The 141,608-nt window shown below is 37.1% G+C and overlaps 6 protein-coding genes across 19 annotated transcripts in view; 3 read left to right on the forward strand and 3 right to left on the reverse strand.

Annotated features, from left to right (window-relative positions):
- LOC121878130 overlaps positions 1 to 3,293 on the reverse strand; it is a 6,963-nt gene extending 3,670 nt beyond the window's left edge. The window contains exons 1-2 of the mRNA XM_042384135.1: positions 3,187 to 3,293; positions 1 to 83 (exon numbers count right to left, since the gene is read on the reverse strand). The exon at positions 1 to 83 is cut by the window's left edge and continues 160 nt beyond it. The gene's annotated coding sequence lies outside the window, so the exon portion shown is untranslated. The remainder of the gene's footprint in view (positions 84 to 3,186) is intronic.
- Positions 3,294 to 4,050: 757 nt separating this feature from the next.
- Positions 4,051 to 34,551, forward strand: LOC121878132. 4 transcript variants are annotated; one of them, XM_042384141.1, is made up of 5 exons: positions 26,726 to 26,811; positions 31,340 to 31,496; positions 31,927 to 32,154; positions 33,120 to 33,265; positions 33,587 to 34,551. In XM_042384141.1, exons 2-5 carry the CDS (start codon positions 31,382 to 31,384, stop codon positions 34,085 to 34,087), a joined length of 990 nt encoding a protein of 329 aa, XP_042240075.1. In that variant the 5' UTR covers positions 26,726 to 26,811; positions 31,340 to 31,381; the 3' UTR covers positions 34,088 to 34,551. The 4 variants fall into 4 exon arrangements, with proteins under 4 accessions (XP_042240074.1, XP_042240073.1, XP_042240075.1 ...); XM_042384140.1 differs by lacking the exon at positions 26,726 to 26,811 and adding an exon at positions 4,051 to 4,189 and having other exon boundaries at positions 33,120 to 34,551; XM_042384139.1 differs by having other exon boundaries at positions 26,701 to 26,768; positions 33,120 to 34,551.
- On the reverse strand, positions 6,208 to 14,869 carry LOC121878131. 2 transcript variants are annotated; one of them, XM_042384136.1, is made up of 4 exons: positions 14,753 to 14,869; positions 9,463 to 9,712; positions 8,501 to 8,728; positions 6,208 to 7,868 (listed from the first exon to the last, which is right to left on the reverse strand). In XM_042384136.1, the coding sequence occupies exons 2-4, from the start codon at positions 9,593 to 9,595 to the stop codon at positions 6,889 to 6,891; spliced, it is 1,341 nt and encodes a 446-aa protein (XP_042240070.1). In that variant the 5' UTR covers positions 9,596 to 9,712; positions 14,753 to 14,869; the 3' UTR covers positions 6,208 to 6,888. The 2 variants fall into 2 exon arrangements, with proteins under 2 accessions (XP_042240070.1, XP_042240071.1); XM_042384137.1 differs by lacking the exon at positions 14,753 to 14,869 and adding an exon at positions 14,587 to 14,674.
- Positions 34,552 to 37,268: 2,717 nt separating the features above from the next.
- Positions 37,269 to 53,265, forward strand: LOC121878125 (protein O-glucosyltransferase 2-like). 4 transcript variants are annotated; one of them, XM_042384125.1, is made up of 11 exons: positions 37,336 to 37,502; positions 38,866 to 38,893; positions 40,246 to 40,365; positions 41,966 to 42,057; positions 45,292 to 45,503; positions 46,401 to 46,541; positions 46,989 to 47,095; positions 48,864 to 49,101; positions 49,718 to 49,897; positions 50,157 to 50,276; positions 51,697 to 53,265. In XM_042384125.1, the coding sequence occupies exons 1-11, from the start codon at positions 37,487 to 37,489 to the stop codon at positions 51,823 to 51,825; spliced, it is 1,383 nt and encodes a 460-aa protein (XP_042240059.1). In that variant the 5' UTR covers positions 37,336 to 37,486; the 3' UTR covers positions 51,826 to 53,265. The 4 variants fall into 4 exon arrangements, with proteins under 4 accessions (XP_042240057.1, XP_042240059.1, XP_042240060.1 ...); XM_042384126.1 differs by having other exon boundaries at positions 37,381 to 37,502; positions 38,866 to 38,904; XM_042384124.1 differs by lacking the exon at positions 37,336 to 37,502 and adding an exon at positions 38,080 to 38,425.
- Positions 53,266 to 63,731: 10,466 nt separating this feature from the next.
- LOC121878039 (acetyl-CoA acetyltransferase, cytosolic-like) lies at positions 63,732 to 82,987 on the reverse strand. The gene is made up of 8 exons (XM_042383997.1): positions 82,314 to 82,987; positions 75,883 to 76,004; positions 74,826 to 74,938; positions 73,802 to 74,001; positions 71,138 to 71,367; positions 70,554 to 70,745; positions 68,933 to 69,095; positions 63,732 to 67,455 (listed from the first exon to the last, which is right to left on the reverse strand). Exons 1-8 carry the CDS (start codon positions 82,360 to 82,362, stop codon positions 67,334 to 67,336), a joined length of 1,191 nt encoding a protein of 396 aa, XP_042239931.1. The 5' UTR covers positions 82,363 to 82,987; the 3' UTR covers positions 63,732 to 67,333.
- Positions 82,988 to 86,895: 3,908 nt separating this feature from the next.
- Positions 86,896 to 120,743, forward strand: LOC121878057 (activin receptor type-2A-like). Of its 7 annotated transcripts, none has more exons than XM_042384030.1 (13): positions 86,896 to 86,990; positions 93,421 to 93,499; positions 97,052 to 97,515; positions 104,467 to 104,660; positions 104,896 to 105,079; positions 106,540 to 106,655; positions 108,247 to 108,420; positions 110,719 to 110,886; positions 112,245 to 112,484; positions 114,076 to 114,205; positions 115,722 to 115,861; positions 116,413 to 116,569; positions 117,420 to 120,743. In XM_042384030.1, the coding sequence occupies exons 3-12, from the start codon at positions 97,422 to 97,424 to the stop codon at positions 116,566 to 116,568; spliced, it is 1,596 nt and encodes a 531-aa protein (XP_042239964.1). In that variant the 5' UTR covers positions 86,896 to 86,990; positions 93,421 to 93,499; positions 97,052 to 97,421; the 3' UTR covers position 116,569; positions 117,420 to 120,743. The 7 variants fall into 7 exon arrangements, with proteins under 7 accessions (XP_042239964.1, XP_042239967.1, XP_042239965.1 ...); XM_042384031.1 differs by having other exon boundaries at positions 86,899 to 86,990; positions 93,418 to 93,499; XM_042384028.1 differs by having other exon boundaries at positions 86,901 to 87,010; positions 93,418 to 93,499.
- Positions 120,744 to 141,608: the final 20,865 nt, after the last annotated feature.

The following is a 141,608-nucleotide window of genomic DNA, read 5'->3' on the forward strand; positions in this document are numbered from 1 at the left end:
TTTATTTAACCTTCTTTGTAGTTTCTTCGGGTAGGCTGATTTAATTTGTTTTATAGCTGTGTAAATATGCTGTCATTCAACATCTGAAACGAAAAAAAAAATAATAGTTGAGAAAATGAATTATTTCTTATTAAGACATCTTATCTCCACAATAAGAAAATGCAATTAAAACAATAATCTAAAGGTTGACGGAAGTTTTCCTTTGTGTAATGTGATGTTTCTTGGTGACTAAGCTTTTCCAGCAAATGGTAGCATGAGTGAGATTATCCTTTGCCAGGATTTCTTGACAAATCATCTTACGTGTTTCATCCCTCGATACATGCCCATTAAGTACTTTTACTTTCCCAGAATATAAGGCACTTACTACGTTATTAAGATTCAAAAACTTGTTAGAAAGTTTGTTCGCGTAGGGGTAAAACAAATTTCTAGTGCAAATTCTAACTGAGAGAAATGGAATCTATTATTTTGATTTGCTACTTGTGACTGGACATTAGGGCTCTCTCCATTCTAGACAGTGCATTATTATAACCCTTTAAGGAAATATGTATACGCCTGACAATATATTCTACAAAAAATGAATTTGCAAATATGTAATAGGCTGCTGATCATTGAAACGACTCAACCAGTGTTTCAAAACGTTTATCATCATGTTTATTTTTTACCAAGTGTCTTACATGTTTAACAGTATTAACCTCAATATTAGGTTATCGAGATTGTGCAAATGCACAAAACAATCAATAAAATAACCGGACTTGTGCCTGATGAGCGACCCGTGCATGACTACCCCCTCCCCTTCCCCCACCTCAGTGTTCCGAACCTTGTGTCATTGCTCGTGGATTCATTGTATGGACCAAAGTCTATTAAGAGAGATAGGAAAGCTCTTACGAAAGCTATTGAATTAATCTTGCGCCGCAAAGCCGAAATCAGCGCCATCTATCGGCAAGGCCCCAAATAAAATTAGCTCCGAAGGGGGGGGGGTCAATCTCAAACTCCACCTCTGTTTCTTGTGTTATTATTCATATCCTCCTCACTGCGCCATGTTAGGGTGCCAACCCGGGGGTTAAGTAAAGGCCGCGTCCATAGTCCATATATTGGCGAAGATGACGGGGGGGAGGGGGGGTGGCAGACAAGTCCTCACAGAGAGGAGCCTTGAGCCCGAACTGAGCTCCGCGTCCGTTGGGACCGATACAGTGATGCCAGACCGGCACACACCCCAACATTATATTGTGTTAATTATGCATTATATATACACTCAACTGTTTCTGTTGTCGAGGGAATCGATGAAATATAAAAAGTAGGATGAATTTCTTTGGTTTTTCCGCACAGGAAACGGGTGAGGCATGCCGACTGTGTACAAACTTGACGCCACCCAAGTTGACGTATTCGGTAAACAAACAGACGATGTTCTCACAGATACCAACGCCATCTGCCACAGAGGCCCTTACTACACGCACACCCAAAAGCTCGAGCTTTCCTGTCTTTCGGTTAAAGTCTTTGGTATGGACCATAGTTTGGGCTCATAGAAAGGCGTTTCCGAGTTCCGTACCTGTGTTCATATCTCGAACGGAGTTGTAATGAAGCAGTATACGAGGTGACAGTTGGGCTGAGCATGCCTTCCTGGAGGGCAGTGCACGAGGATGAGGAGCTGGTGGATGCTGGTCGGTGGTCTGCTGTGGTTGATAGCTAATTGTGTTACGCTGGATTAGACTGTAATGTAAGTATACTATTTATGTAACTAGTGTATGCTGTATGAGTGTGGCGATTGTTAATGTTTGATGGTTGTTGGTGCCATTTTAATACATTGTACTGTACATTCCAACATCACCTTCACGACGCCTGAGTAAACATGATAATTGAATTTAAGATAATGACTTTAACAAGATGTGTTACTTGGTCAGACACAAACTTGGGTGAACAACGCGTTAGTGTGTGTGGGGGGTCTGTTACCGCCTGGTTCTGGGTAAGGTGTATGGCTTTGGAACAAGAGGCTTGAGAGTCGTTAGGTTAAGTTCTTGATGATGATCTTATATGGGGTGTTTTTACCCAACAATTTCACTCGACTTCAAAGTCCTGCTCACTTTGTGTGATCAAAATTGCATTTGTTTGTGTGAAATCATCAAAGTAAAAAAAAATAACTAAAAATATAAATTTCTGGTGAAAACGCTCGTGTAAAGCAATTTTTTTTTGCCGTTTCTTTATTTACAAATCAAGTTAAAATTGCAGTTTCGGCCAATGTGCCCTGGTAGTTTAGAAATTAGTTTATCCTGTGTATTTTGATGTGATTTCATCGAATTTGACCTTTATTTTCGGAGGAAAGTACCAGTTTTAGGTCCCTCCCCAAAAAGGATGGAAAGCCTTAAAGTAAATTTCTGACGTTATTATTCTTTGCCCTCGGGTTGAAATGGGTTTAGAAATACTCCGAATACGGATATCTAAAGGTTGAGGAATGGTTAAAACAGTCGGCCGTGTTTTGGCCGAAACTGCAATAATACCTAAATTAATATAATGGTCACTTATCACTACCGAATAATTGCCGGTACTATACTCATATCTTCACATACTCGGTAGCAGCTTCACATGAGGGGCTAGGCTTTGTATCGTCCAAAATGTGCGCACGGTGCTCAGTGGCTGAAGCAGTTGACGTGCTTAATTCTGAAGAAAAAACCCCACGAGACCTTCTCATACAGGAGGTGATATGACCCAACAAAAACTAACTGAACGATCATTAGTTAGACTGGATTGGTTGGTTTTCGTCTGTCAGTAGAATAGTTTAACGCCGTTGGCGCCTCTTGCTTAATGATTTTCTCGAGTCACTTTGTCTGGAGTAATAACACTTCAACTCCTTAGTGTTTACGTTTGTGCGAGAAAACCGAACCGGAGGTAATTACGGAGATCCAATAAAGTGTCGATAAGAATCGATGGAACCCTAAACCCAAGGATTGTGTTGTAAGGGCCCGTATTAGGTTATGTAAACAGAGGAATATATCTGGGTACAAAACCACTTCGACGGATTTGACGAGTGCCCATACACTCGTACATCCCTGCTCTTGTAACAGGTATTGATCAGTAACTAAGGTTTCATCCATAAAAAGCGGAACGTTTTTGATCACCAATAACAAAAGGTTCACAGGAGTCCAGAATGTGAAAAATACCTTGGTACTAAATAAAAGTATTATTAACACTAACCTTAGACTTATTAGGCGAGAACCATTCTGGAGGGCAGATCTAATATACAGTACATCTGCTCGGACGTTCTCCCAAATCACTACTGGAGACAAATTTGAACTTGGAAGAGTGATTTGAGATTTCACCTTTCACCATGTTAGCATTATTAACATTGAAGAGATCGTAAACTATGAGAAGTGTTTAGTTGTTCAAGTAAAAGTGTTGTAAATAATGTTACCGAGCAAGTGCCATTTATTGACTAGGCCACAGCGAGTTGTGTATATACTATGACTGGCCTTAATTCGACAAAGATTTCCGGGTGTACATAACACTGACCCCGACAGACTGGATCTCGAATGACTTGACCTAAAAACAGAATTTGAGTATCCGCAATATCAGATGTCATCTTTTCCCTCAAGTAGAAGTTCGTTATTACACCAATGTGCGTAGAAAGTTTCGTGTTATTAATGAGATCTTGCATATGATTACAATAAAAAAATAAACTGTAAAGACATATGAAATTAGACTGTGTTTCGAGTTACAAGAGTGCCAGGTTGACACCTTAATTTTACCTTGATCTTTTTGCCAGAATTAGAGATTCACTTGGATTTTACTGTCCAGTATCAATGAAAGTCATTCATGTCTAAAATTATTATTATAATTATTATTATTGACTATTCTTAATGTAACGTCTTAAAAAGCAGTACCTTGAATATTTTCTAAACTGGAATGTTCATTTGGCTAAAAACTACCCAAGTCCGTAACAAGAATATTAACAGCAGTCCACTTGAAAAATGGGGATGTCTTTATTGCCGAGACTAAAACATTACTAAGTCTTTCATTCATGTGATTTTTAGCATTAATATACCCCATAACCTTTTCCAGGCCAAGGAAGAGACCAGAGGAAGCTGTGGGAAAATGCCATGGCTAGACTTGAGGCAACTAGGCATACCACATCATCAACCCAGAATGTGTATGCAGGCAACCCAGTCCATGCCACAAGATCATCAAACATGACTGAAACGTAAGTCTATTGTGTGGCTAAGGTCCCATTCCTCACACTCCAGTAGAGTATTGGTAAAATGATAGGCCAGTTATTCATACCTTCCATGTTGTTGTATTTTGGAAGGCCTGGTAGCTAATTAACCTGAACCTTCGCATAAATCGTTACGAAATTAACCATGTTGACAGTTATCGTGAGTGAAATTTATAGGTTCGCGAGGAAAGGCTCAAACTTGCGATGCTGTAATGCAGAATGTGTTGATGTGCGTAGATGGTGTACAAGTTTTTTTTTCACGTGACATCACAATTTATTGATCCCTCCATCAGGGATGTTAAGGGAGATAATGGTTGGGGGAGGGGTGTCATTGCCTCGTATTCCGATGGTTGGGAGAGACGTTGTTTAGTTTTTGTTCTGAAGTCCTAAACCAATGCCAACTCATTAATTACGGACCGAATCAACGAGCCAATCCAAAAACTTTGAATGTTGATGTGTTGCTGACACATCAAAGATAAAACATCCTCGACGAACATGTACTGTACTTTGATGTTGCATGAAATGTTTTGAGATTACAACTTACTAGTGCATTCAACTCGCTGGCTGACGTACAGATAACTGGTTACCCTGCTGCAAATAACCATAGCTATTCAATGACTTAAATTAAAATTATCATTTACGTATGAAATTTCTCTGATTACGTTTTCTTAATTTTATAATATATCGGTAATATAGTCGACCAAACCAAGGCCGAGACCTGCCGACTGAAAGCAAAAGATAAGTCATTTGTTTTATACAGGTATGTAATATTTAGGATCACTTAAAGATTAGACACCCCTGCTTATTTCACCTGATGATTGAACACCCTGACGAGTCTAGGATGGATCCTTGTGACACTATATATATATATATATATATATATATATATATATATATATATATATATATATATATATATATATATATATATATATATATATATATATATATATATATATATATATATATATCTATATCCAGTAGCAGTTTCCATCTTTTGGGACCACTTTGGTACCTGTCTTAAATAAAAAAAAATGATACACTCCCAATATTTTGCTTGGATCATTGAGAGTTGCTGCACATGTGAAACTTCTTGGAAAGCATTAGAGAAATCCTTGTGTAATACATTCACTTGTACAGCTTGTTTTGGTCTGTAGTATGTTATCGTTTCTAGGTATGAGAAAATTAGAAAAAAAATTTCTTTCGGTGAAACCATGGTATGATGCGTTGATTAGACTACAATACCAGAATACTGATGCAGGGTGATAGTATACAGTATCTCTCAAAATTCTCCGAATTTGCAAGTACGTGATGATTCTTCAGATATTCTATTCAAGCTAAAATGGGTTAATCTGACTTGGGGAAGCAATGGTGCGATGGTTTAACTTAGTGAACCAGGGTAATAATACTAGTTCTAAAAATAATCCACATATTTTAGAATAAGTTCCAAATGAGATGAATGTTACATTAGGGATGGTAGGTTCTAACGATACTTGTGAACTACCGACAACATATGCCAAGCCATTTTTCACGAGCTATTACCACTTTTAAGTATTCATTATCTAGGAATTTCTATTCTCACGTTTGTAGTGGAGTTGACAGCTCGGTTCTTTCACCTTCACCTTTGTTGCTCCAGTATTACCTCTTTTCACTTGCTTGACACTCCACATCTCCACCTTATTTGTTTTCCTCTCCTTCCCTCCACTAGCTCTCCACACTCCCTTACCTCCACACTCTAATTCCACACTTCACAGTACATGTTCCAACTACCTCAGACTTGCACTCCTTACCATCATCTTCCTTACACCCAGTACATCGTGTAAGATAGAGATAGCTTTTGTCTGTTAAGTTTGTTAGGATAGTCTTATTTCAAGGAGTTATATTATGCTTAAATATTACACTGCTTTAATTTTAACCTGTTGGCCTTTATGGGTATAAATGAAATTAATGTAGACGTGTGCAATATTATGATGCAGTTTAGGTAATAGAAAAAATAACGCAAGAAGGCGTGTACTTATCAAAACTTTAATTCACATTCCGAAACTTTGTTCAAACATGTATATATGTAGGTATGAAGAACAGGTACAGTAATTCCCAAATCATTACAATATTGTAACTTGAGGCATTAAAACTATATAACAAATTAATACAGAAGCTGGACTCGTAAAAGTATATAACCAGGTTGTTTACACCACTGAGAGAAACATTTTCGGTCTTGGTGAAAGCTTTAGAATAGTTTTATGGGTAGATTTCATACTTGGTACAATTACTGACAACTGCCATGGCAAGCAGTCTTTCTATAATGACCCATTTATTTAAAAAATGGCGATTTGGTAGTCAAATTAGACAGAAGTGCATGGTCACCAAATGGTCCTAAGAACATCATTGTCGTAACTATATTAGAAATTTCACCTAAACCATATTTGGCATGCGAAGTGTAGCCTAATCTCTAGGTCGCGTAACAGCACACTAATGTTAAAAGGTCACGGTGTCCTAAGGCATAATCACAGTATTTAGTATTTAAATAAGATTGACACAAAACCTGTACTGAGTGTTCAATGATATTTCATTTACACCGGCTTTTAGTACAGTGATTCCAAGAAATAATTAATATTGTAATATTTGTTTATCCAGTATTTACTTTAAGGACTCTGTATAGTATCCCAAAACAAGACTCAAAACCGGAGTTACATATTTGAGATATTCTCTGTACTAGAAAGATATGTTGGGTTGTCTATTGCGGAGACACCGCGCCATGTTTGAGCACCACTGTTTGCGTTGCCACTGACTGGAGGAGTTTTAACTTCTGCGATCTCTTTCTTTCTATTTGTCGCATTCTCATACTTTAAATTCATACGATCGCCAAGTTTAAATATGAGGCAAAAGAGAAGAAACGTGGCCACAATAATACCAATTGAGCCCCCAGTAAGAGAAGCTGTTTGAGGAACTATTACAAAGGCACCAACTAAAGACAGTGTGTTAAGAATGTATACACAAGCGGCCAACACTAGTCGGTGGAAATGTGTACCAATAATAGCACCAAATGGCGCTCCTATTGTAACAATGGGGACAAGAGCAAGTAGATATTCCCAACTTTCTTGAGGCATCGCCCCTGTCACGAGAGACCTCCACCACCAACACACCATTGACGTCATGGCCATCAGAACTACAGAAGTAGGGGTCGCTACTTTCTCTGAAACCTTAAAGAAAAGTGTGAGGAGACTAAACATGCAGATATCAGCCCCACTACCAGAAAAGGAGGTGAATATTCCACCAATAAACCCAAATATACAAATTAGTAATATTTTCCACCAATTTAATTCTGGAATACTATTGTATGTTGTTCTTTTGTGATCCCAGTTGATCAGAAACAATGCAAATGCAAAAGCAAAGAAAATGCTGACAAACCCCATCTTTTTCATGGGTGGTGTTAGCAAGGGATCTATCACCTCCAGACCAAATATGACACCAATAGAAGATCCAAGCAAACTAAACAATAAGGCGTGTCTTTCTATATGAACCTTCATAAAAATTATCGAGAATGATGCAGCTGTCATTCCATTAGCTTGTATAGCCATAGAGACGTCGCGTGCTATTGTTGGTGTCTCCTTCATCACTAAGGTCATCACTGGAAATGCTACTGCACCTCCACCCACACTCGTCATTCCTGAAAATATCAGTGTCACTTGTTATATCTTGGTTCTGAACATACACACAGACGTATTTTATTCCTTACAACATTATTTACATGAATAAGAAAGCCTAGTGTGCTGTTGAAACCATGCACTGTACAGTATTTTTTATTTAACGTAAGCCTAGATACAATAACAAATCTATTTTTCGTCCAAGTAAATAAATATATTGATAGCATGTTATCCTTAAGAGAAATGGTCAACCAATACATTTTATTATGAATACTTTTCTGTATCCAATTTGTTTTTATTAGTAGCATTATAGCTTTCCTTCATTAAAAAAAAAAAAAAAAAAAAAAAATATATATATATATATATATATATATATATATATATATATATATATATATATATATATATATATATATATATATATATATATATATATATATATATATATATATATATATATATATATATATATATATAATGATAATCTTGATTATATACAGCATATATACGCACTAGTAGGACACAAGTTTATCTGTTGATCATGGACTTATTAGTAATCTATTTCATTGTTATCCTTCTCTAATACATAAAACCTAATGGCTAGCTTTAGGTTTTATTGATCAAATATAATTCAACACAACACATGAGAACTAACCAGCAATGATGGAACCAAAGACCATAGTGATGGACATGGGATACTTGGTCTCATAAACATAGAAGAGGTTCCTGTAGGTCATGATGGACCAGTACCAGAAGTGGAAGAAGGCAGCAGGAATCAACAGTCCCACAAGTTTACGCTTCGATGGTGACAAACCGCTTAAGGGGCCCCTGGTATTGGTGACGTTTTCGTTGCCTTCATCTACTGCCCCTTGTTTCAGCTGACCTGTAGGTAAACCTATTATAAATACATGGTTTCCACGAAAGGTAAACCAAGCCCCTTTTTTCATCAAATAGCAAAGACTGAAAATACCAGTTATCGAACACGTTTAAATTGTGATGTAACAACCTATGGAATTTGGTTGTCTAACGCGGTGTCTTCACCACTCCCAGATATACTCGTACTGATATTATAGATTCTGTAATTTTACGAAGAATGTGTATACTGCACTGTTTATTGCATTTTTCTAGGAGCAAAACTTGCTGACTGACGGACCGAACTTATTTTATTGTAAATATGAATAATTTTTATTCAAAGAATTTGGCATTTGAATTATCATTTCTTATAATCTTGTTTATACTCATATTATCTTAAATTTACTTAATATTCATTGAAATGAGAATAAAGTGTTCTGCACAGTCTTTCTCGTGCTTTTCTGGTTAGCGAATAAATCAGGTCAGACGTCGTCGTTCTGCTGGACAAAAACAGTTGTGCCTCAGCTATCATCATTATTATACTTTATCTTGCAATAGATCAAGAACAAACTAATGGAAAACGAAGGTTTAATGTAACCTGACCCTAACAAACAACAAATACTGCCACTGACGTTGTACCTAAGACGTTGATCAATAGAATTAAAAGATATTCATGTATCACCAAGCATGAGCATAGAATAACAAAGCGTAAACAGATTCAACGTTACTCATATACTCGTAAAAAAAAACATGAAACTTGCTTACCTTCCCAAAAGTACTTTTTACACCAGAAAGCGGGGCCATCGTGACACCACTTGCTCCAGAACCGTCTGTTTCTAAGGTCCTCCGCTTCCTCCCCAGCCATCTCCGTTCTCCTGGCGCCTTCCACATCATACATATTTGCACACTTTTAAATTCAACCAAACTCCTGTAATCGTCTTTCTTTTTTGTCTTCAGGTACCGTATGTAGCTTCCGTTTGTCTGGTATCTCCTCTTAACTGCCGTCTTTTAATATCTGAAGTAAAGAAAATTAATGTTTTGAATACTGTACACACACACACACACACACACACACAAACAGTGCTACTTGTTAAAGTCTGAAACAAAGATGGTTTTGAATGCAGTTTAATCGTGACGTGACCATTTTCTCTGAAAGTCATCGCCACCGTAAGTTCAGTAGACGTGTCACCGAAGTTGCCGTACGAATTTTGACCCACATAGCGCAGAGGCTAATTTATTGGGCACCCCCACATGCGCCCACGTGCCTGTACTGTTAGGCGAAGCACAGTTGCCGAGGGACTACTGTAGTAGTTATTGGTAAAACAAGCGACATCCTCCTGTGTTATAGCAGGTGGCGCTGTTTGAGATCAACTGATCCTGTGACCTTGAAAAATATGTAGGTCATTTGTCGTCAAAACGGTTACCACGATCTAAATGGTGATTAAAGTTGTAAATTAAAAGAAGGTTTAAATCATTTTTTTTACTCGTGTCATAAATGCATGTTTTAATGAAATTCGTTTTTAAACTCCAACCTCCATCATCGCCGTTACGAGGACCGTCACAGTGGCAGAAAGGGGTACAGTACACACATCATTTCAGAGTTCATTACACCTAGACACATTTATTATCTTGTCTTGACTGAAAAATAAAATTAAATCGAATCGCAAATAAGACGTAGGAGACAATTCGTTAAACTTACCAATTTAAAGCATTCCTGAGTTTGCTTACGTCTCCACCTGCTATGAATACCTTTTGACAACAACTTGAATGCTCAACACGTGTCCCGAGGGATGGGTCCAATATTTATAGATTCTAGACCACTTCCACTCGTACAGTCTCTTGACTTATAATGACGTCTCACCTGCTTGTGGCGTCATCCTTGTCCTTCAACACAACAACATTCTGTGATAAACAACTGACCGATGTTCCTTTCACTTTGGCCAACCCTTAACGAGCTGTTGCTTCTGTACGCCCTGCTTACTGTGATGCCCTATATACAGTGCTGGTGAAACGCACAACCTAACATGTTCTTTATTCTCCTCGCACCACAACTCTGAACAAGCTTCCTCTCCAGCTTATAACCTTCACCTATGCGCATAAGCGTCTCGTAGTTGAATCGCCTCACTTTCTTTCACTGCAGGTGGTCATGTCGTGGCTATGAGCCATTCTCTGCTCTTCATCTCTTTTAAGAAAATTAACAACTTGTCTTACATACAAGGTTTAAGTGTTTCTTCATTGCAAACAATATGCAATTTTAGTTGCAAATTACAAAACGGACACCATTCACGATGTATGGTTCATAGTTTACTGCTGAAGATTTACAGCATTATTATTATTTTTATTATTATTAAAACTTAGAAGCAATGATTTAATAGCATAGTGCTGTTGTTACTGTGCTTCAACAAGGTTAGTAACACTCCAGATCAAAAACAAAAAATGATAAGAGATGAACTCTTGGAGCAGTGATCCATCCACAAAATACTAAAATTCATAAATTTCTCAGTTTACTTTTACTTTTCTTTTTTATATATTGACAAATTGTTTTCCAGTCAATATGTATTCAATTTAAGGAAGTTCATGTACATGAGATTTTTTTAGGGGTATAATTTAAATGTGCCGTTCTTCTAAACTCATTTCACCGATCTTTCTTTTATCCTCTTCGCCACTGATCGGCTCGCTAGCCGCCCGGGCGATCGGTCACGTCTCTGTCACGCACTGTTGGCAAATACTGGGCATGCACCGGCTCCTGAATGTACCTGAACCCGCTCCAGTGTTGGTCAAGTCTTGTCTTGAAAGAGCTCACACTCGGTGCCGTCACAACACTCTCTGGTAGCTTGTTCCAAGAGTTTACAACCCTCACTCCGAAAAAGTTTGCCCTCACAGTTTTCTGGACTTGCGGCTTCTTCAATCTTGAGCTGTGATCCCTTGTGGGGCGAGCGACAGCCAGCTCCAAGTAAGGACACTCGACTGAGTAGTGCCTCAACTAGGTCGCCCCTTGCCCGTCTGTAGTACAAGCTAGGCAAGTTCAGGCGCTCCAATCTCTCAGGGTAGCTGAGGTGCCGAAGTGCAGGAACCAGTCTGGTGGCCCTCCTTTGAACATTTTCAACCAACTGACAGTCCCTAGCCGTTATCTTAATTTGCTTAATTTAATTTTGTGAAAGAAAAACTTCCTTTGTCGGTACTCGCTACGTAGGCGTTTAACACAAGTTTCAAAATGCTCGATACAAATTTAATAGCACACACACACACACACACACACACACACACACAAGAGGGCATGCAAGATTATTCTCTCCCCTTCCTACTCCACATATCAAGAAGCGCTCAACACACTGACCCTATCGACTCTCGCTGACCATCACCACGACCTCATCTGCAAATTTGGTAAGAAGCTTCTACACCATCCCCGACACCGGCTCCTACTACCACCTGAGATCCCTTGTCCGAGAATTGCTGTTCGACACCACAACCGCATCCAGCCCATACGTGCACGAACTGATCGCTATAAGAACAGCCCAGTCCCAACCATTGTAAAAATTATCAATAACTTGTAATAAATCAGTGTATTCACTCCCAGTAAACACTGCTCCTTACACTGTCACTATGTTGAAATGAACTGTAGTTTGAGCTTTTCCCCATCTAGTTATTATATGTCTTATTTGTGTCACTTATGTTACTTGTATATTATTTGTAATTCGTAACCCATTCCCCAAATATGTAACTGTATATTTTCAGCCTTCTGGCTGCCAAGCTCTTTCAATAAACCGTTAATTATTATTATTATTATTACACACACACGGGTACGCCATAACAAAAGACGGAACACTCAGGTACGTCATTCTTATCAGGAGTATAAACATGGACTATTGTAATGCTTCTAACTTTCGCGTTTTGATTCTAAGGGCGGTTTAACTACTAATAACACGTTCCTAAAGTCTCGCAGAGGGTGTAGTGTAGGTTGAGGGGCCGGAGGAAAACTGGTACCGGTGGAAAAAAAAAGAAAAGCTGATATTGGCAACATTGTGTGTTTTGCTTGTAGTAGTGATAATCTCGAGGCGAGAGAGTTGTACAGCGCCTTATACAGACTGGTGGGGTTACGTCGTACGTTCTTAGCATTGGTTTGTAGTGGATTTCTCCCCTACAAACGCTGTTTGTCGCTGAGTAGCCGACCCCGCGAATTCCACAGTGTGTGCCTCGTGGTCTGGGTCAACCAGCGCCGCCATACATCACGGAGGTCAACTACTAAGCCACGCCTACCCCGCTATTTAAGACCGGCGAGCATGGCGACCCACAGGCTGGTCCTCCTCTGAGCATCCTCACCAACCAACTCTCTTCTTCTAGCTACAGCCGCAGCAAGCTACACCACCTCCTCTGCTGCTGCCTGGCGGCCCTCGCTCCTGCCGGCAAGCATGGCGACCCACAAGCTGTCCTCCTCTGAGCACCCTCACCAACCAGCTCTCTCTACATCACGCTTGTAACCATGCTGCCTTCCCAGCACCAAGCTGCATTGTACATCCAATACAACATGTATACAGAGAGCACATTGTGAGTTTCCTTTCTCCATCCCATCCTGAGTGAAACCCAAACAACTCATACCCTACAGGTTATTAGGAAGATTAAGGAGTAGATTATCGAGTCTCGGTACTTTTCCTATTTTTCTTCATCGGTCTATGTTAGTACGGTATTTCTTATATTTCAAGTTTGTAATATATAAATTTTCAAAGGGAAGTACGGTATATATGGTCTTTATCAAGGAAAAATATTAGAAAGTATTACAACATGAAAGTAAGACATGAGTATTATGCAGCCGTCCTAGAAAAGTCTACCCAGCACTACTCCGTTTTCTGTTATCACCTGAATGAGGTTTCGTTTTCTCTAACTCTTTTTTACAAGACCATTCACCTTTTAATTATAACTTTATTACCGGAAGGACATAATTCCTAATAAGTACAAACAACTTCATTATATTGATAGACAGAGAAAGGCAAGATAAAACTCACTCTATGATACAGCGAATACTGGTAGGTGCAGAGGTGAGAGGAAATTCGTGTAAAAAGATAAAAGATGAGAAAACAGAGACAATGGAGAATGGGACTGAAGAAAGGGTGAGAGGGTAGGGAAGAAGGTGGGGCAGAATAGAGGATGAGGGTGGGGGGAGAAAGGATAGAGGAAACCCTACTTCTAGAAAATTATCCAACATCCCTGGAAAAGGTGCAACACAGAGCGACAAAGATGATTCCGGAACTATGTCATATTGATTATCCAAGTAGACTGATGGCCTTAGGCCTAACAACCCTTCAGACGAGGCACAACAAGGGAGATTTCATTGAAACTTTCAAATTCCTGAAAGGGATGGTAAACGTAAACCCGGGACATTTCTTTGTGATGTCACGCACCACCAACACGAGGGAACACCCCTGTACAGTAACTACAAACTCGCCATGTTGCCATGCAGAAAATATAAGGAAATACTTTTCCACAGAGGCTGGTAGACCTATGGAACGGGCTGCCGGCCCAAGCTGTGGAATCAAGGACAGTACTGTGCTTCAAAATAGCCCTTGACAAAATTTAATTATCAAGAATAATGGTGGGATCCTACACAAGCAACGGGCTTCCTTCCTTCAACATGGCCATTAGGTAAATAAGATGAAACTTCTATATAACAAGATTCAGGATAGTTGAAAATGAAGTTAGTAAACAATGATGTCGTAGAAGCGACAATTATAATTAGCGCCAGACAGACAGAATAGACTCGGGATGTAAGGACAGAAGGAACTTGAACAAACACTAGATACTGGATTATGGTATAAAATAAGGTGAGGTAGATTAGACCCCCGAGACAATTTTAGAATCCCAGATAACAAGACAAATAAACTAATGTTGACTTACCACTGGAGCTGGACCCGCACTAAGACAGTATTTCGTAATATTTCAAGTAAATTCAGTTATGTGGCAACACGATCCACATGCCTCCACTTATACCAGTTATGATGGCAGCAAGAGAGAGAATACAACGTAACTTCTACCCTCACTTCTTCAGCCTTATAATACTCACAACAAAGATGCTGTATATAATTAATTACGTCAGCAGCTTCACAGGGAACACAATCCTGAGCCGATCACGGAGAAACGTGGACGTCTAAAACTCCCTGTGGGTCAGTGTGTGTGTGTATATATCCCGGTACCATGGCTGGGACAAGGAATTCTGGGAACTTCTTGGCGTGGCGATGCGATTGGCTAGAGTCGGTGTCATCTGACATTCTACCTTACGATTGGTGCAACAACACTGCAACTTACAAACCACAACCAAACAAAATTCCATAATAGATACAATTGTTTACAGTTGTCACATTATGGTATTATTATGTACAGTACTTTCAAAAATAAAAATCACTACAAAAGTTAACACAATAAGCCCCTAATAAACTGTTTACAAGTATATCGAGTTATTCTCTTGTCAGGATAACAAGACAAACAAATGATTCAATCGGAGTTTTTTTCTGAAACATCTACAGTACGTAGTTCTAGCCGCCTTCGATGACCGAGCAAAGCTTAAAGTCACTTTGTTTGTTTTTTGTAACCATAATAATAATAATAATTAATAATGATAGTAAATAATCATAATGATGATAACGATAATAATGATAATGTTGATAATGGTGCTTATCATCTATTAATTGAAAAAAGTACAGAGGGCAAAGGGGTGAAAATATTCAGTGGGCAGATATGATATTCCATACAGTGAGAGGGAAGGGGTCATTTAACAAAGCTTTAATTACAAAAGGAGAAGGGGCATAAAAATTGTTTACAGTGGATGGCAGGGGCTGGTATCTTGCATGCCTGTGTTAGGTCACGTACGACACGTGCACTGAGGCGTTGAACAGCAAGTGCGTGATGCAGTAACTCGTTCTGTGAGGTGGCCGCACGTGATGCAATAACTCGTTCTATGAGGTGGCCGCACGTGATGCAGTAACTCGTTCTATGAGGTGGCCGCACGTGATGCAGTAACTCGTTCACAGGTGTTATGAGGTGGCCGCACGTGATGCAGTAACTCGTTCACAGGTGTTATGAGGTGGCCTCACGTGTTGCAGTAACTCGTTCACGGGTGTTGTCGTGAGGGGCTTCACGTGATGCAGTAACGCGTTCATGGGTGTTGTTCGTGTTGATGTTTTTTCTAAATATTTAACAAAACAAGACTACAGTATTTAACCTATTGCGTTTCATTGGTGACCGCGAGTGTTTTCAGTTTCCACAGTCGACTAAAGGAACGTTCACAATCGCATGAAGTGACTAGCAACGTTGCACTGACTTAAAGCATGATATACTTTACACGTTGGGATAGGGTGTTGACATGTTTGCTGGATAGTACCTGTCTGGTAATGGGAATTAGGTAGGTCAGACTGCCAGGTATACAATTCCAGTTTTGTATCAAAAGATTTTGGTGAATTAAAGTTCATTGACGATTAACTCTTTTGTACTTCAGAACCTTTTTTCTACACCCTGAGTCATTCATCAACAAAGACAGAATAAGAGAGAGCCCCAAAATAGCCTTTTGTTGAACTGGGGAGAAACGAATTCAGAGTAACGGAGCAATTGGCAAAAAAAAAAATGCGATGGAGTTATTCTTGGTGTGTAACTTGCATATATTATTCCTTTATACGTGGTGATGGTGGTCTGGGGGGTTAATGTATTCAACTACATCACTGAGGCAACTCATGTGTACCGAGTATCCCCAACATATATTACGTCTTTCTTTATTGAGAGATGTTGGTCACTTGATCTGTAACAATGCTAAAGAAAACCGCCTTTTTCACTTAATAGATTAGTATTTCAAGAAGGTTTGCTACATCGAGGTTATTTTTAATCCTTTTAGATTTATATGCAGCGGTTTTTAAGACTGTGCTTGGGGGGAAGGTGAGGGACAGAGGGTAGGGGGTGAGGGGTGGTGGTGGGGGTGAGGGTGGTGAAGGACAGAGGGTAGGGTGAGGTGGTGGTGGGAGGGTGGGGGTGAGGGGTGGTGAAGGACAGGGGTGAGAGGGTAGAGGGGGGTGAGGGTGGTGGAGGGGTGGGTAGGGGTGGGTGAGGGTGTGGGGGGGTGAGGTGGTGGGGTGGTAGAGGGTGGGGGTGAGGTGGTGAGGGTGGGGTGGAGGGTAGGGGGTGAGGGTGGTGAAGGACAGAGGGTGGGGTGAGGGTGGTGGAGGGTGGGGGTGAGGTGGTGAGGACAGAGGGTTGGGGTGGGGTGAGGTAGGGGTGAGGGTGGTGGAGGGTGGGGTGAGGGTGGGGTGGGGGTGGGGTGAAGGACAGGGTGGGGGTGAGGGGGTGGGGAGAGGGTAGGGGTGGGTGGTGGAGGTGGGGTGAGGGTGGTGAAGGACAGAGGGTAGGGGTGAGGGGTGGTGGAGGGTAGGGGTGAGGGTGGTGGAGGGGTGGGTGAGGGGTGGTGAAGGACAGAGGGTAGGGGTGAGGGGTGGGGAGGGAGGGTAGGGGGTGAGGTGGTGGAGGGTAGGGGTGAGGGTGGTGAAGGTGGAGGGGTGAGGGTGGTGGTAGGTGGGGTGGGGGTGAGGTGGGGTAGGGTGAGGGTGGTGGAGGGTAGGGGGTGGGGGTGGGGGTGGTGGGGGGTAGGGGGTGAGGGTGGTGGGTGGGGGGGGTGGGGTGAGGGTGGGGTGGGGGAGGGTGGTGGAGGGTGGGGGGTGGTGGGGTAGGGGTGAGGTGGTGGAGGGTGGTGGAGGGTGAGGGGGGTGGTGGTGGTGAGGTGGTGGAGGGGGTGGTGGCGGTAGGGGGTGAGGGTGGTGGATGGTAGGGGGTGAGGGTGGTGAAGGACAGAGAGTAGGGGAATACTTAATAGGACTACTCCATCCCTAACAGGTTCTGACAGAAGTATAAAGATGCAAATATTTAGAGGCGACAGTACAAGTAAGAGTACGGAAACAATATCTTAGATTTTGAAATGATTAGACTTCTCCGGACCAGTCAAATACAGCATACTTGAAAAACCGTACTGTAGTAGTGATCAGTGTACAGCATGTTACTATGTCATAATAACTTTAACACCTTGTCGAGTCGTGTCCATCTAACACTAGAAAAACTCCGCCGGGATTCCCCACAAATGTGAACTTGTGTCGACTAACTTGATCTTGACTTTGTTTCTCGTTTCTTCTCCATGAGAACTGTTCTAGATTATTTCCCCAGATTCTCGGAGCGTCACTATCATCACCATCACCACCTGGACGAATATCATCACATAACGAGGACATTCACCTGATAAATCTTATCAGGAGATATTCATGAAGTGCACACCAAGTTATATTCAACATTTTGTATTACCCAGTGGTGACTTATTTAGGGCAAACTAGGATGCCCAAATTACTTTTATCCTACAGTTCGATACCGTGGTACCATATTGTCGCCCTCCAGTAAACCCTGTGGTTGTTTTAACTTTAAATTTTTACGTTTTTTTTCTATCCTCTTCGCCACAGACCATCTCAGCCGCTTGAGCAGTCGGTCACGTCTGTTACGCGCTGAGCATGTACTGATTCCAGGATATCTGTCCCTGCGCCAGTGTTGGTCAAGTCTAATCTTGAATGAGTTCCCACTCGCTGCCGCCACAACACTGGCAGATTGTTCCGAGAGTTCACGACACTTATTCCAAAAAAAATTTGTCCCAACAGTTTTCTGGACCAGTGGTTTCTTCAACTTTAAGCTGTGACCCCAAGGGGGATGAGCATCCGCCACCTCCAGGTGTGAACACTCGACTGAGTAATATCCTCTGAGGTGTTTATGAACTTCTATAGAGGCAACCCTTGTCCGCATATAGTATTACCTGGGCAATCTCAGGCGTTCTAATATATCTGGGTACCTGAGGTGCCGTAGTGCAGGCACCAGTCTGGTGGCTCTCCTTTGTCAGTTTTCAATCAACTGACAGTTTCTAGCATATCTCGGGGGGCCAAACGGGGTGGTGTCGCTAGTTGTAATATGGTTAGGCAATTACTCTATTCCTTAATAGCTGTGAAAAAGAACGTGTTTTTTTTTCTTTTTTACTTGATCGCGTACACCAGGTACTGAACAATTTTATTCACTTCCCTTAGTGCCCTGCCAATTCATATACCTCACCACATAAACTATTACTTACAGAACATCAACGTAATGAGAAAAGTAGACTCTTACTACACGAATAGCAATGGTCTCAAAACGTTAAATGCCACCCTCATCTTAAAACCATGTCAAGTAGAAGTTTTAAACATTTACAAAGGGACTATTACGTGCTTAAGTGTCTTCCGGTTCACGTTGCAAGATGAAGCGAATAAATAATTGAAGCGTTTAAGGCAGTAATTATGTAAATAAGGACGTAAACACGATAAGTGGTGGACGCAACTACATACATTCATCTGTTGCTTCACTTACCTGTCACCCCCCCCCCCCACCCCCCTCCCCACCCTCCAAGTGTGTAGTAAGATATTTTGGGCGCAGACCATTGGAAATCTTAAAACAAGATTCAGCCCACAACTTCACTCTCCCTGCCACACTTGACAAGTCCAATGTTTGCAGGACTTAAGTGACCAATATGGTATCTTTAAGAATAGTGAATACGCCTAAGATAATGAATAAACTTCTAAAATCTCATTGTGAAACTTTTGTGGTCATGTTTTAACTCGCCCATTGCTTCAAAACTACTATAATGAGAGCCAGGAAACTTAACCTATTTCCTATAGGTCCAAGGAAATTTTTTACGCAGATTCTCTTTGCGTAGTATTTTCGAGCAACTTAACTACCGAGTTAATCGAAAAAGTTCGCTGAAGTAAATTTGCTTTTATGCGACTCCATCAGGGAGATAATTTTTTTTTTTATAAATTGTGTGTTTTCTTATCGCCTGAAGTTAAACAAAAAGCCTTATATAGGCATACAACATATTTTGTTTGTGTGTATGTTCTGTATGCATATTAAGAAGTAGGTGGAATGAGAAAGCAGATGAAATTAAAAACAGGGTCTCCAGAGATACAAAACCTTAGAGGATTGGTAAAAACAGCCCAAGAATGTTTAGAGTGGAGTCTGGTGGTCAACCTTCGGTGGCATGGTCCTATTAAATATTTTATTCTTGGTAGAGAAGAACATATAACCTTCAAACGTTTACACACTCTCATTGGTGCGGTGAAACACATTGCAATTACACATTACTGATGCTCAACAAGTCAGAGGTATAAGTAACAAGTAGTAACAAAGGCGGTGTAGTTGTCCTATAAATTGGTACAGAACTGCTGCAATAAACACGACAATAGGGGGGTAAAGTGGGTGGCTCCGTGGCTTGGCTTCTAACCCGGGTTTCCAAAGGGTGGTATTTTGTGTGCCTCTAAAGAACTGCTTCACCATTTAGTCCAAAACACACGCAGCCAAGACACCTCCCGTGGATTATATAGTCCGCGGGTCTCGACACAATCCCTCCCTCTCTCCTTCGCTCACCTTTATTTATTTATTTAAGTGCTTCATCAAAACCAATTACTGCATTAAGCAATTCAAAGCTAGAACAAAGAAATACACAGCCCAGTCTCTTTAGCACCTTATTCTCCTCTAATTCCACCTTAGACGATTCCAACCATTCCTCCTACCCCTGCTCCTTCTACTGAACCTATCCACTTTCCTATAATCTCCACTCGCAGGGATGCTGGTGTGTTATCCAGGTTGGATGTGAGTAAGGCGCATGGACTGGACGGAATACCCCCTTATGTTCTGAGGGAGTGTGCTGAAGCTCTGACCCCTGTGCTTGCTCGCCTCTTTCGCCTCTGCCTCAAAACCCAAACTTTTCCTTCTTCTTGGAAGAATGCCTTGGTTCAGCTCATCCCGAAGAACGGTGACCATTCTAATCCCTCTAACTATCGCCCCATTGCCCTAACTTCATCCATCTCTAAGATTTTCGAAACTATCTTGAACTCCCATTTTCTCCACCTTGAACGCCATTCTCTTTTGTAGGATCACCAGTATGGCTTTTGCCAGGCGAGACCTACTGGTGATCTGCTCTCCTACTGCACCCATCTTATTGGTCATCCTCTCTTAGGGATTATGGGGAAACTTTCGTCGTGGCCCTCGACATCTCTAAAGCATTTGGCAGGGTATGGCACAAGTCTTTGCTTTCTAAACTTCCCTCTTATGGTTTCTTTCCCCCACTTTGTTTTCTAATCTCTAGCTTCCTTGAGAACCGATCCATGGCAGTTGTTGTCGAGGGATCGATCTCTCGCTCTTTCTCTACCAATAGTGATGTCCCACAGGGTTCTGTTCTTTCACCCACTCTCTACCTTCTTTTTATCAATGATTTACTTCACACTACAACTAATTCTATCCATTCTTACGCTGATGATTCTACTCTCCACTCTTCACATTTTCCCCTTCCTCCTAACTTTCAAACTAGATCTGTTTCTAGAGCTGATATCATTACATCTATCAATGCGGATCTGTGCAGCATCTCCGAATTGGGAGATGAAAACTTGGTTAAATTCAATAGTAATAAAACTCAGTATTTACCAATTACACTTTCTAAATTAGATGATCTCCCACCAATTACATTTCAGGACGCTATCATTCTGCCAAATTCTAAAAGATATACTAGGTCTCACCATTTCCTCTAATAAGTCATGGAAGCCACACATCCTCAACATTGCTAAAGCTGCCTCCCAAAAGTTGGGAATGCTGTACAGATGCCGTTGCTACATCACTCCTGAGCAGTTGCTTCAAGTATATACAGTAAGGGATGCATTCGTCCTAACTTGGAGTACTGCTCTCATATCTGGGGTGGAATCAAAGGTATTTCGTCTTATTAACTCTCCTCCTTTAGTTGATAATCTTTCTTCCCTTTCTCTTCGGTGTGTTAAAAAAAAATTGGCTGATAGACAGATCACATCACCAAATTCTCTCACAGACGAATCTCGCTATCACTTGAATATTTCTGATCCGCGCATATCTGTAAACAGATTGGGTTTATATCTCCAAGGTCTTCTCTGCCACGTACAAGGTGAGGCTCCATGACGCGACTATTGAAGGTGACCGTAAGTTACTTAGTAAGTGTGCACATCACGACCAGCTAAGATTCTCATTCCTCACTGGCTCGCTAGTGTCTCCATTTTTTTTTATTAGGCACCTACCCTACATCCTTGTGTAAGATGACGCGCAGAAGCGTTTACAGCGCCCAACAGGTAAGCATGCTAAGTTCATGCTTGCCTTATGTCTCATGAGTTAAGGGCGTAGAAGCCTGAAGAGTCAATGGTTTATGTCATCAAGTTATTGGAAGCTCCAACAACTCCCTGAATACGAATTCGCAACTTTCGACTTACACCAGGTACCTACTTTACTGCTGGGTGAACAGGGACTAATGGGGGCGAGGAAGTATGGCTAAACAACTTCCACCGGCCCGGGAATCGAACCCGTGACATCTTGCTTGCAATGATGTTATTGATGTAGTGTCCTTGACTCCTTGTTGATGCTTTATCGATGTTAATGTATCGAAGTTGGTGTTGGTGTTTTATTGGTGGTGTTGCTGTATTGATGTTGGTGGTATTGCTGTTTTATTGATGTTGGTGGCGTTGTGCCTCCCGAAAGCTGGGATTGCAGTTGCTTCAAGTATATAAGGGATTCATTCGTCCTAACTTGGAGTACTGCTCTCATATCTGGGGTGGCTCTTCTTCTGTCCAACTGTTAGATAGGGTGGAATCAAAGGCATTTCGTCATATTGACTCCCCTCCTTTAGTTGACAATCTTTCTTCCCTTTCTCTTCGCCGCAATGTTGTCTCTCTCTCTCTCTCTCTCTCTCTCTCTCTCTCTCTCTCTCTCTCTTCTACAGGTACTTTAACGGGCAATGTTCGGTGGATTTGGCATCCTGTGTACCGCCGCCAAGGCCGTGGGCTCGTAACTCTCGTCTTGCCTGCGGTGCCCACAGTTTCTCTGTGGCTGTCGATCACACCAGAATAACCCATGATAGTACATCCTTCCTTCCTCACACATCCAAACTGTGGAATGCTCTGCCTTCTTCTGTGTTTCCATAATCATACAATCTGTCTCACTTTAAAAATTTGGTTTTCTGGCATCTTCGTGGTGTAGATTAATATGGTCTTCTTTTCTAATTTCTTTTTACTCTTATTTGTTCGCCCCCCCCCCCCTATAGGCCCCGTTGTGGTTCGATGACCTGTGCCCGGGTGGGGTATTCCCCGTAAAAAAAAATATAGGGTTGTTTGTCAAAGTTTTTGGTGATGATAGAAATTATTTACTTTTAATTATCAGTTTTTATATCTTCTATTATTCATCAACAGGTTTTGTAATTCTTTAAGATTATCACAATTTTTTTGTAATTAAGGATTTACTGTAATAATTTATAAATGACGTTTATTCTAAGCCAGGAGACTCAAGGGATTAATTGTATGAGTAGTTAGTGAAACATTTCGACACCTGGAAGTACTATTTTTGTTTTATATTTTAATTTTTCATGGTGAGGGTTATACAGTGTGGCAGAGGAGCTTGACTTGATGTTGGAGCCCCGTGATACTGACGCTGTAAACACGGGATATTTGGTACTCATTATTTGTTCTTTCATTGAATCTTAATGTTGTGTGTGTGGAGTATTTAATGTTTACACTCCTGAAAGAAACCTACCTGGTAATTTCTGTTTTTGCTCTTATTTTCATTATTGTTTATGTACTCGGGTTGTACACACACACACACACACACACACACACACACACACACACACACACACACACACACACACACACACACACACACTTTAAGCTCTTATGAAGAAAAAAAATCACAAATGCAGTTTTCGTCAATAACCTATTTCCTTGGAGGAACATGATGTCCAAGACCTACACAACAGTTTTACGTATTCGTGTTCGTCTCCCCTTTGCAGAGAAAAAAAAATCTTACTCGCGACTAAATTGACAAAGCAGATTTGAAGAAGATGTAAAATCGGTTTCTCGTCTTAGATGAAAATACGTTGATATTTTATTGTCGGAAAGACTATTTCAGCGCCGTTTAATTTTTGGAAATCGGCCCAGTAGTTATGGAGTTCTTGCCGTGTTGCTGTTGGTATAATGTTGTCGCAAGGAGGTATGCCTGATGGGGTTATTAATAGACTAGGTGTAGTGTAGGAGTACTGACTAGTGGCAGTCACTATACTGATCCTTGCAGTGCTTCCACACGGCGAACACTTCACCACACACTCCTTCAGAACATCAAATGCGTCCCTTGTCAATGGGGAAAGAGTTTCCAAGATTAATAATGGCTTCCAGCAGTTTGGTTCCTTTGAGTGAGAAGAGAAAGTTATCGGTCCTCTTATCACTTGTGTTGAATAGCTAAAATATGTGAAACTGACGGAATTTAATGAAAGTCGGTTGTTTGCATGGCAGTCACAACACCTTACCACACACATGCGGATGCACAATCTAGTATACAGTACACTGACCTGCCCTAAGCGTTTTCCTGCTTTCAACAGCATTTTATGATGTACAAACAGCTGAGGATAAGAAACATTCCAATTTTAAGGAATACAATGAATTCAAGGAAAAGGATTGAACCAATCGCCAAAGGCAACGCTACAAAAAGGAGCAGCAGTGACAAGAGCATACCGAACATTAAGAATTATAAGAATTGCCTTCAAATACAAAGATAAGAAAATGTTCCTTTATCTTTATAGGTACCTCTTACGGCCCCATCTAGACTACTGTACTCGTATACACTACAGTACTGGGCTTCAAAATATTCTTATATCTTAAGACTATCAAGAACATGGGGAGGGTGGGGTCTTATACAGGACACTGGCCTCCATTCTCCAGCATGGCCACCTCTAAGTGGGGTGGCCATTAGGTAATTAAGGTAAAATGAAAATATAGAGAATGTTATATTTAATCACCAGTAGAGGGACTGACTGATTAAAAGTGGAAGTACACATCCTGGTTGTGTATGGGACAAGGGAGCAGAGTTAGCGCGTGGATAACTTTTACTCTTAAGAAAATATCGGATTTCCAGCTGCTTTAAGTATAATCTCTCTGCATCTAGCAAAACATTCACTATTGTTGTAAAAGGTAACTATGCCACTGTCAAGATCGAAGACAAGCATCTGTGAGAATTGGAAAAATAATTGAAAATGTGAAGGACTGCACACATCCTTGTGAGACTGTGCTGTGCCAAAGTCATCAGGAAGGTTATCTGTGAGGCCACTCTGTTCAGCTTGATTCTGTGTCGTCGATCGAGGGCAGGCAACCAGGAAAGACATCATTCTTCAGCGCACGCACTGTAGTGAAACCTGTTTACAGCCAAACTGATATAGGATTTGTGAAGAGGTGCTCAGTCGACCTTGACAGGGAGTTGTACCGGGGAACATACTTTTATTTATTTATTTGTCAATATTAGTGTGTAGACCTATAAGTCTTTGGGAGCCAACATATTCCAGTGTTAGTATCATTCAGTCGTCAGGAGTCGTGTACGCCGTGAGAAGTGTCACGTACTGTTCATTATTTATGTTCGTCATCTCACTGTGAGTTATCAGTCAGTTTTTCTTAAGTGAAATTTCTAATCATAAATGATTCTGAAGTATCACCACCAGCTGCCACCTTCAACAGGTTAACTTTTTCAATGATAAACGCTATACAACAACCCTCCCTTCACACCTCAAGTGCCCGAACACACGAGCATTTGTGCAAATACTCCTGATGAAAGTATGGCATCAACATTGTACAATTACCTGACATTTGTTGGTCGCTAGTGTGAACGTTGATATATATATATATATATATATACATACAATCAACATCTCAACCCGCCAGGATTCGAACCCACGGCCCACGAGCCCATGACTGTGACCAGGGAACGCTAACCGCTGGACCACCAGGATACTAAAAGTGTTCATGGCGCCATAAGCTCGTTGAACAGGCTGTGTGAAATATAACAGTCTAGAATAGCTCTTAGTATACTGGTGGTCCAGCGGTTAGCGTTCCCCGGTCACAGTCATGGGCTCGTGGGCCGTGGGTTCGAATCCTGGCGGGTTGAGGTGTTGATTGTATGTAGAAGTCCGCGATAAGGGATCATAAAACTAATCTTGAACTGATAACTACTCAGAAATTGCGTCGTTAAAGTTGTGAACTAGCAAGTTTAAATTTAAAACCATTACTTATACTTTTTCTGCAAAACATTAAATAAGTATAGCAATATTTTTTAATCTACGATATCCATACATGGCGAGTGTAGGTGGTTCCGTAGATCACATGTACCGTTGAATATAAAAGCGAATAACAGAGCTTCGCGAAACTTTACTCTCCAACGCAGTGTTTGTTTGTTTGTTGTGGGGGTGTGAATGGAGGATGATGGCCTACACCACAGCCACAATAACTGAGGAGGTCCAAGTTAGAAGAAATAAAAGCTTGTGTTTGTTTTAGATGAAGTTTGTGGTTTAGTGGGAGTTCAGGTGTGCAGACAACAAAGCACTCTAAACGTTTCTGATGGTTCACACATGCAGGATTGCTATAAATGCACGAATGAACTGATCCACCATAGAAGTTTTTTTTTTCATTTTAAATATCAATGTATGACAAATAGCGTATTAAATTATTAGATGATTGTTTATTGCCATATTAAGGGATTCAAAACGAAAGAGCTTTCTTAGGCTAAAAAAAATAAAGCTCAATATATTTCTAGCAAAAAGTACCGACACTGCCTCCCGTGCATCAAATTGCACCAATTTCTGATGCTTCAAGATTTTAAGTGGGGCGGCTCACAGAAATCCCACACCAGCAGGTACATATACTTGAATTAAACCGCGAGCACATCTCCCTAAGACATAACAGATGCAGTTATGCTTGTTTTTTTTTATCTTATGACCCTTATGGCTTGCATTTGGAAAAAAAATATTTTGAAGTTCCAATGTTTGTTGCTAAGTATCCACCTAACTTATTTTAATATGCAACATTGAGTACAGTACATGCAGCCATGGGACGTCATCTACGATACACACACTGAATGCTCCATGACTAGGTGAGTTTACCTCTCCTCCCCGTGCAGCCTATCATTCACAGCTGTGCAGGTCGTCCGTGTAGACGTACCAGGTATTTGATCTGCTCTCTAATACCTTTACACATACTTTTAAAGGTTAGTTGTAATCGTCTAACTTATTAGTGTCAGTAGATTGTCTACATACAACTCCAGGACCCCTAGATAGTGTTGAACTTGAGTTTTCATTTTATCTATAAATTATTTCGGAGGTATTGCACCACTCATAGGCCGTATAATGCAGCACCACCCGAGGCCCCGCACGGGTACACTTGGACCTTATGTAGTGTTAGGGCCGCCTCCCCACTGGTGACCTAGCATCTCCCTCTTCAACATTGTAAGGATAAGCTCGGCTGGATCACTGGGTTAGCCACAGGTGCATTATCTGGGCAAACTGTGCGGTATAGCCCGAGTCAGGCAGCAACATGCAGGAAGTGTATAATGGAAGACTGTTTTTTGTATCTTAGATTATGCATCCAAGCTTAAAACAGTACCTTACAAATTACTTTCTTCCTTAACTCAATAGACAAGATATGATATGACCTTATCAATTTTACATAGTGACAACAATATCACGGTAAACTTGGACTTGAGATGTAATCGATCGAAACTGTTTTATAATTTAGATGATATTTAGCAATGAATTCACTTAAGGAAACGAGTTTATTTGACTTTTTATCTGCAGAGAGACGTGTGCCTGGCATGTGGGAGTGGTTGTGTGTGAATGGTGAGTAATGGAGGACCTGTGGGATAGAAAGTAATGGGCATCAAGGGTATCGAGCGAGGGACCAATGTTATGAGTACTTATATGGATGTCGGCAAGAGGAAGAACTAGGCTAGAAACTCAGAAACGACGGGATGACTTTGACCAAAATACAAAACGCGGAAATAAATAGATGAGATGAGAGGAATATCGAGCAGAGGGCCAAGCAGGGTTTGGTATAGTGGTATTGGGAGAAGGTAGCAACGAAAGATGGAAGGAATGACGGGAGAGGCCAAGGAGGAAGTGGAAGATTAGGGTGAGGGAGGTGCTTGATAGTAAAGTGCTAGTCATGCAGGAAGCAGTGAAGTGTATATGTTAGAAGAGCATGGCGTAGAGGGGTGTATGGGGAGTATTAAGCACACTACCTCCTGAAAACAGTGGCACTACCATTACCTGTTTTTATAAACATTCAATATACCGGGAGGGATCAAAGAGGTGAGGTTAGGTTAGTTCATGTTAGGTCATTTGCGAGGGACACGTCATAGGAAAAAAGTGTTTTAGAATTGTTTAAACTATTGATTACAAAGATAAAACTCCTAAGATTCCATGGTTGTGTGAAAGTAAATTTTTAACCCAATTTCAGACAAATGGCACAATTTTTTTCACTTGGCTGCCTCGTGAAAACATTTTCCTTTAAGTTGAACATAGAAATTTTATTTGTGGAATAACATTTCACTGCAGGGCGACAAAGTTCACATTGAATTTAAAGTTATTGCCAGTGGTTGAACTTGAAGTCACTGGTGCACGGCCATGGATTTGCAGTGTTTTGTTATCCTTCAACATTCTATTCACAATGTTTGTCTTCATCAGCTGTTGCACTGCCAGTCAAGTGAATTGCTTCCACCTTACCTGTTGTCCACTTGTGTTAGGCTCAGGATCACTGTTCCATGATGGTTAAAAAGTTAATGTAGTGAAAACAATCGGAAGACACGAACCACACATTAGCACATCACAAGGATCACTTGAAAGCCGACAAGGATTCTAGTACCCTGTATTAGAATCCTTGTTGCCCACCAGCAGCTGACGGCCCTACAGTCAGAACTTGGTATTCCGTTCCATTCGCGTCTCAACACCAACATAACCAATATCACCAGTCTGCATTCGATACTTTTCCTCTAAAATACTGTAGTGGCAATACGGCTACCGCGGCACAGGCTACGTCTCACCCACTACATCCTTGACCACCGAATGGTCAAGACGCCTGGCGCTCCTCTTGGAGCAGCCAGGTCAACTGTTATGTTGGCCCATACCAACTCCCTCCCCTGAACCCTCCTCCCCACCGGAATATCAACAAGTTCTCGCCAAAAGTTACAATTTCATTTAGGAAAGGAATGGAACCAGTGTTAAACAGAGGTGAACAGTGCTTAAGTCAGTGAGAACAACTCAACAGTAACAGTCGTACCCAAGTTAACCCTCACACAGTTGAGGGCTGCTACTGCCACCATTTATGAGGGCTGCTACTGCCACCATTTATGAGGGCTTGAACTCCCACCATTTATGAGGGCCTCTGTGTGCCAGTAACAATTCCTTTTACTCTTATATTTATCACCATTGGTAGCGTGACGATAGGAGGCTCGTGGGTAGGTGTAATGATAGTATCAAGCAATAGGGAAGAAATAACGGTAAATACTGTAGGTAAATAATAGACACAATTATACAAATACAAAGTTTATTTAAACATGAATATGAAATTAGAAGAAAGAATTATTTGTACTAACAGACGAAATCTAGTACTAGGCCCTCAGGCTCAACATACTCACACCATTACTGGGTGGACATATTCAATAACACTTCCAACCCTACTGGGTGGACATACTCAAGAACACAACTATGATAGTCATTTAGCACCATAAATACTAGGGCAACTGCCACTACAACACTCAGTCGTCAGGAGTGATACTCAAGCAACAGCCATGGGGTCCAGCCACCATGGAGTACTATCCGACGAACTCTGGAGATCCCAGTGGATTAATTCCACCACACAAATAGCCCTACTGAGTTAGACACTCATCCACCCATGATGGGGGCTGGTAGTGGTGTGGGGCTTGGTGATCCGGCGTCACCTCGTGGACCGAGCGTTAGGGCCAGACGAGCCAGCAATGGGGGCTATAGGTAGTCTGAAGTGTCTGACGGCCGGGTCTCACGAAGGTAACTGATCCTACTGGACCTCGGACATCTCCCCAGACATAGTGGATACAACATCCACGCTACAGACACGGCCAAGGCTGCGTTAGGGACCTGTATGGATGAAGGGACGGGCACTTACTAACGGGTGACAACAACATCACGTTTCAGGGGACGTTAAAGACGTAAATATGACTTCACTCAGAGCATATCAACTACGTTACTGTAACGCTTGCACAAGCAACTATTAATTGGGTCAAATCACTTAAAGAAGGGCAAATTACAACACAGAGTGGAATGGCATACCTGTATGGATGAAGGGACGGGCACTTACTAACGGTTGAAATGCCCGCGGCGCCCTCACTCAAACTAGGCCAGGGAGTCCAGCTACTCCTATTCCGATGAATTAATTTACGGTACACTCTGACGTTGAAATTGAGACTATGAACTCATTTTCATTCTCTACTATTATCTCAACTACCAAGGCTCTGACTCGGCTATCGAAAGCAAAATTAAATTGATTACAAAGGATTGGATGGCAACAGGTCCCAGCATACAGCGTCTGTTCCCATAGACAAAGGCGGGGGAAACAGAGAAAACGGGGGACGTTTCCACTGGGAGACTCAGAAGGTTTTGTGGACGTTTGAGCGTAATATGAATTCTTAAGGTTTTCAGGTTAGCTCTTATCATGACCATTACACAGTGAGGTCCCAGGTACCCAGTGATAACGGCCCGTGAGACCCAACAACAACCAGCGATGTGTTAATCCGTCTACGATAGGAAGGTCTGGGACCACACCTCACTCATATAACACCATCTGTGAGGGAATTAATACATCGTCAGGTCCCTCATAACACCATATGTGAGGGAATTACTACACCACGTCAAGTCCCTCATAACACCATCTGTGAGGGAATTGCTACACCACGTGAGGCCCCTCATAACACCATCTGTGAGGGAATTACTACACCACGTGGTCCCTCATAGCACCATCTGTGAGGGAATTACTACACCACGTCAGGTCCCTCATAGCACCATCTGTGAGGGAATTACTACATCACGTCAGGTCCCTCATAACACCATCTGGGGGAGGGGGGGAGTTACTACACTACGTGTTTGCTGTTCAACACCTACATTAATCTGTATGTTCACTGTATGTTCCTTCACCTTTCTCTAATGAAGGCTTTTGTTAAACCACCAATTTATGTAATAAGTCATTTATGTCCAATGTATATTTTCAGCCTTCGGGCTGCAGAACTTTTCAATAAACCGTTAATTATTATTATTATTATTATTGTTATTATTATTATTAGTCGTGCCGCTGCTCCCAACACTTTATGAGGGATGGACTTGATGCTGATTGATGGTCCTGGGTGGTATGAGGAGATACTTGGAACCGTGTTAAGAAGGGGAACACCGAGTTGCTCTTGATTCCGGCCGGCCACCCTGTGTAATGAGGGAGTGAGATCTAAACTTTTTAATCTCGTAAGTAAAATTCGGTGAAGACACAGCTAACCCGTAGAAAGTCTCCGCAGTGACCAACTCTTTCTAGGTCATTTAACGCGTTCTTCGGCATGTCAATCAGTATTCTCCACGATGGGTTTACTGCTTGGGCCTTGACCGTCTCCCACTGGGGCTGTGACTGTTCGTGTGATGTCAGACGGGAAGACAAGTACTTTTTTTTTTCTTACCAGGTATTCAAAAAAAAGTCATGGATGTAACAAATTTGTATCTCCTCAGAGACAACTAAGGGGGTAAGAGTGGCAGAATAAAACCAGAACAATGTACGAGGTGGGGGCAGCCATGAGGAGGGGAGATGGGACAACATCAAGACGGTTCTGGAGCAAGTGGTGCCACAATGGCTTCTCTTTCTGGTGTAAGAAGTACTTTTGGGAAGGTAAGCAAGTTTCCTATTTTTTCCCTATTTATTTTTATCATTTTTTATTATGTTAAGTTTCCTTTTAGGTTTTTATTTCCATGGCTTTATTTCTCCAGGTAGCTGTGGTTGTTTTGATAGATGACGACGTAGCAACAGTGATTTCCGGGATATGTTTTGATATGACCACCAGGAAGTTGAATGAAACACGTTTAAAGTAACCCGAGACTAACTTACACTAGTCTGGAGACTCCCGTTAGATTACAGTATGTCTGTTTGGGTAGCCCAATAATCCTCGTGATGAGTCGTAATTCGAACAAATAATGCAGCCATAGCTTTCAATGACACTTGGTATGTAGACAACAATAAAATTTAAGACAGCGACAAATGACCCTTTGAGCTCTGTTATGGTGCGGCAGATTATTTACCCACTTTGTGTGTCAACCTACAGGTCAGCTGAAACAAGGGGCAGTAGATGAAGGCAACGAAAACGTCACCAATACCAGGGGCCCCTTAAGCGGTTTGTCACCATCGAAGCGTAAACTTGTGGGACTGTTGATTCCTGCTGCCTTCTTCCACTTCTGGTACTGGTCCATCATGACCTACAGGAACCTCTTCTATGTTTATGAGACCAAGTATCCCATGTCCATCACTATGGTCTTTGGTTCCATCATTGCTGGTTAGTTCTCATGTGTTGTGTTGAATTATATTTGATCTTGTTTGTTTCAGATTTATCCATTTGATTAAGACATTTATGCTGTCTTCACTGCTAGTAAGTAATAATCACATTTTAATAGTGAAATCGGTTAACAAAACATTTTTAAAATCAACAGCTAAATTGATTTGTAAGTGATGTTAACTCTCATAACCTAGGATTCTGTTAGCGTCATGGAAGTACACTACATTTATGAAAATAGGATAAGGTTGCAAGTACAGGGAGACAGGAAGACAAAAGGTGGTTTAATGCTATTTAATGTAAAGTTTTAGGCGCATAACTCTACACAATGTGATAAGAGGCAGAGGGAAGGAATTTAATGTAATAACACATCACAATGTTGTAGTTAGGTACAGTAGCTAAAACAACTATCTGTGCAGGTGGGGGTTCATATGCTCCAAAGTTTTACGTGTGACTAGTGACAGCCTTCATATTCCAAAATTTATCGCCCATGGTCATTGTTTCCCACAAAAATTGTTAGAGCTACAAATACTATGTGGATTCCGACATTTTGTCATATCGACATTTTGGCTTAGAATTGACCCTGGTATACACCCTGCAATTTACAGTATGCAATTGAGAATCCCTCTAAATGCATAATGTATATTATTCATGCAAGTCCGGTGTCGATGCAGTGTAAGGTGCAACGAATTAAGGACAGACTATCCTAGTACTTCATTAATTTTGTTGTTGTTCACCCTCTAGTGGCCTTAGCAGATGTGTTCACATCCCACAAGAAGGCCCAAGGGTATCCATCTAATAAATCTTTTCTATATCCTTTGTTCCCTTCATTTGTATCCATATTCCATACTCGTATAATATTTGTGATTCAGCTAAAACACTAAATACTCACCTTTGCTTCTGTTACACTCTCTCTCCATATATTATTATTATATATTCTAAGTTAATTTCATACGTAATGTTTTCAGGAATGACGAGCGTTGGCGGAGGTGCAATAGCATTTCCAGTGATGACATTAGTGATGAAGGAGCCTCCAGAGATCGCCCGCGACCTGGCCATGTCACTACAAGCTAATGGAATGACAGCTGCATCATTCTCGATATTTTTTATGAAGGTTCATATAGAAAGACACGCCTTATTGTTTAGTTTGCTTGGATCTTCTATTGGTGTCATATTTGGTCTGGAGGTGATAGATCCTTTGCTAACACCACCCATGAAAAAGATGGGGTTTGTCAGCATTTTCTTTGCTTTTTCATTTGCATTGTTTCTGATCAATTGGAATCACAAAAGAACAACATTCAATAATATTCCAGAATTAAATTGGTGGAAAAGATTACTACTTTTTATATTTGGGTTTATTGGTGGAATATTCACCTCCTTTTCTGGTAGTGGGGCTGATATCTGCATGTTTAGTCTCCTCACTCTTTTCTTTAAGGTTTCAGAGAAAGTATCGACCCCTACTTCTGTAGTTCTGATGGCCATGACGTCAATGGTGTGTTGGTGGTGGAGGACTCTCGTGACAGGGGCGATGCCTCAAGAAAGTTGGGAATATCTACTTGTTGTTGTCCCTATTGTTACAATAGGAGCTCCATTTGGTGCTCTTATAGGCACACATTTCCATCGATTAGTGTTGGCCGCTTGTGTTTACATCCTTAACACTATGTCTTTAGTTTCTGCCTTTGTTATAGTGCCTCAAACACCTGTACTTGTTGGGGGTTCAATCGGTCTTATGGTGGCCATGTTTATTATCTATTCTGTCATATACAAACTTGGTGATCGCATGAATATGAAATACGAGAAGGCGAGTATAAAAGCAAAAGAGGAAGCAAAGATGAAAGCTGATTCAGCCAATAGTCTTACACAAAATGATGTACCAGATCACACTAGAGATAACCCAGCATATATAGGCAGTACAGAATATATTTCAAGAATGTAAATTTGAGGGTTTAAATAGTTTTTGTTCTTGATCTAGGAAACTACACATGGCCAAAAAAAAGCTTCGATGTAAATAAAATGGGTTTCCATCTGAACAAAAGAAGTTTCCGCGGGGTCAAGAAGAGGCTTCCATATAAAATGAATGGGAAACCAAATGGCCAAGTGGGTTTCAACGTAGCCAGTATTAGGTAAACAAATGCTAGATGGCATATACTGTAGGTTATACACGTGATATTACGCTTTCACTAAATCTTACGGATAGTGGGTGTGAGTTGTATTCATTCTCATGCAATTAGAATACTGTAGTTAAACATCATTAATTCATTATAGTAGATTTGTACCCGTAGATTGTAATGAACATACCAAATTATGTCCTAGACTGTTATGAAACGTGTTGTAAGTCATCCTTGTAAGTTTATATTCAGATTTGTACAGTAGGTTGGATACAATAAAGATACTTTTAAATACATATTTTCTCTAAACCGTTGTGAATGTTAACCTTTCTTCCATTAAGAGCATAAAGAAAAAAAATCAAGGCTATTTTGTGTCCGTGGAATTTAAATTTTCTTTTGTTAGAACCTGTATTTCTTAATTACCTATGTTTGTTTTGGACGGAAGGTTTGAAATCAATTCTTCACTTGCTTCTGACATTACTCGATTCTATTGCGCGTGAACTCTCCTCCTTTAGTTGATAATCTCTCTTCCCTTTCTCTTCACCACAATGTTGCTTCACCCTTTTTTATACAGGTACTTTAACGGGCAATGCTTGGTAGATGTGGCATCCTGTGTACCTCCGGCAAGGCCTTGGGTTCGTAACATTCATCTTTCCCGCAGTGCCCACCGTTTCTCTGTGGATGTCGGCCACATTAGAGTAACCCGTGCGTTATTGTACAATGCTGTAATGCTGTCTCGATTTACGCTGCTCAAGGATTTTGTGCTCCAAAATGTATTGTCTTTCACTATACCTGTATTATTGTTAGTCGTGGTAATGATAGTATATAACAGTAGTTGCTATATGTACTGTATATGACTATTACTATTAATTGGATCATTAGTGGTAACCGAAGTGCCTGCAATATTGTATTTTCCAACAGTTCGTAACAGACGTGACTGACTGCCCAAGCGGCTTACAAGCAAATCAGAGGCGAAGATAATGTAAAGTAGAAGTGGAGTTTTTTATTTATCATTGTTCTCTTAATACACTCACAAAAGACACTTCATAATTTCATAGGCTTGAACACTTGTGAGGTTGCATGTGATAAGCGCCAATGAGGGTTATTGTACCTTTTTCTGTGATTTATGTGCATGTCTCTATGCTGTGATTTGTGCTTGTCTCAATGTATGGAGTAAAGGATCAGGCTCAAGGCGGATGTGAAGAATGTAAAGAGTTTGGCTTCACAAGCTTGTGCAAAAACGCCGTTTTATAGTAGAATTATACGATGCTGGTGGTGTGAGGGGAGTCAGTCATGGTCACGTTGTTACCCTCCTTATCTATTTCAATTTTTTCTTTTGTTCTCCCAATCACTCACTCTTGTTTCCTTCACCCCTCTCCAGTCTGAAAAGGATATCCTAAGTATTTATTATATTAGATAATTTAGGAAAATTTATTTTGAACATTACAGTATTTTTTTGGTGTGTTTTATCTAATTTTATGTAGTGACATATTTCAGTTGTAGTAGTTATTGTCCTTCTACAGAATGGAACATTAACAAGGTTGGATCCAAGAAATTTAAGGTTCACAATATTAACACTTCGTAATAGGTGGTGATAATAGTTCTAATATCTTTACAAAAGAAGAGATCAGATTTTTCTTTTTCATAGGACAGTGGTCATGCCATCCAGCCGACATCTTTGTTGACCAAACATGGCCATACAGAGGCCATTTTTTGTAACTTTCGGGTTACTTAATAATATCCCATAAGTGCCCTCTGAGCTGTAAGTAATTCTAACCAAATATACGGCCATCTTGGAAGTGGTCGGCCATCTTGGAAGTTGGTGGCCATCTCGGTAGTGGACGGCCATTTTGGAAGTGGTCGGCCATATTGGAAGTGGTCTGCCATCTCGGTAGTGGATGGCCATCTTGGTAGTGGACGGCCATCTTGGAAGTGGTCGGCCATATTGGAAGTGGTCGGCCATCTCGGTAGTGGATGGCCATCTTGGTAGTGGACGGCCATCTTGGAAGTGGACGGCCATCTTGGTAGTGGACGGCCATTTTAGAAGTGGTCGGCCATCTTGGAAGTTCAACTCGTTGGCTGTGGGATTAGGAGTAAGAATTCACCTCTAATTATGAATCTCCAAATCAAATTTAAAAGCAATTGGGGAAAAAGAGGAGTCCAGGATTTAATATTCAATGGACAACAGACAGACACACACAGACGCACTGAACAATGGTAAACACTAACTGCCACACCTCACATGACCAGAATCAGGGGCGGATCCAGGAATATCAAAAGTTGTGGGTGGAGGAACATGACGAGTGCAGCAACCCCACCCAGATGTGTTTTTTTTTATCTGACCAATATCGTGGGCATTTTTAGGCTAATTTGAAGCCATGTGCACTTGATATTAGGATATATTCTGAAGTAAATAGTAAATACTTTTTACTGTACAAACACCCCGAGTACAATACTGCATTAGAGAAAAAGTACTGGAATTTTTTGATGATGGGGGGGGGGGGGTCAGACTCCCCTGCATCCGCCCTAGCCAGTATTTGCAGGACTCCGTGACCAATAAGATCTCTTGTTTCCATTTTCAAAATAAAAATCCACCATCTTTAAAAAAATAAGTTGTGCTTTGGCTTTTAAATTTTATGCCCCTTCAAAATTCTTGAGTTTCCTTTCCATTTATTACATTTTCTTGATTTTTATTATAATTTATCATTTCACCACATCAGCTTACTAGCCGTTCGGCATGCAGTTGGCCAGTTTGTCACTATATAATCACATATGTGCTTTTGTTACATTATATTTGTGACAGAATATATATATATATATATATATATATATATATATATATATATATATATATATATATATATATATATATATATATATATATATTGTTTTGGGTTGCACGAAGTTTTCCTTTCCTTATAATTTCATTGATTGAGAGGAGCAATACAGTCGGGATATACAAGACAATGACATAGTTTGCCCTTACAAGCAAGAAGAAAACGAGGCTTTTAGTGCCTCCGAGGGAGGATGGGGCATGGAGGGACAGTACCCCTGGGCTTCCATCATGAAGGCTAGTGTCGTATTATTGTTTCTCCTTTGCACGTTTTATTACGTCAAAGGAGGGAAGAAGTTCAAGGTTGATGTGAAAAGAACTAAAGTGTACGGCCCTGGCCTTGAACCTGATAAAATCGTTTACCCAGTTCGATATTTTTTCATAGAGTTGTATAATGCGAAAGGCAACAGGTAGGAATCCAAATATTTTTTTCCCTAAGTTATTTTATCCTTGGAATAAGTTTGAGTTCGTTTTTCTTGAATTAAAGTAGAAGTGTGTTAGTCTCATATTTAACTTGGGCAACTTATTAGTGTCTTGTTTGAGATGTAGCAGAAAATTTTGTGTTGAGAGAAACTGCCAAGATCTTGGGTGGGCGGCGGTGCCATCAAACTCGGGGAGGGCCATTTAAATACCAAATCTTAATCATTTTTTTTTTCTTTTTTTTTTTACAATTTTCATCTATTATTTCTGCCAGATTTATTTTTAATCATGATTTTATATTTTTATTCAGGTACATTTGAAGGTTCTATAACAAGTACAGCAATTAATGTATGTATACTGTTCCTGTAGTTAATTTTGCTTGACTGTATCAATGTGTAATAGGCCAGTGCTACATCAGCCATAAATTCTCTTTACATTTGAAAGTTATAGAAAAGATTTATATAGGAAGATAGAGCAAAACACTAAGAATAATTTATAGCATTTGAAATTGAAAGTTTTGCATTATTTTCACTTTTTATTTCACCTTAAGTACAAGTTTGCAGCTATATTTTTTGTTTAGTATATATAACTCAGCCAAGCAGCAATAGTTTCAGATGTCGAACGACACTATTGTGCATTGTTTAATTATTACTTGGCCAATCAGCGCAAATTTCAATGGATGTGAATTTGAATTAGTGGGAAGGTGGCACTGTCTGTGAAGGGTGTTTGGGATGTACAGTAATTCAACAAGAATTTGAGAAAGAAGCTGTAGCTGTTTGCATCTTTAGGTCTCATGGCTTTAAGTAAAGCATCCAAGTTGTAATTCAGACTATCATCATGACCATCATGCTTGGTATTGCAGTAAAAGACGACAGTTCCCAAGAAAATCAGATATCATATTTTGCTCAGTATGGTACGTGTTCCGAGTTCATCATAAAGATCATATCACCATACTGTACCACTTCCTCCTTTAATTGGCATCATTTTATCCTCCTCCATCAATTAAGTGAGGTACAGTAAGGTTTGGTTTGGTAAAGTTAGGTTAAGTTAGGTCAGGTTTGTATACCAGGGCCTGGATTGGAGGTTAGGTTAGGTCAGGATCTTCTGGTTTCTCAAGTTAGATTTAGTTAAGCATGTCCTATATATATTGGTATCTGAGTAATTTTTGCTTGTGTTTACCCCACAATGTTGGTAATTGGGGGCATATCTCCGAAAGTACCAATTTCCGCTGGAAATGAAGGTCATATTTGTGTGAAACGGGGGTGAAAAATCGTATGAAAGCATATTTTTTTTAAGTAATTTTCGTGAATGGTCACTACAGAATGTTTACTGAATTCTTTATGCCTCTTTCAGTTCTCAATGACAGTGAGATATGGAGCAGGTAATTATATGGTAATTAACCCTGTTTATGGTAATACTTGACCCTTTCATGACATTAGCACGGACCAGAAGAAATTTTCTAAGAGTATCGTATAAAAGGGGTAATACAGTATATGTAAACACCGGCAAACGAGCCTAAATCATATGCCAATGTCAGGTTACAAGCCAAAATTGTATGTCAGTGTTTGCGGAATAATTACCCAGTAGGTGAGGACAGTACAATGACCAGGTTAGGTTAGGTTTTTAATTCCACATTTTCCCTCTTGTTTCAAAGCCCTACCCACCTGTGCTGGTGTCAAGATTAACAGGGTTGGGAGAGTCATAACTGAATAATTATGTACTGCATTCTCCAAAACTTTTCATGATCACCGAATGAAAATTTTTATTAATTTATTTTTCTTCCTAAATTGTTTGCCGGTGTTTTTGGAATAATTCCCATACCTATAAAAAATTTCATACCTTGTGAAAATAATGATAAATGAACTAAGAATACAATTTGTGTAATGTAACTACTGTACTGTATTATGATTACTGTAATTACTTTTGAGAACCAATGCTGACAAGTTACCCATGTCTGCCATGTTTGTTTCTGTTCAAAGGTATTTTCACAGAAAATTTTACTTTTCTTTTAAAAGAAAAAAACACAATAACTAGTCTTGGGGGTTGGGTTATGTTAGGTTTAAAAAAATTATGTAAAATAGCAGTACTGTAGTTTGACAGTGTTGCATTGACAGTAAGCTCTAGTACTGTAGTAGATACTACTACATTATGTAATTTTTCTTTCATAAAATGAACCAAGTTGAGAAAATATCCTGAGCAAATTTTTGGTGAGAGTTGTGAAGTCCTGGAACAATCTGCCAGAGAGTTGTGACGAAGCTAACATATAGTCTCCAGGCCAGCTGGCTAGTTTGGATTAACTGAAGTCTGGACAACTGAGGGTTCACAGTATTGTACTGTGCATTACTGTATTGGTTTATTTTAAAACTAAGAGTCTGCATGATTTAGTGCACAGTATAATTTTTTAAAATAATACATTCTGGAGCCATTACATGCCCAGTACTTGCCAACAGTGCATAACAGATGTGATCAAACACCCAAGTGGCTAACTTGCCGATCAGTGGTGAAAAGGATAAAGGTACAGTAAAAGTAAAAAGATGAAAGGTGGTTAAAATATTTACGTAAATTTTTCTTTCTAATAGGCTTCACAATAAACCAGATGCAGTATACTTTAATAGACGTGGTGTCATGTATTACAGCACCAAAACAAGAATGAGTTTTCTTTGATTTTGATCATTATTAATAGATAGGGAAGTTCAGAAGTGTCTTTGTTAATAAAATTTTATCACATAACAGGATTGAAAAGTCTGTCGGCAAATCTTTCACCGTCCAAGTAGAAGGAGAAACGACCCAGGGAACTAATTGTCGAGTGTGGACACAAATTCTTGATCGCTATGATGGATCTTATATTGTCAGGTATGGTATTAGACATCTTGTCAGGAGGTAAAGCAGGAGACATGCTTGTGGATTCTGACATGAATAATTTGTACCTGTATATCCTGTATATACAATAAATGGCAAAGGTTTACTTTACATTTATAAACCCCACTGATTTTGTTTTTGTTATAGTATAGTATATGATAGTTTGATGGATTTTGACAATTTGCCGAGTTCTAAAAGGTGAGTCGGAAGTGGTATATGGGGTAAAATGCTTGTATGTATCGGAGTTTGGGATTTATAAAGGACTGTACAAATAAAAACAGTTATCTCATCATTTGAAGAAACAAATTTAGTTGTAAATCAGTCTTTTAAAATGATGAATGACTTGATCCTGTCATATTTTTATTTAACCGGTATATTAACGTGAGTGTTGGAATGTTAAACGTTGTTAACAGGTTAGGATGTAATGGCCCCTGCTTCATAAACAGAAGAATTATATAAATGGGTTAATTACATTTGATTTGTATGCCAATTCATCCCCTGTAACTTTCCGGAGTAGCTATGAAGTGACATGTTCATTGCACGTGATAAAGTGTGCCCACGGGAAGCTGCATCATATTATGCTGAGTTAAGGCGTTTAGTAGCCGGCTCCCTGGCCACCTAAAGCGGGCAGTAGTTTGATATCCTTGACTAGAGGAAGACGTTATTTGAGAGCCACCGTGGATGGTTCCGTCTTCCCTCGAGGGAGGACGACGTGCCTATTCCGTTCTCCCTCGATGGGTCACTACTCATAGAATTACTACTCAACCCCTCACACAAGAAGGACGTGATTAAACGGTCTATTTACATAGTCCCCGTCCTTCTCTTAACACTCATAGCTACAGTGATTAAGTTACGGTTGATTTACACTCTGGAATTTTATCAACAGCAGTTACTCAATAAAAGGAGAAACAGACAATTGGGTTTCGCTACTCTAACCCAATATAATATATATGATCAGTCCTATATACATTACGACTAGTTCAAGGAGGATAGTTAATTTTGGAAAGCTGATTATTTTCAGAAATGTAGTAAACAAGCCAAGTTGATCTATGTTAATGATTAACCTTTCTTCTTTGGTCAAACAGTACCTGTATAGCCAGTTTTTGCTTGTTTTGAATTTTAATTTTTGATTTTTTTAATTACTGTATACGTACAGTATACTGTATGTATCAAACAAAAAAATTTTGTTGTGCCTTAAAAGACTGCATATACGTATATATTCTATGCACTGTACAGTGTGTGTGTGTTTCATCAATGAGTTCTGCTGGACTGAGTCTTGTAACTGGAAATCCAGAGTAGCCAACAATGGACAGGAAGGTATGTATGCACAAGCTGCTACAGCCCCAAGAGTCACTCATCTGCCAGACTTAAGTGGTAAATTTCACCTTTTATGACTCCTCTGTGAGGTTTAGGGTCAGGATCGAGCGTTGTACTGATTACGGAGCAGCACAGTATTTGATTAGTGTCATTGTTGTGGGTTAGTATAAATGCATGTCTCCTTGTCCTGACTGCTATAAATAGAGTTTCCAGAATCAGTCCATAATACTTTTGCTGTATTTTTTCTGAAATACTTTACTAAATATTACCTTTTCAGGTACCGTACATATCAGACATGTAGAAAGCTATTAACCATTCATGTCCTGTATAATAGTCAACATGTTGCAGAATCTCCATATAAAATATCAGGTGAGTTCATTCAGTATATTGATTTATAGGCTAGTGCAACCAATATGTGAGACAAAACAAAGAGAACATGTAATATTAAAGTGAGAATACTTTAGAAGTTTACATAAATTGATTAATAGATCTAATTATTGGTATCTGTCTGTTATTACATAAATACTGTGCTGTATGTCATATGCATGAATATAGTACAGTATGATAAGTGTCATTCTAGAGGCCAAAATTTACTTCAAGCACTTGAAACATTTTTCTGTATTAGTGGTTCCCAAACTTTTTGACATGACGCCCCATTTTGCTTTTTGCGAAGTCCTCCCCTTATACTTTTGTATGTAAAATCTTCAAAGATTTAATTTTTTATTATAATTATATTTTAGTATTGTTGAGTATCAGATAACTCCTTGTGAAAGATACGAGTAGTGTGAGAGTCGGTATGGTATCCATTTTTACTTGTGTACAAAGAAATGTATATTCCCTTTGTGTTTGCCCTTAGGACAATTATTTCTTTTACCTGTAGTATTGTATATATGTGTGCATGTGTGTGTGTGTGTGTGTGTGTGTGTGTGTGTGTGTGTGTGTGTGTGTTTAGACACACGCACACAAAAACACATGCAAATAAATAATAATTGGAAAATCCTCTCACAAATAATCAGAAACAAATTTATTAAAAATGTGACAGGCTACCCTCAAGTCTGTGTTCTATTACAGTAGAGCTGTACTTTATTAATAGAGCACAGACTTGAGGATAGACTGTCACATTTTTAATAAATTTGTGAGAGGATGTTCCAATTATTATTGTACGTGTTTTGTGTGTGTGTGTGTCTACTGTACACACACACACACACACACACACACACACATATTTACAATACAGGTAAAGGAAATTACTGTTTCTAGAGTGAATGGCTCCCTGTCCCAGCCCCCAAATGGCTAGTAAGCTGATAAGTGGCAAATATGATAAAAAAACTACCTACAGACATTCTTGGGTACATCCAGGGTGTCATTGCGAATAACCGAGAACCGCTAAGTAAATTGTGAACTTTGGGGGCCCCCTGTATTGTTGAATATATAGAGGGTAGACGAGATAAACCCACTAATCATCCTCTAGGCAGTATGTTTATGAGATGAGGACTGTAAAAGGAAATTCATTACATCATACTCGGCAATTGATGCTATACAGTGAACCCTCACTTTACGCAGTCAATTGAACCCACGGCGACCCGCGTAAAGTGAGAAACGCGTAAAGTGAACAACATAACATATGGGATTAATTGAAATAGAGACCGGGCCGACCCCCAAGCTCCACTTTTTCAGACACACTACCTACGTTGTAGTAAAATTAACTTCTTAATTTTATGATGGTATGCACACACAATTAATAATTAAGAGAAATGTCAATACAGGTTGTACCTCTCTAGTCCGGCAACCTCGGGACCTGACCGGTGCCGGACCATGGAAATTGCCGGATCATGGAAATTCACCCTTTTCCTGGATAGATATTGACTTGTGCTTATGCTTGGAAGCACTAGCACCACTTTCTCTGCATCATGGTCTCTTTGAAGACATATTGAAAGGTTAAATGTCGTATAGTAGCTTCTCAAATTTCGCGAGTTTTTAATTCTTATGTACAAAAGATTCATTATTGTTTATTACTGAATGTCTTTTTTATTGAATTAATGTTTATGTGTGCAAAATGAGCAATACAATTCATTAATAATACGTAGAATATTAAAATACACGAGGAAATGACACAGCATTGTTTTCGTTGATTACAAAGCCAGTGACTGACTGGTTCTACATATAAAACTGAAGAAAATAAAACCTTGGTTGTAGCTGTAGTAAAATTAATATGGTTGTTTTAAGTAATGTTATTTAATGTCAATAAATGGAACAATAGAAGTAGCTAACGATAATGGTAAAGAAAAAAGAGAGATCGCGTATGTAAGTGCGCATGCGCACACGTGAACACATATCGTCATTACTTTACATAAGAATATGAAAGCAACACTTATTTACTGTTCATATATATTTTAATTAATTTTTCTGAATTTGTTTTTATTGAAATAATGTGTGTGTGTGCAAAATTAACAATACAATTTATTAATAATGCGTGGAATATTAGAGGAGACGAGACGGCTGCCGGCATTGTTTATGTTAAAGCTTACGAAACCAGTGACTGATTGGTTCTACATATAAAACTGGAAATAAGACCCTGATTTTAGCTGTAGTAAAATTAATGTAAAAAAATTAATATGGTTGTTTGAAGTACCTGTAATGTTATTTAATGTTAATAAATGGAACAATATAAGTAGCTAACCATTAATGGTAAAAAAATGTGAGACTGCGTGTATGTAAGTGCGCACATGTGAAAACATATCGTCATTACTCTACATAACAATATGAAAGCAACACTTATTTACTGCTCATATATATATTGAAGGGTTAAATGTTGTACTCTGCATAGACAAGCAGAAAGAGAGAGAGAGAGAGAGAGAGCAGCCGAACTGCCGGATGTAAACAAACCTTAATTTCCCGCGGCTTTGTTTTTTTGTTTTTTTAAGGGGATTAGCCCACCCGGGCATAGGTCACTGACCCACATTGGGGCCTGAGGGGCAAAAATTTAATACTCCTGTAATAATAATTCAGATAAGTAAAAAAAAAAAAAAAAAAAGTTGCCTATCTACCTATTGGACAAACTAAAATCGTTCCGGACCATGGGGGTTTCCGGACCACAGAATGCCGGACTAGAGAGATACAACCTGTAATATTAGGTTTTTTAACACTTACATTAGTAAAGATGGCTGGGCACACGGGGATGGGGGGTTGGTTCCGAGGCAGAGGGCAGATTATTGGCCCACACCTGTATCACTTGTATCAATTGTATCACTATCCACCACAGAGGCTTGCAGGGCCTCTTTGTCAAACCCCTCAAAGTCCATATAAGTCCATATCCTCACTATCATTATCACTATCACTGACTTGGGCCGGCTGTGGTGGGTGGCGGGTGAAGAACTCGGTAGTGTTTTGATGACTGGGCGACCTTGTACGCATCCTGCTCGCACCGCTCTCCGCGTAAAAGGGTACACACACCGCGAAAAGTGAGCATTCCGTGTTCGGCAGGGTACCGCGTAAACGTGGAAACACGTAAAGTGGGACCGCGTAAAGCGAGGGTTGACTGTATACCAAGGCATGTGAATTACACCTGTTTTATACTGTACTGTATTGTATTGTTCTTTTCAGGTCCAGTATATTCTGAAGATTGTTACTGTCCAATAGGAGACATAAGCAGTTGGCAGGAATTGGTTAGTTGCCCAACATCTTATGAACAAATTAATTATGACCTCAAAAATTTTTCTGAGGTAGACTTTGAACCTGTTCTCAAAGAAGCTGCTAAAAGATTCAACCAGGCAGGATCACGAAGTTTCTGCAACTACGTAATTAAAGATAATAAAGTAAGTTTTTATTTGTTTTATATTAATTTGAATTATATTTTGAAATTAATAAACTTCAAATTAACATCCCAATGAATAAATACAATCTTCAATTAATTCCATTGAAATTTTGATGAAATTTAGAGGGGGACATTTTTTCCAATCTCATCCATTACTTATTTATACAATTAATAACATCATATGTGCTTCTCCATCACATTTGAGGTCATCTGTATGATAAGTTTTATATTAATATTTATTAATGCTGTGTAATGAAAGTTTTATATGAGTTATTTATCGAGGAAGTTGAAAGGGTGACTTGTAATTGTGTGATAACTTTTGGCCCTGTTCACCCACTTACTTTTACTTTGTCTGTCTTGTTAGGTAATACAGTAGGCCCTGATAGAGAATGAGGGGATTTGATAGCCATTGGTTTGATAAAGAACAAGAGGATCCGGTTGAGCATTTTCAGTTTGACCACAATGCTGATTGATAATGAAGGAACCCCAAGAGAATTACTAGATAAGTTGGGTACCATATGCAAAAAAATAAGGGACAAGGAATTATGCCAACCGATCTCTCCTTTTCTCTCTCTCTTTTCAAGTTACTGGAAAAGGCATGGCAAATCGGTGTGATGATTGCTGATGTGTGTTTTGGATGGAAAATTATTGCTTGTTTGTGCGAGTTCTAGAAGTACAGGATAATCTTTTATGACCTTTATAAGTCCATATATCTTTGTAGAAAAAAATATACAGGTATTTTGGGATGAGAATATGACTATGTAAGTGAACCTCATTATAAATTAAGGGCCTTCTGTATTGTAGCTTACAGGCTTTGTAGCTGATGAGAGGCACCTGCTAAGAACAATCAGCTTATGTTATGAAGTCACACATACCTTAGAACTGTTTTTCTTTACAGGTGTACCGTAAATGCTATGGCCAGCATGTGGGATTCAAAATGTTCATGGACAACATTCTCCACTCCATGCTTCGAAAGATGTATCTTCCTGATGTTGAGTTTATCATTAATCTTGGTGACTGGCCTCTTGTTGATCCAAAGGTGTGTTAATTAGAATATAAATAAAGTGTGAAATAAGTTATAAGGAGGTGTGGAGGTAAAAGAACTATAGACATAGAGCTGACCAGAATTTGTTTTATGTATTGGTAAAAAGAGGTTATTGTTCAGAGATGAGTGGTAGTGGAGAGAAGGAAAAATCAAGGAGATAGAATAATTGAGTGAGAGATGCATTAGAAGTGAGGGGGATGAACGTCCAGGAAGTAGGGTGCTTGAATGAAAGGAGAGTCGGTGATCTTGGAGTTTATGGAGATGGTAGTGCAGGTGATGTTAGGTTGTGAAGAACCAACTGGTTTAAACCATTTAAATATTTTTAAGAACTTGTTGATCAAGAATTTTTTTTAATTTAACTGAGAAAAGACATGGACTGAAAGACATAACAGTGCCAAATTATCATTAATTGCCCCTAACGAAATTATTTTTTAATTAAAGGTCAAGCCACTCATCCCAGTCTTCTCATGGTGTGGTTCTGAAGATACCGCAGACATTATCATGCCCACCTATGACATCACTGAGGCCACACTGGAGATGATGGGCAGGTACAGTAGTACTGTACTGTACTGTACTGTTAATAAATCTTGTTAAATTGCCAAGTTTATATAATTGGAATACCTTTCCTGGTGAATTTTTTTTTTATGAATTCACAATTCATTAAAGAATAAAGTCTTCTCAAAGTACGATATCATAAATTGCATAGATGTAAGTAATGGTTTGGAAATTTACTACATTTCCAAAAGGAAGGCAAGTAAAAATTCTGAATATTTTTTTCCTTCTCAGTAATGCACTATAGCATTATGGTGAGTTTTATTCAGTTATTCCTTTTCCTGAATACATATCACAACAGTCCTCTTGTTGTCATGTTCTAATGTGTAGTTCTGTTGGATTGTTTCTCCAATCTTTGGCAGTGAAAAGGTTTGACAGTGTACTTGTTTGGTCTCTTCCTTCGCTATTTATACATACTGTACATATTTTTTATAGCTCATTTGCTTAAAAGTCAAAGTAGACAAATGAGGTATCCATTGCATGTCATGTTAATTGCTCATAACAGTCTCCTTCAGAAATGTTTGTCTGAATCTAATCAAACTTCATTTGGATGTTTCCTATGACAGGGTTGTGTATGGAAGCACTTGTGTGGGAAAAGAGAAAGTTTCTCTTTCTCCTAATGGGTCAGTGTTCTGGTGAAGGCCCCCTCCCCACTTCAACACAGGTACAGTAGGGTCGGGATATATCGCGAGATATGGTCCAATGATGTTTGCTATACACTAAATCGCTATACAGTGGGGTATGCTATAACGAACGGATCCTACTACGAATATTCCTATAACGAACGGTTTTACCTATAAAATTGAGAATGCTATAACGAACGAAACTCCTACAACGAACATAATTTTTTTTTTTTTTTTCTAATTTATTGTTTTATTATTACAAATATTAATGATATTCTTTATTTCAGGGGTTTAGATGCATATTTATGCACTTTTTTACAATTTTTACAATTTTATATTATATTTTTCAGTGTTAAGTGGTTGTATTTGGGGGCCTGGAACGGATTAATCCTATAACAAACGAATGCTATAACGAACAAGGTTCTAGAACCAATTAGATTCGTTATAGCATACCCCACTGTATATAATTACATGTAATCAATGGGGAAAATAGGGTTAGGTTCTGAAGGCCAATAAAAGTGACTAAGCTTGACTTAATGAGTTTATTGTTTTACTAACTAAAGCACCAGTGAACTCTAGACTCGGGAACAACAGGCTGGGCAGCAGACGCCACACTCACTTGACAATATCACACCTACATAAACGAACAAACCAAAAATATTAGTTACAGTATTAAATCTTTTCCATTAAGCTTTCCATTCTCTTCACTTCACTTTTCATGTCACTAGCAACCCATTTACACTCGCCTTTGAAGTCGTAATCTGCAGCAGAGTCGGCTGCTTACTCGTCACTCCCTCAGAAAGACTGAGCGGGCGAGCGTGAATGCGTGGGTGAGCAGCCATGGTGGCGCCTCTGGTGAGCAAATAAGGCATTCGTTTGCCATGGCGGTGCATTTGAAATATATCTTGCCCGATTTCCCTCACAAAATAAATAAATTTATCGCTATATATTGGAAAATGTCGATAATCTTGGTAGTCGCGATATAAAGAAATCTTTATAAAAAGTCTCAATATATCCCGACCCTACAGTATTCTACTTGATTGTTCATTGGTTTTTCTCCACACACACAAAAAAAAATTACATTACAAGTGTCCACCTAACATAATATGTCCTTAAAACTAAACATATGTCATATTTTCAGAGTGACTCTAGACTTGTTATCTGTCCAGTCCAACAATGACATACCGTGGCATGAGAAGAAATCACAGGCATTTTGGCGAGGCCGTGACTCACGTCGGGAAAGGCTTGACCTCATTACTTTAGCAAGAGAACATAAACACCTAATAAATGCCTCACTCACCAACTTCTTTTTTTTCAAAGATGAAGAAGATACATATGGACCTAAGGAGAAACATGTCTCTTTTTTCAAATTCTTTGATGTAAGTAGTTAATGGTTGTAAATGAAACAAAACTCCTGATTTAATTTTTTTCACTCATCAAGGGGATTAATTTCAGGCTAATTCTTTTTACAGTATAATACACAGAATGTGTCTTTCTCTCTTGAAGTTTGGTGCATCAGGTTCATTCCATCTTTAATGAATGAAGTTTGATGTACGTATTGGGCATTATCCTTCATAAAGATTTCAAATTTTTCATTTAGAAAACTTGCATTGGAGTTAAAATTAACATTTGTGGCAGTCCCACTTTGATGAAATTTGTTGTATAGACACTTGATGATTGATTTGTTTTGAGTTTGGTGTCTCCTCCTGATTTCTGTTGAAATTCCTTGCTAGCTGCTTCTTAATTTCATGTCATATTGTAACTTTCCACAATAAATATTCTTTGTACACCTGTAAACACGATTCTTACTATCACGATTCTTACTACCTGTATTTGTTATACTTGAAACTAAATATACTGGGTTGCATGAATATTTTTATTTTAGTTATGTCAATAAATACTGTCTATGGTTATTTATTCTTTGGGCTGTATTACATATTGAACATTATTTTGAGTATTTTATGTTAGGTAATAACATTAACATTGTTTCTTTAGTTCAAATATCAGATCAACATTGATGGAACAGTAGCGGCATATCGTTTACCATACCTCCTAGGAGGAAGCGGTGTGGTACTGAAGCAAGACTCGCCATACTATGAATTCTTTTACCATGATCTGGAGCCCTATGTTCACTACATTCCTTTTAAGAGGGACCTTTCTGACCTCATTGAAAAGGTAAGACAAATTTTAGTTTTTCAATGACGTATAACACCATAAAGAATTTTGAAAGATTGATGAATTTTATGATTTCTACATTATACTTTAGGAGCAATCTCACCAAACAAGAATTTTTTCTGTTGGGAATATCATAACTCGGCAGCAAGTACCTGTATAACACTGTTGTATATTATCTGACCTTTTCAATTTTACAAAATTATATGACTAGAAACTGCTTTTGTGGACAACATGTATGAAATAAAGTCCTGTGTTCCAGATTGAGTGGGCAGCATCTAATGATGACAAGGTCCGAGTCATTGCTGAGAATGGTAGGCAGTACGTACAAGAAAACCTCATGCCAAAGAATATATATTGCTATCATGCTGCTTTATTCCAGGTGAGTGTTTATACCTGCATAGTTTATTCGAACGTGCCGTTACTTAGGTAGTCCGGTACTCAGGGTTTTTACTGTATAGGATTTAAGCCCACCCTGCAGAATTAAAAATATTGATTAAGGGTTGTAGAAACACCACAGGAAAAACACCCTGCATGAACATACAAGTGAAAATTTGTGCAAAGCATTTAGATTTAAAAAATCCTGTAGACAATGTAATAATCCATGTCTACAAGCAAGAGAATTATTTAAGGTTTGGTTAAATTAGCCACAAAATACCAGGGCTATGATTGTGGCTTTGAGTACTTCACAGTGCAACACCATTTGAGTATGTACATAGTAGGACTCTAATGTAGCCATCATCCAGTGCCTGTAACTCAGTACAGGATTGAGTTATTTTAAAATGTCTTTCAGATTCTGTAAGTATGAGTTCCAAAAACAAATCAAACTTACTGCAGCATCAAATTCTAGTTTTGAAAATTTGCCCAAACTGAACATTTAGATTTCCATCTGTCTCATTATGTAGGGACTTTATAATTTGTCTTACAACTTACATATATACAGTATACCGTATAGGGTATACAGTCAATCCTCACATTACGCGGTCCCGCATTCCGCGTTTCACCGTTAACGCGGTGCCTTGCCAGAACCTAACATGCTCACATTCCGCGGTCGTGAACCCCATTACGCGGAGAGCGGCTGGCAAGCCGCGCCATTTTTGGATCCAAACCTCCCGCCATCCGCCATGTTGTGTAAGAGGCGCGAAAATGGTGCGCACAAGGTCGCCCAGTCATCAAAACATTACCGAGTTCTTTACCCGCCACCCACCACAACCGGCCCAAGTCAGTGATAGTGATAATTATAGTGAGGATATGGACTTATATGGACTTTGAGGGGTTTAACAAAGAGGCCCTGCAAGCCTCTGTGGTGGATAGTGATACAATTGATACCAGTGATACAGGTGAGGGCCAATAATCTGCCCTCTGCCTCGGAACCAACCCCCCATCCCCGTGTGCCCAGCCATCTTTTCTACTAATGTAAGTGTTAAAAAACTTAATATTATTGATATTTCTCTTAATTATTAATTGTGTGTGCATGCCATCATAAAGTTAAGATAATATTTTTACTACAACATAGTTGTGTGTCGTCAAAAAGTGGAGTTTGGGGATCGGCCTGGACTCCATTTCAATTAATCCCATATGTTATGTTGTTCACTTTACGCGTTCCTCACTTTCCGCGGTACCCTCCGGGTTACATTAACCGCGTAATGTGAGACCCAACTGTATATTTTTTGTAGTGGAGTTAGATGTCCCATATAGTGTATTGCATAATTAATGGAAATTACTTATTGAACTAGATATCATAACTTATGTAATTTTTAAATTATATATATATAGTACTGTACTGTATATACTTCTGACAGGAATGGAGCCAACGACTCAAGTCTGATGTAGTAGTGCGGGAGGGCATGGAATTTGTACCCATCAAAGAAAATGAGAAGCGATTTGGAGACTGTCAGTGTCACCTCCTTAATCGCCATGATGAACTTTAAGGTTTGAAGTACAGTAAACCCTCCCAATACCTGACAGTGTGTGAAAGCCCTGTCTCCTACTGGTAGAATTCCCCAAGCACTTATTTTTTGCACTGTACTGCACTTGGTACCATCATTTTTGTTTGTTTGGAAACATTTTAAGGGAATTACAGTACACATGATTAGAATCTATATTGCTTTCTGAGTGATGAAAGAGTAATGCAGGCAGCACAGGCACACCATCAGCTGGGGTGCTCAGGTGCACAAGGTCAGGAAGTTCTAACAGGCACCATGTGATTGATAGCGGAGTGTTCCCATTATTGGCTCTTACTGGCCAAATCTGCCAATTATACCAGATAAAAATATATTCCTCATTGGAATATCCCCTTTATGAGAAATCTCTTACTGAGGGGTTTTACTGTAATAGTACACTGTATTATACTTTTCTTCTTTTTTGTTATTGAAATAAGTATAAAAGCACGTGTTGAGAATTTACTAACACATTTATTAAAAGTTATCATTCAGTAACAATGATATAGAGTACAGTATAATTTTTAGATGATCTCAGGTGTTCATATAGAAGTCATTCTAAGTTCAAATGCCGTCCACTTCTTAAAAGGAAGTTGAATCAATATGAGATACATACCCAGTTTCTCTTCTATTTTTTCACAATTATGCAGTACTTTCAAATCTGTCTGTTATTCTTCAGTCAGACAAAGAGGCATAATATTCATCCTCCTTACACCAAACAAGCCATTTTCCTCATAATGGTGTATAAAGACTCTTGTAGCCAACCACCATAGTTTAAACCTTTGCACTTCAAACCTAATGATGAACATCAAGCTTCCATAAACTAATGAATTTTGCTTCCGATTCACTTTGGCATAAAAGAGTAATATAGTACTTTATTAGAATTGCACAGTGGTGGTTTAAGTCTCTACTTGAAGTCATTAGGAGTTATCTCTTCTTGAATATTTCCCTCATGTTCTCCCCAGGAAGTGTCCTGTAATATAAGGTCAAATCATGGATGGAAGTTACAAGAAAATTTCTAGACACAAAAGTTAATTCCCAGAGTCTTTGAAACATAGAATAGCAAGCTACATTTTCCAAATACCCTGTATATTATTGTTACCCTATGAAACATTTTCGTGTTTCTACCACGTGATGACTTTTTAAGTTTGAAATTTTAAAGTCTCTGATATGTAAATTGAATGTTTACCTACAGATTATTTCTACTATATTATAATATACCAGTTCTTGACAAGGTAATCTGTCCGTGGACTTTTAATAACACATTTAGTATACAGTATAAAAAACACCTGAAATTAATCATGGAACTAGTACAGTATGTAATGCTTGTAGCTTTAATGAAAATGTTAATTATATTGTTAACTCTTGAGAACTCCTGCATTTATTTTTTATATTGGTATGTTTATGCTTTTGATTAAAAGAAACAGTAAATGGTTGTATTAAATACCATCATTATATTGATCTATTCCATAAAAAAAAAATCTTTTTTATAGAGGAGTCAAAGATAATAGAACTAGGACACTATAGTCTTGGGGTTATGACACTTCAATGTTACAAACAAGCCTCCCAGAGTTATGAACAAAACATTGATAGCGTTTGTGGAACTTGTTCTCTGCAAAGGAAAATTACCTTCCTCCACGTGGCTTGGGTTCGTAACATCAGTTTCCGTGTTTTCCAGCAAGACTGTTCATTCTTTTAGTTTAATTAGTGCCTATTCTGAGCCCCAACCATGGCCATAAGTATATGAGTGGACCTAGTGGTGTGCCTGTTATCCTCCTCCCACTCCAGCTCTTCCCTCCTTCCCTTGGTGGCTTGGACCCCACAAGCTCACTTGTACACTCCATCACAGCTGCAAATGTAAGTAAATTATTTATAATGTACAGGTATTTCAGGTTTTATTCTTCTGCTGGAACATCTTTATTTTTTTTAAAGAATAACATGTGTTGAAGACTTTATTTCTGTGTTTATTGTCCATACAGTAGTAAACCAGTTTTTCAATCAAAGTCTAAGGATTAAGGAGAGGGGTTACAGTGCTCACCGAGTGTGTGATGTGCATGAAGCAGGTCTTTTCTAAAGAAAATTCCAGAAAAGGTCTTTACTACCAAAAGGAAAAGTCCCTGCCTGAATGTAAATTAATGAAAGTCTAGCAACCATAATCTTGAAACTGAAGGTAAGGAGTTGTCTTTCCCTCATGCCACACAAAGTGTGAGTGGTATACTTGGCAGAGGTAATGAATGCCCCTTTAAATGGGCAAGAGGTGGAAATGGTTGATATTTTTGTTATCATCAGTTGCAACACCACAATTAAAATACTAGTGAGTAGCTGTACTGTACAGTGTAATTATTTAGTCAATTTTTGTAATGCAATTGCATAAATATTTAAATAAAATCATTTTTGCTATATCTATGTTAATGATTCACTAGCACACTACTGTACACTGTATACTTGCCAGAAACATTTATCTACTTCACCTAACAATTTTTCTCTAACTCACAGGTGTTCCTGCTACACTTCACAGTTAAGGATTTATATTATTCTAAAAACTTGCCATTATTTAAATTTTCCAGACAAAACTAATCTAGCTATTGAAAATATTTGTGATATTCAGACAGGGGGGTGTCAGCCACATTCATATTTGGGCAATTGAAGTCTTATTTTTATTCTGTTAGGGCAGTTTTATGGGAATTGTACAGTGAATACCTGTACTTTTGGCCAAAAATCCTGTAAGGGGTAAGCCTTACAATTTCGTCCAAAAAATAGATTTTGTTCAAAATCTCAGTATAGGTACTCCTGAACATGCTGCTTAAGGATCTGTTAACCAAAATTTGATATCTGGATTATTGCTTGTCCAAATGATTTTTTGAAATTTTAATTACTTTTTGCAATGCTAATTACTCGCCACTTATGGGTTGAGGTCATTTCTTGGTGCTTGTGTATTATTCTGTGTACTTAAATAGTTAGGCACATTATATTTAGTTCTGAGAGAAAGTATTTTGGCTAAAAAATCCTGTAAGGGTAAGCCTTACAATTTCAAGTTCAAAATAGATTTTGTTCAAAATCTCAGTATAGGTACTCCTGAACATGCTGTTTAAGGATCTGTTATTAACCAAAAATTTGATATCTTGATTATAACTAGTTCAAATGGCTTTAGAAAATGTTCAAAATGATTTTTAGAATATTTTAATTACTTTTTGCAATGCTAATTACTCGCCACTTGGCGGGTTTTCGAGGTCATTTCTTGGTGCTTGTGTATTATTCTGGATGTACTTTAACAGTTAGGCACATTAAATTTTAATTAGAGAGAAAGTATTTTGGCCAAAAACTTTTAAGGCAATAGACTTACAATTTTGTCATTTTCGGCCAAAAATGGATTTTGTCTAAAATTTCAGTATATAGGTACTTAATGTGCTGCTTATGATCTGTTAACCAAAAATTGATATCTTGATTATAACTTGTTCAATGGCTTTAGAAAATGTTCAAAATGATTTTTAGAATATTTTAATTACTTTGTAATGCTAATTACCAGCCACTTATGGGTTTTCGAGGTCATTTCTGGTGCTTGTGTATTATTCTGATACTTAAATAGTTAGGCACATTAAATTTTAGTTCAGAGAAAGTGATGGCCAAAATCCTTTAAGGCAATAGATTTACAATTTTGTCATTTTCAGGCAAAAATGACTTTTGTTCAAAATTTCAGTATAGGTACTCCTGAATGTGCTGCTTAAGGATTCATAACCAAAATTTGATATCTTGATTATAACTTGTTCAAATGGCTTTTAGAAAATGTTCAAATGATTTTTGTGAATATTTTTAATTACTATTGCAATGTTAATTACTCGCCACTTATGGGTTTCTTTAGGTCATTTCTTGGTGTTTGTGTGTATTATTCCTGATGTACTTAAATAGTTAGCACATTAAGTAGTTCAGAGAGAAAAGTATTTTTGGCCAAAAAAATCCTTTAAGGCAATAGACTTACAATTTTTGTCATTTTCGGCCAAAAAATGGATTTTGTTCAAAATTTCAGTATAGGTACTCCTTATTGTGCTGCTTAAGGATCTGTGAACCAAAATTTGATATCTTGATTATAACTTGTTCAAATGGCTTTTAGAAAATGTTCAAATGATTTTAGAATATTTTAATTACTTTGCAATGCTAATTACTCGCCATACTTATGGGGTTTTTGAGGTCATTTCTGGTGCTTGTGTATTATTCTGATGTACTTAAATAGTTAGGCACATTAAATTTTAGTTCAGAGAGAAAAGTATTTTTGGCCAAAAACTTTAAGGCAATAGACTTACAATTTTTTTTGTCATTTTCGCAAAAATGGATTTTGTTCAAAATTTCAGTATAGGTACTCCTGAATGTGCTGCTTAAGGATCTGTTAACCAAAATTTGATATCTTGATTATAACTTGTTCAAATGGCTTTTAGAAAATGTTCAAATGATTTTTAGAATATTTTAATTACTTTTGCAATGCTAATTACTCGCCACTTATGGGTTTTCGAGGTCATTTCTTGCGTGCTTGTGTATTATCTTTCCTTGATGTACTTAAATAGTTAGGCACATTAAATTTTAGTTCAGAGAGAAAAAAAGTATTTTGGCCAAAAATCCTTTTTTTTAAGGCAATAGACTTTACAATTTTTGTCATTTTCGGCCAAAAATGGATTTTGTTCAAAATTTCAGTATAGGTACTACTTAATGTGCTGCTTAAGGATCTGTTAACCAAAATTTGATATCTTGATTATAACATGTTCAAAATGGCTTTGTGAAAATGTTCAAATGATTTTTGAATATTTTAATTACTTTTTGCAATGCTAATTACTCGCCACTTATGGGTTTTCGAGGTCATTTCTGGTGCTTGTGTATTATTCTGGATGTACTTAAATAGTTAGCACATTAAATTTTAGTTCAGAGAGAAAAAGTATTTTTTGGCCAAAAACTTTAAGGCAATAGGACTAATTTTTGTCATTTCGGCCAAAAATGGATTTTGTCTAAAATTTCAGTATATGTACTTTATTGTGCTGCTTAAGGATCTGTGAACCAAAAATTTGATATCTTGATTATAACTTGTTCAAATGGCTTTTAGAAAATGTTCAAATGATTTTAGAATATTTTAATTACTTTTGCAATGCTAATTACTCGCCACTTATGGGGTTTTTGAGGTAATTTCTTTGGTGCTTGTGTATTATTCTGATGTACTTAAATAGTTAGGCACATTAAATTTTAGTTCAGAGGAGAAAAGTATTTTGGCCAAAACTTTTAAGGCAATAGACTTACAATTTTGTCATTTTCGCAAAAAAATGGATTTTGTTCAAAATTTCAGTATAGGTAATTCTGAATGCTGCTTAAGGATCTGTTAACCAAATTTGATATCTTTGATTATAACTTGTTCAAATGGCTTTTAGGAAATGTTCAAATGATTTTTAGAATATTTTAATTACTTTTTGCAATGCTAATTACTCGCCACTTATGGGTTGAGGTCATTTCTTGGTGCTTGTGTATTATTCTGGATGTACTTAAATAGTTAGGCACATTAAATTTTAGTTCAGAGAGAAAGTATTTTTGGCCAAAAATCCTTTAAGGCAATAGACTTGCATAATTTTGTCATTTTCAGGCAAAAAATGGATTTTGTTCAAAATTTCAGTATAGGTACTCCTGAATGTGCTGCTTAAGGATCTGTTAACCAAAATTTGATATCTTGATTATAACTTGTTCAATGGTTTCTTAGAAAATGTTCAAATGATTTTTGAATATTTTAATTACTATTGCAATGCTAATTACTCGCCACTCTATGGGTTTTCGAGGTCATTTCTTGGTGCTTGTGTATTATTCCTCTGATGTACTTAAATAGTTAGTACATTAAATTTTAGTTCAGAGAGAAAGTATTTCTTGGCCAAAATCCTTTAAGGCAATAGACTTTACAATTTTTGTCATTTTCTGGCAAAAATGGATTTTGTTCAAAAATTTCAGTATAGGCATTCTTAATGTGCTGCTTAAGGATCTGTTAACCAAAAATTGATATCTTGATTATAACTTGTTCAATGGCTTTAGAAAACAACTAAATGATTTTTAGAATATTTTAATTACTTTTGCAATGCGAATGATTTCGCCACTCTATGGGTTTCAAGGTCATTTCTTGGTGCTTGTATTATTCTGGATGTACTTAAATAGTTAGACACATAAAAATTTTAGTTCAGAGAGAAAGTATTTTGGCCAAAAACTTTAAGGCAATAGGACTTACAATTTTTGTCATTTTCGGCCAAAATGGATTTTGTTCAAAATTTCAGTATATGTACCTTTATTGTGCTGTTTATGATCTGTGAACCAAAATTTGATATCTTGATTATAACTTGTTCAAATGGCTTTAGAAATGTTCAAATGATTTTAGAATATTTTAATTACTTTTGCAATGCTAATTACTCGCCAATTTATGTAAGGTTTTGAGGTCATTTTTGGTGCTTGTGTATTATTCCTGATGTACTTAAATAGTTAGAAAGCATTAAATTTTAGTTCAGAGAGAAAAGTATTTTCTGGCCAAAAATCCTTTAAGGCAATAGACTTACAATTTTTGTCATTTTTAAAATGGATTTTGTTCAAAATTTCAGTATAGGTACCCTGAATGTGCTGCTTAAGGATCTGTTAACCAAAATTTGATATCTTGATTATAACTTGTTCAAATGGCTTTTAGAAAATGTTCAAATGAATTTTAGAATATTTTAATTACTTTTGCAATGCTAATTACTCGCCACTTATGGGTTTTCGAGGTCATTTCTTGGTGCTTATGTATTATTCTGGATGTACTTAAATAGTTAGGCACATTAAATTTTAGTTCAGAGAGAAAAAGTATTTTTGGCCAAAAATCCTTTAAGGCATAAGACTTACAATTTTTGTCATTTTCGGCCAAAAAATGGATTTTGTTCAAAATTTCAGTATAGTACTCCTGAATGTGCTGCTTAAGGATCTGTGAACCAAAATTTGATATCTTGATTATAACTTGTTCAAATGATTTTTAGAATATTTTAATTACTTTTGCAATGCTAATTACTCGCCACTTATGGGTTTTTGAGGTCATTTCTTGGTGCTTGTGTATTATTCTGGATGTACTTAAATAGTTAGGCACATTAAATTTTAGTTCAGAGAGAAAAAGTATTTTTGGCCAAAAATCCTTTAAGGCAATAGACTTACAATTTTTTTCATTTTCGGGCAAAAAATGGATTTTGTTCAAAATTTCAGTATAGGTACTCCTGAATGTGCTGCTTAAGGATCTGTTAACCAAAATTTGATATCTTGATTATAACTTGTTCAAATGGCTTTTAGAAAATATTCAAATGATTTTTAGAATATTTTAATTACTTTTGCAATGCTAATTACTCGCCACTTATGGGTTTTCGAGGTCATTTCTTGGTGCTTGTGTATTATTCTGGATGTACTTAAATAGTTAGGCACATTAAATTTTAGTTCAGAGAGAAAAAAGTATTTTTGGCCAAAAATCCTTTAAGGCTTAGACTTACAATTTTTGTCATTTCGGCCAAAAAATGGATTTTGTTCAAAATTTCAGTATAGGTACTACTTAATGTGCTGCTTAAGGATCTGTTAACCAAAATTTGATATCTTGATTATAACTTGTTCAAATGGCTTTTAGAAAATGTTCAAATGATTTTTAGAATATTTTAATTACTTTTGCAATGCTAATTACTCGCCACTTATGGGTTTTCGAGGTCATTTCTTGGTGCTTGTGTATTATTCTGGATGTACTTAAATAGTTAGGCACATTAAATTTTAGTTCAGAGAGAAAAAGTATTTTTGGCCAAAAATCCTTTAAGGCAATAGACTTACAATTTTTGTCATTTTCGGGCAAAAAATGGATTTTGTTCAAAATTTCAGTATAGGTACTCCTGAATGTGCTGCTTAAGGATCTGTTAACCAAAATTTGATATCTTGATTATAACTTGTTCAAATAATTTTTAGAATATTTTAATTACTCGCCACTTATGGGTTTTCGAGGTCATTTCTTGGTGCTTGTGTATTATTCTGGGTGTACTTAAATAGTTAGGCACATTATATTTTAGTTCTGAGAGAAAAAATATTTTTGGCCAAAAATCCTGTAAGGGGTAAGCCTTACAATTTCGTCCAAAAAATAGATTTTGTTCAAAATCTCAGTAGTAATATTAACTTTTTTGTATCAATTATATTTTGTTTTACTTATAAATAGGGAATATTTTTTATTTCAGTATTTGTTTATTTCTTCTTTTATAAAGTTGCGCATTGCTGCTCAACTATTTCAGCAGAGTTATAGTTGCAGCAAAAAAAAAAAAAAAGTTGGGCGTGTCCACCTTTGTAACTTAATAGGAAATTTTGGGTGGCCATCTAAAATTCTTATTGCAGTGGTACTTTATGTACTGTAAATCTGGTGGTTTCACTTTTAATAGTAATTATTGCCTACCTATTTACCTGATAATTAATAAGTTTCAATATTCATTCTGTTTACATTACACTTTTAGAACAAATTGCAGTAGCATCATACACATTTATATGTCTCGGTGGGAAATGAGCATGTCTATTGATGTTAGATGCAGTCACCTACACCAGTGGACATGATTTAAGGATAAAACTTTAAATTATAACTGGCAACTAGTCTATCAGTGACAATCACTAGAATGCATTAGTCACAGAGGATGAGGTGCATGATTGGTTGAGGACAATGCCTGTTTAAAAGACTAAATACCTGAATGGTAAATAACATCCTTAAACGTCTTGGAATGTCTCGAGCACTCACGAGCTCTTTGCCAGGAGAAAGAAAAGTTCATAATAATGAACCTTCTTTCAGGACATATGGATATCACACATGAAAGAGGTAAGTACATGTACTGTATTTTTGATACAAAATACTTTTAAGAAAATGCAAAATTAATTTAAAAAAATCTTTATAAACCATAAACCACTACATAACCATATATTAACTAATGAGGGCTCTTAAAGGATTAGTAATTAACCAAATAATCTCGGAACATAAAAGCAACTGTAGCAAACAGTTTCCATTAACCAAACAACTCCAGGGCCTGATCCAAGCTTATAAAACTGGTTGTATTGATTCATGAAGTGTAAAGGTGTCTAAACTAAGGTTGGATCAGGTCCTGCATTCCTAACGAAAGAGAATTCTGATGAACAGCAAATTGCAAAACTTTTTGTAAAGTAAAATGTTTTTCTATTATACTGCTTCACAAAATCATCAAATATGGAAAAATATCACATTACAATCAGGGCCTGAAAATGTCTAGTATCTTGAATGCCACACAGATAACCAACTTTTCATATCCAAACAGGAATATTTGGTTTTAGGAGGAAGAGGGTTTTTTTTATTCCTCCAGGAAGATTGACCTTCAATTTTTTTAGAAATCAGGAAGCCAAACCTTTTCTAGGCCCTGGCATTGAGATACACATAATTTTGTTATAATTGCATATTCTTACTACTAACAGTAAATGCAATATTCACTGGTTTTAATGCAAAATTACCCAAGGAGTAGGAATGTTACCTCATTTTACATTACCTAAGATTAGCATTAATAAAAAGTAAAAAATTCTTAGTTTAGTTATAACAATACTGTAGTTTGAGATTGCACATCAAAATGTTTATTTACATAAAACTACGGGAATGCATTATAGCAGTATAAACTCTCAACAATAACAACATGATTAAAGGCTTCAGTCACCTTTCATTTTCACAACAAACTAACACATGACTGTTCACCAAAAAATTGCAAATAGTTATTAATTATACTTATCACTGGAAAGCTCAATTTCAGAGGAATCAACTACAGGTGTACTGTAAAACGACCAATTAACCCTAATTTAACAGTTTACAATTAATTATAAACTGTGTTATGGAATTCATCAATTTATCATAGTAAAATAAATCTCTCCTACTTTATATTTGGAAGACAAGTTCAAATGAGATAACAAGCATGGACTAATCATATTAAAATATATTTATTTAATTTGTATAATAAATGTAAACATCTACAGAGTACAGGCAATCCCCGGGTTATGAACGGCCAACTTACGAACATCCGCATATATGAACAAGGGTAAAATTGAAATTTACAGTATTATATTTACCTAGGACTTATCTTTTTACTTTCATTTACTGTATGTTGTCTATTTCTTTTCTCTTAAATTAAGTGATTTTAGATGTATATAAGGACTTAAAGGATTTTAAACATTGTTCTGTATGTACGGTATGCACTTACGTGTTTTGACTTGAGAACATCCCCAGGAACAGAACTCGGTCGTAACCCGGGGACTGCCTGTACTGTATTGTCCACGTATATACAAATGCATACACAATGAAACAATTGATCTTGGAATATGCAAAGATAAAGCCACATTTAATATTCACAACTTGGTCAGTACTGCAATATATTTACTCATTAGCACCAACAAAATTACTTTCAACACAAATTTACCGAGTGTATTTCATTGTATTCAATATTTTATCTCTGTAACCTATTTCACAGCAGAGTGGCACGTGCTGAACCTCCTACAATAATCCAACTTCAGCACATTTCTTCAAATTCGCACTCATTATACATACAGTACAGGTAATCTTTGTTTATTGCATATCACATTATTTGCTTTTATAGCAATTTCATTTTTATAACCAAAACATTTTATTATGTTTTGTATTTTTGCAATGCTGTACTGTACTGTTCAAAGGTAGGTAAAAAAATTAAACCTGCGTGAGAACCTATTAGGCATGCAGACACATGTCAATTGATACATGGCTGTGAAAGGGAAACATAGATGCATCAATAAATCATTCATTATCACAATTTACTCCTGATGTTTATACATAGTTTTATTTTCAGTAGAAGAAAAAAAAAATGTGGGTGTATCTGGTGGTGGCCAGTTGACAAAGGGCCATGAAAGGATGAGCATGCACACACCTAATCTTCATACCATAAAACACGAAGCTCTTTAAACTGAATTCTACAGTATTTCATTTGTTCAGCGAGTACTTGCATGTAGTTTTTATTGCTTTATATTATATTTATATACTGTATTTCCTATTTTCTTAGTAATTTATTAGTTTCTGTAGGAAAAATCAGCCCAAATACACCCAAAATTCCAGCAAGGAATGTATCCCACCTCATTCCATAGTTTATTACAAGAAAATTTAATTCATATACAGTGTACTTTACCCGGTCAATTGAACCCACGGAGGCACACGTAAAGTGAACAACATAACATATGGGATTAATTGAAATAGAGACCGGGCCGACCATCAAACTCCACTTTTTCAGACACAATACCTATGTTGTAGTAAAAATAACTTCTTAATTTTATGATGGTATGCACACACACAATTAATAATTAAGAGAAATATCAATAAAATTAGGTTTTTTAACACTTACATTAGTAGAAAAGATGGCTGGGCACACGGGGATGGTTCCGAGGCAGAGGGCAGATTATTGGCCCTCACTTGTATCACTATCCACCACAGAGGCTTGCAGGGCTTCTTTGTCAAACCCCTCAAAGTCCATATCCTCACTATCACTGACTTGGGCCGGCTGTGGTGGGTGAAGAACTCGGTAATGTTTTGATGACTGGGTGACCTTGTGCGCACCCTGCTCTCCGCATAAAAGAGTACATGCACCGCGTAAAGTGAGCATTCCGGGTCTGGCAGGGTACCGCGTAAACGTGGAAACGCGTTAAAAAAAAACGCGTAAAGCGGGGTAATACTGTAGTGAAAGTGTTTTCAAATACAGAACTACTTGTATCACCTACAACAAACAAACAGTCACATACATTATCAATTCTCACTTACACTGTCACTTCCTAAAATACACTAATATATTTTTAAAAGCTCTTACAGACAAGAACATGGAATAACAAAAAAATTAATTAATATGGCTTTAATATAACACAACCCTTTACAATAAACAAAGGTTAAAAAGATAATTACCCCCCCCAATAAATGAATGGATGAAGATATTTTTATGCACCTAGTGAGTTGGGCTATGCCAGGTCCAATAAAACATGAGAGTAACTATCCAAAACTTAATTACAACAATTGTTTTATTGTCATACCTGTATGTGTCTTGCCATTAATTAATCTCTTACACTGACTTATAATTTTCACTCATTAAGTTGTTAATTCTTTAACATCTCAAAATAGACTAGTACTTTACCACATCAGCTTCACCTATTCTATTCTCTTAAAAGCTGAAATTCAATTTTCTTGGAATGTAATGGAAAGTCAATGTAATGATCAACTCCCGGTAGATAAAATTGGTGAGAAATAGCCGATTTTCTTTTTAACTTGTATCTTCACGAGTCCATTATTAATAAAAGAGGAAACTGGAGTACCTAGAGAAACCCTGCAATGTTGGTGGGGGCACACAGGACAACACCCTTCCATCCAAACAAAGTAGAATATGCTACTCCAGTGCCAATGACATAAAACTACTATTGATTTTCACTAGGAAGTAGATGTAACCCAAACATTTTATCCGATGTCTATGCTGACACACAGAGGGCATGGAACAAAATGTCTTGATTAAAAGATGAAACTAATTATTAATCTCGGTCAGGTAACATCAAAACACATGTTTTCTTATTACAGTCACAGCACTGCATATATCACAGCATCTCCAAATCCATTTTGGGCTTTCCACCGGAAACATTTTATGAAAACCAAGTATTAAATGTAAAATATAATTAATAAATAATTAAAGAGCATTTTAAAATCAAAGAATTTTTTAAAACATAGGAATGTTGTGACATACCTTTTTAAAGTATGTGGTCATTCATACAAAGATGCAAAGATCCATTGAACTGCTCAAAATACCTGTAAGTATACACTGACAAAATATGAGAATTCATGTTTTGTTACCCAAAATAAACAAATTAACTACATAAAACTGTACCTGTTCTGAAAGTACAAATCTAATGTATTTCTGACACCTATAGGGTTTAAAATCTAATGGATGCTCTTGTACTGCCACCTCATACCAAATTATTTTTAACATGACAAATTTTCCAATTTCAATCTGAGTACTCCTGCGTTCTAGATGCCTTTTGTCAATGGAGGAACAAATCTTACGTGGGCTAACAACCTGGCAAGAGTGGGACAACCCACAAGCTATTGAATATTAAGAATTAGCAGATCTATACCTTGTCCAACCACCCATCATCATAGTAGGAAAAGGCCTGTATGGAAAAAGTGGAAAAATATATGTTTTGATTGTCAGTTCAATTGCTCTCTAAATCTACAGTTCTTAACCTTTGTGGAGCTGCACATCCAAACACTAACCTTCAACCAGTGGCACCCTGTGAACCCCAAAGAACAAAAAAACAAAACTTGTACAGTATTGCTGAGAGAATGCAATATTTTCACAAATTAATTGTGAGGAAGGTTAGGCCTGCTTCTTCTCCACAAATATCTTGTATAAACTAACAAAAACATACATACTGTACCCTAAATGTGAATCAAATATTTTCAAAAGCTCGATTATGAATAAAAGCCCACAATCAGATTTCAATGGGAAAGTAGGAACTGTTACCTACCCTTAAGCATTTGAATCTTGGTGGGTTCAAATAAAGGATCACTCTGCATGCTGCTATCAACACTCAGCCTGTTACAAAACTTAAATCTTCACAACAAGAAGCAATAAAAACCTTGCCTCACAAAGATATGTGTTAGAAAAAAGAACGATCACTCATAATACTTGCTTGCATAGATTCGATATAAAATACAAGGTGACTATTGGGGGTGGGGGGGGATCTTTAGATAGTTTTGCCCCAAAATTATGAGATTACACCTCAAACACATAATGACCACAGGCAAGGAGTCGATGCATTTGATAAAAAAGCAACAGGGAAACAGAATAGAGAAAGCCCAATGAACTTTTCTCATTGTCAAATAACTCCGTTCTTCAAACAATTGAAGCACGGGAACTACGGTAGCGCCAAATGTGCAAATATGAGATAACGGGTTTCCCTTTTTTCTATTTTCAATTCTCTGTCAATTGGTATACGTACTTATACCCAAAGCTTACACCATAGCATGTGGCAGCTGTATGTGTGGGCCCCCCTTGTACCTGCAATTAGTAATGTTTTGAGATCAGAGAAGCAGACATCAAAATGGTGTTTGATGATTTTTGGAAACCAGGCAACTGCAATCTGCAGAATACCTATCATCACAAGACAGAGCACTTACACCTTTTCTATGCCAGAGCTCATGTATGTGCAACATTTAATAGGCACTTACGCCCCTGCTTTATGTGACGTCTCAATTGCATCACCTAAATATAAGATGATATACATATACTTTTATGTAACACAACGATTGACAGAAATATTATACTACTATTGAAAAAATCCACAAGTTTTGCATGTTTTCACAAAAAAAAGACCACCACACACACACAAGGGCAAGAAACCATTACATCTGATAAATAAGCAACTGAAAATCAAAAGTATTTAATATAATCATCGTGAAAAAAAAATATATATATATATCAAACTAAAATACACTTCTCAAACCTGAAGGTATGCTACCTGGTAGAAGTGGTACCTTAACGTCTCACATTTGAAAGTCAATTGGCTACCAAGGGGTACCTTACATAGGCAGTGATACAGTGTTAAGAGAGCATGCCTTATTTATCTTGCATGCAATAATTATCCATACAATTAACTTCAGTTAGTGTTCTGTGTATATAACTCTGTTTATATAAATGGGAATATATTCAGTCGGGGATATGTTTATCACTTTCCCTTGGCTTTCATGCACACTTTGAAATATTGAAATGCGCCCCCCAGTTTAAAAGCCGCTGCTACTACTAAGTCAATTGTTTAAAAATTTTGAAGAAATGTTCCTTGATCATTCTTCTTCCAAACCAAGTTCAACCTTATTGTCTGCCATCAACAATGATTACCACAAACTGAACAAAACTTAATGTTTCCTTGTCCAAAACTCCAAGCTTAATTTTGTTCAAACTCTGTAGGAATTTTTATTAAAAGCTTCACTTATAAAGTTGTCTTAAATCAACATTTACCATTCCAATTGGAAGTTAAGGCTATGAAGGGTCCCTATAACTGCTGTATGATTATCCTGTATAACATCATGTTAAGTGATCTAATTGGGGAAATTTTTCCTAATATTCTTTTTAAAAATATTATTTATGATAAAATTTTGCACCCCAAAATATTTGTTTTCAGCTTTACTAATTTTATGTAAAGCACTTGTAATGACAGGGAAAAGAGGGGCCTGGAGTTTACCTCTAAATTAACTAATAAAAATTAATGGTTTTAAAAACTAGCTTTATGACAGATTAAAGGCACTATATTTGAGCTTTAATATGCTAAATTAATTTTTCCAAAAATTAGGAAGTTTTTTATTTTTGGAAAAATAAAATATAGTTTCTACACAATGAGATTGCTCAAAAAGCATCTTGGCAAAGTTTAGAAAGGTCATTATAAAGTTAGAACAATATATATACTATGAGAAGCGCTCTACACACACAGCAATACCCATTCCCCCACCTACACACAAAGATGCCACTCCTCGCTTCTTGTTAAGACGTAACATTGCATGAAGCAATGTCACAAGAATCCTTGCACCTGAAAATGTAAAAAAAAATAATTTAAGTAGAACTTGAAATGATTTCAGTGTACAGGTACAGCAAACCTAAAAAACAAAATTAATTAAGGAATGAAAATAAATGTCATTCATGTAGTACACTCCAAAAAATATCTTTACAATTTTGTGAGACAATATGACACAAAGGACAATGAATTTTGACAACCCTACCAAGACAACAGGAGTTGCGGTGTTCATTTTGAAACTAATCAGACCCCCCTATAAAGATACTTTTTGGAGTGAGTTTACTGTACTTCAGGACACTGTAGTTTTGTTACAATGAAGAGCACATAATAAAAAAAAAAAAAGTTATTTGGGAAGTATGTATAGAATTGTATGAGATCAACATCAGACTGCCAAATGCTGTCCAGAGATTTTATAGGGAGATTGAAGTGTGTGTAAAGATAAGCTGTCAGAAAAGGTGGGTGCCAATGACGTGTTATGTCACCAAGGCGAATAATAATATGGGATGTAAACGAGAGGTAAGTCCGCTGCTGTTTGCAGATTACTCTTGTAGTTAGCCTTACAAGAAAAGTTATGAGAGTTAGAGAATGAGTTTGGAGGTGTGTACTCAAAGAAAATTAATAATCAATGTAAACAAAAATAAAGCACTGAAAATTAGTACAGAAGGGAGGCAAGAGGGAATGAAAATTTACTGGAATGGGGATTGAATGGAGAAAGTGGAGGGCTTCAGATATCAGGAAGTGAAAGTGTCTGCAAATGAACTGGTAAGTAATGCACTGACACCGTAGGAGAATGCCAGAGAGTAATAGGTGGATTGAAAAATGTGAAAGAGAATGGACAGAGGAATTGGTGAGCATAAATCATCCTACAGTCATGAACCAAGAACTTTTTAAGATGCAACAGAATATAATAAATTGAAGTAAGAAAAATTTTGTATGTGAGAGCATAATGTAAGCAAACTGAAAGTAAAGAATAAGAAATACAGATAGAGTATATTAAGTAAATTTGAAAGTGAAATAAGTGTCAGGCAGGAATCAGATTGGGTTTGCTTAGGCAGTATGGACATACTGTACAAGGTAACTAGGGGAATGGGAAGTGAAAGAATACGGAAAAATGCATCAGTAGTGATTTGTAGTTGGAGGAGATTACATTTTACATAGTTTTTATCTAATATAGAACTGAAGTTAGTAACATTTTAAACTGCGCACAGACTTTATAGACACCCTGTATATATGTGAGAAAGAGAAACACAAACGGCCTTATTTTAAAAGTAGATGGCAATTTAGATGTTGGCTACTATGATTGGGACTAATTTGACGTGAAACTTTTTCTTTCCTTTGCTTCCATACTTGTTGAGTCGATCAGGTGATGTAAACCTAAATAGTGACTGAACAGTTTAATGAAGATTTAACACGAGGCCATTGGGAGATGCCTTTAACCTTCCTTAGTACAGTAGTACTCTAGCAACCCTTCAACAGTTGTTAATATTCCTACCTGAAGCTCCAATTGGATGGCCTAAAGCAATGGCACCACCATTTACATTAACTTTCTCCATACAAATGCCAAGCTCTTGGATGACTGCTAAGCTTTGTGCAGCAAATGCTTCATTTAGCTCCCATAAATCCACTTCATCTATGCCCCAGGCAGCTTTTTTTAACTAAAAAAGAAAAACTTGTTAAACTCTAACAGTGACAATGGTTCTAATACCAAAAGCTTATTTTTAGAGTAAACAACAAGAAATGTATTCAGTATTTTACAAACACACACATCCGAGTGTAATAAAAGAAATGTTATATATCAAAGAAACCTGGTACAGTAAATACCCAGAAACAATACATAGGGAATCAAAAGGCAAGTCTTGTTTGCATCACCAAGGATCCCCATCTAACTTTCCCTCCTTCTTTTCCCAATATCTTCATAACTTTTAATTTTATTCACTCAATCCTTTTTATATGCATGGCGAGTTTACTGCATTTAATAACTAAATTTTAACTCCACTTCTCTTTAAGTTATCACACAAAGGACATTATTTGTAACCTCTTATTTCTGTTTTAATGGAGATACTCTAGCAAAAGAAAAAAAAAGAAGCTGATTCCTTAAAACAAAACCTGTAGTTAGGTTATGTTTGAAGAATTTGTTTTGACTGGAACCCTTTTAGTGTGTTCTTATCATTGGCACTTAAAAACATTGTTATAAAACAAAGCAGAATCCTTAAACTGCAAAGTTACCCCTCACTTCATTCATTAGCCAAAGCAAGAACCCATAAGCTAATCAGTATGCCAGTTTTCATAAATACCAATGCCTAAGTAATGTTATCAGGACAGTGTTTACTCTATACAATACTGCAGCTGTACTGAGCATGGATTGCAGCAGATAAAGATGAATTCTGGCTATGAAAAGAAGTGAACTGCGCTTTAAAAGACATATCATAAGTCTTTAAACTGCTACTGACTGCAAAATGAAAGCACATTTTCATTTTACAATGTTAACAAGTTTGCTTTTTAAGTCTTGTATTTTAAAAATTTACCAAACATTAAAAAATTTCATACCGGCAAAACATTATGAATTACAAGTGATTTTGAATTTGAGGGGTATGAATTATGGCCATTTTACTGTAGAGATTGGGAAGACCTACATTTTCTCATTATCTTTTAACTCCAGAATCTTCCAGAGGAGTTTTCCTTTAATGTAAATTTTTCTTCTGTATCTCAAAATTTATTCTATACCTTTTGGTATAGAATGCAAATTTCTGTCACTCAAAGAATACCTGTGCTTCATACCACAGTACTGTATGCCCTTCTTACTGTATCGCCCAAATTTACTTGATCTATTTCTGAGAATTTACCAGTACAGTATTTCACTTTCTATATTTCATTTATTCCCAAATTCACACTTTATGGCTAAAAAGAAATTGATTAATGTGTACATTTTGTTAAGAGAATTAACAAAATGTACACATTTTTTAATTTCTTTTTAGCCATTAAATGTGTCTATACAAACTCCCTCTTTATCAATTATTCTTCAGACACCTCTTTTATGACATACAAATTCTTTAAATGTAAACCAATACTACAGTATGTATAAGCTTTTGATTTTTAAACCAGAATAAACTCACAGCAGCTTTAACAGCAGGAATTGGCCCAGTACCCATAACAGCAGGGTCTACACCTGCCTGTGCCCAGGACACAACTGAGGCTAGGGGTTTGATCTCTCGATGTTTAGCTTCACTCTCACTCATCAACACCAAAGCTGCAGCACCATCATTAATACCGGATGAATTTCCTGGGGTCACAGTGCCAGTACCATCCTGTAATAAGAACATTAATTAAACATAAGACACACAAGAACTGACTGTAATAACATATGCATCTGTCACTTTAGCATATATTTGAAGAATGGTTTAAAATAAAAGTTATTAAAAATTTGAAATGACTACATTACCATGACTTTTGTCAGTTATCATAAAAAAGACACTCAACATGGAGGTAATTTGACAAGGCAAGTTGGTATATTAATGCAGTACAGTACAGTATAAAGAAAGAAACCAATCTTTTGTGTTTTTCATGTTTCTGCCTAAGTAATTTATGCCTTATCACTTAATTTACACTGATCCTCAATAATTTTATGTTAAATCATATACATACAGTATATTTTTTAATACGATATTGTAAAGAAAAAAAACAAAAATACTGTACTTACGGTAATAAAACATGGTTTCAATTTTGTTAAACCAGCCAAAGTAGAGCCAGGTCGTGGGTATTCATCAACTTTTACTTCTGTTGCAGCTTTCCGCCCTGGTATTACCACCTGTACAATCTCTTGCTCAAAGTGGCCAGCTTGTTGAGCAGCCTCTGCTTTTTCCTGAGACTTGAGGGCAAAAATATCCTGCTGCTCTCTTGTTAAATTCCAACTCTTTGCTACATTCTCCGCTGCAGTGACAAATCAAACATACAGTACTGTAATTGGTAGGTAAATTTTTTAACACAGTACAGCACCAACTTAAATATTAATATTCAAAAATTACAAATTATGAGTAATTTATAAACTCGTCCTAAATATGCATAAATACAGTACTACAAATGTTAACCTCATATAAGGAACATCAATCATGGTAGCTCTTACACACTTAATGCCATTTTCTCATATACTAAGATGAGAGTTTTCTAGCAGAAATGTTAACATAGTGGCCAGGAATTATTCAAATTGTTCAAAAACAATGTTGATGACACTAGCAGCAACTGGTATTGACCTGCAACAGGTCCTAGCTACCCCAAAATTATCCACAATTGTCCAATATTATAAGAGGAAACTTTGGACTTATAATTTTGGAATTCATAGCATAAAATCTGGGAAAACTGGAATGAAAATGTCAACAAATATGGTTCTTGTGAAATTGCCAAATGCCTTTACAGATATATAATTGATTTTTATTGACAATTCTCTGACAAAACTAGTTATCTTTAGTGATAATTGTAGGGCCAGAAAAAAAATTGAATATGATATTAGCTTGTTTAATAAAAATTTATGAGGGAAGAATAATGGCCATTGAACACATCTCTATGATTCTGAGACTTTATCTTCATTGTGATTGGGCCTTTAGCAATATAGAAAAAAATAAAGCTACTGTGGTGTTCACTCAGGATGGGTATGCAGAGCTTATTAAAAGTGCTAGAGCTATAAGGTCTTTTACAGTGGTGCAGGGAGTCATTCTTGGATTTTTCAGAGCTGTAAAATCAAATCTCAAAAAGAAAAGTAAATGGTGGAAGCTTTAAGGATGCAAATGTTTTTCTGTATTTGGATATATTTAACCAAAGCTGTAATATAAAAAATACCTACGACATTCTTCGGCCACTTCAAGTGAATCTTCAAAAGGGGAGGAGAAACATATACAACCAGCAGACCTTTGACCTGTCTCAAATCAGTCTCCCTGAGAAACACCACTATTCTGTGGCAGTAAACCATGCTAAATTAACTGACCAGATGATCCACGTGAACTACATTACCGGTATAGACTTGCCTGCTGATACAGATGAAGACAATGCAGATGATGACCTAATAGTCTGCAATATTAATACTACCCACAACACCCCACAAGCAGTGATTAAGCTGCAGTTAATGGAAGTCTTTATAGTACATTCTGTGTCTTCTTTTTGTTATGTAAAACAAATTATCAATACAGGTATTTTTGTATTGACTCGTTTCTATTTTTTTAACATTTCTGCCAACTACTGGTAAACCCATATCTAACATTATTTCCAGACCTTACAATCAATTGGACAGTTTGTCTTGTTTTTATTGAAATAATTGCATATATTTTATAAATCTGGTGGCACTGTACTCAAGGGGGTTATAGTTTCCATAGTTTACTTACCTTTCGAGCAACTGTAGCCTCTTTTTATAACATTTCTCCTAATCTACTAGCCTTTACCTTCAAAATAAGACCAAAACCACCACTATTTTTTTAACTATTAAGGCAATGTTAGGACAAAGACTAGGTTTCAAAACTTTTATCGCTCATTATCTCCGTTTTTGCGTTTGTGATTTCAGGGTTGTTGCACGAAATGTCTCATATAATCAGCAATAACAAGGGAATAAAAAAAGCAAAAATTATAAAAGTTAAGTAAACATTGCGTTGCAGTCCGTAGAATGCTGGCTGCCTTGATGTTCACCATACCAATGCAGCCCAGTAGAGAAACTGCCTAGCAACGGAGCTCCCTCACTTCACACCCCACTCCCCTACACTCGTGTGTGCTCTCACACACTAAGAATTGTTTATTCCCTTTATGTTGTTTACCTTATGATAATTTTTTACTTTTTTTTTATTTTTTATTTTTTTTTCACATTCTGTTTGTAGGATTTATGTGCATGTAACTGAATTAAAAAAAGTTACATACAGGTATATCTACCCAAAATTACAGGTTGAAAAATAACCATAATATTGCCCACAAATCTGCCTGGTACAGCGTGGGCAAAGGAGGATGTGGCTACATTAACAAGTGTAACCTGGCAACAAAGCCAAGTTCTTAGTAAGATTTTTGGTGCACAGCTTTAAATTCATGGTGCCAAATTTCAATGTTCTTAAACAATAGCATAATTTCAGTAAATTAGCCAAAGACAATGATAGCAGTTAAAGGGTTAAACATTGAGATTTACTTTAAGTGAAGCTACTAAAAAAAATAAAATTAAGTTAAAAATTATGCCTGGGGCTCTAGCAATACCCATAGCTCACTCCCCATTTTAAAAATGCTTTAACATACCCATTTTCATATCTTAATATATATTTCCAGAAACTTTAAAGTCCCAAAGTTGCTGGTTTGGGGATGTTGTATTGCAGTTAAATGAAATGCTAATTCTTGTCCTTACCTGTAACTCCCATATGGTAGTTATGAAAGGCATCTATTAATCCATCTTTCATCATTATGTCTACCATGGTAGCATCCCCCATCTTGACCGGTGATCGTAAATGTATAGCATGAGGGGCCTGACTCATGCTCTCCTGGCCACCACACACCACTATTGAAGCATCTCCCAACTTTATTGCTTGGTAACCCATAGACACAGATCTGGACAAACACAAAATGATCATCAACATATGTTTGGACCTAGGCACGGATAAAATGGTATACTAACTCTGAAATGCCTTTTTGTTACCGAGCTCAAAGTTAACAGCTCTCAGACAGGACCCCCCATATCAACTACATTTAGTCTTACAATCCAAATGGGTAAACTGACCAACCTTCCCCAGTACAGTATTCCCAGCCTCAAAGCGGAGAGCATATGAGACGAGCGGTGGGAGAACAATGAATGAACAAAAAACCACGAGCTAAGACAACTGAGGTTTAGTCTGCTTACACCATTTTTATGAAATATCCATAATCCACAATATGACTTTGATAATGTAGGTGTCCAAAGATAGGAAATCTAAAATAGTTTTAGAAAATTAGTCATCCTGCCTGTCATTTTAGTTATTTGGTGAAATAATTAAATAGATGTATCAGGCACACAAGAAATAATTATCAAAGCTGGAACAAAAAGCTAACTGACAATACTAAAAAAAAGAATTGTAGGTTATGGTAGTTAATATTCTTCATGTTTTCAGATAACAGTTTAGCCCCAATACGCACAACTTGAACCTTTTGAAAGTATTACTCACATCCATGCCGACTCCCCTACTTTAAAAAAAATTGGTCTTAAAACTCGTACTATATACGCATGTATACAGTATGGCTTTTGGGTATTGTTTATACAAGTACAGTACAGACATTTTGGGTTCAAGGTCTCAAGTTCCATTGCACCTAAGTTACAATTCAACCTTTAGTTTGCAAAGTTTACATGTCTGCCATAGTCATTCCCAAAGGTGTGCAAATACTCTACTGTTTCTTCTAACCTGAGGCCTGACCCACAGAGCATGTTGATAACTGAAGCTGGGACAGTGTAAGGAAGACCAGCACTAACAGCTGCCTGACGGGCTGGGTTCTGACCCTCTCCTGCAGTCAGTACCTGATGAGAGACACAGAATTATTAGCCCTAAAAAAAAATTAGTAAATACCAAGAAACCACACTAGTAAAATAATTAAGGTTATGTAAAACATTGCAAATGTACAGTACAGGTACTCATTAGAGTACAAGGCCCTGACATCACAACTAACAGAATTTACATCATTCTTATTTTACACCTTCTGTTACCTAGACTAGATATATTATAACTGGTACAGAAGTCAGATGTGACCTAAAAAAATGGTGTTCACTCTGACAGATAGCACCTGTATAACCATGCAACTGGGTGAGGAAGGGACGAGTCACCCAATCCATCCTGTTATAAAATGATATTTCAGGATCAATTTTCATTTATAATTTACAACTCTCACACCCTGTTCATAAACTAAGCTAGTAAAGAAGTGGTGAATCTTTATTGCTCATAAATTCATTCCATTACTTCAACCTGGTTAATTTCTATGCTATAAATAATTATAGGGGAAGATGAACAATGGATCTATAAAAAGTGTGAACCGAGAGGTTACAAAGGACATCCATTGTGACTAAAATATCCATTCTTCAGCTGGCAATACACCCTGCCTGCTCCACCCATTATTGAGAGAGAAATATCACATTTACACTTATAAATGATTCTTACATCATGTTTTCTTTACACATTTTCTTCTTTTACTAAAAAGTGTTTGTCACCCGATAAATTAAAAGCAAGTGTTATGGCTGGATGACCTTCGTATCAACAACCCATTTTTTACAGAAATGGAATGGGCATTACTGTACATGTACTTCCAAGTGCCCTCTTAGATGTATGTACTTATGCATTTACAAACATTGTACTGAATATAACTGAAGAAAAATTATAAATTATGTGCATAAATGCAAGAGATTGTGATATGATACTAAATAAAAGGCTGAAGAGATATACTGTATACATAAAGAAAACACATACTTACCTGGCCAAGGAGAACTTCTGAAACATCTTCTGGTACAACAGATGCTCGAGACAATGCTTCTTTGATGACTAAAGACCCTAATTCATGAGATCGCAATGATGACAAACCTCCATTGAATGACCCTGTTGATCAAAGTAAATATTACAGATTCAATAAATTCAACAGTATTTATAAATTGTTATGGGACTTAATGCAAAAATAAAGTTAATTGGTTTAATGAGCATACATTCCATAAGTGCAAGCCTATTACTGAAAAAATCTTTTCATCTCCTAATCCAATCTGTGATAATTAGTTTTATCGGGACATTATAAAGATGCTTGACCTGTTACGTAGTACAGATAAAACATTTCAAATACAGAGGAGAGGGGGTCTTGTGTTAGAGTTTGTGTTAACTGAGTAACTCATTATCATAACCGTTTCGCAACCATTTTTCAAGCTTGCGTGGGTTAACTATGATTACCTGATACAGTAGCATGGTAGTTAGCTTTAGTCCAATTTGATGCAGCTGGGTGCCCTTTCTATTGTCAATGCACATTTACAGGGTAGGAACTGAACAAAATAGGATCATGATTCCCAGAGGTAATCAATGATTGGTAAAATTGCATTTTAGTGCATCACCATAATAATTACTCCAGACCCATCATTATTGCACCAGAAGTGTAAGTGCAATTTTCTCCCCCCTTCACTTCAAAAATTTAAAAAATTGGATAAAGGGTTATTTTGTTTTGGCAAGTGAAAGTTGCTACTGTACAATATACTGTAGCCACATTTTTGCCATACCAGTGACTAACAACTCTTCTAACACGATACAATAAGGGCAGATTTCATAGAAACATACATGGGACTGATGCCAGATTCAGCTTCTGCAAGTCAGTTTTTTGGCTTGACTTTGAAGTTTCAACACAATAAATAACCTGACCTGCTGTGGAATGGAGAACAATACAGTAATTACAGTATAGTAATGGTCTTTAAAATAGCCCTGGACAAGATTATCAAGAACAACCAAGGGATCCTACACAGGCCACTGGCCTGCTTCCCTTGGTTTGACCATCCCTAGTTGGGTGGCCATTGGTTAAATATGGTAAAAAATTATGACTTCCATGGAAGTACAATACAAATCCAGTGTAAAACACAATTTCTTTTGCTTTTCCCAATCTTTTACTTGTAATATTTTGAGTAGACTATATTGTGGAGAGCCAACCAGTGGTGAAGAGGTAATGACAAGCTCCTGCAGCTGGTCACTGAAAGACCCATGCATACCCAGTATTTGTCAACAGTGCATAACAGACATGATCAACTGCCCAAGCAAATAACAAGCTGATCAGTGATGAAGAGGATACAATACGATGTACTGTATCGGTAACTATGTCTCATTTTCGTAGAACAAACCAATGGGTACTGCCAAGCCTGGGTATGTTTCACTCAGTTGTTCATTCCTGCTAAAACCAGATATAATTAATGATGGTTTGTTTTTATACACAGCAGTGGGTAATAACATACACTTGCTGCATTGAAAGTAAAAACTCCTTACTGTCCTCTACTTCTATGGAAAAAAATACTAGGGGCTTTTCTTATAAGATTATGATAACCCATTTACAGTAAGTAATACCCGGTAATTGTTCAATAAACAAATTAAAAAAAAACAAGTGGTGCCATTGTTTTCAACATCTTCCCATTCTAGAAAATTACCCACATTATTTATGCCATAGTTTTTTGCCCCTATGATTCTAAGATCTGAAACACATTGAAGAACATAAGAACATAAGAACATAAGAAAGTGGGATACTGCAGGAGGCCGACTGGCCCATACAGGGCAGATCCCTTTCACACCCATCCCAGCACTTCCATGTGCCTATCCAACTTCGTCTTGAAGCTCCCTAGCGTCCCCGATCCTACTATAGCACTCGGTAGCCTATTCCACATATCCACAACTCTATTACCAAACCAGTGCTTGCCTATATCCTTTCTGAATCGGAATTTATCTAATTTAAAGCCATTTGTTCTAGTTATTTCGTTATTACTGAGCTTCAGAACATCTTCCATTTTACCCTTGTTAATCCCACTTACCCACTTGTACACCTCTATCATATCTCCCCTAACTCTACGCCTCTCTAATGAATGTAAGCCTAAGCTTTTCAGTCTTTCTTCATATGGAAGGTTTCTAATATTATGGATCATTTTTGTCATTCTTCTTTGTACTCTCTCCAAAGAATCTATGTGCATTCTATAATAAGGACACCAGAACTGAACCGCATAATCCATGTGTGGCCTCACTAATGCTAGGTAAAGTTTCAAGATAATGTCAGCAGTTCTGTTACTCACAGACCTAGATATGAACCCAAGAATCCTGTTTGCCTTGTTGCGAACGCTAATACATTGTTTTCTAGGTTTCAAGTCGTTGCTAACAAATACACCTAGATCTTTTTCACAAACTGAGTTTTCTATTTCCGTGTTACCTAGTTTATACTTAACGCTTGTATTCGTCTTCCTATCTGTAGTACCTTGCATTTATCAGTATTAAAATTCATTTGCCAGTCTACTGACCACTCATGTAAGGTATCTAGATCTCTTTGAAGGTGTTCAAAGTCACTGTCTGAATTTATCACTCTCCCCATTTTGGTATCATCTGCAAATTTACTAATCCTACTAGTTATGCCTAAATCAAGATCATTAATGAATATAACAAACAGCAGAGGGCCTAATACAGATCCCTGGGGAACTCCGCTTTTGACCGCACCCAGTCTGACTTTAATCCATTTATGCTGACTCTTTGTTTCCTACCAGTTAACCATGACCTAATCCATTTTAATACTGATCCACCTATTCCATGTGCTTCTACCTTCCTTATCAATCTCTCATGAGGGACTCTATCGAATGCTTTACTGAAATCTAAATAAATTATATCATATGACTTATCATTATCTACCGCTTCAAATACTTCTGAGAAAAAGCTAAGCAAATTTGTGAGACAAGAACGTCCCTGGGTGAACCCGTGCTGAGAAGAATGAATTAAGTTGAATGTTTCAAGGTGGCTTCTGATTTTTGTAGCAATAATTGACTCTAGCAACTTGCCTATGATTGAAGTGAGACTAATGGGACGGTAATTTGATGCTATTGATTTATCACCCTTTTTGAAAATCGGAACTACATTTGCAAATTTCCAAGCTTCTGGCACTAGGCCCGATTCTAATGACTTATTAAATAAAACTGCTAATGGATTACTCAACTCATCTCTACATTCTTTTAATATTCTAGCATATACCTCGTCTGGACCAGGCGATTTATGAGGCTTCAGTTTGTTAATTACTTTAAGCACATCATTACTAGTAATATTGATATTCATCAACATATTTTCTATACTGTCGTTATATACCTTATGAACTTCTGGAAACTGTGCTAGGTTTTCATTTGTGAATACGGAGCGAAAATGACTATTTAACGTACTACACATTTCTAACTCATCATCAGTCATTTCTCCTGTCGTAGTTTTAAGGGGACCTATTGTATCTCTAACCTTTGATTTATACAGTTGATAAAAAGCTTTGGGGTTATTTTTCGATTTGTTTGCTACCTTGATTTCATAATTTCTCTTTGCTTTCCTAATTTCTGTTTTTACCTGTCTTGTTAGGTTCTGATAGTAACCAAGTAAGTAATTTTCGCCTTTCTTAACTTTTCTATATACTCCTTTCTTTTTCCCTAGAAGATCTAAGAGTCTATTATTCATCCATTTTGGTTGGTTCCGATCGATCTGAATTTTCTTTTAGGGATGTGTTTATTTTGGGCATTATTGATTGTCGCAATAAATTGTTCATAAGTAGCTGCTAAATTAAATTCGGGGTTATCCCGTCCTAAGTTGACAGTTTCCGGAGGTGTGGGGGATTAATCTTTTGACCATAGGGTCATCCCTTAGGTCTCTCCTTATGCTACCGTAATTAGCCTTCCTAAAATCCGGGATCAAGGCCGAATTTTCCTTCTTCCTGCCATCCCATATTATGTTAAAATATATGGCTTTATGATCACTGTTTCCTAGTTCATCTCCAATCCCAACATCTTTTACTAAATTTTCATTATTACTGAGAACTAAATCGAGGATATTATTTCCTCTAGTGGGCGAGTTTATGAATTGATATAAAAAACTATCCTGTACTACTTCTAGAAAATCTTCAGATTCACTATCGCTAAGTTGATTTTTCCAATCTATGCCTGAAAAGTTGAAATCGCCTAGAATACATACATTGTTTCTATCAGATGCCTTCTTTATTTCCTCCCATAGCAATTTACCATCGTTCCTACTCAAATTAGGTGGTCTATATATAACACCAATGACTACGGATTCACTGCCCTCACCAATCTCTACCCAAATACTTTCATTGTCGCTATTTGTTTTAATGTTTGATTTATTGCAGCTTTTTAATGACACCCTGATATACACTGCTACACCGCCACCTCTCCTTCCCACTCTGTCAAATTTAAACAGGTTATATCCTGGAATATGAAATTCTGCTAAAAAATGCTTGCTGTTTGAATTTATCCATGTTTCCGTTATTGCAATTATATCTATGTTCTCTTTACTAACAATGGCCCTGAGCTGGTCCATTTTGTTACACAGGCTTCTACTATTAGTATAATAAACACTCAATATGTTTCTTCCGTTTCTATCTGTTTTACATTTATTACTTTGATGTTTGTTATTATGACTAACTATATTTTCAGCATTATCTACTTCTGTTTCACTACTTCCCAGGACCTGCTTGTTTTTTGACTCCCATTTTCCCCGACCCCTCTCTACTGGCGAAACCCCCCCCTTCGGAGTGACAATTTCACGCTCCAGGGATGCAGACAACGTCTTTACCCCCTCACGAGACAAGTGTACTCCGTCGCGACAGAAGAATCAAAAGTTTCGTGTACTTCTAGCCTAAGACAAACAAAATGAAACGGTTATTTATCCAGTCACGGACCTCTACTTACTTCCGCTACAGTACAGTAATTGTCTGGTTTTCATTCTGTAACTTGCAAACAAGATTAGGTTATCAGAAGGAATGCCAGGCATACAGAAGAAATAACAAAATGTTACTAACCAGACAAATAACCACTGACCATACATAAATTCAATTTATTTCCTCCACTATTTTGGGGATATTATTGACAAACTGAAGCCCTTTTCTTCTAATGAAAAGTTTCCTAACTTGGCTCCTTAACTTGGGCACCTGTTTTTAACTTCTAAGCCTTTAAAAATTTTCTGTACTACTGTAGGTTAGATTTCCTTAGTTTTTCAGTGTTTTTACCCCACAATTTTCCTCTACTGTCCTTCAAAGCCCTGCCCACTTTGTGTGATCAAAATTTAGTTTTTTAAGTGAAATTGTAAAGTAATAAAAAAGTAAAATAAAAATTTCACAAAAAAGCACTATAGAGTACTGCAAAGTATTTTTTGGGGGGAGGGGCTCTACCTCCCTATATACAAATCAATATTGAGAGTAATCCTGGAGCAGATCGCTGACACCAGACCACTTTGCTCGATTTTATTAATTTTTCCAAAGATGTTCTTTCGATGATAGTAATAATGATACAACAATGCATAGAACCTAATAGAACCTAACCTAACCAACCAAAGAATCATACCTAACCTTGCTTAACTTCCTAGCCAAGGGACAGACCTCCACTATACTAAACAGAAAGTACTCACAGTACAGTACTTTGATATCTGGTACCAATAAAAGCAACTTTCTTGAAGAAGCATGGAATAATTTAGTTTTTTTTTTTTGTGGCAGTGAGAGTACATTCAGACTGAGCGGGTCACTCAGTCTGAGCATAAACAAAAAGCAAGCAATACACGCCGACAAGGCAGATTTTTCGGCTGAATATTTATTGTAAATACTGTAATTAATTCTTTAAGGTACAAAGCACGTGTAGACATCATTTTAGTGTCATATGATCAGTTTTCACCCCAATCCTTCACATCCTGCCCACTACAGATGATTTATGATCGTAGATATAGAACTAAAAAAAGAAAAAGAAAAAAGAAACTACTGAACTTAAAATAAAAAGTCCTTCTGGTGTTAGCCATCTGCTCCAGTACTGTATTACCATAACGAGTTTCATGTATGGTCAATACCATATACAGTATTTACCAAAATGAGGATCGGAAATGAATGAAGCACAAAAGTTTTGATTAGAACAATTAAATTATGCAAAATAAAAAAAAATTTATTCATACAGTCACCCAGGGTAAAATCCTCCATTACAACCAAGGTTGGGCATATGAGTGCCAACTCTGGCAGTTGTGTCAAGTGGGTCCCAGCCTAACCTAATCGTTAGAAATAGATCCTAATCCATAGGTGTCGGATACTTGACTCACAGTCTATGATACTTCTCTGTTAACGAATCTAAAACTTTAAGAATCAAATATTAATAAATCTGAGGATAAACTTACCAACAGGTGTCCGCACAGCTGATGCTATAACAACACGGTTTGCTGCCATTTCTTGTTACAGTACTATCAGGGTAGTACACGTGTCTAACCAGTCCTTAGGCTATTTCTCCAGTTTTATATGCTTTGGAGAAAAAGTTAGTAACAGAATAACTGCTGTTCTCCTCTTCTTTTCTGCACAGTTAAACTGGGTTACCTAAATTGACTCTGTAGTTCTGATGTTTCAATTCGGTCTTTAGCTGCTTCACCGTGTCTTCAAGAGAGCTGCACTGTTGGTTACCACACCGCAGTGACGCGAGTACCGTAATGGACTGTTGTTTACTACCACAGACTCCACAGAGCTCAAACGCAGTCAGCTGTTTATTCTCTTTAAATGGTACGGTACAGTTATACATGGCTACATATTCATTTTTCATTAGTCTCAGTAGAAATTTTTAATTGTTGTAAATGATAATATAAATCCATTTAACCCGATGACAATTTTATACACAGTGCATTACTGTTCTTAACGATTCGCTTTACTCAAATACAATATATATAAATCTTGATACGTTTTTCTCCAGTATTAGATTATCCGGGAGGAAATATTTCGATGATTTTATAATGTCCTCATGAGGTCGCCTGCAGGAAATTCCAGCGGAGGATCAATTTCCTGCGATAGATGACCACATGGTGATGGTTTCTACTACGCATGCTCAGAAAAATACTCCAAAGCTGTATTTCTACCTTTATAATGGCCTAATCATTAATAATAGCCAGTGGTGTAGTGGAGGGGGAATACGGGGAACGGCGTTCCCTCACTTTTTTTTCGACATTACCTCTTGACAGCTTGGCACTTTCGAAAAAAAATTTAATACGTAATTTCCTCTCAAATTTTCGATGCAGATCCTTCCCAACCCCCTTCCCATGTCCGGTGAGGAGGCGTCAACCTGTCGGCTAGAGACATACAGGCTACAGCTGCTAGCTAGATACAGTAGTGACACACTGAGGGTCAGTACAAAGACATTACTTTACTTTTATCCTCTTCACCACTGATCGGCTCGTTAACCGCTTGGGCGATCGGTTACGTCTCTGTTACGCACTGTTGGCAAGTACTGGGCATGCACCGGCTCCTGAATGTACCTGAACCTGCTCCAGTGTTGGTCAAGTCTGGTCTTAAAAGAGCTCACACTCGGTGCCGTCACAACACTTTCTGGTAGATTGTTCCAAGAGTTCACAACTCTCACTCCGAAAAAGTTTGCCCTCATAGTTTTCTGGACCTGCGGCTTCTTCAATCTTGAGCTGTGACCCCTTGTGGGGCGAGCGTCCGCCAGCTCCAAGTAAGGACTTTCGACTGAGTAGTGCCCTTTGAGATGCTTATACACCTCAGTTAGGTCGCCCCTTGCCCGTCTGTAGTATAAGCTAGGCAAGTTCAGGCGCTCCAATCTCTCAGGGTAGTTGAGGTGCCGAAGTGCAGGCACCACTCTGGTGGCCCTTCTTTGAACATTTTCAACCAACTGACAGTCCCTAGTATATCTCGGGGACCAGACGGGGTGACAGTACTCCAGATGGGGAAGCACTTCACTCTTGAAGATCGTTACGAGGGACGGACCGTCTAGATATCTGAACGACCTTCTTATAAGACCTAATAATTTATTTGCCTGATTTACCTTCTTCTTGCAATGTCCCGAGAACTTCAGCTCATTGTCAACATACACAACTAGGTCCTTCTCACATTCAGTCTCAAATAGTGCAGTTTCTTCATCCAGTTGGGACATATGATACGCCTCCTTACCGTTGGTACGCCCCAGGTGCACCCTCTTACACTTCGTGACATCATCTCAGCAGCCATTTCTTCGACCATTCTTGAAGCTCACAGAGGTCCTTCTGCAGTTATTCATAGTCCGCTTGGTTCTTGATTTCCCGAAATAACTTGGCGTCATCGGCAAACATTTGTATGGAGGAGAGTGTACGTCAGGCGTGTCATTTAAGAATCAAACCAACAACAGCGGGCCCAATACACTGCCCTGTGGTACCCCGCTTGTGACGAGTACAGATGATAATTTCGTACCATTAATCACCACACACTGCTTGCAGTCATGTAAAAAGTCTTCTATCCACACTAGGACAGTTTCAACTGCTAGCTAGATACAGTAATGACACTGTGGCCTAAAAAGATATATAGAGGCTACATCTGCTAGCTAGATAGTGTGATACATTGTAGCTATACTGTATTGTATAAATAATATTGTGTAAATCAATAAAACTATAGGTATAGGTACTGTATATGGAGTTGCCGAATGCGGTGTATAGTTTCCGTAGACCTTTTAACAATTCTACAAAACCTGAAGATTCCATCTGCCAAATTTGCGGTCTGTATGATTGTATCTACTATCTAGCTAGATGCTGTAGCCTGTATATCTCTGTTCTGACCCACAGTGTGTCACTACTGTATCTATCTAGCTAGCAGCTGTAGCCTACAATGTCTCTGCCCCACAGGTTGACGCTTCCTCACCGGTCACTGAAGAATAGAGCAGAACTTACGCATTTTCAAACAAAATTGTTTGATAGTACCAAGCTGTCGAAGAGGTAAAAAGTGGGGGAATGCCGTTCCCTTTAAAAAAATGCGAGGGAACGCCATTCCCTCGCGTTCCCCTTCCACTACACTTGTTGTTTTACTATAAACCAACAAGAACTCAATGTTGCATAGGAACACGCACTTTATTGTATACGTGTAAAAACATATCAAGGATTCATTGAAGATATTTGACGAGACCTGAAAAACCTTATGATCAGTTGTGGCAGTTTACTATGAAGGAATTTTCTTTTGTTTTTTAAGTATGGGCGATTTTACTTACCCAAATCAATGTTTTATATTTTCCTCTGTTTACATGGTGATAATGTTTCATTCGAATTTGTTGGCCGATGCAGGCGATTTATATCTTATCACTATCCTCTTCACTGCTTGTCAGGTTACTACAGCCAGTCGGGTGGTCGGTCAGTTGTCTGTTACTCACTCTTGGCAAGTAGGTACTTGAACGTAGTAACCAGAAAATGTCCCAGTGTTGGTCAAGCCTGGACTTGAAGGAGCTTACACTTGGTGTTGTTACAACATACTCTGGCAGGCTATTCCAAGAGTTCACAGAACTTACCCCAAAGAAGTTAGCCCTGACAGTTCTTTGTGCTGATAGTTTATTAAACTTCAGGCTGTGACCTCGGGTGGCCATCCGTTAACTCAGGTAAGTACTACATTAACTCAAGGACTATCCTTGATTGAACTCAAGTAAACCCTTTTAGGCGCTTATAAACTAAAATAAAGTTGTCCCTTGCCGTATGTGTAGTATAAACTAGGCAATCATATAAATTTTTGTTCGTATGTTCTTGATAAGTGCAGTGTTTATAAGTGCCGACATAAATTTGGCTGTCCTTAGTATATTCGGAGAACATAATGACAGTATATCTTAGTGAGGTAACAAAAGATTTATGATGTGCGTATACTGAGAGATGTACAGTGTTGAGCAATAAGTTATCCCATTGTCCTATTCAAGCTTTGTAGTTTTATAATAATAATATATACACTTGGCATCACATATCTACACAAGGGATATATATACACAGACACACATACATACAAATAGATTGCTCTAGTTATTTTAATTTAAGGGTTTGTAATGTATTACAAAATAACACCTCACTTTTAACAATTCTTAACGTATTGGATATTTATTGATTTTACACATTTTTAATATTTTGCACTGAGAATAATTTTATTTATATTTGAATTGGAAACGTATGAGTCAGTCTTGGATCTACATGATATATATATAAACGGTATATGCAACTAAAGATCACTTATAATTGAATACGTGTTATTTGTAAATTATAACGCAATTTATGGTCATATATCAAAGGACTGCGTAAATTTATGATATTTTCCTAGAAGAGGTATTTTGATTTTGATTTGAATTGGTAATGAATGAGTCGGGCAACTCGTCGCTCCTCCTCAAACTGCGTACGTGCGGGACTGTTGCCTACACTAACTTTTCTCGGGATTTTCTGGACATAATACACGTGATATGCTTCAGCGTTTATTAAGCATTTGGATAACACACATTATTTGCACTCTCTTTCGTGAAGAAATCTTTGTTTTCATGTTAGGATATAAAGTGAAAGTAAATACAATATGAATCTAGAAGTATGTCAACATTTATCAATGGTTCACAATCATGTATTTGTTTGTTCAGCCGACTTGGAACCTCATGCCTGTTTATCCATATAATAAAACAGTTTTCTCATATAATTTTGTAATACTTAGTCAGTTGACCAATGTAATAAATATGGCAAATATAATGAAATCTTATTATTTTGTTATTATTCTCCTAAGCCTATCCGACCTTTTTCCCAAGTTTCCAATACGTTGATTCTCTCTGAGGCGACGGCACCTAAAAACACCCACCCAATTTTTATTTATCATCAAGAGGAAAAAATTACGTAAATAAAATATAAGTCAATTTTATAAATGATTATTACCTATAAGTTATGCTTAATTTAAAAACATATACGATAATACTCCTCCGGGCGAAGGTTTTTAGATGACTTACAGGGAGTGGAATAGTGGATTATGTCTCGTAAAAACACACGCCATATTGGATTTCCCTAACAGATTGGGATGTGTTAGTGAAATACTCCTTCTTATGAGAGGTATCACGTGTAGTTATGTTGTAAGTGTGAGAATATAGATCTGATATAATATTGTGATGAGACCTGTGATAGTTGTGTATGTTGATATTTAATGGCTCGACAGGAAAAGCCCTTTACAAGTTGACGAGTAAATGTTTTGATACAGAAAGGACTGTCAGTGGTTGACCCGCGCCTCTAATTATTAACCCAAATTTATCCATTGAAAGACTTGAAAAAATGTAACAACACCTTTGGTATTAAACTTGAATCATTTATATATATGTTAGAGAGTTAAACTTGTCTGTATTTATAAGGTATAGGTGGGTTAAGGTGTTAAATGAGTGTAGGTTGATGAGGTGTTGTGAGGTGTAGGCAGGGATGAGGGTGTGTGGCCATACACATAGCTGCTCCAGGACCCCTTTGTCATCACGCTCGTTATCGTTAATCCATTATATTAAGTTTTAAGTGATGTTATAGTACTATGTTAACCCGTTGCAAGTGAATCTACATCATTCTCCTAGAATGTCTTATCTTGATTGAAATCATAATCTGACAAAGTTGGTCACATTAAGATGCGTGCTTGTTCAATCTTAATGCATGATGTTGTGGTTATCGAATTTTAGCTGTATGTGATCTGCAACTGGCACATTTAATAAAAGTATAGTATGGGTGTCACCTTAAGTAATAGTGAAGCTAGTACATGACATTAGAAATGTTTTCCAAAATTTGTAATGCATAGAATCAATGTAAATATTTACATTAATAACTGCAATAGAGCATGAAGTCACTTGCTGACATTTATAGATCTTTGGGATTTCAGCTGTACAGAATTTATGAAACATGACATGAAACAAACTAATTTAATTTAACCGAATGATTTATTATATAATTTTTGTTTAGGTTGTCATCCATAAATTGTTTAATAGTGTGGTCTCCCTTGTCATTCACAAACAACTATGGCCACTGCATGCCATGTGGAAACTTAAAAAAACCCATATATTTATGTTCCAGTTTGTTTAGTGTTGATGACCACAACCAGTTTTCTTAATAAATTATGTTTAATCATTCCTCAAGGAAAAATTTTAAAATTTATAGAGGCTGTGCAAGAGATGTTGCGTGTTATGTCTGTTGATTCCACGGGTTTTGTTAACAGGTTCTTAATTACTGGTGCTGTATGTGTAGTACTGTACAGTACTTGTTTTTAGGAAGGAAGTGGCTACTTAGCCGGGATTTCCCGGCTGGGCAGACTAGAGGCATAGGTTAGGCTTGTTTGCTGGGCTGGGAATTCCCGGCTAAGTAGCCACTTCCTTTTAGGAAACTTAAGAACTAATGCCACTCAACTAATTGTTTATGAAATTGTGTTTATGGATTATTTTTTACTTGAAAATGTAATTATGAAGGTGATCAGAACCACTTAACCTTTGGAATTTCTCCTTTCCTTATAGAAGAAAAGTACTTGTGTTCAAGATTAGCACAAAATGGGTGATATTGAAGGTCAAGGGTCCAGGTAACCAGCTGCTGGTACCTGCCGGGTAATGAAAAATATTTATAAAGGAAAACTTTTTATAAATAATACAAATCAGGTGGAGGAATAGCACTTTTCATATTATAAATTTGTCCCTAATTTTTCTTGTAAATAAAAATGCTGGTTCCTTCCTGCACGAGTACGATGATGCCATTTTTGTGTACTTAAGCTGGAAGAGGAGTCCGAATATATCATAACATTAATTAAAACGCAATTCCGTTTCATACTCGCTAAGAAACAACAGCAGCAACTTAAGTGATTTCTTGTATAGATTAGGATATATTGTTGTCTTGAGTTAAGAATAATAATAATATTCCCCCACAGCACTAGTAGTGTAGAAACAGATGTATGAATTGCAATTTTTTATTTTATTTTATTAGTTTGGTGATACGAATGTTTTCCCAGCAGCAACAGGGTCACCGTCTTCATTGTCTTTTCCATAACATGAAGACTTACAGGGAATATTTTTGTTATTTCCGGTATACAGTACAGTACATTATGGTATCATGAAATGTCATAGATAAAGTAAACCAATAAAACCTACCTATCCTTGGATGTGATTGTATTGTACTGGAATTATTATACAGGCCTTACCATCAACTTGAAGAAATTTCTTCATAGAAGGTAAAAGTTATTTTACTTTAAGAAACTGACAAAAAATACAAAATATGTTTGTGTATTTCCACTTTTATGATTTTTTTTGCATCTTTGGAGGAGTTGCCTCTGTCTGCTATATTTACTTTATGCAGTTGATTGTTGGTTCATTTCGTAGATTTTTTTTAGGTACAATACAGCTACATTCTGTGTAATTTATCATTCATAAAATGAAGAAAACTAACCAAACCTAAAATAATAGATGATTTCTCTTTTATTCTCCTAAAATAAAATAAATCCCTTCATTCTATTTTGGAGATACCACCATACATTCTATAATTTATAGTTCATAAAATGAAGAAAACTAGCCTGTCAAACATACTCTAACCTAGCTTATAGTACCAGTACACTATACTACAGTTATGCACTCTTTTATCTTTCTAAAATAAAAGAAAGTTCCTTTCTCTTGACCCTTTCACAGCGGGAGGTTACCCTAAGCTGAATAAAATCGTCTTGCGGTAGCCAGTATAGAATGGCAAGTGCATGACACACGGTGAAAGGGTTAAAGAAGTATTCCTACACACTAAACATGGTGGTGTACACTCACCATGTACAGTACAGACCATTCAGAGAGGCCATCCCGATGTGTGCCAATTAGTTGTACACCCAATAAAACATTCTTCGGCACCCTTACGGCTTGATACAATATGACACGGGTGCTGAATAATTTTTTAGTGGGTGTACAGCTCATTGCAGTACAGTGTTGTGACTGGGTGTAATATTGTATTTTTGTCGGATGTTACATTTTGCCGGGCGATTGGTCAGGACAGTCACTAGGTGATTTCCCACTGGCACTCTAGTTTTGGAGCACTACTTGTATTGAAAAATCAGTTTTGTTCAGTGTAGGTGTCTCTTATGTGATTGGCAGTGATGTTTCAGTAGCTAAGTAAATCCCTTCTGTGTCATAGTAAAACATCATGAAAATTATATTGGGTGGACCCTGGTTTTGGGTTAGTTTAGGGTTTGAAAACATTGTTAAGGTTTAATTATCAGCCATTCAGTTAAATAAATTATAAAATGGCCATTGGCCTTTTTATATCCCCTTTGTAAACTACTTGGGTTAAATTGGATTGTTATTTGGAAGAGAGAAGACAGTTGGCATGACTATTTGTGTAACAGTTACGTTTGACAGGAGTTATCAATACAAGATTAAATCTCTATGCCTTCCTTTGAGAACATGTGTGTAATGGGTGTGGACAATTATATTTGGGTGTGTGGGCACTCCCTTATGCAGCATTGCATATGCACTCTTCCTCTGCTGATTTTGAACATAAAAAAATGGATCACCTGAAGCAACTCCACCTCAGCTTATTTCACCTGTCCTAGAGATTAACCATCCTATCACTATTGGGGGGGGGGGAAGGTTACATTACATTAGCAACAGGGTGTACCTTTTGTCATTTTTTCATCGTAAGAAGGCACTGTACCTTCTTTGAAGAAATTTCCTCAAGTTGATGCTAAGGCTGGGCTACTCTCGTTAAGTATTACTTTATTGCTTTAGCTTTGGTTATGTTTGGTTTGGTAGGTTTTTATGGAAAGGATGGATGGTCTTTCAGCCATTAGCTGGCTGGGAATCGTTTTGTTGCTGAGTGTTTGGGGTCAGTCAGTTGCTGCAAAATACTTCTCAACAATTACTTGCAAACATGGCATTGTCGTCCTTAATTACAGTCAACCCTCGCTTTACGCGGTATCCTGCCGAAACCGGAATGCTCACATTCCGCGGTGCGTGTACCCCTTTACGCGGAGAGCGGCGCGAGCAGGGTGCGCACAAGGTCGCCCAGTCATCAAAACATTACCGAGTTCTTCACCCGCCACCCACCACAGCCGGCCCAAGTCAGTGATAGTGATAATTATAGTGAGGATATGGACTTATATGGACTTTGAGGGGTTTGACAAAGAGGCCCTGCAAGCCTCTGTGGTGGATAGTGATACAATTGATACAGTTGAGGGCCAAAAATCTGCCCTCTGCCTTGGAACCAACCCCCCATCCCCGTGTGCCCAGCCATCTTTTCTACTAATGTAAGTGTTAAAAATCCTAATATTATTGATATTTCTCTTAATTATTAATTGTGTGTGCATACCATCATAAAATTAAGAAGTTATTTTTACTACAACGTAGGTATTGTGTCTGAAAAAGTGGAGTTTGGGGGTCAGCCCGGTCTCTATTTCAATTAATCCCATATGTTATGTTGTTCACTTTACGCGTTTCTCACTTTACGCGGGCCGCCTTGGGTTGAATTAACCGCGTAAAGTGAGGGTTCACTGTATTACCCAAAATAGCCTGGGAGGACAACCACAATGGGATTTTTTTTTCCTTTTATGCCATGCTTATGTTTATCAGCTCCTCGTTCATGACTCCTGACCTCAAATATTCATGAAATCTTGGGAGCAAAGCAGTTGTCTTAAAGCATAAGAAATGTCATAATTCAGTTAATATCGTTTTTGTAACAACAGCACATTGAGGATAAAAGCACATTCACTTCACATAGTGTAGCTACCAATTTCAAATTTACTCAGAAATCAGAGAATGTTTAATTTATACCTTATTCATTATGCTTTATTTCATTAATATAAATTTTCACTATCATGCCATGTTTAATATGTTGAAATCCATATTTTGACATTAAAAAGTCAGTACAATACAGTGAATATTAAAGGACCACCACTTGAAATACTGTTCAGGTATATTAGGCTACTACTTGAACTCCTTTCAATAAATCACTAGAAATATAGATGTCTTTGTAATAATTGATAAACAAGGCTTAGGAAGTCAACACCCATGCATTGATGAGCCAACTGCTTCTCTCTTGAACTCCAGACCTAAATCTAGGATTTACTTAATTTTACGTAGAGTTGTGTGTGTTAAGGTGTCTGACGTAGCTGTACCTGTGAAATGTGAATAAATTCCTTTATTCATTTACTGTACCCATTTATACAATGACATCTTTATTAATTTTGCTATCTTAGCTTACCAAAGTTCAAGCTTACATATCGACCATCAAAAGTCAATTTCACCGAATAAAAGGTACATTAAGTGAAATGGTTTACATTTATGAAAACATTAAATAATCCTGCAGAAGTTAAGTGTTGTACAGAATTAAATGATTTATACTGTACAGTATTGATAAGTATAGTATATTATGTACTGCATTAATGAAAACAGTTTATCGTTCACCATTCAAGAATTGACTTGGTGCTATGCCAGCCTGAGTTAATAATGTAGAAAATGTATGAGAATTAATAATTAAATAGTGATTACAGCACACAAAAAAAGAGAATGGCAATATTGCCTTGATCTGAGTCAGTGTGAGCTGAGTTTATAGCAAGATTCTGCTGCTTTTCTGCTCAGTCTGTGTTATATGCGTGGAGATATGATGGTGTTGCAATATATTCTCATAAATTTACATTTCTTGTAGTGCTTCCTCAGTTGTTAGAATTGAGTGACACACGTGGACAAACCTCGTGAAGAAGGTACTTCTTCAGGAAATGTTGATTTCTATTATCCTTAGCTTTTACCCACACCCTCCACCAGTGGCGGACTGGCCCACTGGGATTCCTGGAAATTTCCCGGTGGGCCCCAAAGTGATGGTCCATCACTTTGGAAATGACGGAAAAAAGAAAAAAGAGATATGAGGTTTATGAGATGTTAACTCAATCCGCCCTAATGGGACCAAATCCTTAAAACCTTTACTTTTATTTGATTCCTTTGACTACATTTTGGGATTAAGTGGGCCCTTTTGGACCCTTTTGAGTGGGCCCTTTTACAAGTTTTCCCGTATATATTTTTTTACCCAGTCCGCCACTGCCTTCCACTTCCATCTTAATAATACACCCTGTCATATCTGAACTTAGTCAATATGAATGGTCAAAGTAAGTTAATACCATAGTAGACCATCTCACTGATAATTTCATAAAATATTTAGTGACCGGAACTTTCTCCAGATAATGACCCATTCACTGATATGTAATGGATCAAGTAATAAAGGTAGACTGTACAGTTAGTTCCTTAAAATATATGGAAATACTTGTACTGCACAAGTATATGGAAATTACAACTTCTATTGGTGCATAAATAGTATTTCTTAATATTTAGTTTTCAGATACTGTACTGTACATGTACTGTACCTGTAGGTTTGTCTAAAAATAATCAGAATTTTATGTGACATTTGGATTTTTTCTTGGAAAAATTTGGGTGTAAACCTTCATGTCTTGAACATTTTTTTTTTATATGAAATTATAAGATAAGAGCTGAGATTTACTACGTTTTAGCAGGGTGGAGGGCAGTGAGAGGCGAGACATACCAGGTGCATGGAGACTTCAAGTTACACCAGTCAGCTTTAGAGAGTGACAAGTGAGATATTGTTTATATTTGTTTACATGAGGAAAAACCTTGGATTTCTGACTGAAATGCATGAAAATTCCCCACTTATATACCTATCACAATAATTGTACTTTTTATTGACGTCATGATGTATTCCACTACTTTAGTATGGTGCAGTATTATATACTGTACTTAGGGGAAGGGGATGAAACAGTGAAGACCGACTCATTTGAAGTTTTATGAAACACTTAAAGGATAGTGAGTGCAAGTTTTGATTTCTTTAATTAGCATGGTTGTAGAGACATTGTATGGGAGGAGCTTTTGGGTTCCAGTACAGTATACAGTACTGGTATAGTGTACTATACAGTATTGGTTTATCTGAGATGTACAGTAAGCCCAAACAGTATTGGCAAGGTGTGCTTCCATCAGAAATCATACTTCCACACTGCTGGTAATATATGGGCAATTTGATGAGTTAAATGGGAAGCTTCTTAGAAATGTAAAATAACTACAGTATTGATGTAGAATCATTCATTGTTATATTGAATTTAAGTGGATTGAGTGAAGTTAATTTTGGCCATCAACTTGGAATTGACTAGGAGTTGGTAAATGTTTCGTTGCAAAAAAGTGAAAAAAAATTGAAATTTCTCTGCTGAAAAATACAATAGAAATTGGCAACATACAGAGTGTGGTAGTAGGCTGCAGTCAGTCACCTTAAATGCCCTTGTCAACAAAATTTTGAATTTCATTCATTTCAATGAGCATAAAATTACATTTGATATGATCTTGAAAAGATTATACTAGTGAACGGAATGACTGAATTTTGTAGGCTATTTGCTATTGGGAATAAATGGATTGCAATGTGTGTTGTGAAACAAGTAAATTTAGTTCATTGTATATGATCCCTCTGTTGTCATCATGTTCCTTGTAGTGAAAGTTTTCCCCTGGTGAATTTTATATATATATATATATATATATATACACACACAAGTAAATCACTGTAGTTGCACGTGATCCAGGTATATGCTGATAACCACAAGGAAAGAAGAAAACACGAAGTTCCCAAGCGCTTTCGTGCAATTCACATCTTCAGGGGTGAGTACTCACTAAGGAGAAGTACAAAACAAGCTGTATATATACAGAGGAGGGTGAGATCAGGTCCACAATGGTCAGGTATTAGGTAATGACCCTACTAATCTTTAAAAAGCACCGCGATGGTCAGTAGTCAGGTCAGAGGGTAAGGTGACCCAACCTTCTCACCTGGTTACAAATCTTCTTAATTACACAATTGCCCAGTTTGTACATGCCATTACTCAAATTCATGTTGACTGCTTCGTTATGTTTAATGAGACTAGATTCTATAATGTTCCTACTGTCAATTGAATTACAAGCTAATATTGAGGAGGCATTATCCCAGTCAATGCAATGCTTATTATCCCTCAAATGAACAAACAGAGCATTGGATTCCTGGCATTTCCTAACACTATATTTATGTTGTTTAAGTCTAGTTACAAGATCTTTACCTGTCTGGCCTAAATAAAACATATTACATTCCTTGCAAGGAACTTTATAAATGCAACCAATTGTGTTGTTGGGGGAGTTCTTGATTAACATTTGTTTAACAGTGCATGGGTTTTTAAATGCCACATTGACGTTCCAGGTTTTTAGTTGTAAAGGAATTTGAGAGAAATTTTTGTGAAATGGTAATACTAAGAGATTCTTATGGTCATGGGTGGGCTTGGGATCAGTTCTATAAAAAGATTTCTAAGTAATGTTCAGACATTTGTCTATGAAAATCTAGAGTATTTAAGGTTTGAGCCAATATTATAGATATATTTATATTCCTCATCAATGAATTCCGGGCTGCAAATTCTCAAAGCACGTAAAAACATTGTTGAAAATACTGACTGTTTGACTTTATTATGGTGGGCAGAATAATAATGAATGTATGAGCACACATTAGTAGGTTTTCTATAAATACTGAACTGAAAGGTGTTACCTATTCTGTGTATCAGACAGTCCAGGAATGGCAATTTACTGTCATGCTCTAATTCTACAGTGAATTTGATCGAGGGGGCTAAGTTATTAAGTTGTGGCAGGAAAGCTTTTAGGTCCTCATTACTTGGCCAGAGACATAATACATCATCTACATATCTAAACCAGACTGCTGAAGGTAGTAAAATATACACCTTGTTTTGTACTTCTCCTTAGTCTGTACTCGCCCCTGAAGATGTGAATCACACGAAAGCGCTTGGGAACTTAGTGTTTTCTTCTTTCCTTGTGGATATATATATATATATTCAACCAGAAGTCTTTCTGTGACACGAGATGATTTAAATAATAATCATCCCATTAGAAGTATTTAAATCATCTTGTGTCACAGAAAGACTTCTGGTTGAAGCTAGTGTGATTAAGGAATTAAAATCAATAAACCTTAGTGATGGTCAGTTCAAAACTGATAATATGTTACATAAATTTATTTGTCCGTGGCCCAAGGTTAAAAGTGCTTTGAAAACCTTTGATCTAGATGTATGATAGTTATTTAGTGGGTCCCTTATTTTTTACCTGACCTGACTAGTCATGTCACCCCCCTTCTCTGAAGCTCCTCTACGTGTGTGTTGGTCTGGGGATTAGTGGATGACATCATTATGACCTGACCTCATGTTTTTAAGGTCACCCTGTATATTTAAGCCTCTCTCTGTCCATGTAATCCAGTTGCCTCTGAAGATGTCTTGAATAAAGACGAAAGTTAAGGTGCTCCGTTGTTTCCCTTTTCCCGTGTGATTTTATCAAGATTTATCTTATCCACGTTTTCATTGTGATCTACATGATATATATATATATATATATATATATATATATATATATATATATATATATATATATATATATATATATATATATATATATATATATATATATATATATATATATATATATATATATATATATATATATATATATATATATATATATATATACTGTATATCGGGTATGGGTACTTCATGCTAATATTGTACTGTATTCTGTATAAGTTACTGATGAAATGGGTATGGATGTAGGCATACAAGACACTGCAAAATATTAAAAGAGAAACAGAAGAATGCTTATAAGGCAACAAACAAATGCCTTAGATTCCCTCCATCCTCCTTTGAGAGCTGTCCTAAAACCAACAGAGAACTGAGGCATTGAGGTTTAATCACGCATATGGTTGAATGAATGCTCTGTAGAGTTTAGGTTCCAGCAAGTCTCTTCATTGGTCCCTGAGACAAACAATGGATTTGCAGATTCATCAGGGTAATGCCCCCTTACTGTCAAACATTGTTTACTTTCATGACACTGACAGACTCTGACCAGGGGTTGCCTGTCAGTAACATGTCTCATAGGTTACTTGTTTGTTTCTCTCCTTATTCGTAAAATGGGATTTTGTGCCTCAGGCCTTCATATCTGCAGTATTTCTATTTGATTTTTTATTTATAAGTCTTATTCATTTGGCACATTGCCTATCTTAATACTGGTATTATATCTGGGTTTTAAACCTTGTATTTTTCATCATTGTCATATTTATTCTTCTATTTTCAGGTGTTATGTTGAAATACTGAAACGTATTCACTTCAGGTGTGTTAGTGCTCAATAACGGTATCCTACATGAATGCCAATTTGAGTAGGATATTTGGAACTGTGTGTGCATACTTTGTGGCAGTGAACTCAAATAGAAAAAGTCCTTGTTGAGAGTTAACGTGACCAAGTCCTTGATGAGATGCTTGAAAAATTATTCTTTATATAGAAAATGGACATGACAGGGATCCATTTAGTTGGACAGATGTAATTAGTTTTGTAAGCTCTACCTGTCACGTATGCCAGGCCTGACAAGATATCAGTTCGAAGGGCCATAAGAGCAAGTTTTTAGGCCTGGTGAAGTGGAGGCAAAGCGTGGTGGGCCAGCTGTGCAATGGCTGGTAGCACAGCAGTAACTCGACTCTCACGCATTATGATGTGCCTGCTTACTTTGGCTGGACTTCCCATCATCTCTGCTCTGGTAGCAGGTAAGACTTTTATTTTATTTAATTATGTATTTCTTTATTTAGATTTTAATCTTAATTCTGCATTTGTTACGAAAAAGAGGGTGAGGGTCATGGCTATAACTACAGTTCAGTAGTTGAAATCCTTGATGCCAGGAAGACACTTGACATTTGACACTTGGAAATTATTTGTTATTTGGTCTAAGCAGATGGACAGAAAGGTGCCACAATATTAAGTTTTAAGTTATTGGCATAAACAGGAACAGTTTAGTGTGTAGTGGGGTAACACTCAGGGATGTTCAGATGAGATTTGTCTAAGAGGAATCTTGTTTTTACCTTATATGTAGCTATGGGGGTTTACACTAATGAGCTAAACTCAATCATGAAGAGAGAGAAATGTGGATGCTGTATATCCAGTTGCTAGCTACCTGTTTTAACAAAGTAAGCTCTGCAAATTGCTCCTTCTGCTCATACCCTACTGTAGGTGATTAATATATTTGAAGTATTTGTTACAAAACAATGCATGAATCTTCCACTAAAAGACTTTAGGGTTAACTACGTAAATCTACCAAACTTGAAAAGCACCCTTTCATTTCTTGTGTACAGTTCTAACTGAATCACATTATAACTAAGGTCAAGAGTGATGATATTGATATTAATAAGCAGTTTAGGAACTCACTGCAGTAGGCAACTCCTTGACAATTAAATTATCTTTTCCCTAGCATAGACAATAGAGAGGACTACTTCTGAAAGTATTGCTACTCCCTATAGCTATTGTAATAGACTGTGATATATTTGTAATTACCAAGTAACGGGTCTAAAGAAGCTTAGGGTCTGTCACAGTGATATATTTTCACTCAGTTATGTGAAGTGTCTGGATGTTCTCAGGAGACTCCATCTTTGACTTTATGCAAAAGGTGTAGACTTCTATTAATGCTAATTAGTGCGCAATGAGAAAGTGCTGCATACTTGTTAGTCATCCTTTTAATGGGAGGGGAAGCATCCATGTTTGGGCATATGCTCCCTACCCCCCCCACACCACCATTTTAAATTTTACTTTACCCTCTTAGATTTAGAATTTTCAAAGTGCCCTCCACCCTTGAAATCCTACATGGTAAATATAAATGTAAGGTACGACAATAGCAAACATACCGTATTTATGTACAAGGGGGTAAACTGTAATTGAAAATGCAAGGGACAATCATTCACCCCTTTAATAGTTTTCTCTGCTGAATATGTATAGTACAGGAGTGCTTTGACTTAGAAAGGGGATACTTTCCTGAAAAACCTTGTGTAAATCGAAGCCATTTTTACCATTGACTACCATTATACAAAGGGAGATACCTGTAATTATGTTCTTAATATAAAAAATAAATAAAATAAAATAAAAATACACATTTTCAAGCAATTTCTCTTGTTGAGAAACAATACTTCTGAGTTCAGTAGTACAGTACAACATCAAGTTTATTTAATCCATATTAGAATATATATTCAACTTCCGTGAAACTTTAGTGGTCGGTGCTTAGGGTGATGGTGAGGCAGGATGGTGGTAGATGGAGTTACTGGGAGGATGATGGTGTAGAAGCTGAAACATTTGCCTCACCACTGCTGCCACCACCACCACTACCATCATCATCATCATCAAGCACTAATTGGATCATTGCAAATTGGGGTCAGTGTAACATAGTTTATATGGAGAGGCATTGCTGACAGTATTATTTCATGTGTGATTTATATATGAGGACAACATTTGTTAACCCTCTCGTGCATGCAATAAGTTTGTAAATTTTGTGATCACAACAAAAGTCATAGGAGACCACTGCTGTGAGGCCTGGTTATACATGTTCTGCAGCCAATTTATCCCACAAGATTTTTTATTTTTTATTGTTTTGCATGATTTATACATCACTGGCTTCATTATAGTTTTGGCTTTAAGATAAGCAGAAAAACCTTAAGATCATAATAAGACCATATTTTTGTCACTCCGAATATTTTTTTTTCCCAGCGTCGTACCTCGGATATTTTCTCACAAACCTACCAAGGTCTTATATAAATACAGTAGTTATTGAAGTGTATTTTTATGAAGCTTCCAACGGTGACTTTGGCATTTTTGTAGAAGTAATAGAGAGGTGGGGGGGGGGGAGATAAAGGGACAAACACAAACTACCAGCACTGCTGATGGGAGGAAACTGATGGACAGTAGAACTTCACACACATTTTTGTTCTTTCTGGAAGCTTCCCTCACAAGATCATGCAATCATATATGATGCACAGAAATTAACGCAATTATCTTGAAAACTTTTTTTTACTAATTTTTAAAGTTTAATGACTACACTTGGCCACCTTCACCTCTCTGATTTTGTAAAGTTTATGATATTGGAGTGCCTTCCAATTGAACCAGCAATCCTTAGAGCAAATTGATTTAAGGAAACAAAATATATATACAGTGGGGTATGCTATAACGAACGGATCCTACTACGAATATTCCTATAACGAACGGTTTTACCTATAAAATTGAGAATGCTATAACGAACGAAACTCCTACAACGAACATAATTTAATATTTTTTTTTTTTTCTAATTTATTGTTTTATTATTACAAATATTAATGATATTCTTTATTTCGGGGGTTTAGATGCATATTTATGCACTTTTTTACAATTTTTACAATTTTATATTATATTTTTCAGTGTTAAGTGGTTGTATTTGGGGGCCAGCAACGGATTAATCCTATAACAAACGATTGCTATAACGAACAAGGTTCTAGAACCAATTAGATTCGTTATAGCATACCCCACTGTACTCATCTGTGCATTCAGTCGGAGCTTGTATAATATTGACTTCTAACTGCTGTCACTCCGACTATGCTCCAACTCCTCCAACAGGTGAAGAGGTGGGAGCAGCTACTCTTGATAAGATGGGCCAGGTTGTGGCTTATTCTCTGGTGAAACTGCAGGTTTTTTTTAATATTGAAGGAGGCATTCAGGATTAACTACCTTGCCTGTTGCTTCTTCTCCTGGAGCATTTCTCAGTAGTAAAGATTTCATGGAGCACATTTCTCTTCACTGAGCTGCTGTGGTCCTAGTCTGGATCATTCTCAATGAAGAGCTCCAAGCTCTCCACCATCTTAGTGATTCCCTTATTCAAGATTGCTGTGGTGAGGTTTATTCAGACGGAGTGACATGCAATAGTTTCTACAGCCTTCTCAGCAGGATGTTGTTCCAGCTCCTGTAATTCTTCGTTGGTAAAGTTGTTCCCATGAGATCTCAGTGGCTTCTCCACATTGTTCATAATGACTGTTCAGTCCTACTTCATTGGCCTAGTGGGCAATGTCACTAGTATTTGCCTTCAACACCTGCTTGAATAATGAAGTTGTTCACTTACTCCTTATGATATTCTTACAATTGCTCGTGACTTCTACCCATGCTGCACCGATGTTTCTGGTGGCTTTCATGATGTAGGACAGAAGTCCCTAATTAACTGCTCATCATGATGATCTAATGCCACGACCAGCCTTAGGAATGTAAGCCATGAAGTTGACAATGTTTCCCCACTCCATAGCCTGAGGAAGGGAAGTCATGCTTGGTGGCACGTATGCCACTTCCACAGGTAGTGAAGTCCAGAGGGTATCAAGGTTTTCTGGGTGATCTGGGGCATTGTCGAACAGCAGAAACTCTCTGGGCTCTAAGCCATTTTCCTCACAGTAATGCTTCACACCTGGCCAAAATCTTGACATGAACTCATTACTGGAAGATGTCAATTTTCATCCAAGGTCTTTTTGTTTACCTTTGAGATGACAGACAGGTGCTCCTTAGAAAACTTTTTCATATCTTGGGGGGGCGATACTTCTGCTTGGTGGATAAACATGTGTTTTAGCTCAAAATACTCCACTGTATGTAACCACCCATCAGAATCATAAGGTGGTCTTTGGTTGCCTTGAACCCTGATACACGCCATTCTTTTCTGGTGATGAAAGCCCATGATGACGTGTATTTCAAAAAGGCCTGTCTAGTTCTCATTGAAGTTTTACTGGGAAGGGTAATTTCCTTGCTTGATAATAGCCTTGAGCTTGTCTGGTAATTCAAGGGCTATATGGGTGCTGGTGTTTGCTGCTTTGCCAATAATGCAGATGCTGTCCTTCTTTTTACAAAATATGTGATTTCCTGAGAAGTTGTACTCATCTCAAAATTACGTATAAAGAAACACTTTTACCCATAGACAGCCATTATACAGGGTCAACCACAAAAAGTGTGGGACTTCATATTGTTTTATTTTCAAAAGTATCAATGACAAACAATTTCTTTTACTAGACACACACACACACACACACACACACACACACACACACACACACACACACACACACACACACACACACACACACACACACACACACACACACACACACACACACACACACACACACACACACACACACACACACACACACACACACACACACACACACACACACACACACACACACACACACTAAGAATAAGAGAGGTCAAAGGTTCATGCCTATATATCTTTATGGTATCTTTCATATCCTCTAAAGTGATTGTCCAGATATATATGTACTGTACACTATGCAGCCGCATACTATCAACTTCCAAATAAATGTCAGGTGTGTCGTATATTATCATATTGTATCTTTATTTATGCATTATGATAAATAGCACACATTTACAAAGCATATCTTGATATTATAACTTCCATACCATTTCTAAACAATGGTAAAAACGAAGTAAAAATGAAGAGAGGGATAAATGCGTCATAGCGTGGATGGTGGCGATCAGCTGAATGAATCCTTGTTTTTTTGGGGGGGGGGGGGGGTCATCACTGAATGGCAACAACTATTAGGTCTCTTGTTTGAGGAACATAGACAGTAAAGTATCTGTCAACAGAAAATCTGTTTTATATAATAATCAATTCTATTGATTTGAGCCTACTAAATATGAAATTTAGGAAAATAGAATAATTTTATTTTTCATTCATTTTTCATATACAGAATTATAAGAGTAAATAAGGAGAAATTGAACAATCGGGCAACCGGCTCAGTGACTGTGTGGTGGTTTGAGTGACAAGTCTACTTGTCTTCATGTGAGTTTGAGGAATAATTTACAGTACAGTACTTATACAGTACGTATACGGTATGGTAATTGTAGGTGAATGATGACACATTGAAAGCTTATTTGTAGATATGATAACATTGAGAATTTAAGAGAATAATGAAGTTAGTGTACAGGTAATTGCAGAAAGTAATGATACCCTGTACAGTATAATCAAACTAACACAAGTATCGTACTATGGTTTATTACATATTTTCTTTGGACATTATTATCATTATTATGGAAACCTCTTGGTCCTAAAGTTTTCAGTTGACAGATAATTTACAATATGATGAAGGGAACAAGATGAACCACCTGATAGACCTGATACAGCGAATATTCCCAAGATACTTGGCTAAAAATCCCCTGGAAACTGCAGATGCTCAAAACTGGATACTGTGGTTGATAATGCAATGTACAAAATATAAGAAATGGATACCCAAAAATGCTGTTGGCGAGGGATTACTGCAATACTGAAAATTGATGTACAGTAAAGAACATAAATAATTTTCAGTAAGTTTGGTGACAAAATTGTCAAGTGACAGGCTAAAGTTGCACCTATTACTGGAGACCATCCATTCCTTAACCATCTCAGAGTACACATTAAACAAAATGTTGAAATATAATTATCTTGTATATTATAAAGACAATAAAATTTTTCATACAACTTGATAACCCCATATTTTGTACGTAACCATAATTTTCTTTCATATATGCGTACGCTCATCCTTGAATATTCGTGGGGGATATCTTGTAGAAATGGCTGCGTATCTAAAAGTCCGCAAATGTCTTTATTGTAAAGTAATTAGCCTCTGTTTATGCAGTGCGCTTACATGTACAGTACTGTATTTATATGCAATAAATAAAAAGTGAATTAAATACAGTGCTCCTTTTCATATATATCCCTTTAAATAGCATCTGTATGTGTTACTGCAGTACTGTAAATAGATATTGAAAAATACAGAAATTAGCCTTTATGTAAGATATAATGCATTGTGCAGTAAACATACTGTATACTGTACATGATTTGTGTATAAAAGTGTAAATTAGTAGAAATAAATAATGAAAGGTATTGAAATAATTAATATTAATGAAGAAAACATAAGCTAATTGAATGCAATTTAATGAGCTATACTTACTGTGACATTATTTACACAATAAATAAATATATGTTCATGTAAAGAAATTATGCATAATACTGTTTATAGTATAAGAGAAGACCAACTTTAAACTTTGATGATAGTGTGGGAAGCTGGCGGAGTAATGCACAATACAGTACGTACTGTATTTTGTTGGTTGTATTGGTGCCCGCAGTTTTAAACAACCCATAAGACCTTTCAGATTATGAATATTTTATTGTTTCACAAATATTTGAAACTGCAAATTTTAAATATGCTAATATTTTAGTATGAGTGTACTGTATGCTACAATACTGTATCTTTAGGTAGTTTTTAATTTTTATTTTTTTTCTGGCAAGTATGGCGAAAAATATGCACCTCCCAGGAATGTATCCCCCATTTATATAATAAGTCTTTGGGGGAAAATACATATAAATTTATCTTGTTTTGCCAATTGTCATGTTTTGTAGGAGTACATTCACAACATAGTTGGAGGATTTACTGTATTTGTTGTTTCACCATTCACGATGATCTCAGGAATATAATCCCTGTGAAGACCAGTGGTCTCCTGTATGTTATGTACATACCTGTAGTACAGTATTTATAACATTCGTGTATCGCCCAACAAATGGGGATAATGGCATGTTAAACTGCAACAAGTACTTTAAACTTGTCTGAAATAATTTTACGTTTGAGGTTTAATTGGCTACGAATTTTAAGAGAGTATTAATGTATTAATTTTTACAGAGGGTGTTGCACGGCCAGCAGAAAATCATCCACCCAAAGTTTCCCATTGTGAACAATACAACACTACACAATGTTCAAACGAGGGTCCCCAGCCACTTCTTTGCTCAGGGAAGATGACGGAGACTTGTGAAGTATGGAATAACCCAGAGAAGATAAACCAGTGTTTTGTTGTTTGGACTAATAACTCGGGCAAGGTAGGTAATTTTGTGTTTTGTTACACATAATTGTAAGCAATGGTCAATGCATATACTCTGATTAACAAGTGGAGCAGTACAGTACAGTATGTGTAGAGAGGGAAATTAGGAATTGTGAAAAAAGAGGATTTGTTAGATGATACTGAAGAACTTAAGGTAGACAGAATTTCAGTGTGTAAAAAGGTATAAATAACCTAAAGTAATAGAGTACATCACATATTTTTAATTGTTACAGGTGGAGATTACATACAAAGGTTGCTGGTTGAATGATAATACCTGTTCAGATGAATGCATCAACGACCAGCCAGCAAGTAGCTTGACAGAAAACAAAAAACACTTATTTTGTTGCTGCAATCACAACAACTGCAACCATAACTTCTTTTGGCGGCCACTGCCAGAAGTCCCTAGTACCACACCAAGTGAGAATTATAATTGATTTTGTTGACATATTTTAATCTTGTCTGGTTTTCTAGTCTACTTTAGTTTAATACTGTACCTGTAATACAGTTTTTCTTAACATGATTACTGGTAAGGTCTCGATAAATTCAAGTCAGTACATTTTGAAAGCAAAGCAGGATTTGGGGAACAAATTAACTTCCCTTGTTTTTACTCAAGTTCTTACAGAAGTGCAACCTTTAGTCATTCACATTCAGTACAAACTCTGATTTGAAAATTTATAAATCACCAGATAACAATTCAGGGAATCCTTGTTCCATTACTGGCCTGTACAGGCACTGTATTGTTATTGCATTTACCCCACTCTGGGGTTGCCAGAAGGGGTCAAGCAGTCCATCTTGACAGTCCAATACTGTACACTGTGTAAGAATTTATATTGCATTTCCACACTTTGATATCACATGTACAATCAAAGACAAATGTCTTGTCGCGGTTTTGTCTGAAGATTAAACATAACTCGTTAAACATATGAGAGCCCCCTACCACAAGGCAGAGCACACCAAAACTTTAGCCCTTCGGCATATGTTTTCACCAAATTTCACGACATGACTTTTGTCTTTCATTGTACATCTTAAATTGGTGCATGGAATAGTATAAGATCAGTTACAGATATTGCTTCAGTTTACACTGTACAGTAGACTCGCAACTTACGCGGGGGTTACATTCCTGGGACCCCGCATAAAGTCAGAAACACTCCTAAAAATTCCCTAAATTGCTCTTAAATCACTATATATACACTAGAACTCATAAATCACTACTGTAATGTAATATCAACATCTGTAACAAGTGCTAAACAGCATTAATAGAACACAGACATTCTGTAGACAGACATGTGTTGTTTTGAAATTATTCATCGTCAAGCTCAGATAACGATGCAGGGGAGGATGTGGGCAGCTCAAGGTCACTGCCAGAAGTTGTAGGTATTGGCTGATCTGCTGACGATGTTGATGCTGAGGTTTTCTTAAAGAACATGGTGATGGGAAACTGTCTTTGTTGTTTCTTAAGCTGCTGGAACATATTCTTATACTTAGCCATAATGCTTGTAAGACCTCGTGAGAAGTTGGTGCTGCGCTTCATATAGGGGTCATACTCAGACACTAAGTTTTTCAAGTGTAAATCCCAACATGCTGGCTCTTCTTGTTCTTCATCATCATCGCCACTGCCGCCTTCTTCGTCCACTCTCACTATTTCCTCCAACGCAGCATCAGTCAGAGTTTTCCTGTGCCCTTCAATTAACTCCTCAATTTCCTGCTCGACCATGTCTTCAAACCCATCACCTAACCCCCGGGGTAATTCACGTATAGTTGAAACCACGTAAGAAAAATTGGCGTAAGTTGCGAGTCTACTGTACTGTATATACAGTATATCCACCTCATAAAAATGATTTGTCTGTCCAAATTAATCTTGTCAATATGGCCAACAGCCACACCTCAAGACCAAGATGTTGTTGTCAAAACCGTTGCTTGGACATTGGGCACACTTATCTGTGTTGTGGTCATCGTTACCTTGCTCTTCTACCTCTACCGTCGACGAAAAATGGTAAGTAAATTGCAAAAAAATTTCTCATATTTTAATGATGATTTGGTGAAATGTATCTGAATGAAGAAATTAGAATGAGGTTTATACTTGACATGCTTATTCAGAGAAAAAGTATATCACAGGAATGAAATGAAAGTTGTGAAATAATTTGTCAGTTAAAGCATTGGGAAATTATAGCTCTAGTGTGTTAATTGTTTTTTGTTATGAGTTTCTCCAAAGTACCGTCACTACATATGTAAGGGTAATTGGCATTGTTTAGAGATGTTTGAATGTAATATGGGAGTACATGTACAGTACAGTAGGGATGATGTTTGTGTTTCTATGACTATACAGTACTGTATACAGCACATTAGAATTTTCTAAAATATTTAAAACACATGAAGAAGCTACTATGTCAGTGAAAATAAAATCGAATTTAGATCAAAAGAAAGCAAGATGACTTTTTTTCTGAAACAGTAGTCAATATGGAATAGTGGTGGATGAATGAGGGATTGCAAGACAGGTACTTTACTCTTCATCAGGATGAGTAAATGAAGCTGAGATACCAGAGAACATATAGATATTGAGGGAGCTTTTAGGAAGAATAATATAAGGGAAATATGTGAAGCAGCATTGATAAAACCTGTAGTGGTTTAACCCATCCTCATGTAAACTAATGTAATTTGAGTCTAATCAGCAAAAAAAGGATCTTCACCCCTGGTCTGATGGCCTCAAAAGGATTAACGGGGCTGAAGTCATGCTCATTTGGTAGGGTTGGTATTTCTGATTTTGTGAAATATTGTGGAACAAATATGATACTGTATATCCTTTATATCACATACCAGGGTATAGTTAAAATAGAGAAGTTAACTGTAGTACTACCTTATATTACCCTCATACGAAATTAGTTGCTGTAAAGAATTAAATTCATTATGAAATGAGCTCATGAAACTTCTTTATTATACCACATGATAAGAAATCATACTCACTGCCTTATTTGTATGAGAACCACCACTTATATAATGAAAGAATGGTTTAAGATATATAATATCTAAGAAAATTACATTTAACAAGGAAAGTAAACTTGGGAAGAGAGGAACTGGATCCCAGTGTAAGTAGTATTACGTCAAGATTTGCACTGTCGTCATACTGTACAGTAATTGCAGAGAGCGGATCCTGGTTCATTTTTGGAGTGTGTACATATTCAGACAAAGGGAATTGAAAGGTTGGTAAAGGTGTTTACATCAGGTGGGTGGTAGGAGAGAGAAGGGAGGATGGGATGAAAGATGTACTAGAAGTAAAGGGGACAAAATCCAAGCTGTGTTGAGTGAATGATCAGAGAGCAAGGTGTTGACTGGTTTTAGAGATGGACTTGCTGCTGATGGGTAATGATAGGTTATGTAAAGGAAGAGACGAGAACAGATAGATATCTGGAGCCATGCTGTAGAAGGAGAAGAGAAGAACAAATCTACAGTAGTAAAAGTGAGTTTAGGTAGAATCACAATGTATTTGCATGATTCGGACCACATTGCATTATACTGTAGTCAGAGAAAGCTTTAAAGAGTGACAACAAAAAATATTGAACATCATAATAAATGTGTTCTTTCTTCAGGCCAACTTTATGGAGTTGCCAAGAGTGGAATCAGCAGCACTAGTTCCTCCTTCTCCACCATTGTGTGTACGACCTATACAACTGCGTGAAATCAAGGCACGTGGGAGATTTGGTGCTGTTTGGAAGGCCAATCTCCACACAGATGTTGTTGCTGTCAAAATTTTCCCAGTACAGGTGAGAAACTTCAAGGATTGCTCTTTACTAACTTCAACTGTATGTGCTTTACATATTTCAGGTCTAGACAAGTTTTCAGGTTTAATCTTAATGAATTTTCTCTTGTGAAAGTGGTGGGAGATACGCTCAGTAAAAAAACTATCGTTACAATTTCTGCGCGAAACAGACTGACCTACAAACTAAATGTTTCAAAAAGGCTCCTGAGGCATTCCTCGCGGTAGTAGTCCTGCGCGTGTGTGGGTTTGGTCACACGTGTTCGAAACAAGTGATCGGCATTCTGAAGCGAGTCAGAGTTAGTGCTGCCACACTAACGCAATTTGAAATTTGATGGGAACTCTATGCCTCATTTCTCCATGTCGAATACACATTGTGAGCGGCGTTGTAGCAGCCTAATATTGTGATTTACTTAATTAGTGCTACCAACATTTCCTGATATCTTACATAAGGAATGTGTATATTATAATATGAACTGTGGAGCTGTTCAGATGTTTCAGACAAGCATGGTTTATTTTCCAATACGAAAAATGATTGACATAATGTGGCATTAGCCCAAACTGGAAGTAGCAATACAAATACAGATTCAAAATTCGTTTGCAAAATAATCTTTTACCTTTACTATATCCACTAATTCTGCCAAACATATAATGCATTCCTATATGGTATCTCATCCACTTCCATGGTTACTGTAGTCCACGGTGTGTGGAACATTTAATATAGCATACAGTTTAACTTATCTAGATATATAATGACATTCTCCAGTCATATTGTAACAAAGTAATTCAATATTGTCAACGAAATGTCTCACATTCAGGCCTACCAACCCTTGCAAGACAACAGGAATGTTCAGTTGGAAAATCATTGGACCCCACCTGTACGGTAGTTTTTTTTTTACCGAGTGTACATAAGTCTGTAATAGGATGGTAAGTGTATAATGCACATCAGTGTTAACTAACATAGTACAGTCTGGTGTATCAAGGTACTCCTGTTATGAAAAAATATTTTTTCTGATTTTTCTTAATTTCTATCTTAAATTTGTTTGCAGTCATCTAATACTGTTTATATGGGATGTAATTGCTAGATATGGAATATTATTGTCTTCCTGTGTTGGAGAAGAACAAAGAGAGTTATTACTACTAATTTGAATATTTGATGACACATTCACACCATCAGGAAAATGTCATTGAAATCTGGTGACTCAATCAAAGGGCTAATATGATACAGTCAGAGCTGTTTACTCATTTAAGGATCTTGGACTAACAGGAATAATTAGGAACATTTCTTGTCATGGTATACCCAGATCTGTTTACTGTCTTAAGAACAGCAACATAGTACATTAGTTCCTCTTTCTCATCAGTAGGAGAGACATCAGCTTCAGAAAATGAGTAGTTAAATGTTTTCTAGTTTAGATGTGTATGTGGTTACAATATACAGGTAACTCGCATTTTATGCACGTTTGATTAAAGCGTTTTTGGAATAACACGATTGTTCAATTTATGCCAAAAGCTAATTTACGTTTACCTATTTTTGAAATAACGCGCTCAAGACAGTTTAAATTTGCTGCGCGTATTCGCGTGTGATGCCCGGTGAGGTGCTTGTAAGTTATTACTACTGTACTGTATAAAGTCACAATCATATCAACATCAACAATTTTAATATTACCTGTATAATTAATAATAATAATTATTATAATAATGTAATAATAAAGATTATTACTACTAATGATGAAGATAATGATGATAATGAAATATTCTGCACAACAACTGTGATGACGTCCAGCAAGCTTGCTGCGAATCACTTTCTCAGTTCACACCAGCACTATTTTTTCCTCTGCTCTCATTTGCATTGTGTGTTTATCACGTACCTTTTTAGTGTTAAACGCTGTTTTCGCCATTGGGCATGTCTGGAAAATGTCCATCTGCCTCCTCTGGGGCGCCTAAAGCTAAAAAGGCACGAAAAACAATCGCAATGGACGTGAAGTTAAATGTGATCACCTGCCTTCAGAGAGGAGAGCGTGTGTTGGAGGTTGGCCACGTGCTTGGTTTAAGTGAGAGCACTGTTCGTACCCTGTGCAGTATATGATGGTTCCCTTAACCTGTACCATTTACATGTACTACAGTATTCTTATGGGAAAATTATGTTTAATTTACGCATTTTTTAATTAAGCAGTGGTTTTCAAGAATGTAACCTCTGTGTAAAACGAGAGGTGGGTGTATTATAAACATGTACAAATTATGAAACTTGTCACTGCATACCATATCTTAATTGTACATCTAATTTGCCTTTTTTTTTTTTTTTTAGGACAAGCAGTCTTGGTTGGTTGAGAAAGAAGTGTACTCACTTCCTCAGATGTCCCATGAAAATGTGCTGCAGTTCATTGGGGCAGAAAAGCATGGAGATAATTATCAAGCAGAATTTTGGCTTATTACTGCTTATCATGAACGAGGGTCTCTCTGCGACTATCTGAAGGTCAGCTACAAAATAAATATTAAATATTTCTGATGTTTTAGAAGTGGACTAGTGAATGAGTACTAGATATGTTTGGATGACAACAATATTCACTCCATTTAATAAAAAGCTAGGAAGTGGAAATGATTGCATGACTTACAAGGAAAAAAATCTGTTGAAGCTTAAAGATGCTTGGAGACTTTTTACCCTTTAACCTTTAAATGATGCTGAACTTTTTATGTGGACTAATTGCTATGACAGGGAAAGATGGGGGTTTTAAGAAAATGGGTAAAATCAGAGGAGTCACAAGCAATGGGAGAAAAGATGCTGCATATATGACCAAGTGTGAGGCTGGGTGGGATCAGGGCACTGTCTTGTACTCTGTCTTTAGACCTGGGTTTTTTTATGGTCATCATTATATATTCTCATATAATCAGACTCTTATACTGTACGATTCATCAAAAATAATTTAACATCTTCAACAATGGAACAAATTATAGTACTGTACAGTATAATAATAATAGATAGTTTATTATTATAAAACTACCTTTGAATTGTTTAATATTTATCCTGACTGTTATACAGCCAAAAATAGATCTACCAATCACAATCCCTATTCCATACAGCCTTACTTCACCAAGTATTGCCAGGTAAAATTACGAGCATGAGAGCCAGGGTAGGGTCGATGCATCTTTGGCAGACTATACATATACTTGTGGCGTCACACAATTAAAGGTCAGGATCATTTGCAAAAAATTAGCCAAGTGGTCTACTGCACTTGGTACAGGTACAGTCATAAACATAGTAAAAACCTTCAGCAGTAAGGAACAAGAGTGGAAGGTGTACAACTAATAATATATTTAAACTTTGGCAAATCAATGAGAAACGTTTATTATAAATGATCAGTGCTTCACGTATTGATGTAGTCATGATGTATGATCGTGACAAACTGATGTGGACTTCAGGAAAATATTGGCAATTTTTTAATATTTTTTTATTGTGGTAGTTTAGTCAGAGTTTTAACTGAAATATATTTACTGTGCTGTATTTGCAAAAAAAAAGAAATACAGTACTGTACTGTAGTAGTTTTACAAAAGTGAATATCACATTTTCAATAATCGATCCTTACAGTTTGTCATGAGTACATAGCATCTAGAGTCTTGATTTTTTACCATTCAGAACTTTGCATTTGAAGTTACAGTACAGAATTTAAATTAATGAAGAAAGGGTCTGTGATGTTTTGTGGTCAGTAGATATCTTGAATAATATATTGGTGATTCATTTCATATCATTGAACTTGTTTATTCTTTCACTGAATAACTGCATTTTAGTATTTGAATTATTTATTGGACATCTTACAATTTATGTTTACTTTTCAGGCAAACTTGGTTACTTGGAATGATCTTTGCAAAATTGGAGAGTCCATGGCAAGGGGTCTGATGTATGTGCATGAAGAACAGCCTGCTACCAAGTGTGAGAGTCTAAAGCCTTCAATTGCTCATCGAGATTTCAAAAGTAAAAATGTTTTGCTAAAGGCTGATCTATCTGCCTGCATTGCTGATTTTGGCTTGGCTTTGGTCTTCCACCCTGGGCAGTCAGCTGGTGACACCCATGGACAGGTAAGAGTACAATACACCAAGTTCCTGAAGAGTTGCATTTCCTTCACACATGTGTAAATGCCCCTGGACTTTTTGTTGCTGTCTGACTTCTTAAGTCTTGCAAGTGCAACAAAGCCATTAAGTCCTCGGCAAGTTTGTCAGGCTGTAATACGAGTTAAATCAGCTTGAGAACCTCATACAAAGGCTTGGGAGCCTAGGTCAGTCTTTTGCAAAACTTGAATAACTCCAGCAGGAGCTGTTTGAGCTCCAAAGTGGACTACACAGAACTGTTATAATTTTTGTTCAATATGAATCCCTTGAAGCTATGAGTTGTAAGAATAGGGTTTATCTTCCTTCAGGAACAGTCTCTTATTATATGCTTTGCTTTCTTTTATTAGGTCTACTGCAAAATTGAGGACACACACATAGGCAGTTAACAGTTAATTAAATTTCTTTTACAAAATTACAAATGGGTACTTGGGCTCTGTCATACACAATTCTCTTACAGAGCTTGCTAATGACCTGTTCTCAAGCTAAACAGATAATTAACACAATACCTATATCCTTATATGATAAGTCCCTGTAGTCTTTAAAGAAATAACAAGCAACATGGCGTGTTCAGCACAGTGGAACTAAGGAATGCATCTTTGTCAGCTGAGAGTTATCTTATTAAAGAACATGTACCATTTCCTGCCTTCAGTCAACTAATCACAGGAAAGTCAGCAGAGTAATTACCTCTGAAACCTTGATTGTTAGCCATGTTCGCCATGATTTACTCTGTGATTGACTATGACACATCATACCAGTGCCACCAGACTTTATAAGAGAGACAAGATTGCTAAGGTGCACATCCCAGTGTATCATATCTTTATTGAAGACAGATCAATTGTGCCTTAGAGTGTTTCAACCCTGTAATTTACATATGAGGAACTCTGGACCATAATCTGCTAAGTACCAAAATAGAAAATGGAGGAAAATACTCAGGTAGGAATATGTGACATACAATAGTCTTTTCAGAGGACTCTCACCCTCATGTACATGTTCCCAATTGGCTCTCTGGCTTTCCCAGGGGACAGAGGAGAGGTTGGGGAATACAATGCAATACATAACACGTCTCAGCGATATATGGCTCTTAGAAGGTTATGGTCCGGTGCTCCTCATATATGGTTGTGGTATACATTTAGATTGTGTACATTGTCAGGCATTAAACTGAAATGGAAAAAGTTTGGGCTATTTAAAAATTTCTACAAGACACTCATTTATACTGCACATATTTTACAGATGGTAGCAAACAAGTTATGATTCCTCCACAAATAATATTGATTCTGATTATATTAAGGCAATTGTTAAAACACTACTCCAGTATATTGGGGCTTCTTGCAAGCTTACTGAAATACTGTACAGGTACATGTTCATCAACTAAGGTTTTCAGGATCCCACTCCTTGGTATTATCTCCCTATAATTTACATTAAATACTTATTACTGAATGCAAGATCATAAAGGTTCATTAACACTCATTAGATATATTAAGAATGAATGATTAGATCTTTGTTCTCATATGAACTTTTGTGGTTTTATGTATGTTCACAGAATTTAATTTTTTTTTTTCAGGTTGGCACACGGCGTTACATGGCACCAGAAGTATTGGAAGGTGCAATCAACTTCCAACGGGATGCCTTCCTACGAATTGACATGTATGCCTGTGGTCTAGTGCTGTGGGAAATTCTCTCTAGGTGTTCAAGTAAGCTATCAAACATATTTTGTACTCATTAAATTTTTTCCTGCTTTATTACACGTTGGGTGGCTGCTTAATTTCAGCATTTTCCTTTAGTCCACATTCAATATAAATTATTTCTTAGCCTGTTTTTCCAAACTCATGCATTAACATTTGTAACCTTTCTTCTGAAATCACAATGAAACCTGTGTACTCAGACCTCCCGAGGGACTGATGTCAAGTGGTCTGAACACTGAATACATAAATGTGACTAATCAACCAGTCTTATTTTCATAATGCTTGAAAGGAGGTGATATCAGGAGAAATATACATAATTTATGAAACAACTGTCAATTATAATGAATTCATCACATTTTAGAGTAATCAGTATTTTGAGGGGTGGCAACACTGCACTCTCGCTATTTCTGATACAGTACGCCCTGATACTTCGCGAATTATTTTTATTTTGCGGTCCTCTATTATTCGCGGATGACGCCCTGAATTTACCCAAGAATGTCTGGAGGTAGATTTAAAGTTGCCGGCATTTTTGGGGCCGGGACAGGAAGACATTCGTTCTAGAGACAGTAATATCCTTTACCTGTATTGTATTTACAGTATCTGTATGTAGACACCACACACAAAACACATACAAATAAATAATAATGGAAAATTCCTCTTACAAATAACCAGAGACAAATGTATATTAAAAATGTTGAGTCTACCCTGAAGTCTACTCCATGCTTTATGAATAACCAAGCATGAAGTGGACTTGAGGGTAGATTCAACAGTTTTAATGTACATTTGTTTCTGCTAATTTGTGATAGGATTTTCCCATTATTATTTATTTGTATGTGTTTTGTGATTGTATATCTACACACACGTATACAATACAAGTACAGTAAAAGAAATAATTGTCATTAGCGCAAACACATTAAGGGAATATACATTTCTTTGTACACAATTAAAAAAAAAATCCCCCCTTTGGTCAGCAAATGTTATTCGAGGAATTGGCGATTCGTGTCCGTTTTGAGAACCTAACCCCCACGAATTTAAAGGGCCTACTGTATTATGAAAAGAAAATTATGGCTTTGAAAAAAATTTGAGTATCCTTTTGCATATATTTTACTCTCCATTTGTGAAATTGCCCAGTTTTTTAATGATGGGCCAAAATCTCAACGTCAATCGGAATTAATTGATTTTTCGTGATTTTTTTTTGCATGATGTGATTTTCACGTCAGTGGCAAATGGATGTGATTATAATTGGCACTTCTCTTATGTCATGGTGCATAAGAGAGTTAATCTTATGACGGGTTGATATAGGGAATTGCTGAGCTGAAGTCTAGTAAGAGAGAAAATATATATTATGTGAGGGAAATGATGAGTGGGAATAAAAGCTTGATGTGAGTTAAAATGTTGGTGATGTATAGATGGAGGGTTTCATGAGGACCATTAAAGAGACACTGAGCACAATCAAAGTCAGGTTAAAGCTCTGCATTAGTCAGTTATGTGCTGCAAGTAAGAAATGTTATATTTGATTGAACAGGCCAGGATGGTCCTGTACCTGAGTACCACTTGCCATTTGAGGAAGAGGTTGGACAGCACCCCACTCTGGATGATATGCAAGAATGTGTTGTCACCCAGAAGACACGCCCTGCCATCCGGGATGTTTGGCGCAAGAATGCGGTAAGTTGAAAATATCTAAATGGTAATTGCAAAGGGTTTGTGGGAAGAGTAAGTTGCCTACGAATGAAAGTGAAATAATTTTATGGTGATAAATTGGAAGTAAAATTAAATCTGTCCATTTAAAGATTTGAATGGAGCCTTTTGATGGGTGCTCAGTCATAAGCAGTGGTCACATTACTCACTGAAACTGTTGGGTCCAGCGATGGCACTTGTTTTTTTGGTTAGAATCTGGTGTCTTGCTACAAATTATATTTAGGATTATACCTAGTGTTTCTCAAAAGCTAGGGCCAAATTATGCACAAAGTACTACATGAAAAAATCAGGCTTTTTACCGAAAATATCAGTGGTCGAATTATACACGACTATATACGGTAAGCAGTTGTTGACTTTGTATGGTCTATCTGGAATGAATAAAACATTCAGAATGCTTTATTGTACTTAAGGGATTTTACTTGTTTTGCAGATTTGATGAAAGGTCTTTTAACCATCTGATTAGTGATGTATATATTGCTTTGCAATTCTGACAGTATTTATAAATCCTTTTTTTCCAGGCCATGATGGCTTTAATTGATACAATGGAAGAGTGCTGGGATCACGATGCTGAGGCTCGCCTCTCTGCTTCCTGTGTTGTAGAAAGGCTGGCCATTTACTCAAAAAACCTACACCTTTCCCCTACCTCAAATCCACAGAAGGAGTCAAGCATATAAGGCAAGTTTGATGCATAAAGAATAATCTAAGAGTTTAAAATACAAATAAGTGGGTATGTGGGGCATTGTTCTGGGTAAGTCCAAGTCTCAGACAGTAGTTCTCATCCCCATTCATATTGCATATTGCTTGATGCTCAAGTTGTAATGCTCCCAGAGTTGTTAAAATTGTGAGCAATTTTTTTTACCTGGATTTTTATTTTATTTTTTTTTAATTAATAATTTACTTTAAGATTATTGACTGCAATTACTCAATTAGGTATACAGTATTTGCTCTTCAAAAGAACAATTATTTTACATCTTAATCAAGGTGCTACCCTCATGTTAGATGATTGGCAAACAACATTCAATGCAAACACTTCCTAGCTGCCTTGACCAATCCTACGAAATTTTGTACATCTCTCCTAGGATTCAACTTTAAATTTTGTTTATCCATCCCAGTCCTACCCTAAATTTTATCCAGTAATATCCTAACTATTATTCCCTCATCCCAGATTATGTAGCTAAACTACAGTATTTAATTTTTTTACTTTCAAATTTCTAGTACGTACAGAGTACCAGTATCTGTAATTGTTTTAAACGGTTTTAGTACTTCATTATATGTTTTTATATCAGTGTAACAAAACTTAAGCATTTTTTCTGTAGCATTTGTTCTCCATCTACTTCATCATTTCACTTTCATTACATAAACAAGCAATATGGCTGGTACTGAACTAGCCCATCTTCACTTCCCCAACTGGAGGTGCCTTAGGCACAAACCAGTGACCCATAGGACAGGAGGCAAATGCTGTATGATGTAAACCTGAGGCTCCTTTAGTATTACTTTCTAAAAATAGTACCTTTTTGCTTTTCAGGCCATGATGTGGTGGCCACGTACCTGGACAAGTACCTGTGCTGTAACCGCCTATTATGGGTCCTGGTGCGGGACAGACCCCAGCCACCATGTCCCACAGGCACCAGCTGTGTTGGGGGCCTAGTGTACCGTGTGTCTGCCTCAATACCCCCTCCCTTCTCCAACAGCTACACACCACAGCCAGCCACTTTAAACATTCACAGTTTCTCTTGTTACAGCAAAGCTGGCCTAAGAGGCTTGGGCTAAGGGGACTTCACTTGGAAAATGCACTCCATTTTCTCAGCATCTAAATTTGGTACTGATGGGCGAAAGGCTGTGTAAGTCAGTCAGATATGTCTTCCTGTTATTAATTAGTGCAATAGTTTGATATCCGTGGCGGTGCTTAAAATGCATTTTTTTAATAACTTGCGAAAATGTAAAATGAATTTTGGAGTCCACATGTCCAACCAATTGTTCTTCTGGCTTGTGTGGTTGGGAGAGGGGGGAGGCTTAGTGTGGTGCCAAAGGGGTCAACAGGGAAGTGCTGGGACTACTATGAAGAGCCACCAAACAGAAGGTAACTCATGAGAACTTACTCCATGGCTTCATAACTCCACTGGGGCCAAGGTACTCCTCAAACATCTGTGACTTTTGCCAATATTCAATAGTATTTAACAATATCAGTGCAAGAGGTTGATCAATGTATCCAGACAGGAAGATAAAGTATTACATTTTTATTGGCATCATCACCTTAACCTGGAATAAGTCTTAATTCAAAACAAGAAGAAACTTGAGTGTGAAAGTTTTTCTCAGCAGCTAAACTGCTCAGGAAGTAAGATGAAATTTTCACATCTGCTACAAGAATAGAAGACATTTCAGAAGATAACAAAAACGATGTTAAAAATTGAATTATTTGAAGGACTAATATTATTTTTGTTTTTCAAATTGGCACAAGCAAACCCACCAGTGGGAATGTTTTACCTCAGGAATTCCCTTCCAAGAGTCCCCACTGCCAGAGTTAGTTCCTTGAGTTGAGTACCAGCTAGGTGGGGTTCATTATACTATATAAGTACTTTTGGGGAATGCTCCCAGTTTTATGGTTCTGCATTTTCTTAATCTGAATGTGTCTGGTTTTGTGCATTGAAACTGGAGTGGATACTGTGTCACGATAGTAGTATTCACAGTTTGTTCTCAAATATTCTTTAAAAAGAAGACTTGATTTCTAGAGCTAAGATCAGCATACTTTGCATCCAGCCATTTTTGCAGCTCATAGTGCAGCTTAAAGCTCAACTCAGTAACTCAGGCATAAGGAAAATTATGGTTGTGCCCCCCTGGCAAGTGTTCTAGTGTGTGGAAAAATGGGTTTGGGTTCGTCAGTCCATCTGCCATTACATGCAGTTAATCCATTATGAAAAAGAAAGAATGGATGAAATATTAAGGATAAATCAAATCAGATCTTAAGGAAATGGATGTGTAAAACGAAATAGAGATTTCTGTGTGAATCATATATGGATATAAACAATTGCCATAGTAGCCATTGAGAATGGAGTATGCTGTGTTTTTTACCACTCATGTAAAATGTATTATGTTAACTTTATAGGCTGATGGATTATGACGAGCCTGCCCAGTAAAATGTGTTACCTAAGGCCAGTGGAGGGCCACGATCGGGCTGCCCCATAACTGTCAGCTCAGGATACCCTTCAGTGACCACCCTGTTACCACTTTGCCCCCACACACGTACATACCCTCATCCTGTATATATTTGCGCCTTGTTTGCAGCATTACAGAAGTTGTCGCCAGCAAAATGGAACTAGTGATTATTTTAATGTGGTTTATTTGTGAAACCAATGGTGCTTTTTTTCTTGTATCTCCAAGATGAATGTTAACTGTTGTATAATGATGAAGCCAACAAGAGTGAGGACACTATGGAACATTGCCCACTCACCATTGTAAATACCTCATGCCTGTACACAACATCATGACCTATGGTATCCAGACCTCACCATGACAAATCATGAGTGCTTATGTTCTAATTACTATTGCCTCTTGCTTGTGGATGGAAGCAGTTCTCTGTTGCATGGGAACTTGGTTAGATGGCCATTGAAAAATCTTGCCTAGGGGCCAGTTTATTGGATGATATATGGAAAATGTTTAGAAGAGATTTTGAACAAATATGATATTTTAGCCATGCAGTTCTGAAGACAAGAGGCTGGAATACCAAGAATCAAACAAGTAAACTGAAATGACTGTGAGAAAAGTAACCTTGTGCTTAAATTATCATCTTCCATATGAAACTTGAATTGAGGTTATGGTGAAGTGAAGGACACGAGCCAAAGAATGATAAAAAGTGAGGACTGGAGCCGTCATGTGATAGACTGGATACGTATGGGGACTCGTGGGCACTTCCCACATGCCCAAGGGAAACCACATTGTCATCAAGAGAAGACTGTGTATGGGGGGATATTGCTTTATTTTATTTTTCTTAAATTTCTTTTTAAATTATGTTCACCACTTGTTAGGGAACCCCCCATGCTTGTTGTTCCTTGCAGGCATTAGTATGCCTCTTGTATGTATCCATTGTAGTAGCATAAAATTCATTAATATAAAGTTATTCCCCATAAAATATTTGAGGTGAAATGCTGGACCAGGTCTATGAAGTGAGCTTATTACAGATGAACTCGGATTATTCGTGTTTAGTTAAAAGAGAAGTTTCACTCGATTGTAAATTATTAACAATATCATACTCCACTTTTGGAAACGTACCAACAACACAGTAGGGGACTACTTTGGAAAATTCACTTATTAACCTTGCATATTCCTGAGAAACATAGACATTTTATCACTTCATTAGACAAAGGATCTGCATGTAGCCCTTCCAACTGAAGCCATGAAAGGGAAGAATCCTATTTTGCCTTCTGGAATATAATTGGCTTGCCAGACTAGAGGCAATTTATGATTGGTGAAGCAAATTATTTGAATAATTTCTTCAGTTATGGTAAAAAAATTGTTTTATTAAATTTACACATTTACAAAAGTTTCAGTGATATGCTGTAAAGATGTGTGGTATATTCTTTAATTATTATTTTTGGGTAGATTGTGGTATCTGGCAGATGGATTAATTTTTTGTATTATTTTGTAATTTTACTTTTGAATCAGTCATGATTATCTACTTTTTTTCATATTAGTCGAGAAAAAATTGGAGTGTACATATACCAGTCATATACGTGCTCTTAGTTTTGAAGATTCAGCCATGTGGAATTAGGATTAAATATGAATGTTGCACACACACACACACACACACACACACACACACACATATCATACCACACACACACACACATATCATACCACACACACACACACACACACACACACACACACACACATGACCCCAACAAAACACACACACAAGAGGAGAGAGAGAGGAGAGTTAAAGTATCACTTCATGTTCAGAAGCAATGTTGATGATATCAGCTGTTGCTATATATTAGCTTTTAGACTTGGGTAATTTTGTTTTTCAACAAGTTATGATTAAGAATACTATACTGTATTAGTTAAAGGCGAAAAATCCGGGTTCTGCTATACCATATATTAGGTCAAGCAGAGTACACCTGCAGATAAGTAGAGGAGGAAGTGGATAGGAAGCCTGACCCCCAGTGTGAGGAGAGGAGTCATGTGCCTCGTGAAGCGGTTGGTGTTAATGTCTGCTCAACCATCCTATGGGCCACAAGCCACTGCCCCTCCAGCCTTCCTGTAAAGCCATATGTGCTATATTGCAGACACTTAAGGGCTCTCACTAATGCAATTGTTAATATGACATTCTATAGACATCTAAGTCTGTGCTCGTTAGCTGTTTCATAGCCATTGCAAACTTCTTACATGGGGAATAAGCTTGATACTTTTATGAGAGATAGTTTTTGAAAATTTAAATGATTTCAATGTCTTTTGCTAAAGAAAGTGTAAATTAGGGTAGCTTCTAGAAGATATTTAAAGAATTTTTATGATATTAATTAATGGTTTTAGAAAGAAACCTAAAAATATCATGTTGAATTTTAGTGAGGGTTTGTTACTGTTGGTTGTGATGGGCGGCTCTATAAGACAGTGGCTCTGGACAAAGCTTCCCTGGACGAGATATTGTAGATGATACTAGGAAGGGTTTATTTTATCTGCACACGTTGTTATAAATTGTTATTTTTAATATATATAAAGTCTTGTGTGCCAAAACCATCAGAACCCCTATAATATTCCTACTAGATATTGATGTCCAAGGATGTTATGTCTGGACATGGCTGGCAACTCCTGTGGTACTAGAAAAGTTTAGATAATGGTGTTTTGTAACTGGGAATAAATTGTATTTTGGAAGGAGCGAAAAATTCATGGTAACAAGATGTTGTGGCGTTCTAGATTGGGTGCGTGTATTTTCAATTCCCATGGCCATCATACTACCCCACTCAGCACATTCAGTAGCAACATGGATGCCACATTCCATCCCATGTTTTCATCCTCACAATGGCAGTAACAAATAGCAGCATAGCCTTTCCTAGCCAGTTGACTGTGTCACTGTCAGTGCTGGCCCACATTCATCTCATTACCTCATTACAGTTACTGGTCAGGTCAGGTCAGCATCAGGTACAATTTTTCATTTCACCTTGAATCTCATGCCTTGGCATTTTTATCAGTAAATCAGCATGTTCAACAGTCATTGGTACAAGTGGGGCTGAGCCTCACTTGCTTTATCTCAGGCAACTAAGTTCGTACAATATTCATCCACAGGTATCATAATCACGCAGATATGTATTACAGGTTAATTCATGCCATGTACAATATTCATCTTCTCATATCATCATCATGCACTCAGTTATGTATTACAGGTTAATTCATCCCAAGTCATAAGCTCTTGAGTTATTTCTTGAGTTAAAGCAGGTTTACGTTCCCTATAGGACTTTTATCTTCCCACCTGTCATCAGATAGTGCCCTACAGCTCTTGCTGCAGACTGTTATAGTCCAGGAATGGTTTTGTAGGGTAGCAATAGAAGATGACAGGTGGATAGTGTGATAGGGGCATGTCACACTTGGGGTCGGCTTCCCTTACCTACAGCCGGGAGAGACAAGCGTAAAACCTCAGTGCTCACCTGGTCATCACCATAACACGCATATATGTATGTATGTATATATATATATATATATATATATATATATATATATATATATATATATATATATATATATATATATATATATATATATATATATATATATATATATATATATATATATATATATATATCAGTAATATGCATGCTTGAGTACACACACATGCATACACACATTTTTTTTATACTTTCAATCTTACCATATTTATCTTAAAATAATTTTTTTTATTATATTATTATTTTTTTTTTATGGTAAAATGGGCTAGGATGATGAATAGGGTCCTGGAGAGCATGATAGGTTAATAGTCATGTCCCCCGAGCTATGGTAAGTTCCATACAGGGCCCACGTGTGTTGGGAAGTCAGGGATACCACTTGTGACAGAAGAGAATTGTTTAGTTCTAGTTCTCTTTGTAGTGTATGATTAGATCTGAGTTTTCTGTTTAAACCTATTTTATGCAAGGTTTTATCTTATACTTGCTTGTTACACTAGTTTAGGAGAAATTTAATTTGTCTATTTAGATGGACCGACATACTGTATGTGACATTGTTTTACATTTAGGCAGGTACTTTTTGATGTCAGGTTACAGCATGAGAGATGTCAGTTTTTAAAGTGCCTGATTTTTACCATTGGTTTTATATTAGTTATGTAATGTTTAGTACTTCATTTGTTTTGGTAAATTAAATTTCAGATGAATTTAAGATATAGCATGGAATAGGCTCTCGCTTGTGCTCAAATTTTATATAAAAATTAGAGCCCCCAGAAATTCTGGCTTCTTTTATGCTGGTACCAATAGCGTATAGAATGGACGTTTTCATGCTTTGAAAACTGTTGATTAATAAAGAAAAAGAATTATGTTGCACAGCCAGACCCAAACCCTGTTGTACAGTCTTGTCCATGTGTTTACAGAAACTCTGTAATTTGGGAATTAGAGTAATTACTTAAGGAATGGTTGATGCTACAATTCAGAAAGATCCATTTGCAGATGAATTAATAGTAAAATTAAACAAAGATCAGTTGGCTCATTTGGCTAGCGATTTTAACCATTGGTGAGGTTAATTTAGAAATGTACGGGTTGTTGGAAGGAAGGATGTGAGGGAGATGTGTAAGGCCAGATGGTGAAGGTTGGACCGGCAGCTGAGATTGGCAGCATGCAGCCACAGACAAGTTCCTATTGTGGTCACTGTGGGATGGTTCTCACCGTCAAGTAAATACTCGGTATATTCTCAAGGACATTCTGGCAGCCAAGGCTCCTTTTCTCCAGCACTCACCTGATGGGCACTCTTCAGGGGATGTGTAATGTAATTTTAAAGTATTCTGCTACCTCAGACTCTTTCCTTACTGTTCTGGACTTACTTCACCAGTGCTATCTACAGGCATCAGACCTCACAGATTGTTCATTTATGTAAGTGCTGCAGCCTGCTTGGTTGTTGTAAATATAACAGAACAAAGGGTGTGTGCAGATGGTGTACTGCTGTGAGGTGTAGAGCAGGTGCCAGAGGCGTCAACTCAGGTGTAGGCATGGGACGTTTTTGAGAGAGCTTGGGTGTGTCAACGATAGTGTCTGTATGACCATCCCAATGTTGTCCTATTGACTCACCTGCCACAGTGCCATGCTGGTTCATTCCATTTTGTGGGTACCTACCCCAGTGGCCACACCATGTGAGTAGTCACAGCTGTGGCATGCCACATGGCAATGCTGCCCTCACCCTTAGCCCAGACCCCATAGCTTGCCTTTTAAGGCCCTTCAGCAACAGCAAGCACCATTTAAAAAGAAAAGGTGTGTGTGTGTGTGTGCGTGCGTGTGCATACGTGCGTGCGTGTGTGTGTACGTGCGTGCATGTGTGCATGTATATGTCTGTCTGCGTGTGCATAGCATCCAGTGCTAGTGATATGCTTAAAGTTTATTTCAGTGTTGAAAATAAGAGGTTACAGGCAAGCCAGACCAGACTCCCATTTTGCTCATATATTAGTTATATTAAAAAATTTTCCTCATTTAATGAAATCCTTTAACAACGATAGTGTATGCTAAGTGTTTTGCAAATTAGAAGCTGTATTTGTAGGTAGATATTTGTTATTATAAGGAACAACAAATACTAGTACAAGAAAATATTTATTGCATTTTAACTCTCAAATGAAGTTGTTTTATAGGGGGATTGTTAACAGAGTGCATATTTCTCATCTCTGTGCCAGAAGTTAGCTTATTCTACCACAACTTTGTGTTAACACCATATGTTTTTTATAATTTTATTTTTTTCATTATTTTTATCATCAATGTCATTCTCATCAGTGTCATCATCACCACTACTATTATTACTGTTTTATATACTTTATTATAATTTATTTATTTTTTGCCATTGAGAATCCCCATGCACAGTACAAAGTTCATAACTGTACAGTAACTAATTGGATGATACAGTAATTTGTCTGTAGCTGTTGATCTGCTTCCACACATTTGAAATGACTTTTAATACTTTTTCAATGCAGAATTAGCTGCTTTGTAGTGTACATTAAAGCATCAGAAGGATAACTCTTTCTGCAGCTAAGAAAAAAAGTTGGGTATATAGTAGAGACGTGTTAGTGTACCATGTGTATGTCCTCACCTTACAGATAATGGTGCTATTTTGCACAATGCCGTACTTATTGGTTGTCCAAGAACAACAAGCCTGCCTCCCATACCCTTGGCAGAGTGTAGATCAAGTGCCTACTTCTTGCTGCTTCCTACCTGCTGTTTGGTTGATATATCCAAGATTGCTCAAGCAGGGTACCTGTTTTCTTTGGTCTGCATAATGCGCCTGATAGGGAGCACTCACTGCTTTATTTTCCCACCTGTATCATTGGTTGCAGTCTTGGAAGTTTATTATTATTATTACAAGAATTAATTATGTATCCATGGCACATTTTCTGTTGAATTTGTATGGAAATCACGTTGGCAATCCAGATTAGCAATGGAGGCTTGGGTTTATTGTTAGCTAGCATAGTGTGAATGTAAATGAGGAATAGATACATTATGAGAGAAACTTTCTGATAGCAATACAGTTAGTTTTGAGATTACACTGCATTGCCGATGCTTAAGAAATTGTCTCAAAATATTGGCTCTTGCTCATAATTACTTTATGTGAAGTACCTGGTATAATTCATTGCTGATGAAGTAAATAAACTTGCTGCAAGATTATTATTCCTCCCCTTTATATAAATGTTGTCCACAGTAACCTCAGCACTTAAAGAGAGATACACGTGAGGAGGCATAAAGAATAAGAGGCCACGGCCGGATTTATGTGAAGTAATTGTTAAGAATACGTAATGATGCGCCAAATTCTCTTCCTAGAATTTATTCTGCAGTAGCCTTTGAACTTTAATAATATAGTTTTTCTGGCAATGTTTGCACTGGTGACGCTAGCAGTAAGCACCTGCCTCGCATATTTCACCCAGTGAAGTTTATGGTGGACTTCAGAGACTAAGTGAAGACTTTGTTATAGGTCACATATTACCTACCTCATTATTCAATAGTTTACATTTTTTGTAGTAAGTCTTTCCCCTCTGTAATTTGTTAAGTTTTTGATATTTTGAAACCAGTGCTCCATCAACACCAGATAATCACCTAAACTCAACATCTTATCTTTCATATGATAATTGATAAAAGGCACAGCATATTTAAAGTAGAACAAATTCATTTCTCATGATTTATTTAAATATTTTCTCTAGAAATTTCCTAACCAGGATTAGATTTTCAGTGTGGTGAAAGATATGGTGGTCAAGTATCTGCAATGAGTGCTGCTTTAGTGTCTTAAATAGCGTTACTTGAATTGTGGATGCTCTACATATAAAAACAGGTTCCATTTCTTTGTTATAACTCAAAGGTTGAAACACTCATAAAAAGTCTCAAGGCATAATCATATTTACTGGAAGAGCTGTACAGTAGTGTACTTGTAATGTAGACTGACGAGTGTTGCTGACATTTGAGTGGTAACTAAGAATGTGGAGTAGTAACTTTCATTGGGTGGGTCTGGTCTGCATCTGACCTTGACCAAATTGATATGGGTCAAAGCATATTGAAAACATTAGATAAGCCTGTATAATTACATTTACAACCCTGACTTTGGCAGATGAGCCTAGAGTTTGATTATATGAAAAGAGAGCTAGCCACATGATCCCAGGAACTGTAGGTGCTGATGCTGCTATAGGGCTGGGCTGCGGTGACTTGGGGTTCGCTGCCAGGGATGTGATCCACCTTGGTCTCCAGTGTACAAACGTTGTCCATAGTTAGCCAAGAGACTGCAGGCACAGATCTAACCATGCAGTGAAGAAGTTTCCTTTATATGTTAAAATTTCTGTATTGACATTTGTATAAATTTAATCCTAAAGTAAACCATTTTCTTAGTATGGAAATACAGTACATTGTATGTTTGTCCTGTTTCATGCTTAGTTTCTTGGCCAGACTATTGCACATTTCCTGGGTAGTTATGTCCAGTGGACTCTCGAGATCTGTACAGACTTGTACAAGCATTCTTCTTACTCCCTTAATCTTATCTATAATGCAAGTATTTTAGAACGTGTTCAGCATATTATTGTGGAAATAAATTAGTATTTGCTATTACATAGACCTATTTTTTACCTGATGTTTAATTGTTATTTTATGTTACATTAGATAGAGCAAAAAAATTCATTCTGTTTAGTAATTTTAACTAAAAGACACTGTTTGGAAGCTGAGGAGTTACAGATGTATGCTACTTTTATTTTTCCACAAAACTATTTTATATAGAAAATGGAATGGTTATAGTATGTAAATGGTGAATATACAAGTGAGAATTCACATTTACCTTGTTCCTTGTGCTGAAAATATTTAGATATTGGTAGACACTGTAGGTGAGATCCAGTTCCAGTATATATTTTTATTCCAAATAGCACATGCTCTCTTGACAAATTTGTATTGTAATAATCATGCTTGAACTTATATTTGTGAATGATGGTTAACTGGAATTGTATTTAATGATGTGTGTGAAAATGTTTACTCTTGTTAAATGGAAAATTAAAAAAAAAAAAAAAACAATGAGTTACTCGAGAAAGTAATGGCATGTTTTAATGAAAAATTCTGAAATACAGCATAAAGATCACAATGGATTGATCGTATTAGATTTTTATGTAGTGCTCAAGAAAAATTTCATGTAGTGAATTAATATTAAGTGTTGGTATAAGAGGCTTAACTTCAGTATTTGTGTGTTTTATGCCACATTTTCATATACCGTAACATATAGTTTTACTTAGAAATAGTTAGCTCCAATAGAGGATTTCAGTATCAACCATTTTAGGGTAATGTCATCTGTCAGGTGGCTACCATTACTGTGCATACTTGGATTGGTTCATCATTCCTTACTCAGCAAGACAGCTTAGGCCTTGTCTCATGGTCACCCTTCCCTCCTCTTTATACTGTACCCATCAGCTTCAAAAAAGGAAGATGAGATGCAAAGGCTGCACTTTAGAGGCAGGAGATGTAATAGAACTTGTGCCCATCTAGTCAACACAACCTTTCAACAATTACAAGCTTCCATCTTGTTGATTTCCAGGACCAAGCTGCCTTTTGCATTTACAGATATTCCCCAGCTAAGTAGTATAGAACAGACAACATTCCTCTCTCCACTATCTTCCTTAGTGTGTCTTTCCCCCCGACTATTATGACACTTTTAGGAAGGTTTTCTTTATTTGAAGTAAGAACTATGTTTTATCTTCATTTGGGGTTTCTTAACATGCTTTGTAACCTGGTTGTGGATATTACTTGGGTCATGTCATACTATGTCTCATATTCTCATATATTTAGACAGATGTTTCTGTCATACAGGACTTTCATTTCTTGTAGGTCCTATTAGTGTGGGTGTTAGATCTCCTGGGCCTGTTTTGAAGGTTATTCTTTGTACGTATGGTTTTCTTATCATTGAGAAGCTACACAGGATTTTAGCATTGAGCCTTTCTGTTCATTCCTTTGGAGGATGGACTAGAGATGTACTTCCTCGCATTTTCAATGCTTCCATTTCTTAGTTTTGCCCATTTTGTTTAGATATTTCTCTAGGGTCTAGAAGTATTCTTTTAGAGTGCTTGGTAGTTTGGCCACTTTTCAGATACATAAGCAATGCATGTTATCACCAATACCTGGCATATCATCCTTTTCAGTAATACAGTAATATTTATTTGTTTAGAATTTGACAAATAAAAATTTTGGAGCACTTATCCAAACTCACAAACACTTAACATTGTACAGTACTCGTATGGTGGACAGCAATAGTGAATCCTCAGAATATTACAATTATATTTAAACAAAAGAATAACTATTTAGCAGCCTGATATGTTATTATCAACACTGCATATACTTAAGGTACAGTACACACATAAATATATTGTATGTACAGTACATTTTTGTTTATACTGTAATACAGTACATATCATTTATCTGAAGAGACAGAATTTTCTTAGTATACAAAGCCAAATTTACATGAACAATTGAAAACTACAGTATATAAGCACCTTGGTATAAACCTGGCTCTTAAATCTGGAAACCCTTTGCATTTCAACAAAATATGGTATCCATCCCCCAGTGTTTGTTCATCACAGTATACAGTATAGTATCTGAGGCTCCTCTTAGCATTTAAATATCTTGCAACTTTAACAGGTTATCTGTGATTCACAGTGTACAATTTGCAACAGTGCTAGGCATAGTCCAGCTGATAGTTTTCACCAAATAGTTGGGGTATGCACAGTTTTGAGGGCCACCTGGCTTCAGGCTTGACTATAACATTGGATTTCAGGATTAATCCCTGTTTTTGGACCAGTCAGTTTCATGTCATAAATGCTGCACATTTATCTACTTGCAAGCCTTTTCCTGCTATATAATAGTCGCTTAAATCAAAAAGTTCACACACTTCATTGCTGTCATTCAATTACAGTACTGCTTTAGCATATGTAGTATGTTTTGCTTTGGTGTTCCTATTGACAATGTAATTACAGTACTGTAGTTTACACTTTGACATTGGTTGTGATGGAGGGGCTTGCCTTATTAAGGAAATTATTTGAAAATTTTTGTTGTATTCTGGACTCTCAGAGGTGCAACTACCTACCTTTTCACTTTTCCATAAGCATTTTCTTACAAACTGCTTATTAAACAATAAAAAGCAGCAGATTTATTATTACATATGAATATAGCTACTAGCATGTATTAATCTATTAAAATTACCAATAGTCATTTAAGGATGCATTTTCACAGATTTTGTATCCATTGTTGTTTGCAACATTTACATGTGTCCATATCCACTGCAAAAACCTCATGAAACTTTCTTCCAGTGTATGTAAGTTTATCATATATTTTAAAACTCATCTGTATCTGTATCACCTCGCTTCCTTGAGAACTTCCTTGTAGGGGCGGCCACATGAAGGAAACATCCAGGCTCCTCAATCTAAAGACGTCTTACTCACCTGCTGTGTTCTCTTTCACATCCTCATGCTGCATTTCACGTATGTACCCCCTTACATAAAGCTGGTTTTCTTTCCACTAAAACCACCTCTTATTATTTCTTATGCAGTCTGTAATTCTGACATAACCTCGAGACATGTATTGTTGCCAACACTATAAGTCTATAACCCCATAGTCTATATCTATGGTTTTCAACTACCTGTATTGCACATCTCTAGTACACTTCACCAATCTAATACCGTTTTTTACTGCTCTATTCTATGTCCCTATTTCAATCCTGTAGTTGAGAGTTGGAATGGTTATTGCTTCTCTACATGCATGTTAAAACTTTTTCCTCTGTCACATTGATCCATAAAGCTTCCTCCTTTGTATTACTGTCTCCTTTTCTCCCTTCAACATTATTGTACTGATCTCAAGTGCTGTACTTTATTTCTCTAGAACCTCCAATACTGTACATAAACACCCACTCTTAGTCTTGTAGTTCATCTATCTTTTTCTTTTTTCACTGCAAGTACTGAATCTTCTATTACACAATGTATAGAACTCATTTACCACTTTCTGCATCTTTTTCACCCTGTTCGTAGTACAGAAACAACTGCAAAAGGACAGGTGAGCAATAACCATATCTTGCAATTCAACTTAAACATCACTTATCTGTCACCATCTCATTCTTTCATGTTTCATACATAGCCAGGGTTCTTTATTAAAATGCCACCAGTTTTCTTTATGTTATTAAATACAGCACACTAACTTAGCAATCTGAGGTATGTGAAGCCAAGAATGGTAAAGAAGTTGAATATCTGGGTTAGATAAAACAATCATTCATATACTGTACAATGATATTAATGTTTTATAATCATGTTGTACAGTACAGTATTTAAAAGGGGGACAATTCTATACCGTCTTGTCCTAATACAAGTAGAAAATCTTTTTCCAAACTTTCAATCTCTCATTCACCATTATGTATGCTTTATTATTGTTGTAAAATCATGATATTGTATCAAATAACTTTCTTCATACAATGTACATTTTTAGGACTTCCCATGATGCATACCAGACCACTTTGGCTTATGTCTTATCTAGATCAATGAATGATATATACTGTATATATATATATTTTTTTTTTCTAAATACTTTTGTGACATTGCCTTCTATAGGGTGGCTCATGTATTGCAGTCACCAAGCCTATATTGGATTCTATTTACCTGGCATTGGCAGGGGCAGATCAAGGGGGGTCCAAACCACCCCCCCCCCCCTTTTCATCAGAAAATTCCAATACCTTTTCTTTAATGCAGTATTGTACTCAGGTGTTTTTGTATAGTAAAAAGCAATTACTATTGACCTCAGAATATCTATCAAACTGCACATGACTTTAAAATTGCCTGAAAATGTCCGTGATATTGGCCAGATTTAAAAACAAAATTCTGAGGGGGTCTTCCAGTGCCCCTCCCCCCAGCTGGGTGGGCTTGCTTTGCTCATCATGTTCCCCCACCCACAAATTCTTGGACCTCCCACCCTTTTGATATTCCTGAATCCTCCCCAGACTGGTGGCTCAACAACAAACCCAATTATTAGGTACATCTAACTTGGCGATTAATTAATTTCTCCTCATGCTCCTTGTAAAAAATTAGAAGCCACTGAAAGCAAGTTATCATAAGTTCTTGTGGTCACTAGGATATAGGTAGCTCACCATTTAATGGTATACAAGTCCCTAATCATTCAATGATAAGGCTCTGCCATATTGGAATTTCAGGCATGGCTGAATCCCCATTCATTTTACTAACACTTCTCATTGTGTATAGATGCATTCCATCAGTTGCCTAATATTTTTGGTAGTCAATGTCTCAGTCCCATTATTTATAACCTTAAAAAATATAATGGATGAGCAATTTCATATAAACAATAAGTCTGTGGATCAAAACCCCAGGCACCAAGCCCCTGACTTTTGTTGACTAGGATTTAAAAATTATGTTGGACTTCATCTTTATGATGGGGCTTCCATTGGACAACCCCTTGATAATAAGGTACCCTAAAGAGGGATGGAAAGGGCTAGTGATTTTAGCTGATGAGCATGAACACACCACGTCATTCATTTGTTAGTTGTTATCAGCTATAATAGGCTGAGCTCTTATACATTGTAGATGCACAGCTCCTACTGTGACCTGCCAGATGCCTAAGTCTTGTCCTGTGATGTTAATGCATTTACAGGTATACAGTACTGTATACTGTACTGCTGCCTCTTAGTCCTAGACATTCTGTAGGTTATATTGCATTTCAAATACCACGTTTAATGACCCTTGTCAGTGTATAGCCAGCAAGTTAGTGACGGGGCTAACATCACTCTCCGCAAAAGTTATTTCTTTCCCAGTGAATAGATAAACTCCTCTTCTACTATGTAATTGTATATTAAACGATGTCTGGCCCAAGGCTTTGAAGAGGATATTTCAGATCCCTAGAGTGAGTTGTTTTGGCACATAATTCCAGGATCCACATCTACAATGGGCATCCTCCCTCATTGGTTATCATATCTGGATGTAATATGCTCTTTTTATGTTCAGTGTTGAACTTAGGGAGAATTTAAGTCAGACACTTGGAAATAGTCATTCATTAGGAGCAATGAAGTAATTTCCATAGAAATATGTCTTAATTCCCAGAGGTCTGGTCTATTCCTTCAAACCATAATACGTAGTGTAATTTCCAGTGGCGTGTCGTGAGAAAATGCTAGGGTAAGCAAATGACGCTTTCTTACTTGTAAAGTCACGAGATCTTAAAGAATTCTTTAGATCACAGACTGTATGTGATCTACTAAAGAATTCTTTTAGATCTCGTGACTTTACAAGTACGAAAGCGTCATTTGCTTACCCTAGCATTTTCTCACGACACGCCACTGGTAATTTCCCACTAAGGCTTGCTCAAATGTCTATTACCCAGGCAGATGATCTTTCATACAGAATTTATCTTTTCTCAGTTTTTGCAATACACACTCCTGGTACAGTACAGTACTGTATACAGTATATATTGTTGCGTGTACAGTAGTACTCTATAAAATTTTAAAAATTAGTGATCAAGTCTTTCTGCGTGCAATGTATTTTTGCCAATTCTGTACATATTTTTTTTTGTCATGTAAATTTCAAAGTTGCACCCAGGTTACTCTTTACATAAATACAGTAATTACAGTATTATGTAATACGGGGTACAATGTTTTCAAATTTTCTATAAACAAAAACTCGATGTGATAAAGTGAATTAATACGATTCATACCCAACATAGTACTTAAATTTATTAAATACTGTACTGTACAAGTAGTTTTGTTTCTGAACCAGATGAAAAGTTGAAATTTGTTGGCCAGTGAAATTATTGAATTTGATCACAGAATAAATTGAAGGATTTGTCAGATAAAGGATTGTTGGTCTGGGTACATCCAGGTTAGGGAAGGAGGATCATGCTATTAAATGTCATGAGGATAGTTTTCAGATGTGGAACATGCACTAAGAGCTGGTCTAAAGCCTTAAATCGGGATTAAGCCGGTTTCTCTGAAGGGTTGACTTTCTTTAGCTAGTATAATTTTTTCAAAGTTTTATATGTTCCTTGGTTACGAAGTATTTTAACTCCGCTTAGAGTGCTTCATTTCAGGTGATTATTGTTTCAGATATTCACACCGAGGGCTTCTCCACATTATGATTTTTTTTTAAAAACCTGTTCCTTGGGATATGTCGATGCTCTTTCAAGGAAGGACGAAGGTATAGTACTGCATTTACAGTACAGTATGTATCCCATATTGTCAGTGCTTGATACAAGATTGTTCACAGTTGGGGTTAATACCATTCCATGATATGGAACGAGTGTTTCAACTCAGCAGCACACATTGCAACTTGTGCAAAATATAATTACTGTACTTTAGTCTCTTTCCTTGGGGTCCTGGGGTTCTTTGAGGTGTCATGCATCGGTGTACCTCGTCTCCATTTTTACCTCCTCCTCCTTTCCTTGATAAGTTTGTCAAGATACAGTACTTGCCATCTGTTTTCTTCTTAGTTTGTATGATATTTTTAAAGTTCTGGCAATAGTTTGAGAGTGGCTCTTTCTCTTCCACCAGTACAGTATTGTGTGCATGTGGGGAGTTGGAGTCGTCCACAGATATTCAGTAGAAATGTCTCTTCTCTCTTCCTCCGTCTTTGACGAATAGAATTGGGAAATTCATGGAAATTTCACATGAAATGAATTGAAGAATGTTGTTCAGAGATCAGGGTCTAGTTCACTTTGGTCTAGGCTCTTAAATAAAATACCTGCTGTTCATTGGAAAAGATGAAATCTTAAAGATGAGTTTTGGCTATTTAAGGATTGTAAGACACATACTTGCATGTTTCGCACACATTTTTTTTCATTTTGTAGTTTTTCCTTTTGGTCCTTAGTTGGATCAGCAAGTCTTTATGAAACGTTTGAGATTCATCTTAAAGTGCTCTTCAGGAGTGTAACACTTTCAGAATGTGATGTTTTAGTCATTCATGCTCTTTCTCATGTGGGGGTTCTTGTGAATGGGGAGATGTACAGGCAATTTCTCATTCTTAGACTGGAATCATTTGAGAACCTATTTATCAATGTTAGCATAAAATAACACAATTAAAAAATCTTAAAACATACAGTACATAATTATGTTATTACAAAAATAGAGATATGTAAACAGATGAATACAGATAAAAAAGTTTACTATTTGTTCTGCTGTTGTGGGGTGTTTTAAGTGAATGTGTGGGAGCTAGACTACTAGAAGTAGGATGGAGGGGCAGACTGTCTCTAATGGTGATAGTCTTCTATTATGACACAGACAACCGAGAGCCCCATTGAGGTGTGGGTAGCATGAGGAGGTCTACCAGGGCACACAACACTTTAAGCATGGTAAAATTGATGCACAATTAAAAAAAAATAGTCTGTTCTCACATGAGACATGTTACAGTTGTGGAAGCAGACTCAATAAGCATGAAGCAATTGGCAGTGGTGGTTCCTTGGGATGCTTATTAAAGATGATTTGTTCATAGGGATAGATGCGTCATGTTTGAGATAGGGTTTCCGTATTCAGTTGAGATCTTGTACCTGGGGCTTTCTTCTGTGAGGAGAAGTTAACATTTCACTTTTATATTTGATGTTAGAAATGGTTTCTATGAAAATAATTTCCTATATACAGTACAGTATATTCTAATTAGAAAAAATAAGTCACAGAGCTTCATACTCTTAGGTGAAGATATAATTTTCCATCCTTGAGCCTTTATAGTGTAATGACAAGCCTTAATGCATTTAATTTTCTTAGTTAGTCATGGGAATAACTCATTTTGGGAGGAATACGGTTATCAATTAAATCTGACCAGTTACAAAAAAAAAATATTGATCTTGACTTTAAGACTAAAAGTAGCTCCCAACAAGTACACTCTCACCAAAAACTTCTTGAATGCTATAAGCTCTATGCAATCTAAAAAAAATTAATGAAGAATCTGAAACCACTACGATATGACAAGCCCTGCTTATTATCATATCCATCGTGCCCAGGTGTTTGAGAAGTTTTTGTTGAGTGTACCTATTACTCATAATTACCATAATAACCTGACTTGCACAGCTAGGCTGTATAGATGGTGTGTTACTTGTGGATAGGGTGTTGCTCGTTCAATGCTTTTTCTATGAGGCATGTCATTGTTATCAATCCCCTATCAAGATACCTATACATCTAATGAGACATTTACAGGTGCATAGCCCTGCTGACAGACTGTATAATTAATATCCTTATAGTTATAAAAGTCACCTAGCAGTAGGCACCAAGGCATAAATGGAGGATTGAACCTGAGCAGATGGCAGTAAAGTCATAAAGTAAATGAAGGATTGATCCTAAAGTTGCACTTCATGACAAAAGGTGGCTTGGGCACATTCCCTCCTTCCTTTGGATAGTGATGCTTGCCTTCAATTACAGGTGCTCCTCTACTTAAGAATATTTAACTTACAAACTTTCAGAGGTACAAACATCATCACTGAGGGGGGGTTACCTGCCAGAACAGGTGTTTAATGTGGATGAGACTGGATTATTTTGAAGAAAATTCCAGATAGAACAAACATTACCTAAGAGGAGAAGAGTGAGCCAGGTTTTAAGGCTGTATTAAAGGGTATAGCTGTACTAAATATCCATAATCTTTTAATTTTTTACAATATGTTTGGTATCTACAAGAGTAAAGTTGGACTTAAAACAAGCCTCAGGAATGTATCTCATTCATAAGTAGAGGAGCACCTGATGGCAGGTCTCTGGTAATTCCAGTATGTTGGAGCCTGACAATTGAATGGTGAAGCTGTGTATACATGTGCATCACGATTATCCTTCAACCTGTTTTTAATGGAAGCCATTGCTTATAGTTTTCCTATTTAATGATGACAGATTAGGTGTGCCACCACCAATGTCAGGAACCCTGGGTCCAACATGAAGGGTAAAGGCATGCATGGCATGAGCCACCTAGCTGTGGGCTCTATCATAAAATGGGGTTTTAGGGTAAATTATTCATTTTTACTAATGTACCTCCACCAGAAAAAAAATTGTATACCTTTACACAATCCATTCAAGTACATTTGTAAAACCTTGCTCCCCATCTATTCTATGGTGTTAAGTGTATTTCCCGTTCTCAAATATTACTCTTCCATAAACTTTCTCTTGTATGTTTAAAAAGATTGAATCCTTTATAGCTCATCCACATCACCTAAACTCTTACAAGAATATTATTTTTGTCTTTGTTCAGTCACCAGTTTCCAAAGAGTACAGTACACACTTTTTTGCATGTAGTTTATGACTACCTTTTAGCACTGGGACCCTTCCATTTTTAATCACATTATTACAGTACAGTACCTCCTGACAATATTTCCAGAAGAGGGATATTTCATTCTTGATGTTGAAAACCATTTGATTGACTTCCTATCTTCTGATACCATTAGGTCTTAAAATACTCCTTCTGTTGCCCCAGTACCTCATATTTTTTGAACAGAAAACTCTTTAACATCATGTAAATTTTTTATACTGTAAATTGTTCATAGCAGTGAACAGTAACCATTACATGCATTAGCATTGCACTTCACCTGAAAAGATTGTACAGTATGCCTTAGTTGCATGCATTCTTATCTTCCTGAATCATTTTGTATATGTAAGGAAAACATTGGATTATTCCAAGTTTAGACACCATTAATAATTAATTAAACAAGACTAACACTATGTCATTTGAAGTCTGTGAGAAGCGTTACTACTGTACTATAAAACTATACAGTAAAAGGCTTACATTAATATATACAGTATATTTTTTTTACAGATTTACCGTGCATAAATTTTTCTTCACTTGATTAACTTTTCCTTTTTTTGTTGTTTACTCTACTCTCCTTTAACAAACACTGAGAGAGTGAACTAGTGTGATTTGTGGTACAGTTGTGTAAAACCATGAATTGAAATTTTCTGTAAGTGTTGTCCTTTTCCATCAGATAAACTTGTGGTCATATTTTATGTTATGCAGTTTCAGAATCCATGTTGCAGGCACAGTACAACAATATTATATAACAGGTTGGATTCTGATTACTTTAAAATGACACCCAAGGTAGGGGATTCTCACCTTAATTTTCACTTCCAACAGCATAGGTTTGTGTGGCATAATTTCAGAAAAACCTGCTGGTAAGAAGATAATACAGTGTACAGGTAAACCCTGATTTACGAGGATTTCATTTACAAAAATTTGCAGTCATGAAATGTTTTTCCCCATGCTTTTATTTACTAGCAAAACCCCCAAATTTGCAAAGAAAAAATCAATACCTGGTGTACTGTAATTATGAAAATACAGTACAGTAATATATGCCAAAATAATGCATAATTTACTCCCAGTAAACATATTTCTCTATTATCTAACAATTACAATTGTATTAATCTATAAATAAGCTTTCAATGTGTCATCATTCTCATACATTCACTAAATAACTCTGATACTCTTCACTCACATGAAGACAAGTAGATTCGTCACTCGCACCACCACACAGTCACTGAACCAATTGCTTGATTGTTCAGTTTCTCCTCATTTACCATACTGTACTCTCATATTATATGTAGAAAATTAAATAAATGAAAATTAATCTGTTTCTTAAATTTCATATGCTAATTATATACAGTACAGTACAGTGAACCCTCACTTTACGCGGTCAATTGAACCCACGGCGGCCCGTGTAAAGTGAACAACATAACATATGGGATTAATTGAAATAGAGACCGGGCCTACCCCCAAACTCCACTTTTTCAGACACAATACCTATGTTGTAGTAAAAATAACTTCTTAATTTTATGATGGTATGCACACAATTAATAATTAAGAGAAATATCAATAATATTAGGTTTTTTAACACTTACATTAGTAGAAAAGATGGCTGGGCACACGGGGATGGGGGGTTGGTTCCGAGGCAGAGGGCAGATTATTGGCCCTCACCTGTATCACTTGTATCACTATCCACTACAGAGGCTTGCAGGGCCTCTTTGTCAAACCCCTCAAAGTCCATATCCTCACTATCATTATCACTATCACTGACTTGGGCCGGCTGTGGTGGGTGGCGGGTGAAGAACTCGGTAATGTTTTGATGACTGGGCGACCTTGTGCGCACCCTGCTCGCGCCGCTCTCCGCGTAAAAGGGTACACACACTGCGGAAAGTGAGCATTCCGTGTTCGGCAGGGTACCGCGTAAACGTGGAAACGCGTAAAGTGGGACCGTGTAAAGCGAGGGTTGACTGTACTACAATTAAAAGTGTAAAGCTGTAAGAGAAAGTGTGAAATTTGGTGATAAAGAAATGTTTGGAGGTATGGATTTTGCCTGCAATGCACGAGTGAGGGTGAGAGGAGTGTCAGCTAGCTGATGGCTTTGTCTCTCTTTATGTTCTGATATATTTACTCCAAAGACTTTAAAGGCACCATTTTTTAAATGTTTAAAGCAGCCCATGGTGAAATTACAATGCCGTGGAAGTTTAGGTTTTTTATACATTGTTATTGGTCCAGTTTTCACATATTTTTTTTTTATAATAGCACTTCACATTACCTTTTATACACTTAGCATTTTGTTTCCTTTTAGGACTGTTAAATTGAGTTCCAGAGTACTCCCAGTCTGATACTTGAATCGGTCATCATAGCTCAAGGCATACATGACCTCAGTGTTCTCGCCATGTAAACAAAGCAGGAGTTAGGGTTACACAATAAAGGCGTTTCAGATGCACGGAATAGCAAACAAGTTAGCTATTCTGTCTGCGCAGACACTGTTGCTGACTTCTGCACATGACACTTTCAAAGGGAAAAGCAAACACCTCGATCAGGCGTTAGCGTTTGCAGTGGGCAGAGGCGCCCGAATGGCTAGCAACCAATCAGCGAGTTTCTCTCACTGAAACACTGTGTAAATACTGTATATCGGTTATGGCCACTTATGGAGAATATTTTGATTAATATTGAAGAGTTGGGGGCATGTAAGGCAATAAAAAAATGTGATATAATAATAAAAATAATTCTATACAATATATGGTAGTATATTGAATAGAACCTAAAATAAAGCATATGGAGTGAAAGAATTGAATAGGATTGAGCCTAGTTGAAACTTGTTTTGGCACATCCCTTTTTTAATGGGCGCTGTCCGATTTCATTAGTCACTTGTGAATATGGTGTAATATGTTGTTAATTACTCAAATATGATTTAAACTTTAATATCATTACTCATAAGATACTTTAAATAAGAGTGAACAAGTTAATTACAGTTTTGTAATTGCAAAAATTCAGATTTAACGAACCTGACATTTATCGTATTTCGTGTTTATACATGCGAACACCTGTAAACAACACAATGTAACCACGAGACGAGAGAGTATACATAGTGGAGGCTGTGGAGCACCTTTCCTAGAGAGAAAATGGATTAAGCCTTGTAAGTAATACGTAGAGGAAAGATATTACACCAATACTGTACCTCACAAATCCTTGATTCTTACAGTATAATCTGTTACTGAAGTATAAGGCTATCACGGTGTCCTTTACGTAGAGTTCTCCTAATTTTATTGTTTTCTGAAGACTGTGTTGTACAACAGTTATTCCCAAGACGCAGTACGGTCGTATTTTTTATTGACAGTCCAGGAAAGCTAACGTTTTAGCTATTCCGTGCATCTTAAAACACCTTAACTAATCGGGTCAAGAGTGGAATTTGTTTTCCAGAGAATGCATCTTCAATTACTGTATATAATGGGAGTCAGTTATTACTATGCTAGTATAGTTATTATAGATGTTAGCCGTGTGTTTCATATTCACTTTCAAATCTCGTCCAATTTTCTTTTAAGTACAGGTAGAAAATTATTACTGTACCGTATGTATTTCACTTAGTACTGTATGTTTATTATTGTATAAACCAATTTTTTGGTGGCATTTTAAGACATTTTGTTTTATTTTATTCTTAGGAATATATCTCAGGCTTTATACAGTTAATGGGAGTCTAGGATGTGTGCATCATTTTATGAAAATTTGACGCAAGATACTTTTCAGGAATGTAACTATCTCGTACATTGGGGCCTGCCCGTACAGTACTTAGATAGTCCCTGAACACTACTGTATGCAAAAATATTTCAGTGTGATTTCATTTAATTCTCTTACGGCTTGCAACAAATATTTTTGGTTTGCCTAATTAAAACACTATTGACTGTCAGATAATTACTATAAGTGTAAGAGATGGACGGATCTTCATACTGTGTCACACCCAAATTAGTGACTCATGATTTTGTGTGACATTCATGTAAACTGTAGCTGGAAGAATTAATACTGAGGAGGTGGATGGTCCTTTTCAAATGCTGCAGAGTAACATTTAGTAGACCAATGTGAATTTATGTTGCAGGATTTAACCTACAGCAAAGGCTAAAAAATCCATATCGCTCAAAAATTAGTAATGTTGATTTAAAATGTGCACCATCCATAATGAGAGGGAACACTAAAAATAAGATTTGAAAAATAACAGGAGGGAAGTTTTTAGGATTGCAAAACAAATTAATTTTTTCCAAGTCACTAGGTCAAGAAATTTTCAAGATTAAAACTTTCTGACCTTGGATCCTCTGTCAGGCATGTTTAAGAGGACCCTTACAATCAAAGTAAAAAAAAAAAAAAGAAGAATTAGCACTGCTCTTTATTTAAATTATGTATAAGATTCAAAGATGATTTAGAGAGTTTAGTTGCTCTAAACTGTGTGCTCCCACCACCCACTCAGTTATTGTATCATACTGATTGCTGTGAGAGAAAATTCAAAGTTATTTATATTTGAGAAGTTCTACCATGACAATGGTGTCAAACCTAAGACCAAGCTATAGAGATGCTTGCACTAGTCCAAAAAAGAAGCATATTACTTATGCAAAAAAACAGAAATATTGTAAAAGTATTACAAAAACTAGACAATGATGTTTCAGCACACTAACTTGCTGAACATGTTGTTGCAAATAACTACAGTACTTATGATAATTGGTAGTATGACAAAATTTAGAAATTCTGTGTTGAGTGAAATAAGTGTATGGGCAATCAAATCATTGCACTGAAGTAGATCGGCAAAGC

This window comes from Homarus americanus, unplaced genomic scaffold, assembly GCF_018991925.1.
Source record: "Homarus americanus isolate GMGI-L3 unplaced genomic scaffold, GMGI_Hamer_2.0 scaffold45562, whole genome shotgun sequence".
Lineage (NCBI taxonomy): Eukaryota > Metazoa > Arthropoda > Malacostraca > Decapoda > Nephropidae > Homarus > Homarus americanus.

Bases quoted from the DNA above. Each gene is read 5' to 3' on its own strand.
- LOC121878131 (XM_042384136.1), bottom strand. From the start codon at position 9,595: ATGTATGATGTGGAAGGCGCCAGGAGAACGGAGATGGCTGGGGAGGAA. The intron at 8,729-9,462 runs GTAAGCAAGTTT...GTTTACCTACAG, and splicing joins TAAAAAGTACTTTTGGGAAG to GTCAGCTGAAACAAGGGGCA. The intron at 7,869-8,500 runs GTTAGTTCTCAT...TGATATTTTCAG, and splicing joins CTTTGGTTCCATCATTGCTG to GAATGACGAGTGTGGGTGGA.
- LOC121878132 (XM_042384140.1), top strand. From the start codon at position 31,382: ATGTACGAGGTGGGGGCAGCCATGAGGAGGGGAGATGGGACAACATCA. The intron at 31,497-31,926 runs GTAAGCAAGTTT...GTCAACCTACAG, and splicing joins TAAGAAGTACTTTTGGGAAG to GTCAGCTGAAACAAGGGGCA. The intron at 32,155-33,119 runs GTTAGTTCTCAT...TAATGTTTTCAG, and splicing joins CTTTGGTTCCATCATTGCTG to GAATGACGAGCGTTGGCGGA.
- LOC121878125 (XM_042384123.1), top strand. From the start codon at position 37,294: ATGGAGGGACAGTACCCCTGGGCTTCCATCATGAAGGCTAGTGTCGTA. The intron at 42,058-45,291 runs GTGAGTTCATTC...TGTTCTTTTCAG, and splicing joins ATCTCCATATAAAATATCAG to GTCCAGTATATTCTGAAGAT. The intron at 47,096-48,863 runs GTACAGTAGTAC...TCATATTTTCAG, and splicing joins ACACTGGAGATGATGGGCAG to AGTGACTCTAGACTTGTTAT.
- LOC121878039 (XM_042383997.1), bottom strand. From the start codon at position 82,362: ATGGCAGCAAACCGTGTTGTTATAGCATCAGCTGTGCGGACACCTGTT. The intron at 71,368-73,801 runs GTAAGGACAAGA...TTGTCACTGCAG, and splicing joins CTACCATATGGGAGTTACAG to CGGAGAATGTAGCAAAGAGT. The intron at 70,746-71,137 runs GTAAGTACAGTA...TTCTTATTACAG, and splicing joins TGAAACCATGTTTTATTACC to GATGGTACTGGCACTGTGAC.
- LOC121878057 (XM_042384027.1), top strand. From the start codon at position 99,022: ATGGTGAGGCAGGATGGTGGTAGATGGAGTTACTGGGAGGATGATGGT. The intron at 106,656-108,246 runs GTAAGTAAATTG...TTCTTTCTTCAG, and splicing joins TCTACCGTCGACGAAAAATG to GCCAACTTTATGGAGTTGCC. The intron at 114,206-115,721 runs GTAAGCTATCAA...TTGATTGAACAG, and splicing joins AATTCTCTCTAGGTGTTCAA to GCCAGGATGGTCCTGTACCT.